At 48.0% G+C, this 131,807-nt stretch overlaps 1 long non-coding RNA gene across 1 annotated transcript; it reads right to left on the bottom strand.

Annotated features, from left to right (window-relative positions):
* Positions 1-26,217: 26,217 nt before the first annotated feature.
* Positions 26,218-123,690, bottom strand: LOC147672089 (uncharacterized). Its single transcript, XR_015303570.1, has 3 exons — positions 123,606-123,690; positions 73,282-73,405; positions 26,218-26,408 (listed from the first exon to the last, which is right to left on the bottom strand). It is a non-coding gene; the product is annotated as an uncharacterized LOC147672089 (long non-coding RNA).
* Between the last annotated feature and the right edge of the window lie 8,117 nt (positions 123,691-131,807).

Raw genomic sequence — 131,807 nt, 5'->3', positions numbered from 1 at the left:
CTCCGCTCTCGTGCATCTAGGGCACACTGTGTCCCCTACCTTGAAGTACTTCTCAATTTTCTGTGGTGTGAGATATGTTCTGTGTAGGGTATAGAAGTGTACGAGCTGAAACTTTTCCAGGCCCTTCTCACTATCTGCGCCCATGCCCCCTCAGGAATGTCTTTCCCCAGGTCCAATTACCATTTTGCTTTCAGTGCGTCTAAAGGTGGTAGCTTTTCGTTCAGCATCCTAGTGTACAGGCATGTGACCGCTTTGAAAGTTCCCGCCGCCATCATGACGTATTGGCAGGCCATCGATGTTTCCAGTTCCGCCATGCCATCCCGCCTGTACGCTTGAATCGCTCTGGTCAATGCTGCGTGCAGCAGGAAGCCACCCCTCGGCAAATCATACCTTTCCTGAAGGGCCTGATAGGGCAACAAAGTCCCATTTTCATAGAGGTCTCCCAGCATTTGGACTCCCGCCTCTTCCCAGCGCTGCAGTTGCGACCAGTCACCTCCGTGCGGTAATGCCGTCACCATCCCCAGGGGGATCTAAGGTGCATATGGATGCGCTACTTTCGCCCTCCGCTGAGAATGGTTCCAGCAGAGCCTGAGTGTTTTCGCTTCTAAAGTCAATGCTGTAAGATCTAGTTTCTGCTGTAGTGCTATGAACGAGAGCACGTGGCGAGGGATGCCTCCCATTCTCTCCAGTCCTGGCCCCCTAAATTCATTCGCTACTTCCTGCGTAAGCACCTGCAGCTGGGCCGCCAAATAGTATAGTTCGAAGTCCGGGGCCGCTAGCCCTCCCTCAGCCTTCAGCCTCATAAGCGTCGTAAGTGCCACTCTAGGACGTCCCGTGCCCCGTGCCCCAGAGGAAAGCCACCACCATTGATTTCAGTAGTTTAAATGTGGCGCCGGTAATCCACACTGGCAGTGTCCTAAAGTAATAAAGAAACCTAGGGAGCGCTATCATTTTGAGCAATGCCGTGCGGCCCGTCATTGATAGTGGGAGGGTAGCCCAAAAGGCCATGCTGCCCTTCAGTGCCCATATTCCTCGCCCAATATTACCTTTCAACAGGTGCTCCGCCCAGTGGTAAATGTGCACTCCTAGGTACTTCAGGCAGTTGGGCTCCCACCGCACCGCTCGCAACTGGTTAGGCTGCGGCTCCCCCTGTCGCGCTGGAAATAAGCATGTTTTGGACCAATTCACTCTCAGTCCTGAGACCTCCCCGAAAACCGAAAGCACTCCCTCGGCCCCTGTCAGTGCTCCGTCAGCATCTTCCAGAAAGAGCAACAGGTCATCCGGGTACAGTGATATGTAATTTTGACCATCTCTGCTTTTTAACCCCTATAGTGGGCACCCGTTCTTATCGCCACCGCCAGGGGTTCAACTGCCAGGGCAAAAAGAAGCGGGGACAGCGAGCATCCCTGTCTCGTACCCCGTTCCACAGGGTACTGTGAGGAGATCAGTGTGCCTACCCTCACTCGGGCCAACGCCGACGTATATAATACTTAAGTCCATTGTAGGTAACCGTCTCCTAGCCCAAAGCGTACCAATACTGGATATAAATAGTCCCATTACAGACTATCGAAGGCTTTTTCGATGTCTACCGAAAGTATCACTGGCTGTTGCGCCCCAAGTCGTCCTCTACTAGCAGACGTACCTGTCGCCGGATGTTCGTAGTTGTGTTTCGCGTTGGTATGAAGCCAGCTTGGTCTTCATGAACTAGTGCGGTCATGTGGTGCAACAATCGGGACACCAGGATACTACTCAGAATTTTGTAGTCTGCTGTCAGCATCGACGGTGGTCTGTAAGAGGCTGCATCTCTGCCCTCTCTTCCCGGCTTTAGCAACGATATTATCAATGCTTCCCGCATTGATTGCGGCAACTGGCCGGATTCCTTTGCTTCTCTGTAGACCTCTTGGAGTCTCTGCGCTAATAGGTCCACGTTTTTCCCATAAAATTCTATGGGCAGCCCATCCAGCCCTGGGGTCTTGTTTCGGGCCATACGTTTTATTGCCCCTCTTATTTCCCCTAACTCTATGTCCTTTCGCCTGCTCTTGGTCCAGGCCCGGAAGCTGCAAGTCCCTGAGAACAGTGTCTATGTGCGGGCCTTCGGTTGTCAACCTGCTCTTATAAAGAGCTTCATAGTAGTTCGTGAAGCACTGCAGAATCTCGTTTTGGGTGTAGACTCCCCCCCCCCCCCCTTCCGCCGTGTCTAGGGCCACTATAGCTTCTCTTCAAGGGATTTGCCAGCCAGGCCAACCGAGTTCCAGCTCTGTCACCCTCAGCGTGGGTTCTATAATCAAAACTACGTAAGCGCTCCACTTCTACTGCTACTGCTTCTTTCGCTGCGCAAACTTTTTCCTGAAGCTCCAGTTGGCCGGGTCGTGCCAGCTCTGCTCCCTCAGCGCCTTATCAGAGTTTTCTAAGTCGTTTAAGAGTACCTTCCGCACTCCTGCATGCTTCCCTATGCAGATCCCTCTGACAACCACCTTAAAGGCATCCCATTCCACCGCCCTGGTTGCAGCCGTTCCAGCGTTCTCCGCAAAGTAATGCGTAATCCCTTCCTCTATCGTGGCCGAGAAAATCGGGTCTTCCAGCGTCTCAGATCGTAACCTCCAAGTAGGGACGCACGAGACCCCAGGCATCCACTGCATGGCAACCAATATTGGGTTGTGGTCCGATAGCATTCTGGTCAGGTATTCGGACCGCACAATAGTTGGCGCCACCACTGCGGAGCACAGCATTGCGTCCAACCGGACGTGAAGCTCGTGCATGCCCGAAAAATAGGAGTAGTCACAGCCCTGCGGGTGGTGTGCCCTCCAGATGTCAATCAGCCCCCACCGCGTCTGCCAATCTAGTCTCCCTTTGGTTAAACGGTGTATTGGGTAGTCGACCAGTGGTGGGTGCGATCTAGGGCGACATCCATCACAGAGTTAAAATCCCCGTCCATCACTAACGGACTTGCAAGATAGTGCGCCAGAGATCCTGACAGTCCCGCCAGGAAATTTAGCTAGTCGATATTGGGCGCGTACACACCACTACAGAAGGCCACTTCTCTTCCTCTTAATTTCCCTTCAATGGCCACAAACCTGCCTACGGAGTCGACCGTCTGCTTAGTCAGCTGAAAAGGGACTCCCGCCCTAATCCATATCAGCGCGCCTCTGGCATATGCCGAATACATGGTGTTATACACTTGGCCCCTCCACCTACGCTACAGCGCTATCCCTTCTGCCTTTGTCAAGTGTGACTCCTGGAGCATTGCAATGTGTATTCCTCACCTAACCAGGTAGGCGTGTATTTTGTGCTGCCGTGTCATGGTGTGTAACCCTATCACATTCCAGGTTAAGCATCTCAGATTAGTATAATCACCCATTCTCCCACAATTTTCTGCACATCACTCCCAACTCTTCCCCAATCAGCTTCCACGCATCTATGCCAGTGACAATCCCCCGTGCAAACTGCCCGAATTTCCCTTAACTCCCTCCCCCCCAAGAACAGGACCTAGCAACAACCATCTAGTCCCCGTTCAAACTAGTGTAACTTGCAATACAACTCTACGCCAGTCAGTAGTCACCGGAGGCATGCCTTAAGGTCAATGAGGGGGTGCCGGCAGCCAACCGGTTGGCACCTACTCCAAGGATTCTCTCCGAACTATTGAGCCCTGGATCTTTATGCTTCCCCAGACCCCCCCCCCCCCCCTGGGAATTATCCTTCTCCGAGTCCATGCCGCCGACCGACGGCGTCCGCTGCGTAGTTGATATCGTGGTCACCGCAGTCAGTGCATCTTGCCGTTCCGTTGCCGTCTGGGATGCAGAGGGCCTCCTCGTCCTCCGCTGCCTGCTGCCTAGCCGCCTCGATATCCGCTGTGGCAAGCTTTCAGCCACAATTCGTGGCCCCTGCTCGCCTCCATCTTTTCCAGCCCTGTAAAGATCCAGCCAGGCCCGGCATCATCCGGAGTATCGAAAAAGAAAGTTTTGCCGTCCACTATGACCCTCAGTCTGGCTGGGAACAGGAGCGAATATTGTAGTCCCTCGGTCCGCAATATCCCTTTTTATAGCTAGGAAAGAAGTCCCGTGGCGCTGCGTTTCGTAAGTATAGTCAGGGAAGATGTTGACCTTACTGTTCTCCACCTGGTACGGACCATCCGCCTCGCCTTCTGGAGGATCAAGTCCCGATCCCTGAAGTGTATCAGCCTAACCACCACGGGGCTCGGAGGTCTACCCTGCTGGGGCGGCCGAGCCGGTACTCTGTGCGCTCGCTCCAATGTGTAGAAGGTTGACAATCCCTCTGGTGCCACCCCTGTCTTGGGGCAGGATTCCAAGTACTGAACCATGTCCGACCCTTCAATTTTTTTGGGCAGGCCAACTACCCGTATGTTGTTTCGGCGGTTGTGGCCTTCAGCATCCTCAGCGTGCTTTTCTAGGGAGTCCATTTGTTCCAGTACGTTGGCCAGTGTTACCCCAAGTTTCTGTTGTAGTGGTTCCATGGTCTTGATCTTGTTCTCCACCTCCACCACTCTATCTGATAGTTTTCCATTGTCGGCCCTGAGCAAGCCCAGCCCCGTAGCCACCTGTGCTATGTCCTGCTGGAGCGCTGTGCGGGTGTCCGTTATCGCCATTAGAATTTTATCGAGCTGTTGTTGCAGATGAGGGTCCCGCGCCTGCTCGGGCTCCCCCCGCTCCTGTCTGTATGGCATTTCTTCTTCCGCGGGCATCTGACTCCCACCCTTAGGCCCTTTTGGTTTCCCCATCAGCGATCATCGGCGGGAGGTTCCTGCCTCCCTCTTCCGTTGGTGTGAGCTCACCAGGAGAATGCCCCAGGGGATGGTCTCAAGCCTTCTGATCTCCCACACCGTCCTTCCCCCCGGCTGGCTGGCAAGTCTGCGGCGGGCGATCTCGCCCCTCGGGTGTCATGCGGAGTCAACGGTGGCCGATCCCGCACCTCGGGTTTCGTGGGAAGATGACTCGGCTCCTTTAGTGGCAGCCCCCTCCGGGACCTAGCAACCGCACTTCGTGTCCTTTGCCGCTGAGAACTCCCTTCCACGCTGTCACACACGATTGGCAGGGATTTCTGGTTTTGCGTCCCCCTTCTCCTCGCCATACAACATGAGCCGGGCTTCTCCCATCAGTCCCGCACTCAGGAAGGTGTTTCCGTCGCCGTTCCTCTTGGGCAGCTTCCAGCTGGGAAAGTAGCGCGGTTGTAGCCCAGTCCCCGCGGTCAACGTGTCTGGCCTTGCCCAGGGGATCCTCTCCACTCTCCCACCCAGCAGCGTTCTGATCTGCTGTCACTTCACCGCCCCTCGCTGTAATCTGCCTTGTATGGGGTCCTTGCAACTCCCCTGCAGGTATTAAGAGGCCTAGCGGCTGTGCTCCTCACCCTTCACCGCCTGGTAGTTGTCCCTCACTCGATTTGCTCCATCCCCCGGTGACAGACTTAGGCCTCATGTCTCCCAGGTCCTATCCCAGCCCGAAGCCGAGGTCACGCACTCCTGCAATTAGAGCCTCTTGTGCAAGTGCGCAGCGAGGCCAGGGCAATGCTCCTCCAGCTCCACCACTCTGCCCCAGGCCTAAGCAGGAGCCGCCACTCAGCTCCGTGTAAGCAGCCGCCGTCCAGGACCCATCCGTCCCCGCTTCGGGCCTAGTACCTCTGTCCGACAAGGGGGACCCCTCCAGGTACAGTCGCCAGCGTTTGCCCCTTCAGCAGCGGCTCTGCCCGTCCAGCGCAGCTTTCTCGCGGCAATCTGTGGAGCTGTGGGGGTTCGCCGCAGGCCCCGTCTCCGTTCTCAGCTCCTAGCGCGTTAGTCAGTCCCGATGCAGGCACCGGGATACGCCTCCTATCACTGCCGCCGTAGTACCATTGGCTACTTGAGGCGCATCCACCTGCCAACCTCGCGCCTCAGACCACAAGTCTCTCCGGACCCAGAGCTGTGTGCCACTGCCACGGTGGGTGCCCCGTTCTCTTCCAGCTATCCACAGCACTAGCTCGGAGGGGAGGTCCGGGCAGCTAACATGGCCGCCATCTTCGTTCTGTCCCCACGTAGCGAACCCTCCGCTGCAGCTCCTCTTCCCCCGCGGCTGGGAGTTCTCCGGTCCTCGCCGCCGACTCCTGCAGCAGTGCCAGGGGCTCCACCACTTCTCAACTCGAGTCCGCCTCACGGAGCCGGGGAGCTCCGGTCTCGCTGCTCAGCCGCCATTTTGGTGCTTACGCTCGGGCACCCGGCCAATCCTCTGTCGCGCCCCAGCAGGACTCCCAGAGCGCCGGCACTCACTGATTAGCGGCCCGGGGGGGGTTGCCCCTTCTCCGGGCAACTCGCTTGAGCTGGGGGGTCCCGGTTGCCGGATTACAGGATTAATTGCGGCTCAGTCTCGGAGCCCTCAATTCAAGCAGCCACCATTGCCAGCTGCTAGCCACTCCCCTCGCCAAAACCAGTCATGCGCACTTTCCCCGTTCTCTGTGCAGGCTGAAATACAGCCTACATGGAGAATATGGCCAGGCCCCCATTCTCTGGTTGAGCGTCGAACCAGGACGCTCAAAACCAACCACTAACCACCTGCGTGCAACCCGCAAGTCATGCTGGGTCACTTGCCAAGAAGCAGTGTCTACTGCTCACAATATTATCACAACAGAGAACACCTGGGGGTCAAACATAAGGGGTGGATCATAAAGCCAAATGCAACACAAAAGACACCAGTGAGTGAGCTTCGATAGTGAAATGCAGGCCAGGTTAAGGCTCAAGAGCAAATGGAGAAATAGTTCCCATCAGAAGCCACTCTGTACCGCCCTTATTCTCATCATCTGGGTTCTCCTTGCCCAGGAGACTGAACGGCCGGTCAGATGTTACCGTGGCCGATATGTGCGAGATAAGGGAAGTGAATGAAGTACAAAAAGTTAAGGTGGCTACTGTAGAGGCAGTGTTGTGGTAAGAAAGGTGTTAAGTGAAGGGAGAGAAACTAAAATTAGGTGATCGGGTGGACAAACCACATTTATTAGTGTCTCCCAATCCCTAAAGTTTAAAAAGCAAGTGTAAGTGCGGGTTCCAAATAATCACCGTACTATATGATGGTCAACATGTTTCTGCATTATTATGAACAAAGTTTCAAATGCATTCGTCAGGACCGAAACTATAAAACACTGCTACTTAGATTTAGTGAAATTAAAACCAATATCACCTGATCTTCAGGTACAAACTCAACCGAATAACAAATCTTGTGGTTGAGAGGCTTCACCCCACCTGGCCACAGCGCAGGTATGAGGAGCACCGCTCTAATCCGTCGATGTCTCCAGGCAGTCAGCTGTACTGCTTGGGGGGGCCTCCAAGCAGTAGCAGTGTTTTATAGTTTCGGTCCTGACGAATGCATTTGAAACTTTGTTCATAATAATGCAGAAACATGTTGACCATCATATAGTACGGTGATTATTTGGAACCCGCACTTACACTTGCTTTTTAAACTTTAGGGATTGGGAGACACTAATAAATGTGGTTTGTCCACCCGATCACCTAATTTTAGTTTCTCTCCCTTCACTTAACACCTTTCTTACCACAACACTGCCTCTACAGTAGCCACCTTAACTTTTTGTACTTCATTCACTTCCCTTATCTCGCACATATCGGCCACGGTAACATCTGACCGGCCGTTCAGTCTCCTGGGCAAGGAGAACCCAGATGATGAGAATAAGGGCGGTACAGAGTGGCTTCTGATGGGAACTATTTCTCCATTTGCTCTTGAGCCTTAACCTGGCCTGCATTTCACTATCGAAGCTCACTCACTGGTGTCTTTTGTGTTGCATTTGGCTTTATGATCCACCCCTTATGTTTGACCCCCAGGTGTTCTCTGTTGTGATAATATTGTATTTTTTTGGGGCATACACCTGGTTGGTCGGTAAATTCGCCCTTCGACCCTACTCCCACTGTTTGTTGTGAATGTACTGCTCACAATAGACCAGACCAGGGCCTCCCAAAAGCAGTATACCTTCAAGTGCAGGTGATCTAAGTGGTTACTCTGTAGGATGAGCATACTTCCTCCATGCACCATCCTTTATAATTTAGTGGCACCATAGCCTGCCTTTGTCTAGCAACCACTGCAAGACCAAATATTAAATATAATGATCCAACGATTTAATCATATCAATATTTAAATATTTTTGTTATGTCCACGAAAAAAAATTTGGGTGTTGGATAAGGAACAACAATGCACACGTCTCATTATTTCCAAAACATATACAAAACACATATTATATTTCATCTACAATTAGACAAATGAATTTAGACAAAAATCAACATAACACAGAAAAAAACATCCAATGACTGTTCAACATTGACAAGTAATCACAAATATATACAATACTTGTTTACCATACCGTAACCGGTCATTGGGTTTAGAGCCCGCCCAACGTTTAAAATTGGTTGGCGTTCTTGTCGCAATCATCTGCTTGCTTCTTACTCAATGGCTTTTGTTCCTCTTCTTGTGTTATTATCTTTCCTCAGCCTATTTACCATTCTTTTGACTGGTTGGCTTGTATTTTCCCATTGCTCCAATTCACCGAACTTCTTTATTTTTTAACACTCTGTGAAAGTAAGTGTTTTCCATCTCTTTCCCTCGTGTGTTGTGTCCCCCACAAATACTGCCCCTCCGACACCAAGTCTGTGTTGCTCCCTTATCCCTCTCTACAAACTTACACAAAACATTCCACTTCCTTACCCCCGCCACCAGCGTTTATTTTTTTAAAGGCTGTCTGGTCCCATGTTTAATTTTTAGGTGTCGCCTATTAAAGACAATTGTTTGTGATATGGGATTGAAAAAACGCTCATGTTTTTCATTTGGTCTTCTTGCTGTCCCTTTTCATTGATGAATACCCTTTGTTGTCCTTCCATTTGGAATTGTGTAGCCTCCCAAGAGGGCTGCCCCTCTTACATGTGTTCCTAAATTTTAGGTTATTTATACTTAGAGCAAACTATTTTTTTTTTATTGGCCTGCTTCTTTGCTAGTGCAATTGAACTTCTGTTGCTTCATTTGTTTGCCATCTCTTTAATCTCCCAGTGGCTCCGCCTCACACAACACTGCTTGGAATCCCTACCACCCCTCCAAGGCCACTGTTGTTTTGCAATGTTTTTTGATCTGCACATAATTTGCTGTGCTTCATCTCACTTTGCCTAATCTCCCTTTGCCGTCTCTGCCCCCCTCTCCCCCGAGATCACTGCATTTAATTCTTACGTTATTTTACATTAGTTGCTTTGGGGAAATTAAACCATCAGCCCATCACCAGACTCGAACTCTGATCCCCAGCTCCTCAGTCAGCAGCTCTCACCGCTGCATCACATTTCCCTAGCCTTGTTGCATGTGCAGTACGTGGCCAAAAGAAGTTCCTGGAGACACCTAGTGCCAGCTTGTGGTACTGCACCCTCACAACACTGCCTTTATTCTTTCCCTTTTTAGGTCGAGGTATATCCGGAAGGCAAAACCGGATGTAAAGAGATCTTATGTTGTATAGTAGGGCACTTTAGACCCGCCTCTCAGCTCCATTCGCTTCCATTGGCTGGCTTCCTAAACAGAGGCCAGCCATTGGAAGAGAAGGGAGTCACTCAAAACAAGCCCCGTCTTTTTCGGATTTGGGGGCGTGATTTTTTGCATTCTTTAGCCCTGTGACGTCGTCTGTCACTCAGGGCGCAAAAAACACACCCCCAAATGCGAAAAATCACCAGGCTTTCTCCGAGGCATTTCTGCTTTGCCTCGGAGAAAGACGGTGGTGATTTCCACAGCTGCTCTGCTCGTCCCCCCCCTCCCTCCGCAGCTCTCCTTAGTCCCGCTCCCCCCCCCCCCCCCCCCCCCCGCAGCTCTCCTTAGGTAATCGCACCGAAGAACAATGCACAATATTAACCCAGATTGGAGAATAATTAACGGAAAAAAGACATTGATGCTGTAACGTACGTCAGAAACAGCACTTTGCGATATGCTTTCTACATATCCGTTGAAAACTTCACCACGTGTTCGTTGAACACTATTAACAAAATATTAGCTAAGTGTGCACACAGATATGTCAAGAGCAAAGGTACACAAACAGGCGTTGTGTGCTCTGCTCGTCCCCCCCCTCCCTCCGCAGCTCTCCTTAGTCCCGCTCCCCCCCCCCCCCCCCCCAGCTCTCCTTAGGTAATCCAAATTTTTTTGTTTCTACCCTGTCTTGTTTAGTTAAGGGGCTTGAAACCGGCAGCCTCTGCACGCTCTTCCCGAGAGACGGGGGAACTCACCCTAGCTCTCCTTGGCTGCAGCTCGGGCACACGCCCACATCCCTGCATGCAGAGGGGGTGGAGATAAACAACTGAGCGCGTGGTCTGCCCACCGGTGCCCGCTGGCACCATGCTGCTGTTGGTCGCTGCCTTCACCGTGGCCTTCGTGCTGCTGCTCTACAGGGTGTCCCCGCTCATCAGCCCCAAGCCGCTGAAGCTGGCAGGGGCGCACGTCGTGGTGAGTGCCTCAAGTCCGCTGCCTTCTCGCTGCGAGTGAGGTGGGGCGAGCCTGCTTAGACTCAGGGGGTGGGGGACCCTCAGGCTGCCCTTGTCACCCATCAGACTGAGGTCACGGGAGCCCTGCAGTGTGAGTGGTAGCGGCGCGAGTCCCCCAGGATAGCATTAATGCCGTGTTGCGCATACTGCCGTGCTTTTACTACCTGCGTCCACACCAGGGTTAACTCACGGCGCAAAGTCTGCGCAGTTCCAAAAAAGTCCATTAAAAAACTTTCGAAATTGTTTTTAGCGCTGTCTCAGTCTGTGAGGCACTAGTGTCTAAACTTCTATTCTTTTACCTCCACTTTGCACACCTGTCAATTTTCTTTCAGTGATACAAAGGGGTCCGACCATACGTTGAAGCGGTTTGCAGATGGGTAGCGTATTACGCAGGATGCTATCAAAATTGTTGACTTTGACTGAGGGCTCCTGGGGGTGGCATTGTACACCCCCGTTCAGCTTCGGGCGAGTGGAGGATTCCACTAGGACAGACACATACAGAGCTGACAAGGGGAGCCCAGGACAGTTCAGTCTTTCTACTTTCAGCAATATATTGTGGTCTGCGTGTTTATTAAATGTGGAAACCACAGTGCATAACGAAGAGCCAGACCTATTAGAGATGAACGACGAGCACATCCCCTCTCTTCCTCTTACAGAGGTCTTGGCATCTCAAGTCGGGGCATTTATTTAATGTGCAAAGCGAAGTTTCTTGTCACGTGGAATGCAGTTCACAACTGCTTGCCAGAACCTCCTGCGGCGCAGGGGGCAGGGGTTGACTGCGAGGCTCCAGTTTCATGCTGTTCGTGTGCAGAGGACACTGGCATGTGCTTGCCTTTACTCATGTGGGGGTTCCGTCGAGTAGGCAGGGCGGGGAATAGTTTTCTGAGCGGTGCCACGGTCAGCCTGCTAGGGCTGACAGTTTCTTTCTCCACACAGTGAAGACAATCAATACTATTGGACTGCGGCGGTGCCCTCTGTGTAAAACAGCAAGCACGCAGCGTCTGACATGTTTCTAGGCGATTCATGGCAGCGCATCTGGGAGCTGCTGTTGCTGCTGGGTAGTGGTTTACCACGCCATCCCTGCCCTTTTGCTAGGTTAGATACTCCTCTCGGGTACCGCGTGGGGTGCTCTAGCCCACAGCCACGTGCCACTCAACAAATCATACCTCAGAGAATAGGCTGCGCATACTGATCCAAGCGCCGGGAGCATCCGAGGGACAAAGCGCGGGAAAGATGCAATAATTGGAACCAAAAATGAAAACCTTTGCCGAGGGCCGCTCAGACCCCACCAGGCTCCACAGCGCGCTGCGAAAGAAAACGGGCGCTTCATTACCGAGGGCTACTTTTTATCCTTCTGTTTCTCAATATTTTCTGTTTTTCTCATACAGTCGATAGCACACGGGGATAACTGACAAGCTACCACTGGAACAGCAGCAGACCACGGGAGGAGAGAGGAGCGTCTGTGGCATTAACAGAAAAAACGCCACAGTGCAACTGTCCCCAATGCCTTAATAAGAATGAGGTGAAAGCGCGCACACAGGCAACTCTATCAATTAAGGTGGGAATATAGTTACCTGAACAGTCTTGAGGCAACAAACCGTACGCAGTTCTGCCTATGATTGGTCCTACAGAAGAATTTCAAGGTAACATCTGTTTGGTAAAATTTTCAGCCGGTGCCTCGCAGCTCGCCCTCTTTTGGACGTTGTGTTGGCAAAGCAGTTTGCAGTTTTCTGCCAGGAAGCTGCAGTCTAACCTCACAATTGACTTTAATCTGAATGTACAATAACTTCCACGAGCCATGAACGCAGAGGCACTGGTTGCTTCTTTGAAGAAAGGTGTGTGGCTGCACTTTATTGGGCTGCAGGCACAGATGTTCTGCAGGGACTGCACCTGATCTCTCTGGTATGCTCAGCTCTACATCCTAATGAGCAGGGTTGGATTGGGATAAAAAATAGGTCAGGGCGCCCAAAGAAAAAAAAAAGCTGGCCATCTTTGCGGATTTCACCCTTCTGCAAAACTCTGCTCAGCTCCCCATTGCATCATCCCTTCACTGCTGCACTCTCTCCTCAGGCTCTCCCTGCACCGTCCCTTCACTGATGCACTCTCTCCTCAGGCTCTCCCTGCACCGTCCCTTCACTGCTGCACTCTCCTCAGCCTCTCCCTGCACCGTCCCTTCACTGATGCACTCTCTGTTCAGCCCCCCATTGCATCGTCCCTTCACTGCTGCACTTTCCTCAGCCTCTCACTGCACCATCGCTTCACTGCAGCACTCTCTCATCAGCCTCTCCCTGCGCCATCGCTTCACTCTCTGCTCAACCCCCATCCAGGCTGCAGCCCTCACTCCTCCACTGCACCATCACTCACTGCTGCACTCTCCCTCCGCCTCTCACGGTACTGTCCCTGCACTGCTGCACTCTCCTCAGCCTCTCACTGCACCATCCCTTCACTGCTGCACTCTTTTTCAGTCTCTCACTGCACCATCCCTTCACTGATGCACTCTCCACAGCCCCTCCCTGCACCGTCCCTTCACTGCTGCACTCTGCTCAGCCTCTCCCTACACCATCCATTCACTGATGCACTCTGTTCAGCCTCCCATTGCATCGTCCCTTCACTGCTGCACTCTCTTCAGCCTCTCCCTGCACCGTCCCTTCACTGGTGCACTCTCATCAGTCTCTCACTGCACCATCCCTTCACTGCTGCACTCTCTCCTCAGCCTCTCCCTGCACCATCCCTTTACTGATGCACTCTCTCCTCAGCCTCTCCCTGCACCGGCCCTTCACTGATGCACGCTCTCCTCAGCCTCTCCCTGCACCGTCCCTTTATTGCTGCACTCTCTCCTTAGCCTCTCCTTGCACTGTCCCTTCACTGCTGCACTCTCCTCAGCCTCTCACTGCACCGTCACTTCACTGCTGCACTCACTCCTCCTCCCCACTGCCCCGTCCCTTCACTGCTGCACTCTCCTCAGCCTCTCACTGCATTATCCCTTCACTGCTACACTCTCTCCTCAGTCCCACTGCACCGTCCCTTCACTGCTGCACTCTATGCTCAGAATCCCACTGCACCGTCCTTTCACTGCTGCACTCTCTGCTCAGCCCCCACTGAACCGTCCTTTTACTGCTGCACTCTCCTCAGCTTCTCCCTGCATCGTCCCTTCACTGCTGCACTCTCTGCTCAGCCTCTCCCTGCACTGTCCCTTCACTGATGCACTCTCTCCTCAGCCTCTCCCTGCACTGTCCCTTCACTGCTGCACTCTCCTCAGCCTCTCCTTGCAACATCCCTTCACTGATGCACTCTCTGCTCAGCCACCCATTGCATCGTCCCTTCACTGCTGCACTTTCCTCAGCCTCTCACTGCACCATCGCTTCACTGCAGCACTCTCTCATCAGCCTCTCCCTGCGCCATCGCTTCACTCTCTGCTCAACCCCCATCCAGGCTGCAGCCCTCACTCCTCCACTGCACCATCACTCACTGCTGCACTCTCCCTCAGCCTCTCACGGTACTGTCCCTTCACTGCTGCACTCTCCTCAGCCTCTCACTGCACCATCCCTTCACTGCTGCACTCTTTTTCAGTCTCTCACTGCATCATCCCTTCACTGATGCACTCTCTCCACAGCCCCTCCCTGCACCGTCCCTTCACTGCTGCACTCTCTGCTCAGCCTCTCCCTACACCATCCATTCACTGATGCACTCTCTGTTCAGCCTCCCATTGCATCGTCCCTTCACTGCTGCACTCTCTTCAGCCTCTCCCTGCACCGTCCCTTCACTGGTGCACTCTCATCAGTCTCTCACTGCACCATCCCTTCACTGCTGCACTCTCTCCTCAGCCTCTCCCTGCACCATCCCTTTACTGATGCACTCTCTCCTCAGCCTCTCCCTGCACCGGCCCTTCACTGATGCACGCACTCCTCAGCCTCTCCCTGCACCGTCCCTTTATTGCTGCACTCTCTCCTTAGCCTCTCCTTGCACCGTCCCTTCACTGCTGCACTCTCCTCAGCCTCTCACTGCACCGTCACTTCACTGCTGCACTCACTCCCCCTCCCCACTGCCCCGTCCCTTCACTGCTGCACTCTCCTCAGCCTCTCACTGCATTATCCCTTCACTGCTACACTCTCTCCTCAGTCCCACTGCACCGTCCCTTCACTGCTGCACTCTATGCTCAGCATCCCACTGCACCGTCCTTTCACTGCTGCACTCTCTGCTCAGCCCCCACTGAACCGTCCTTTTACTGCTGCACTCTCCTCAGCTTCTCCCTGCATCGTCCCTTCACTGCTGCACTCTCTGCTCAGCCTCTCCCTGCACTGTCCCTTCACTGCTGCACTCTCCTCAGCCTCTCCTTGCAACATCCCTTCACTGATGCACTCTCTGCTCAGCCACCCATTGCATCGTCCCTTCACTGCTGCACTCTCCTCAGCCTCTCCCTGCACCATCCATTCACTGACGCACTCTCTGCTCAGCCCCCCATTGCATCGTCCCTTCATTGCTGCACTCTCTGCTCAGCCCCGCCCCCCATCCAGGCTGCAGCCCTCACTCCTCCACTGCACCATCACTCACTGCTGCACTTTCTCCTCAGCCTCTTATGGTACCGTCCCTTCACTGATGCACTCTCCTCAGCCTCTCACTGCACCATCCCTTTACTCTCTCCTCAGCTCCACTATACCGTCCCTTCAAACTCTCTCTCACTAACTCACTCTCTCTATCACTACCTCACTATCTCTCACACTACTACACTATTTCTCATTCACTCTCTACCTCAATCTCTACCTCACTACTCAACTCTCTCTTTCTCACAGCATCACAATATCACTACCACAGGAACTATCTCTCTAACACACTACTTCAAAACTTAACTCTCTCTATCTCACTACCTCACTCTCTCTACATCACTACCTAACTCTATCTATAACTATCTCACTATCTCATTCTCACTGCCTCACTATATCACAACACACTCTCTCAAAAATTCACAACACTCTCTCACTACCTCACAACTTCACTCTCTCTCTCTAACTCCCTGCTTCACTCTCTCTCTCACTACCTCCCACTCTCTCTATATACTACCTCACTCTATTTCTATCTCACTATCTCTCTCTCACTATATCACGACACACTCTCTCTAACGTTCACTACATCACTCTGTCACTACCCCACAAGTTCACTCTCTCTATCTCACTACCACACTCTCTCTCTCAAATACACTAACTCACTTTTACTCTCTCATACACTACCTCACTCTAGCTCACTACTTCACAACATCGCTCTGTTTCTATCTCAATACAGCACAACAACTCTCACCCTCACTACCTCATTCTTTCACTACCTCACTCTCTCTATCTCTCACTACCTCACTCTATATCTACTTCACTCTCCCACAAAACAAAAATAACTACATCACTACTCAAGTTAAATCTATAACACTATCTCACTCTCTCTCTCACTAACTCTCTCCATAACATCACTCTATTTCGATATCACTCTCACTACCTAACTATAACACAAGTCACTCACTCAAAAAATAACTACAACACTCTCTCGCTGACTCACTCTCTATCTCACTAGCTCACAAGTTCACTCTCTCTCTCCAACTCACTACGTCACTCTGTATCTCACTAACTCACTCTCTCTTTCTATCTCACTAAGTCACTTTCACTCTCTCTTAAACTACCTCAATCCTTCTCTATCTCACTACGTCACAACATCACTCATTGTTTCTATCTCACTACCACCAAAAATCACTCTCCATCACTAACTCACTCTTTCACTACCTCACTCTCTCTGTCTCACTCTATCTACCTCACTCTCACTACCTCACTCTCTCTATTTCTATCTCACTAAGTCACTTTCACTCTCTTTCACTACCTCACACTCTCTCTATCTCACTACCTCACAAACTCACTCACTGTTTCTATCTCACTACCTCAGAACATCCCTCTACCTCACTCTTTCACAACCTCACTTTCTCTGTCTCTCACTACCTCACTCTCTATCTACCTATCTCTCACTACATAACTCTCTACCTCACTACTCCATTCTATCTCACTACCTCACAACTTCTCTCTCTCAAAACATCACTACCTCACTCTCTCACTACCTCACTCTCTAGCTCACAACCTCACAACTTCACTCTCTTTCTCTAACTCACTACCTCAATCACTCTCTATCTCACTACCTCACTCTATCTATCTCACTAACTCACTTTCACTCTCTCTTTCAGTGCCTCTTTCTCTATCTCACTACATCACAACATCACTCTATGCTTATATCTCACTACCTCACAACATCCCTCTCCCTCACTACCTCACTCTTTACTACCTCACTCTCTATCTCACTACCTCACTCTCTCTCACTACCTCACTCTCTCTCTATTTCAATACCTCACTCGCTCTCTCTATCTCACTACCTCACTCTCTCTCTGCTAATGCAATAGGTATCACATATGCAAAAAACAAAGCTAATGCCAATACAAATGACAATGCCATTTATTTAGGGATACAAAAAAGATAAAAAAATAATGAGCAATTCTAATAGCTCTACCTATAATATTGCCGAGACCATTGCATTGTAAATGCTTGTTGAATACTCTCCCAGGAATATTACGGAACAATGTTTTTCTACCTAAATCCTACAACCTGATAAAGGGTTTTCTGTTCCCAGGTATGTAAGATCTAGATTTTGAGCTCTTCATCAGTACTCTGCAGCCGCTTGGTGTCCGAGTGCATTACAAAAACAAAATAAACACTCTAACCGAAAAAGCAATTTATAAAATAAGCAGATATGGATAATAGGCTAAACCTTTACAGAACTGAGAAGATTAAAAAAAAGGGGCAAACTGTACATAAAACACTATGCTATTATTATTCAGATTACATTAAGTGTGACAGCTAGAGGCTTGCTTCAGCTAATACAATACCTTCATAACGCACTGTAAGGAGCTATACAAAAGAAGTCACCCAAGAAAAGCAGAGCTGAAGACAAACGGCCGAGAAAAGGAATCTAAATCATAGCTAAACTCATCCGCCAGGCTCATCACAGGCTCCAGAAAGCATGAACACATCACGCCAGACCTAATTCAACTAAATTGGCCGTCTATCTAAGCTAGGATATGTTTCAAGGTAGCTTGCCTGACACATAAAGCTATTCATTACAACACCTCAGCTTACCTTGCAAAAAAGCTCGAATTATCTGGCTCGAGTCGGAACTTGAGAAGCTCGGCCACCCTACTTTTGAAACCTCCCAGATTCAAAAAGAAAAGAACTAACAATCATGCTTTCTCTGGTCTTGCTCCAATAATATGGAATGCTCTTCCTCCCGGGATCAGATCCAACCCATCCACTGCATCTTTCAAGAAACATGTCAAATGGCTAATCTTGAGTGAACATCAACAGCATTAATCCTATTACCTTCTCAAGCCTCCTCTTTCTCCGGGTTTGACACTCTTTTACACTGCTTGTTCGAATTATAATATGCTTTCTTTTCACTTGTTATCTTGTTCTATTGACCTTCTGAAACTGTACAGGTCCCTCTGGACTGGCTGACTCCCCTTGCCCTTGATTGTTCACCCCTTTGTTTGCCCTTGTGGTTATTTAACTACCTCATTTGTTCCACTGTGTTGTTTTACTCTTGCTTCCGCCACTTTGTAAAGTGCTCTGATACCCATAAGGGTCAAGTTCGCGCTTTATAAAACTTTTCAAATAAATAGCACTCCGACCACGGGCTACATATCATTAGAGTACACTTTTCTCTCCAGAGGGGCTTTCAGCTGGGTGCACCTTCCAATAACCCCCATCCAAGGCACTGCATATCTTGAACTTCCCTAATTACCAGCCCACCAGGCCAAGGGCGGGTAATAATAATGTATCCACTCCTTCCTCTTATGCCCAGTGATCGCACCATTTTGTTATTTTTACATTCGTTGCTCAGGGGAAATTAAGCCATCAGCCCAACACCAGACTTGAACTCGAACCCCCAGCTCCCCAGTCGGCAGCTCTCACCATTGTCTCATATTGTTTCCCTAGCCATGTTGCATGGTGCAGTCCTATATATGGGCAAAAGAGGGCCCAGGGGACACCTAGTGACAGCCTGTGGTACTGCATCCTCACAACACTGCTTTAATTTCACTTGTTGGAATGCTCTCCCAGGAATATTACGGTACAATGCTTTTCTGCCTAAATCCTACGACCAGATAAAGTGTTTTCTGTTCCAAGCTTGTAAGATAACTGAAGACAAACAGCCAAGAAAAGGAAGTGAAATCACAGGGTTTAGAACACCCGCTACATTTTTTTTTTTTTTTTTGTTGACATTTGTTTTATTGTTGCATTAAAGTATACAAGTACAGTGTAAATGATCTACTGACGTGGCCTCAACATTCAGCCACGAACAGCCAAGCGCGCAACGTTTTCTTGTTTTTATACAACTGGTGCAAAATTACAATTTCCAAGGATAATCAGTGTAAATCGTACATATATGTTCGCAGGTCGGGAAGCAGCGAGTCTGCACTCCTAATGGGGCAGTGGGTAACTGCAGGTATGTAGGATCCCGCCTCGAAAGCGTAGGATCGAGGTCTGTACTGTTCATACAGTGGAGGCACCTAAGAACAAGGGGAACAAAACTGTGGGAGAGAAGCATGTGGGCGCTGGCAGGGTCCAAGTAGGAGGATGCTGGCGACGGGCGTCGGGGAGGGGGGGATTTTCACGGGGCCAGTCAGTCTACGCTCCGAGGGGGGGGAGGGGGGGGGGGGGAGGAGTGGGGCCGGGGGGTGAACACCCCACGTGTATGCGGGCACCGAGGTGGGTGACATGTAATATGAGAGTTTGATCAAGAAGTAGGAGGTACCAGGGGACGGTCCCAGGAGGGTAGACACCATGTAGAGGCTACTGGTTCTCAGGGGTGGGAGGGGGGGGAGGAGTAGGTGGTTCTTCTACATGTGTGGACTGCCGGAAGCTGTGGAGGAGCATGGCCCATTCCATGGATATGGGAATTTTACGCGCACCCCTGGCTTCTTCCTCTCTAAGGGCATCTTCCTCCGCCGCCGCCCATTTACCAACCGCGCCCTTCCATGCCGCCACAGAGGGACCCTCCGGGGAACGCCAGCGCATGGTTATACATCGGTTGGCCAACAGGAGTGCTAGGGACACGAAGCGCCTGTGTACCGGGTCTCGCTTAGGACCATGGAAGATGCCTAGTGCGCTGGACTCCCAGGTGGCTAGGGTAGTGAGGCCCGTTAATCCCGTCAAAGTGTCGTGCACCGCCCGCCAAAAGGGGTGAAGGTCGGGGCAACTCCAGAACATGTGTCGGAAATCTGCCGCAGGGGAGCAACATCTGGGGCAGAGAAATGGTGTGGAGGGATAGAACTTCTGCAATCGCGCTGGGGTGAGGTATGCCCTGTGTAGGATATAGTATTGGATGTTCTTGAAGCGGGCGTTTCTAGAGACGCGTTTTGGGGCTTCAAGTGCTTTAGTCCATTCAGAGTCGTGCAGTGCGCGGCCTATGTCCTCCTCCCAAGTAGCCCGCAGGGTCGTAAGAGGAGCGTGCGAGAGTTCCCGGATGGATTTATATAACCAGGTGATTAAATGGCGTCCCACCCCCATATGTAGGATTGTATGTATTACTGGATGCGTGTCTGGCTCGCCAGTGCAGAGATTAAAGTGGGGCCGGTATCCGTCGAGTAGCTGTCTATATCTGAGGAATTGGCCTGGGGAGAGTCCGTATTCAGCGATCAGGCGGTCAAGCGATTTTAGCTGGCCTTCCTCGAAGAGCGATTCCAGATCCGTGATGCCACAGAGGGACCACTCAGCGAACAGCGGAGCGGTGAAGTAGGAGTCCTGCCTAGGGCTGCCTATCAGTGGTAGCAGCGGGGAGTATGGAGGTCTACCGGGGGACAACCGGTGGATCCGCATCATGCACCGGCGCGCTATCGCCACTTGAAGGGGGTATGTGCGCCGTGGCTTGGTGCCCGGGAGGAGAAGACGAGTGAGTTCTGGGGTTGCGATTCTGCCGGTCGGGGTGACGGTCTCCTGAGGGTAGCGATCCGCCGTCCAGTAGGATAGCCATTGGAGCTGTGCCGCGAGGAAGTATGCCTCGAAGGATGGGGCTCCGAGCCCTCCCTGAGTTGTGGGAAGTTGGAGGGTTTTCAAGGCAACCCTGTGACGACCCTCGCCCCAGATAAGGGTCCCTAGGAGGGAGTCGACCTCGCGGAAGAAGGACCTGGGTGGTATAACCGGCAAGTTTGTGAAATGGTAAAGGAGTCGGGGGAGCATCACCATTTTAGCCAGGGCTATCCGTCCTATCGGGGCCAGCGGGAGTTTATTCCAGAAGGCGACCGTAGGGCGCAGACTAGCAAGTACTACGCGGTGGTTGCCCTCAAACATGGCTGCTGGAGAGTGGTACAAGCGGACCCCGAGGTACCTGGGAGCCTCCGCGGACCACGAGAGCGTGTGCGGACCGAGCTCGACTTCTCGGGGGGGTAGGTTCGGGTGTAGAGGATAGACTGTGGACTTGTCCCAGTTCACTCGGAGTCCCGAGGCATCTGCAAAGTCCGCCAGCGCCGCCCCTATGGGGGCCAGGTCCATTTCGATGTCTCGGACGTATATGAGGAGATCATCCGCGTACATGGACACGCAATGTGTGTCATCCGCGAGAGGAATACCCCATTCCACACCCTCCAGGCGCAGCCGGACCGCCAGCGGCTCGACCGCCAAAGCGAATAAGAGAGGCGACAGGGGGCACCCCTGCCTTGTGCCCCGCCAAACTCCGAATGCCGGTGATATGCGTTTCCCGATACGCACCCGAGAGGTGAGATCGGTGTACAGGAGGCGCGTGTACGCCATGAGTGTCGGGCCGATATTGAGTCGGCGTAGGACCGAAAAGAGATAAGGCCAGGTGAGGGTGTCGAACGCCTTCTCCAGGTCCATGATGAGACAGGCGGCGCGAGGAAATCGGTCACGCACCTGATCCTGAACATGGAAGACGCGGCGGAGATTCTGGGAGGTGTTCCTTCCCGGCACAAAGCCGCATTGGTCGGGGTGGACCAAGGGGCGAATGATCTGCGCGTATCGATCCGCAAGGATTCTCCCCAGGAGTTTACAGTCGGCCGACAGGAGCGTGATGGGGCGATACGACCCCATGTGAAGTGGATCTCTGTGGGGTTTGGGGAAGGTGACGATCACGGATTCTCGCATTGACTGGGGTAGCCTACCAAGATGAAGAGATGCCCCGAATACCCGTGAGAGGCGGGGGACCAGCAAGGGGGAAAAGGACGAGTAGTATTCTAGTGGGAAGCCGTCCAACCCCGGCGCTTTATTGCGGGACATGGCCCGTATCGCCTGGGTGATGTCGGACGGGACAATCTTGGCGTCGAGGGAGCGCTTGTCGACGTCCGATATTGTGGGTAAAGTCAGGGGGTCCAGAAAATTGTCTACGGAGGACAGGGAGGGCTGGGTTGGGGCCTCGTACACCTGTGCATAATGACGGTGGAACGCCAGAAGGATCTCGGCCTGTGAGCGCACCAGCACACCGTCCGGGTCGATAATATCCGTGATGGGTTTGAGTTCGGTGTCCTGTCTCGCCATCCAGGCTAGCAGTGCCCCTGCTTTGTCCCTGTCCTTATGCACTCTGGAGGCGTAAGCCCTAAAATTATATTTCCGGAGGTCAGCGCAGGCGGCCTGGTATTCCGTCTTAGCCTCGGCCGTGAGTACAGCGTGTTCTTCCGAGTCGTCAGGTCGCTTAGTGAGTGCGGCCAGAGCCTGCTCCGAGGTTAGGAGTGTCCGCTCCAAGGTGCGGCGCACCCCTACCACCTGTTTGATGCAGTCTCCCCTGGCCACCACCTTAAACGCGTCCCATTCCACTAGTACCGACGACGCCGTGTTTGCATTATGTGTGAAGTAGTCCTGTATGCTGGTTTTGTGTGTGTCTCTGAAGACGGGGTCGGTCAGGCAATCCTTAGGGAGGCGCCAGGTGGGGACCGGTGGGTGGGGGGGGCGCCAGGTTAGGCGTATAATGTGGGCGTCATGATCCGAGAGGATCCGGCCCAGGTATTCTGTAGACGTGATCTTAGGGAGAATTGGTGTAGAACAGAGGAAGCGGTCTAGGCGGACCCGGAGGTTGTGTGGGATCGAGTGGAAGGAGTATATGCGAGCCAGTGGGTGTAGATGTCGCCATGCATCAGTGAGCGCCCAGTGTGTAACCCATGTCCTAAAGAGTTCTGCCTGCCGGGGGGCCGGGGAATGTGCGGGAGGGGGATGGGAGCGGTCTAGGGTGGGGTCCAACGTGCAGTTAAAGTCGCCTCCTAGTATCCATGGGACCGTGGTGAATTGGGCCAAGACGCCAGTGAGATGGTCCCAGAATTTATCCTGGTCCACGTTAGGGGCATAAATGCTGCCAAGGAGTATTCCCTGCCCGTCCAGAATTCCCTCTAGTAGCGCATATCTGCCCTCTTTGTCCACCACCCGTCGAAGCGCCCGGAAGGGAGTGCCCGGCCTGACCCAGATTAACGCGCCGCGTGCAAACGCCGAATATTGTGTGGCACAGAAAGTCCCTCGCCATTTAGACTGTAGGCGAGTGAGTTCAGTAGCGTTTATATGTGTCTCTTGTAGTAGTGCGATATTGGCTGACATGCGTCTAATGTAGGCATAAACAGAGTAACGTTTGCTGGGTGTGTGTAGGCCCCGCACGTTCAATGTGAGGACGTTAACGTCTGAGCGTGGGGCTGCCATTCTTGGGGTGTCGTGGGAAGGGTGAGGGTCCCCCTGGGATACCCGAAAGTCGCCAGCATGTCTGTGTCATGTGTGTTCCTGCGCGCCAAGCTTCCACAATCGTAGGGGAGGGACTAAGGGGAAGAACAACAGATAGAACCTTGGGTGGGCAACAGTCCCAATACTGAGGATATATCACTGGAGGTGGCATATCCAAACTAGTATCCCACTAGGGGATAAATATAACAGGTAAATGCGGGGGTGGCAGCATGTGTCGCTGCTGGGCCTGTGCGCGGGTCGGGCTCTTGTAGGAGAAGAGTCTATCGCTCGGCAGCGCATACAGTAGTCAAGCGAAGCAATCTAGGCTCCTAGATGTCGCGCAATGTAGCGGGCAACCATTGGAAGGATACAGTAATTAATAGTTCAATGTTTATGACGAGGCGTTAGGTTGGCTGGCCAGGGTAGCGTCCAGTGCAGGTGCCGCCAGGAGGGGGGAAGAGATTGGGCCAAATCCTGACATCGTTCCATCGCTGTCTCGGTCTTTCTCTGGGGTGAACAGGTGTGGACGACCTTCCAGGTCCGAAGCTGGGGGTGACATGTGCAGTTCGGTCACCGCTCGTAGGGCGTCCCGTCGTTCTTGCATGATTTGCGTGAGGTCGGGTGACCCCGTGGGGGAAGACCCCTGGCTTTTGGGGCGGCCGGATCGGGCGCGGCTCACGCCCCGTCGTCTAGATCTCCTGGAGTCGTTGTTGCGGGTCTTCTGGGGTCCGGGCTTAGGAAGCAGTGGGCAGTGGAATTCAGTCCAATCTTGTGCTTCCGCCGCCGTGGTGAAGAAAAGGGCTTTCCCGTTGTGCAGCACTTTAAGGCGGGCTGGAAACAGCAGGGAGTACTGTAGATCGTTGGCACGAAGGCGCCTTTTGATTTCCAGGAAGGTGGAACGCCGCTGCTGGACCTCCCGGGCGTAGTCTGGGAACACCATAACATGTTGATCCTCCACCTGCAGGGGGCCAGCCGCCCGGGCCGCGCGGAGCACCGCATCTCGGTCACGGAAGTGCAAGAATTTAGCCAGCATGGGTCGTGGGGGGAGGCCGGGTTTGGGCGCCCGGGCCGGGACTCTGTGGGCCCTTTCGATGGAGAAGTACGGTGATCGCTCGCTCTCTGGGGTGAACGATCTAGTCCAGGATTCCATATAGGTCAGAGGATCCGAATTTTCAATCCCCTCCGGCAGGCCCAGAACGCGGATATTACATCTTCTCGAGCGTCCTTCCAAGTCCACCGTGCGTTCTTCCAGGGCTTCCACGCGGCGTAGGACCTCTCTCATGTCTTCCTCCTGCATCTTCACCACGGGTTGCAGCTCGGTCACAGTTCGTTCTCCTTCCCTCACCCTGTCCGCCAGTTTACGATGATCGTCGCGGATCAGACCAATGTCCGTCGTCAGGGCGCCCAGTCTTTCTTCCATGGAGAGGCGAGACATTTCGATCGCCGCCAACACCTGGTCCAGTTTCGCCGTAAGCGCAGGGTCTGTTTGCGACGCATTGGCTTGCGTCCACGTCCTTGTGTGTGGCATCTTTTCGACGGCCGTTTCAGGGACAGCCGTCATCTGCGAGGCTTTTGTCTTCCCCATAGGTGCCGGTAAGTGGGCCACCGGGCCGCCGTGTACTCTGGGCACAGCAGGCCGACGCAGCTGGGCCACGGGCAAGTTCAATGGCAGCCGGCCACTCCTGTCTCCCCAGGCTCCGGGGCGGTCCCTCCTCGTCTCAGGGAGCGCCTTCTGGTTCAGAGGTGGTCCGAGGCCATCGGGTCCGGTGGTCCCGGTGTCAAAAAGGCCCCGTGGGCCCCCCTTGGCGCGTGGCACAGCGTCAGTGGCGGCCGGGAGGGCCAGAGGTCAGGTGGTGGGAGTTCAAAGGGGCTCCGGAATAGTGGGCGGCCGTTGGCAGTGACTCGAGTTTGGGAGGAGCCGCCCCTGCTCCCGTGGTGAGGCTTAGAACACCCGCTACATATTATTAGAAAACAAATTGCTCTTAGGAGGGGCTTTCAGCTGCGTGCGCCTTCCAAAAAACCCCATCCAGTGCACTGCAGTTATTTACAAACAAGCATTTGCCATGCAATAGATCCTGCATTACTGAAAGTTTGAGCTATTGGTGTTGCATTATTATTTGCAACTCCAATAGCTCAAACTTTTAGTAATGTGAGGCATATTGCATTGGAAATGCGTGTTTTTAAGGATGTCCGGTCCCAGACTCAAGAGCTTCCTTTGCTTCCTCACCACCCATTCACGCCCCATTGTTCCCTTGGACCAACTCCTTCCACCCACCCATCAATTTCTCCTTGAACACCCAGTGATCCACATTTTTTTTATCTTATTTTTTTTTCAGGAGCATCGGGCAGCCGCCATTTGGCTGGTAGGCGACTCCGCTCTGTTAATAGTACTTCTGTGACAATTTATTTATTTACCATTCCAAGAGGTGTCCGTCATCGCAAATTGGGAACTAATAAAAGGTGCACCTATCATTCCCTAGGTGATTTATGCGGGTACACGAGATTAACACTTATGCACAAGCCCAGGGAATGATGCTACACAGCCTTTTGATTTTTGCCAGTGCTGCACAGCATCAGAAAAAAAAATCATTGGTAAAGCCAATAGGCAAATAAGGGGGAGAACTATCGGCTATCTGCCAACTGATGTTTTGGAAATGTGTCAAGCATGACCTTAGCTTAAAACAACACTAAACATAGCATGTGCATAGTAAATAGGGGTGGATTGACCCCGCTAATTATGGGGCTGGATAAAGACAAAACTTGAGGAGAAAGAAATCATTGGTGATAATAATAAATACTGAAAATAATAATAATAATAGCATGTATGTAGCCTGATTCACAATAGAATGGACAAAAGACTGATTAGGTGTGCTATGATTTGAACAGGTAACCATCAAATTACACCTCTGCTGTTTAAAGAGTTGAATATCTATAATGTACTATCTAAAAGGAACCAGGATTTTTTATCAATTCTTTAAAAAACATATATTTAAAATAGATGTACCTGGAAAGGGTTAAAGTCAAGAGCTCGGACTGGCCCAGTATGCATTTCACTCTGTCCAATTACTGGTTCTTTCCCTGAGGTGAGGATCTGGGATGCACTGTACAAAGTTATCAATCCATTATCCGAGCCACCAACAATAACCCCAGAGAAATCTGGGTAATCAATTCCATAGCTCCCCCAGACCAGCTTGTGAAACCTAGACAGAAAAATAATTGCATTTCAGTATTTTTGCAGAGTGTAACTACAGGACAAACTAACAATACTCGTTTTCATATTAGCCAATATACACATTTTTCTCAGGTATGTTAAGAGTTCCTTGGACAGTTAAAATTGATTAGTAACTGGACAATTAAATGCAAAAAATATTACATCAAAAGGCGCAACACAGTGATTATGTATTTTCTGTGTTTTATCATGTGTAAAACAACAAATAAGGAAAGAAGTAGAGTAGAGTAGAGTCCAAAAGGTTTTTTAGGGGACAGAAGTTACTGAATGCCAAGCCTGCCCCTCATGCCCTTTTCTTCCACTGCTTTAAGACTCGTCTCCTTACCGTACTTTTTTGGGTTCTTTTACCTCCATGTTTTCTCTCTTTGTTTCCATATGATCATGGGAAGGAAACGTGATATAAAATCCTATACAGTTGGGGACCTGCAAGAGTGATGAAGTGTACTACCGACCAAGGGACAGATAGGTCTAGGGCAAATTGTAGAGGAAGTAACAATAGGACATATTGGCTGATATTGCAGAGGACAGAAATGATTTAATGAAACTTTATGAAAGAGATTAAGCACTCTATGGGGTAGTTCTACCTCGGTCTCCAACGGTGTGACTGGATGTTAGAAGTCGCATCGAATACAAATGTAGAGTTCCATTTTGGACAAAATAATGTCGCAAATGTCTATACAATCCTAACTACTTGAAAAATGAGTAGAATCCCTATGGTTAATTACAGACTGTATAAGCATGGTTACCTTTTGAGTACGCATACGTTTGCAACATTGAAAGAAAACTTCAAGGATTCAGAGAACCTGGGCACTGCTGCTCATTAGATTCCCGAGTTTACGGAAATCACTTGTCCAAGAGGTTTAAGAGTACTGACGGTAACTGAAACATTATTAGGATGTAGGTGTCATAAAAGTTCTTTTGCATAATGAAGTCTTGATTTCCCAAGTTTAAACCGGTGTCTCATTTACTGCATGAACTGCACTGGTGGCCAGTAGAGAAGAGGATCTCTTAAAAGGCAATGTGCCTTATGCACAAGGCTCTGCACAAGACAGTCCCATCTTACTTTCAAGAACAGTGCTCGTGGTACAGGCCTAGCAGAAGTCTCAGATCAAGTTCTGCTTTCATGGTCAGGGTTCCAAGAATCAATAGAGTAAAGTGGGGAGGCAAATAGCTAGCATATCAGGGGGGAAAGTTATGGAACCTGATTCCCCTGGCTCTACGCTCACAGCCAGCACTGCAGCTATATAGAAAGCAGCTTAAGACTTGGCTGTTTCCACTAATGTAGCATGATTACCCAGGTTCGAGTTCTCTCTAAACCTGTGGTACCTTTCTCTCGTTTTGGATCTGCTTAGCGCCAAGCCGACATTCAGGTAATGAGTGCTCTATAAAACCACCTCATTCATTCATTCACATAAATCTAATCGCAATCCTAAAAGTCACTAGTGCTGTTGTTACAATGATGATTCCAAGAGTTTGGGTGAGGAATTGTATACAGAGGTAAGGGCAGCATGAAAAACTCTGGTTTCATAGGCAAACGTTCTTTCGTTTTCACTCAAAACCAATACAGATGTGCTACACTTAATAAAATCGTTAACAATTAGGTATTTAAATTATTTTAAGAAAAAAAGAGGGAAAAACTCACAAAGAAAAAGCAGGCTAGTAATCTTTGTCCAAATTTGGCCATGACAGGCTCAAAAAAAGGTAAGAGGAAAGGGTATAGGTTTGGCGAAACTAGAAAAGCAGAAATTGGAAATATACGTGGGGGTGGGACAAAGGAGAAGATACACAAAAAGCAGGGATGGTGTAATACCTGCTGCTCAGCCAGTATGAGTGTGCTGTGTGGAAATGTTGGTGCATGGCGATGCACTGGAATGCTGTGTACCGGGGTGTGTAAGTTGAAGCATGGGCTAAGCAGCAGGGAGGCTGCTCCTGATGCTACTGAATAAACCTTCTTATCTTAATCTACACCTCGGATTCCAGACATCATTTTGTATTACAATAGAGGGGCAAAAAGAGGAGGGAGTGGCCAAGGAGGGGCAAGCAAGCTAGAGGGACAATTGTGCAGTTATGGGTACATCCCACGTGGGAAGGAACTGTGGGAGGAATGACAGTTTTCTTAAAGTATGTTTTTTCATCTTTATCACACAGAACCATCATTTCAGGAATATACAATAGGACGCTGAAATACACCTGAATATGAACAGGTGCTTACTCTTTTCAGCCAAGTATGGAATAAGAAAATGTCTATAGCTTTTCTGAATAGATCGGTAAAAATCTGTTTGTTTTCCTCCAACTATCAGCCCAATCATATATATTACTAGAAAATACTAAGAAATGCATAGACTTTCACATGGTGGGGGCTGGGGAGAGTCGTCAATGTCCCCAAGATTAAGTGATCGGATAAGGAATATCTTAACAGAAATAAAGAGATCGAACTGAAAAATTTTCTTTCGTGTATACATTCTCCCGTTGCCTATCAAAAATAACGCTTTACATTATTTGACATTTGGTCAATTTGCACCTTTATTCACAATTTTTTAGCTTGAATAACCTGCCCTTTGTATATTGGTAATTATCAACTTGTACATTGAGATCTAGGCCTGATCTATGAGAATGCTATACTGTTTAGAACTTTTTTCTGTCTAGAATCTCTGTGTATCACAGAGCGCAGTTTAGTGCAGATGGCTAATATTCACTGCTATCAAATCAGTTTCATCATCTTCAAGTGGCACATTGTTAAAATATAAAGCAACCAGGACAACAGGCCTTAAATAGTGTATCAGTAAGGTACAGAGTAAAGATCAGAGAGATTGCTGCACCAGTGTTTTGAATAATATTTCCTAACTAAGGACCATGTTATGAGTGAGCCCGAAAACAGCCTGATAACCTCTACCCACCATTCTGCACCCTGTTACCCAAAATTACTGGTATCGTGGGTGTCACTTACTCCTCGATGGTGGGGGATTTGAGTTATTTTGCAAACCAACATGCTGGATCAGTTTTTCCACACCAATCAGGCACATGTTTGCCTGGTGTTTCCCCTGGACACTACCTACCAGGCAAAACATATAGGTGAAAAACCCCAGACCTGCTGTCTTCCCACAACTGTTGTATTCCTGATGGGGCTAGTAACATTTGTTACCCGTTCTATCCGGAATAAATGCACGTTATCAGGTTACGAGTTGTTTTTGTTTTAATTAAATACAAAACAAAACTGAAATAGAAAAATGGGTCACCTGAACACTCTCTCAAATCGCATTATAAGAGATGTTACAATAAGAGCTGAAAATAAGATCTACTATGTTGCCAAGGTACAAGACAATCTGAGATTATAAAAGTGAATCCCAAATAGTGAATACTTTGTATTGGGGTAATTGATGACTTTTGAAAGTTGATTTTCCACCCAGGTCCTGAAAATTTGCTGTTCAAGAAAAAGGAGTGTTAGGGTGATAAAAGAGGCATCAAGGGCACTCTCCATTCAACATCAGACTCACCACAGCACACCTGACCTGTGATTTAATTTTGTTAAAATACACGTATAGGATGAGTTCATAGGTATATACTAGAACCTCCCTCACTTTAAGCAGTGGGGACCCAAGAAGCAGTGACTCGATATGCAGTGTGCGACAAGGGCTTCTACAGGTGTTTTTGCAAGTTTGCACCCATACGAAAAGGTTTCCTTGCTGTATCAGGAGATTAGCTTTTATTAACCAATCGCCTAGGGTAGATGTAAACAATTTGTTTTCACAGGTAAACAATTACCACTGCCATGTACTTTGAGAAGGTGAAGGAGCAAACTAAATGTTGAAGGGGACAACTTTGAAGCAGTGATGTTTTTCTACCACAAATCTTAAGAATTTCCAGTGTTTCTTTAACCCCTTGGGTGCGGCCGCGATTCTGCGCCTGTGCGGCTGTGTTAAAGAGTGGGCGGGTTCATGACGGCCCCCAGCCGTCATCAGCACACGAGCACCGTGATGCATGGCGGCTGGGGGCAGTCATCAGCATGGAAGGGGTTAAGATTGGACTGTGGAAATATGCACTTTGAAGATCTATCATGCACATCCAATCCGCTTGATGGAATTGCGGGTAGATTTGGTGGAAGGCCATGAGCATGAACCTCTAGGTTTGAAGCTATTTGTTTGTCAGACTCATATTGAGAATGGGTCTGAATTCTTGTTTTGGGCCTTCCCTTTTTACCAGAAAAGAAAGGGAATACATTCCTGTTCCTTTTAGATAAGAAGGTACTTCCGCCACCGATCCCTTTTGAAGTAGGGTGTTCACTCCTTGCGACGCGAGTCTTAACGATAATGAATGCAATTCTTTGGTGGTATAGTAGGTGGAGGAGATTATAACTTGGGAGAATATCCATTCGGAACAATATTGAAGATTCACGTGTCTTATGTTATGCTTTCCCACTCCTGGAGAATACTCGAAATGCTTCTCCCCACTGGAGAAGCAGATGGTGGAAAGGGAAGGAATACTTCATGGTTTCTGTAGTGGTTTCCCTAGAGCGGCTGCTGTTTGTTGGACTCCTCTGCCTCCAGAAGGTCTTCTGAGATGATATGGGACCCTTTGCTGCTGCTGTTGTTGCTGCCTTTGAGGGGCTTGAACCCTCTGGGGGAATTACCCTATATCATAAAGCGTGTAGTGTCTTCTGTATTCTTTTCAAGAATAACAGCTTTAGTGTGTCTATTTCGGTTTTCATTCGAGTTTTATCATCATCCAAATAAGATCTGAAAAGTGAATTATGTGGAAAAAAAGGAACATTCATAATGCTTTGCATTGTTGTGCTTCTGGTTTCAATCTTAACCAGGCACTGCATCCGAGGGACATTCCATGGCAATAACCAGGGGCCATAAGGTGGGAAGTGTCTGCTGCTGCACTTATAACCAAATTTGACACCATTAGGCCCTCTTTCCAAGGTCTCCATGATGTTCTGTTTGTCTTCCTTTGCCAGGTTTTCTGTGAATCTTTGCAGAGTACCACAGACATGTATCTTATCGGCCTAACAAAGCAATACAACGTGCACCTTTTTTTTTTTAAAGATAATTGTATTTACATTTTATTATTTGTTATCTTACAATCCACGTTTTGTGCCATTTGTAGTCCTGATACAGTCCATATAACATTTTTGCTTTTCGTAAGGAGGGTATAGGAGTAGAACAGCAGTGGAGATATAGATTTATTTATTTGAAAAGTTTTATGAAGCACGAACATGACCCTTACGGGTATCAGAGCGCTGTACAAAGTGGCGGAAGCAAGAGTAAAACAACACAATGGAACAAATGAGGTAGTTCAATAACCACAAGGGCAAACAAAGGGGTGCGCAATCAAGGGCAAGGGGAGTCAGCCAGTCCGGGGGGACCAGTACAGTTTCAGAAGGTCAATAGAATAAGATAACAAGTGAAAAGAAAGCATATTATAATTCGAACAAGCAGTGTAAAAGAGTGTCAAACCCAGAGAAAGAGGAGGCTTGAGAAGGTAATAAGATTAATGCTGTTGATGTTCACTCAAGATTAGCCATTTGACATGTTTCTTGAAAGATGCAGTGGATGGGTTGGATCTGATCTCGGGAGGAAGAGCATTCCAAATTATTGGAGCAAGACCAGAGAAAGCACGATTGTAAGTTCTGGGACTGCCTTTTGTTAATAAAGCCCGTCTTACCTGTTCTCCTGGACTCCTGCTTCGTTCTCGTGAAGGAAGATTCCATATGTATATACCAAGCTCCGTCCGCGGAGCGAAACGCGTCAGGGAGGGCACTTGCTCTGACACTAACAGAAATAAATTCTGCACTGCTGACACTTCATCGGTGTGATGGCGTTTATGATTCTTGATTAAATCATTTGTGGAGAGGAGGTCTGCGCCCGTTGATGACCTCAGCGAGAGGCGGTCGGGATCTTTTGATTTGATTTGATATATATATATATATATATATATATATATATATATATATTTTTTTTTTTTTGTTTTTGTTTTATATATATACTAGCTTACCCGTCGCACGTTGCTGCGATCTCAGAAGAAAGGAAATTCAAGGAAACTCGTTATGATAACATTCAATTTACATTGTGTCATTGTTATTGAAACTTATTCATTTTATTTTTTTAAACATTTCTAAGTGTGGCTAGAGCAGTGCGTCCCCGATTGGCTTCCAATCTTGATTCTGGTTGCTTGTTCGTTTGAGAAGAACGAGCTTGAGCAGTGCGTACTCGATCGGCTTCCAATCTTGATTCTCGTTGCTCGTTCGTTTGAGAATTACGGGTTTGAGCAGTTTGTATTCGAACAGCTTTTAATCTTGCTTCCTGTTGCTCGTCTGTTTCTGAAGCTCATAATGCCTTTTTCTTTCGTGCTTCTGATGTAGATTGACCAATTGATTTCCATTTGGGGGTCATAACTGTCGACGATGCTCGCAAATTTGCTGTCTATTTCAGTATTCGAAAGGTTATGAGAGCCCTGGGGGGGCGAAGTAAAAAAAATTTTTTTTTACAGAAACCTTCGCGGAGTGTACTCAACAACTTCCCAAAGTTTCATGGCGATCCGATGAATGGTGCAGTAATGCATAAAGGACAAACAGACGAAAAGACATACTTTCTTTTTTATATATATACTAGCTTACCCGTCGCGCGTTGCTGCGATCTCTGAAGAAAGGAAATTTAAGGAAACATGTTATGATAACATTCAATTTACATTGTGTCATTTTTATTGAAACTTATTCATTTTAATATGGAAAACATTTTAAAGTGTTGTTTTAATTCTGTTTATTTATTCGAGTGCTTGTGGATACACTGTATTTTTTGTTTTTCCGTCTGGTGCGTACACGAATAAATCAGAAGGTTTTCAGACGCGTGAGCTGGCCACATACAGTTGTCCATGTGAGAAGCACGGATTCTCCAAATCTAGTCCACACTCTTGCAGCAATTGTCCTAGTGATATGTTGATGGTCATTGCAAAAGCGAGTCGCACCGGAAACTGTAAACGTTCAGTATTGGAAAGATTAGGAGGGCCTTGGGGGGCCAATATTTAACAATTTTTTCTTTTCTTTTTTTTCTTTTTCTTTTTGCCAGAAACCTTCGCGGGAGTGTACTCAACAATTTCCCAAAGTTTCATGCCGATCAGATGAATGGTGTAGTAATGCATAAAGGACAAACAGACAGACATACATTCGTTTTTATAGATATATATACATATGTATATATATATTCTTCCAAAGTTGCCCTTGCAATTGAGAGGTCACACAGCAACACTCTGCCATCCGGCTTCCATCAGCAGGCAGCCTTTTAAAACCATCATTTGCATTCTTTCACCAACGCGTTTCGAGGCAGAAAGCCTCTTCTTCTCGGGCTGCCATTCAACAAATGAAATGTTCGCATTTGTCCATTTACTGACTATTTTTATTTCCATGACCCCAATGGGCGTAATTCATTGCTCAGTCCATAAGTCATTGTGGGGCATGGAGTCATTGGTGCGAGGCATTTATCCTTTAGTAAGTTTCATGTGTTGAAATATTAAAGCTTTTTGATACCTTAGTAGGCGACGTTTTTGAAGGCTGTCTGTTTGCGCATAAAGAATGTTGCACCTTCAAGTCCCGAAATATTTCTCCAGAACTGGCTCTCCCAGCTGACAGTGATTTCTGTCTTGGCTGGTGACGGTGCTCCTCTCAACACATGAAACTTACTAAAGGATAAATGCCTCGCACCAATGACTCCATGCCCCACAATGCCTTATGGACTGAGCAATGAATTACGCCCATTGGGGTCATGGAAATAAAAATAGTCAGTAAATGGACAAATGCGAACATTTCATTTGTTGAATGGCAGCCCGAGAAGAAGAGGCTTTATGCCTCGAAACGCGTTGGTGAAAGAATGCAAATGATGGTTTTAAAAGGCTGCCTGCTGATGGAAGCGGGATGGCAGAGTGTTGCTGTGTGACCTCTCAATTGCAAGGGCAACTTTGGAAGAATATATATATATATATATATATATATATATATATATATATATATATTTTTTTTTTTCATAGGTAAAGCACTTTTACACAGTTTATGACTTCACCACGCATGCATTTTGCGTTGTAAAGGCATGCGTGGTAAAGTCATATGAGGAGTGAAAAATTGTGGGATAATGGTAACGCGAGCAATTGCATTTTCGTTGTGAAAAATGTGGAGTAATGGTATGCGGGATGAAAGTATGCAGGATAACATTGTATATTCTTGTTCAACACTCCGTCCATCATCCCCTTTAGTTTTGCTTTGTTCGCCCTAAATTGGCAGGGTCCCTTGCTCACTTTGCCACTGGATTCAAGCTAGCCTGGCTGATGACGGCTGATTAGCCAGAAAGCGGTCCCAGGATGCTTGCTTCCGGTCCAGGGAAGACATGGCTTGGCAGTTTGGGCTGGACTGTTCCCATGAGGCACAGGGTCAGACTGATTTGCATATGGCCATGTCTGAACTGGGGTGGCGGAGTGAGCTAAAGAATGAGGATGGATTAAACCCAGAACAGTTGATTGGACGTGAGTACTTGCATTGTTCAATACTACGTCCAGCATCTCTTTTGGTTTTTCTTTGTTCCCCCTTTGTGATGGGCTGTCGCAAGACTTTGAGGGAGACCCTACTTTGCCCCTTATCCCAAACGAATTCCCCCAGCAAGGCGTCCATGTCTCTGAACCATTTTTTGGGACCACCACTTGGAGGCTGACAAAGTAATATAGTAGCCTTGGTAGTACCACCATTCTGGAAAGTGCTACTCTGGAAATGACTGAGAGTTTAAGTGATCTTCAAAAGGACACATTTGTCTTTAGTGCTCTGACGGCTGTGCCCAGATTCCCCTCTAGCATGTCTATTTGTTTATTGAACACCCAAAAGCCTAAGTATTTAAAGGAGCTCATATTTATGTGGGTCCTGCTTGGAGGTTTAGTGGCCTCGCTGGAAATATGTTGGTCTTCCAGGTGTTGACTCGAAGCCCCGAAAGTGAAGCGAATTCCTCTGTACCCCTATCGCATTCACAATGCCCCGTGGTCCATCTTGTATGCATAGCAGACTATCATCTGCATACAATGATATCATATGTACCTTTCCATCTATCTTTATTCCATGGTCCCTGCCTTCCTGCCTGAAGCGTTCTGCTAGCGGTTCCATCGCCAGTGCAAAGAGCAGTGGCAATAGCGGACAACCCTGTCGAGTTCCTTGATATATAGAGTAGTGTGCAGACACCACGCCGCCTGTGCGCACTGTAGCCATTGGATCCAAGTACAAAAAGCAGACCCCGCACAGCCATCCATCACCTAGTCCCATTCTTTTCATTGCTTGTAGCAAAAAGTCCCATCTTAATGAATCGAAAGCTTTTCGAAAGTCTAACGCCATCACTGCAGCCTCAGGGTACTTCGCCAACTCTTTATGGAATGATACATGGTATAGCCTTCTTAGATTGCTAGAGGTTGACCTTGTCAGGATAAACCCATTTTGGTCTGTATGGACCAGTTGCTGCATTTGCAGTAGAAGTCTTGTTGCTAACACCTTGCTAAGTATTTTAAAGTCTAGATTCAGAATGGATAGGGGACGAAGTCTGCCGCACATGCAGAGTCCGACTTGGATTTGGGCAGTGGGGCCATGAGTGCTTCCCTAGAGGAGGCAGGGAGATGGTTAGCCTGTAGGGCATCTGCGTACATCTTCTGCCAAGAGGTCCACATAAGTGTGGTAAAACTCGGGCGGTAGGCCGTCGGTCCCTGGAGTTTTCCCTCTGGCCATCTTCCTAATTGCTGCTCTGAGTTCCTGTGTGGTAATCGCCGCTTCCGGGCTTTTTCGTGAGGCCTGATCTAGGCCTTGCAGCCCAGGGACTAACGGTACCCAACTATCTTTTCCACCTGCGCCTCACCCAGTCTCCATATAACTCAACATAGTATACTCTGAATAAATCATTCATGGCTTTTGGGGAGAAAATTGTCTGTCCTTCAGGACCCAAAAGCCTAGATATCAGAGATCCCCTGCCTTCAGAGCGAATTAGCCAGGCCAACAACCTCCCTGCTTTTCCATCCTCCACATGCAGTCTCTCTTGATAAGTTTGGGCATCTGATACGCTCAGCCATTTTCAGGTTTTGTTTTATTTGCTCTTTGTATCGGATAGCCGTTGCTTGGCCTCTTCGCCTGCCCCCATTTCCCTATCCATCATCAGTATTTGGTCCTCTAAGGATCTGAGTTCTTAGTTAATTTCCCTTTTGGCCCCCACAGATTGTCCCACGCATTGCCCCTTTACTACCACATTAAAGGTGTCCCATTCCACCAAGGTGGAGCTCGCAGTTCGTTGGTTTATGGCAAAATAAGATGATATTGCTCCTGACATCTGCTCACAAAAGCAGTCGTAAGTTTGTTCAAAATCTTTATTCGGCAATTAAAAGATAATACAGCCATAAAAGTACATAAAATAAGATACATCTCAATAAGATACATCTAAGAAAAATGACACATGATTTACAATAATCTATTTTAGAATGAACAAGCCGACATTATAACATGTTAGCGGATCCTTTAATGTCACCAAAAATTTCATAGCTATTTTATGGGACCTAATATTGGCGACAACAAACAAGGGCTTAAGATAAAAACATCTAAAATTACGATAAAAATCACAGAATAATAGAAATTGCAATGTGCTTTGTTTGCCCTTATTGTCACACGGACATGGTGCCAAATCTGGAGGCGTGATTTCATTTTAGGAAATACGTCAAGATAATGGGCAATAGCACATCTCAATCTCAATAACACTAAACAGTGCTGTACATAAGTCACATGTGATAAATAGTTATTGGCTCCCTCCTTTAACATAAAAGATTTATATAAGGCCACGGTCAGGTAATTTAGCTCTCATTTTGCTCTGAAATCCCGCCTTTGTAGCGGGAAGGAGTCTTTGATCTCTTTCTTAGTAAAGGACAATATTTTTAAAGGGTCTGACCATACAGATGAATTAAACAAGCTTCCTAATGTGACATTAACAGAAGATAACCACGGAATGTTTAAAACATCATCCAAATTAAAGCAGTCATCCTACAGAAGGTTGGGGTCTAATCGCCACAGTGGGATAGGGCCATTTCGGGAGTTCGGGCAAATCGTATAAGGGGAGGACTGTAGTCAGATATAGATTGACCCAAGTATTCCGCCCCTGATAGTGTAGGTGCCAGTTGACTTGAGCAGAGGAACATGTCCAGCCTGGTATGCAGGCTGTATAATGAATGGGGAGTAGAATGATTATTCCCTCTTATTTTTATTTTGTAATCTCCAAATATCTAGTAGTTCCCACCCAGAAGAACACTCCTGAAGGCCCCTTGCTGTCGATGCTGCCACCGTACCCCTTAGAGGGGGGTGGGGGGTAGGGCTATGAGGGGTGTGTATCTATCCATGGCCAAAACAAACACACCATTATAATCTGCCCTGAGAATCGGGTAATTAGCCGCTACTCCCGATAGAGGTTTGGAGGTTTTCAGGAGGAAGGGAATCTGTTCTTGGTTCGGGTCATAAATACTTCCCAGCGTTATCTCACTCCCCTTCAATTTGCCCCTTTACAAAAGCATATCTCCCTTCTGGGTGAATAATCTTATGCGTTGCGTGGAAGGGGGTGCCAGGCCTGACCCACACAAGTGTGGTTCTAGTGCAGTGGTCTTCAAACTGTGGGGCGCGCCTCTCTGGGGGGGCTTGTTGTCATCTCAAAGGGAGGCGCCAGTCCACGTCCCCTCAGTGGCAATGCAGAAGCCTCTGATCGCACTCACTAGTGGTTTTGATTGAAACATTTTGTAGCCCATTTATGTTATTGGGCCTTATTTTTAAAGGCGGATGGGCTTGTACTGAGAAAGGCTTGGATTTGGGTAAGGAAAGGCAGGAGCAGCATCAGAAAATCATAAGTTGCAAATGGTGGACATGAAGACTGAGCATTGCGCACTTTACAATTTATACTGTCTGGATGGAAGTCAGAAGAGGGGTTCTGGTTGTGGTTTTATAAAAAGACAGCCCCAGTGGTAGTTTGCAGAAGTGTTTTGGATGGGTATTTGAAGAGGAGTATTAGATTGGGATTTTTAGCAGGTCTGGTGGCGCTATGAAAAGGGGTACCGAATGATGTCTTACAAAGTGGGCTCTGTGTGGAGCTTGGTAAAGGATGTCTGAAATTGTGCTTTCTATAAAGGAGCCAGAGTACTGCTTTTACAGGTGGAATATGTGTAGTGCTTTTCAGATAAAATAGAGGTATGGCTTTGCAGATGGGCTCATAGTGGGCTTTCTAGAGGACGTCTTGTTGAGAACTCTGAAATATGAGTCTGGTTACCCTGTCAAGTACCACGCATGGGTGGTTAGACTAAAGCATTTTAGTGCTGGTGTACACATCACAGCACTAAAATGCATTAGTCATTTGTAATGGTCGGAACATTAAGGAGTAGTAGGTTAGTGATCTTCCATTGCAGATGTTTTAGAACAGTTTCTAGAACTTTTTAATGCTTCTCATTGCTCAAAAGGGTGCAATTTCTGATGCACTTCATTGCTTGTTTTGTTCTTGGGAAAGTCATACTTTAAGTGTCGCACATTTGGTCACTGAATGTCACTCCTAAGCATACTGAAACCATGGAAATGTGGCACATAAGCATTCAGAAAACTTAGCAGCTATGGTCTGGGTGCGAATTGTCAGTGCTTTCAGGATAGGGCGTTGGAAGTACAGCTCAGGATAGTGCTCTGCAGAGAAGATCTGAATGGGGCTTTGGTTAGAGGACCTGGATAGGTCTTTTGCCCTGTGGAAATCCCAATATACTGATGATTTAATTAGCCTTCTTACCCTTGTCTCGATCTGCCCTTTCATATGTTTGAGGGAGGGCCTAACCCCAAAACATTTTGCTCGGGGGGGCTGGCATACCAAAGCATGAAGACCATTGTTCTTGCGTAAGCTGAGTAAGTTGTGGCATATAGTTGACCTCGCCATCTGCGCTTGAGTCTAATGACTTCCTCTTTTGTGAGGTGAGTTTCCTGGAGCATCACAATTTGGGCATTGTGTGCAATTGAGGATGCTACAACGTTTTCAGGGTGATCCCATGCCCCGGATGTTCCAGGTAAACAGTTTAAGCTTTTCAGCTGCTGTATAGTTGTTAGCATTGATCTAAGACATCCAACAACACCCTCACTCCCCTCCCCCAAACATCATGCCCTCACTTGTGTTATGTGCAGTGAACCACGCAAAATAAGGAAACAAACCCAACTTTACAACTCCCCATCACTCGAGCGGACTGACGACGGCAAGATGCACAAATTGGTTCATAAACATCTGTTCCGATAGAACGCCACCTTCGGTTCCTTTGGCGGTTCACTCTGGTGGGGGGGTTAACAGAGTCAAGTAACTGCAAACGGGCATTGATTCAGTCCGGTTCCACATGTTGTGCTAGGTCCGACCTGCACCCACTTCCCGGGAGAATATCAAACTATATCAGCAGGTCTCAACTTTGCCTCCCATCGTGACGCCCCTGCGTACATGTCCTTAAATGAGGTCATCAGATTTTGGGGGTAATTTTCGGTAAGTCTGAGTCATTGCCTGTATTATCATCTGAGTCCGATGATTGTGCCAGTTGCTCTGAAGAAGAAACCAAGAGGTTGTTCGATTTTTGAGGCGACATCAGTCTTGCCCACCTGTAGTGCAGCTTCCCTCTCCTGTTGGGTCTGTGAGGTCGTGGGCTTCTGTAGTGCTTTCGCCATCTTGGGGTGACGTTGTCTGGTTCTGGATATGTGATTCTCTCTTTGGGGGCCCGGATGTGGCTTGGGCAGGCGGTGTGCCTTTTTCATAGACTTCTAGCCAGGACCATGTTTCTTCAGGCGAGTTACAGGAGTGCGTGGTGTTGTGCAGGATGATCTGGAGTTTCGCTGGGAACACCAGCGAATACTGTAGGCCAGCTTCCCTGAGGGCCTTTTTGGCCTCTATGAATAATGTTCTCTGTGCCTGCACTTTGGCTGTTAAATCCGGGAACATAAGTACTTTATTGTTGCCCAGAACATATGGGCCATGGGTTCGTGCTTGCTGCAGGATGGCGTCTCTGTCCCTATAGTGCAGGAGTTTAGCCACCACTGGCCGAGGGGACTTCCCCGGCGCAGGAGCACACTCAGGGACTCGGTGCTCCCTCTTCAAGGCGACAAATTTAGATAGGGATTTGGGTGGCATTTCGTCCCTTAGCTATTGTTCTAAGAAAGACAACATGTCCGTGCCCTCTGTTCCCTCTGGAATGTCCACAATCCTGATGTTATTATATCTATTTCTTCCCTCTGCGTCTTCAGCCTGTCTTTCCAGTTCTACCACTCTTAGGGTGAGGTCATCTAGCCGCGCAGCTCCATTCTTCTGTTCTGGTATGAGGTCCGTGACTGAGTTTTCAACTTCTTTGACCCTGTAGGCCAACTTGTGGTGCTCCGCCTGTAGCAATCCTAGTCCCACGAACACCGCCCCTATGTCTCGCTGCAATGCAGCTTTTGTGTACACTATCGCCGCTAGTACCTTGTCTAGGTGGTGGTGCAAAGGTGTTTCTATGTCCGCAGTCTTTACACTGCAATTTTCAGTGTGCAGTGTGGATGGTTTCCGTGTACTGGGCTGTGTGTTCCCGGCTTTGCTCTTCGCTTGCGGCATCTTGGCGCCTTTGAATGTAACTATTGTTGGATACTGAAATTACTGGTGTTCCCAGGCCCACTTATGCCTTGTGGTGGACTACGAAACCCATAGGGTTATGGCAGTTAACTTTGTTTGTACCTTCCAATACTATTAGGGCCCCAAGTCACTGTGGCTCCTCCAGCAGTATTAGCATCCAAGTACGCAAGACCCAATTCACCCCTCCACCTTCCCTCCACTGACTGTTTTATTGCTGTTTCAGGTCTTGAGTGTTCTCTCGGCTCTGGCTTTAAGGCACCACCCTAGCTGGTGTCACCACACCTTCAGCAGACACCTCTGTTCATGCCTTATGTCCAACCTTGCTCCTGCGTCACTTCCTCGGCCTAGGGCTGGGCTTATCAATTCTCATCTCCAGGGTAAAAAAACTGCTCTTGTATTTGGCGGGGGCAACCTATCTACGGATCTTGCTGGTTGCCTGTAGTCTGGCTTTAGTATGCATCGCTAGGACCCCAGTCTCCAGCTCAGTTGGTTCCGGGTGTTTACCTGCACCGTGTGTTACTGGAGGGCCCTTATCTTCCCTCCCAGCTGGTGTGGGTTCATCTACTACCCTTCCGGGACTTTCCGGTGTCTCCCTCTCCCTGCGGGCCGTTTCCCTCTCACTGCAGGCCCCCTAGAAGTGGGCTCATACCGTGTAGGCCGCTTCTTTCCTGTTCCACTTACCGTCTTTGTTTCACTCATGATCTGCGCCTTCTTATCAAGGGGGGGGGGGTCAACGTTTACACACTCTGCGCACCTCACCCTCCCTAGGGTCACGCTTTCAACTTGGGTCTTCTGGCCCTCCTGTGTGCCAGTTCTTGCTCATGGGCCTGGGTTCCCCTCAGCCAGGGTTGTCACTTTCTCAGGACTTGCATCTGGGCCTACAATGCCCCTTTTGTTTTTAGAGCACTGCTGCCAGTCTGCTCTTGGTCCGGGATTCCTCCCTCAGGGTCAGCTCTGTATTTTTGTGCCTGGCACAGTGCGAGCTCCCCCACCTTTTCTTCTCAACTGCCTTCACTGCAGCCTGGATAACTTCCCTCAACATGGGGAGGGGGAATCAATGTCGCTCTTATACTGCTCTCCCTCCTCAGGACCGCGCTCTCAGTTCATTTTTTGTTTCCTGTTTTATTTTTGTGTTCCCCCCCGGCCCCCTTTGTACGCATGTTCTTGCTCCGGGTTCCCCCCTGCCTCTATTTCAGGGTCTATTTCCGGGCTTACCAGGCCTTTATGGTCTCGGGCGCTGTTGCTGGGCGCCCCAGGCCGAGACTTCCCTCTCAAGTCCTGCTTCTTGCTGTTGCGTCCTCTTTATCTTACGTCCTCTTGTGCCTTCGCAGCCCTCCCAGGGGGCCTTGCACTCCGGGTCCCTTCCTCACCTTCTGATTCCTCGCTGGTGTGTAGCCGTTGCCCAGCGCAACTTCGCTGTGTTCGGCCTTATGGGAGCCGCTGCCTTCTTAGAGAGAGTCCGGTGTCTCAGGGCTGCAGTTCAGGTCCAACACTTGTTGCGTTTCCTTCGAGCCTTCCAGCACCTGGGGCTTCTTCCTCCCTCTACTTTGCTGCTGCCGATGTACAGAGTATGAATGATTGCCTTATTCGTTGTCACAGCTCCTCACCGCACCAACCATAGTCGGCCGCGGTCCCACTGGGGTCCAGAACTCCGCTCCTACGCACTTCGCGTTTGTGCGGGACCCACCAGCGGCAGGGGCTACTCCTTAAGATTTTTTTGGGCTGCCAAGATGCAGTAGAGCAGTTTCTACCCCTTAAGTGAAACTCAGGGTCCCCCTGGAACAGAGATTTGCAGGAAGTTTTTAAACCGAGATGGAGCCTCGCTATTAAGCGATCGCCATGCTTGCGCTCCCAGCCACACTCCCAGCACTTGCACCTTTTATGCAACTAACAGCTGTGCCACATATTTTTCTTCCCAATTAATGAATATGTTTACTATCCTTGCCAGGAGGAACACTGGATGAAGGTACAACTGTGTGATTTCTTTGAAGCAGAAATGATCAAAGGATTAGGATCCGATCTCAGTCTTTATCCAGAGCTTTACATTTTTTCCTTAGTCTGAAAGGCGTAGCTTTCACAGAATCTGGTACCAGAAACAGTTGCAGGACTGTTTCAAAAGACCAGGAACCAAGAGCAACAAAATGTTGACTCGGGGGGCCGGGCCGGGCAAGATGGCTGAGCAGACGTGACCTGCATCGGCTCCCGGTTCGCACGCTGTCCAGCGAGAGTTATTGGCGGCGTTTCCGGGTAGAATCATACCCACGACGTATACTCGGGTGACTGATGGTGTGAGGCATCGACGGCAGGCGATCTAGCGGCTCTCCGAGGTCTCGGGGGGTCCCCACGCGCTAGTTTTGGAGTCGGAGGGAGACCCCGAGGACAAAATGGCGGCCAGAGATCGGCTCCGAGCGGCGGCGAGAACAAGCTGATCCGCGGAGGAGGCGACGGCTGCGGAGGAATGCCGGAGGCTTTGGAGCAACAGAGGCGATGGCGGTAAGCCCCTGCATTAGTGCTGCGGAATAGATCTTTGGCAGACACTTCGAGGTGGCAGGCTCTACTGTTGCCTGACCTTAAGATGGCGGCCGCTGAGGCTTCACAAGATGCTGCGGGTCCCTGAAGGCTTTTCCTGCGTTTCCCCCTGCCTGATGGTGACGCTTTAGGAGCGCTGAAGTGGAGCTGAGATGAGCTACCCCCAGGGGCCCTACAGCGACTATGATCTACGGAAGGAAGGAATAGAGGCAGAGAGGTCCATCTCATGACAGCCTATACCGCGCAGGAGGGATGCGGCGACGGACGGGTGGTCTCTGGGACTGCGCTAGTGACCCCGGGGCGCCGCCCCTTGTTGCCGCTCTGCGTTGGAGGGCCCCTGTTACTATGGGCCAAATGTGATCTAAGGCTGTGGCTTTCCTAGCGGTACCAGTTATCTAGTGCAGGGCGCATTGCCCTAAGCAGACGCCCACCGGATGGCCTATTCCCCAGCGGATAGAGGGGTGGCCTCCGCTGACTCATGGGGGTGAGCCGGACGCTGGAGTAGGCTGACGCTCTATCTCCCTCTGAGTCTACAATAAGTCCTGGAGTGGTGACCCTGCGAGACCTGGGGCGGCTGGGCCTTGTGGGTCCCCCTCCTTATGCCTCCAAAGAAGGGCACGAACAAGGGGACTGGCAAGGTGTCGGATTTCTTCACCACCACTGACAATTGCCCAGCTCTTAGGGGAGACACCGACAAGGCGACCATGGCCCTCATGAAAGCGGATTTACTGTCCATGTTTAAAGAATTAAAATCCGAGCTCCACACTGAACTCAGTCAAGACATCAAGTCTTCTATAGATCAACTACGAGCAGATTTGTCGGAGCGACTGGCCTCTCTTCAACAGGACGTAGATTCAGAGGGCACCAGAGTCCTGGACTTGGAGACGCAACACCAGGAACACAAGCAACTAGCTGGGGAGTGCCGGGACGATATCCAATCCCTTAAGGAACAACTACCGCAATCGCAACTTATGGCTGAAGACCTTGAAAACCGCGCATGGCAGGAGAACATTCGGATTAGAGACCTTGAAGAAGGCGCAGAAGGGTCGGACATAGAAGCCTTTGTGGAGGGACTTTTTGTGGAAATCCTGAGCCCCCAGAAACTCAAGATAAAACTGGACAGAGTGCATTGAGTGGGTCCCCCGCAGAAGGGCGATCGGAGAAAAGGCCTTGCGACGTGCTGGCAAAGTTCCACTCCTATAAACCCAAAGAGGCGGTTCTGCAGGCGGCCAGAGCGAAAGATTCTATCTCCTTTCAGAACTTTTCTTGCGCTATCTTCCAAGATGTCGGCCCCTCCACGTTGGCGCAGGCAGACGCTGCGACCTATCACTACCAAGCTCCAGCGCATGGCAGCAGGTACCGTTGGACGTACCCTTTTGGTCTTAGTTTTGAAATCCGCAACAAGAGGCGACACATCACCGACTTGAAGGATGGACTGAATCTTCTGGGCCTCCCATCGGAGGGGGGGTTCCGTCTTCTGAGGCGTCTGGTGACTCTTCCCAGGGTGCAACATCCACTTCGACCTGGGTTCAGAGCTCGAGAAGAGGGAGACGCTGACATCGACCAAAGGAGGCTCAGCAGATGTGAGTCTGCTTGGCCCCACCGAGGGGCTCCGCTTTGCCTGGAGCCATCGCACCCAGAGCTAGGAGATTCCGAGGGTTCCGGAGCTTCGACGGAGGTGAGACTGTGCAGCGCTCCCCTCGGACTCTCTTTTTTCTGTTTCCTATGTGAGGGGGCAGGACCTGTTGAGAATCCCAGGTTTTTTGTCGATAAGTGAACTTTCGGTAAAGGACTTTTGTCCTATCTTTGCCCCTGTCAGGGGTGATGAGATGGCCCATACTTCAAGATGGATAGTTTGCTAGAGGCTATGGACTCAATGAATGGGGATCCGCATTATGGCTGAAACGTTTTGGGTGCAACTGAGCTGCCTTTTTGCCACAATGATTCTTTAATGAGATCTCGCCGTGATGGGGCACGGACTGGGTCCCAGGACCCGTTGTCCCCCCTGGTCCATGTGGGGGCGTATTCGCCCCGCAATGCGACAGAGCACTGGCTCTTGTTTAATGTTCTGGTTCCTTCTTTTTTGGGTTTCTGTAGGGGTTGGGGGAGAAAGTGGTGGCGGCATTTTTTTTTTTTTTTTTGCAGAATGTTTTTGTTTTGGTAGTTTGTAACTATGATGAAGATGCAGGGGGAAGGGGGAGGGGTAGCGGGTGCCTATTCGCTGTGGGGAGGGATGAGACATATGGGCGAACTCAGGGTACAGTGGGACGTTCAGGGAGGAGTGATGTCATGGTAGGTAACTCCACAGTAGCCTCCGGGGTTGGGAGGGAATTGGGGCTTTTCAGGGAGCAGCGACTTAGTCCCCAATTCTGATGCCGATTAATATTGGGTCGTGGAATATCAAGGGGCTGAATTCTCCCCAGAAGCGCCAAAAGCTTTGGAAATTTTTCATAGACCACCAACTGGACATAGTTGCCCTCCAAGAGACCCACTTAGTCGATAATTCGATTCGATAAAGCTTTATTCGAAATGTAAAAACAATTCATAGAAGTATATACAACAATCACAATCATTAAAAAATTCATCGTAAGTACAAGTAATAATTTAAAAATAGAAAGTCAAGTAATAAAATTTAATTACATTAAAGAGATGCTGGGTTACCCCATCCCCACTTCTATGGCCACTACCCTTTTGGGACTACGAGACCCGGCCTTGGAACATCAGACTAAAGCAGATAAAAAGATTATGTGGCTCAGTATTGGGGCAGCCAAGATCACCTTGGTGGCGGCATGGAAGAAGAGAGAGGCTCCGGCCATCTCCCTTTGGCAATCCCATTTATGGAAGCTGTTGAGTTTAGAACGCATGGCTGACATTTTTAGGGATGACTATAAGAACTTTGAGTTTCGGTGGGGACCACTGGTATCTTCCTTTTAAGAGGCCTCCCATCTGCAGTTTGCCCTGCTAGTGTTAGGGCCCTCCACCTCTTCCAGCTCTGAGACGTCAAGGTTATGGGAGTTTGATCCCCAGATCTATGCTAGCCGCCACCATTGGGGTGGGGGGAGGGGGTTTGGGAAGTGGGGTTTGTTTTTGATCTTTGCCTTTTTGTTTTTCTATTTATTCTTTCTTTTACGTTAATGCCTGTAGAAAGTACTACACAGGGAGGCGCTCCGACTCGCGATTCAGACTGAGGCGGTTGTCGCCTTCTGCTTGAGAAGTGCAGGACATTCATACTGACGACTAGAGTATGGACGTCCCAAGGTTTTGATACTTACCTTCTTCATATAGCAGGCTACATGGCAAACCCTGTTAGAAGCTGTAACCCCTAGGGAGCCAGGGGTCTTTGTTCAGATGGGATTCTTGGCCTGTCTCAGCCTATTGTACTATGGCTTTGCTATGATTGCTCCCCCCTGCGTGGGAAGATGTGCGAGATTGTTGCATGTTTCTTGTTAAAACAATAAACATACCTTTGAGAAAAAAAAATCTTGGCTCAGCCCTGTAATGAAGTTTGAAAAGTTACAGTCAGAGGTGGCGGGCATCCGGACGGAGACATTTAACTTAGTAGCTCCCCTTACGTACATTCAATAAAGATATTAATGTTGTCTACTGGGGATACTCTGGCAGGTGGAGAATATGAACGTGTAGGAGATTAATCCCTATTAGATGAATGCATAAATGATGATAATAGCGAACAGTGTCGAAGTCTAGAGGTCCTGCATGAAGATGACTGTACACTACTAAGTCTGCAGCATTTTGGTGGGATAAAGATCTTCTTTGGGAACAAGGTCTAGCATGTCCCCCTTTTTCCATGGAGTGACTTTATTCGCAGGCCTAGATAGAACCTGTGGGACCACTAGAGATCCTGGTCACTGCGGTAAAACAAGAGTTTTGGTGGTACTGGTGTAAAGCGCGGACACACAGATCGTCAGGGTGAAGGAGTGGGAGTAAAATGGACCACAGGCTTCATATTTCTTGTCGGTGAGTACAACTTGAAGTTTTATGAAATAGAGGAACAGGGCACTAGATTTGCTTTAAGGCAACAGAGCTAATCTGTTGTATGTCTCTGTGGTGGAAAAGGAGAAGTAAATGCAAATGCTACTTACCAGTATGCATCTGTTCTTGGCATGTAGGGCTGCTGACATTCATATCTGTGCATAGATCGCCGCCTAGTGTTGGGTCCGGATGATTGCACATTGTTGTCCTGGAAGAGTCTTCGAAGTATCACGAGATAGGTGGCTCCTCCCCTGGACTACAGTGCGCATGGGCATCGCCTCCATCCCCAGATTGTTTTTAGCCATTGGCAGAGATGGAGTGAAATATGTGAGTGATGCCCTATGCTAAGAGTATGAAAATATGTGTAAAGAAATACTGCAGCTGCTACAGGCGCCGGGGAGGAGGGCGGGCGATATGAAGGTCAGCAGCCCTACATGCCAAGAACAGATGCATACTGGTAAGTAGCATTTGCAGTTCGAGGCATGTGGGCTGCTGAATTCATATCTGTGCATAGAATATATAGCAGTCCCTCCATTAGCGGCGGCCGCCCGTGCCAGCTGCAGCAGTTTGAAAAAGCGTTTTGAGAACAGCCTGGCCAACAGCTGCCTGCTGTTTAGAGCGCACATCTACACAGTAATGTTTAGTGAAAGTATGTGTGGTAGACCATGTGGCTGCCCTACAAATATCTTCTAAGGGAATGTTACCTAGGAAAGCCATAGAGGCCCCCATCTTTCTGGTGGAGTGGGCTCTCGGTGGAATTGTGAGAGTGCGTTTAGCTTTAGCGTAACAGATCTGAATGCATTTCACTATCCACCTAGCGATCCCAGCTTTGGAGATAGCATTTCCCTTGTGGTGTGAGGCAAAAGCAACAAAGAGTTGCTTGGTCTTACGAAAATCTTTAGTCCTGTCAACGTAGTACATCAAGGCTCTTTTAACATCAAGGGTGTGGAGCATCCGCTCCGCCAGTGATTCTGGGTTTTGAAAAAACACTGGTAACTCAATTGTTTGGTTCATGTGGAATTGAGATACAACCTTGGGTAAGAATTTAGGGTTAGTGCGGAGCACCACCCTGTTAGCGTGTACTTGGAAGAAAGGTTCCTGGATGGTGAGCGCCTGCAACTCGCTAACCCTCCGTAGCGATGTAATTGCTACTAAGAAAGCAACCTTCCAAGTCAGAAACTGAAGCTCACAAGAGTGCAGTGGCTCAAAGGGAGGACCCATCAGCCTTGTAAGAACCACATTGAGGTTCCATTCTGGAGCTGGTAGTGTCCGCGGTGGAATGACTCTTTTGAGTCCTTCCAGAAAAGCCTTGATAGCAGGGACCTTAAAAAGGGATAGGTGTTGCCTATTCTGAAGGTATGCTGCCATCGCAGACAAATGAATGCGGATGGAAGAGTACGCCAAATTGCATTGGTACAGGTGGAACAGGTAGCAAATAATATTCTGAATGGAAGCGTCCAGTGGGTCAATATCGTGGTTTACACAGTACATGACAAAACGCTTCCACTTGGCCGCGTAACAAGCTCGAGTAGTGGGCTTCCTTGCCTCCCGAATGATGTCCATACAATCGGGGGGAAGATTGAGGTAGCCAAACTCTAGGACTTCAGGAGCCAGATCGCCAGGTTGAGCTGTTGCGGATCTGGGTGCTGAATGGTGCTGAATGGCTCTGCGTCAGAAGGCTGGGGGTGAGATGAAGCCTTTGATGCGGTACCACGGAGAGTTCCAGAAACGTGGTGTACCATGGTTGGCGAGCCCACGTTGGAGCAACCAGGATGAGAGTCATCGAGTGCTGCCTGAGTTTGCGTGCCACCAGCGGTATCAGAGGTGCTGGGGGAAAAGCGTACGCAAATCTGCCTGACCAGTTCATCCACATCGCATTGCCCTGCGATTGCGGGTGTGGGAACCTGGCGGCGAAGCTTTGGCATTTTGCGTTCTCCTTTGTGGCGAACAGGTCTTTCTCTGGATGACCCCACCTTTGGAAGTACGGTTGGAGTACTGATGGATGTATCTCCCACTCGTGCATCTGGTGGCTGTGCCTGCTGAGCAGGTCCGCCATCTGGTTGTCTTTGCCCGGGAGATGCTCCGCCATGAGGAAGATGTTCCTCTGAATGGCCCACTTCCACATGCTCTGAGCCAGATGAGACAGCTGCGGAGAGTGTGTTCCTCCCTGCTTCTGAATGTAGTACATGGCCGTCATGTTGTCCGTCCGGATCAACACGACCTTGTTGCACAGATGTACTTTGAATGCCTTTAAGGCCATGAAGATTGCCATCAGCTCCAGAACGTTGATGTGCATCTTTCTCTGCTGTAGTGTTCATAGTCCCTGCACCGTGTAATGGAGTACATGCGCTCCCCATCCCTGGAGAGAAGCGTCCGTTGTCAGGATAATCTGTGGCACAGGCTCCTGGAACGGTCGGCCCTTGCAAAGGTTTTGTGGATTCCACCAATGCAGAGAGTTGTACGCCCGACCGCTCACCAACACTAGGTCTGTCAGTTGCCCATGAGCCTGAGTCCACTGACGTGCCAAGCACTCCTGAAGCGGACGCATATGTAGTCTCGCGTGCGGGACGATGGAGATGCAGGAGGCCATCATGCCTATCAACTGCATGAACACCTTCGCTGGAAGCGAGTGCTGAGGTCTGAATCGTTGGATCAGCGTTTGGATGCTGGCGATTCTCACTGAATTTGGCTGCGCAGTGGCTGCCAGCGTGTCTATCGTCGCGCCCAGATACTGCCGTACATGGGCGGGCTGGAGATGGGATTTTGGATAGTTCAGCGAGAATCCCAGATCGTGCAGGAGATGAATAGTGCGTGACACGTGGTCTGCGCACTGCTGTTCTGTTCTTGCCTGAATGAGCCAGTCGTCCAGATAAGGATAGACGTGGACGTTTTGGCGTCGCAGATGCACCGCCACAGTCGCCAGGCACTTTGTAAAGACTCTTGGCGCTGTGGTGACCCCGAACGGCAGAACCCTGAACTGGTAGTGCTGGTCTTGGATTGTGAATCTGAGATACTTCCTGTGGGAAGGATGCAGGGGGATATGAAAGTATGCATCCTTTAGGTCCAGTGTGGCCAGGAAGTCCCCCTGTTGAAGCAGAGGGAGAACCTGCTGTAACGTGAGCATATGGAAGTGCTCCGAGAGAATATACCAGTTGAGGGGCCTGAGGTCCAGGATGGGCCTGAGGGATCCGTCCTTTTTGGGGATTAGAAAATACAGGGAGTAAACCCCTGTTCCCCTTTCTTGCAGTGGAACGAGCTCTATTGCCCCTTTTTGCAGCATGACTGTGACCTCCTGCTGCAACAAGTGCAAGTGCTCGCCGGACATAGGACGGCTTCTTGGAGGTATGTTTGGTGGACTGGAAGTAAGTTCCAGACAGTAACCGTACTGGATAAGAGACTTGACCCACCTGTCCGTGGTGATGGATTTCCACGCGGGCAGGAACTGCTGGAGTCTCCCCCCGACCGGTGTTGTGTGGTCGGGGGGCAGTGACAAGACGTCACTGCTTGTTGGCGGTGGTGGACCTGGAGCTATTGTTTCCACGTCCCCTGCCCTTGACGTTGTTGCCTCTGTAGCCACCTCTACCCTTGTTGGTGTACGAGGTCTGGGTATTGCCCTTATAGTACTGTGTGGATTGCGATGCTTGACCCCTAGAGGTGCCTCTAGAATTGGAGCGGCGAAAGGAACCACCCAGAAACTGCTGAGATTGGAGAGCCCCCATAGACTTAGCAGTGTCTGTGTCTTTTTTCATTTTTTCCAGTGTCGCATCCACCTCGGGGCCAAATAGGTGGTCAAGATTAACTGTTTGGTTGAGTATGGTTGTTTGTATATCTGGCTTAAAGCCTGATATTCGAAGCCATGCATGTCTCCTCAGCAACACACTAGTGTTGATCGCCCTGGAGGCAGTGTCAGCCACATCTAGCGCACATTTGATGGAAGCGTTAGTGATTAGCTTGCCCTCCTGAATTAACATCTCCCCAGCCTCCTTGTACTGGTCAGGTAAGTGCTGCAACAGTGTTTCTAGGCTGTCATAGTGAGCCCTATCGTAGCGTGCAAGTAGGGCCTGCGTGTTTGAAATACGCCAGATGTTAGCTGCCTGCGCAGCAATCCTTTTTCCTGAGGCCTCGAATATTTTCAACTCTTTGTCTGGGGGAGGAGCGTCACCAGTTGTCTGTGAATTCGCCCTCTTCCGAGCATTGGATACAACCAAAGAGTCCAGTGGCAAGTGTCCCTTGATGTATGTTGGATCCGAGGGCGCTGCCTTATACTTTTTATCAATTCGAGGATTGATGACACGTGCCCGAGTGGGCTCCTTGAAGACCTCCGGCGCGTGCTTTAGCACTCCTTTGAGCATTGGTAGTGTCTTGACTGACTTCTCGGCCACTGAGAAAGTGTCAAACAAAAAGTCCACATCCACAGGATCTGAGTGGAGCTCGACATCATGGTTAGCTGCGGCCCTCTCAATCAAGGCGTTGAAGGCTGCAGAGTCCTCCGTCGGTGAGGTCTTTGCCGCAAAGAGCTGCGGTTCCTGACCCGACTGCGGGTCGTCTGGGTCGGCTCCGGCCGACCAAGGTTCATGTTCCTCCTCCGGATCCGAGTACGCCGGATAGTTGTACTCGACCTTCTCTTCATCGTCGCTTTCCCCCGCGTTAGAACGCGTTGGAGAACGTTCCACATGTTTGGGAGACAAAGGCTCCATAGGGGCCGAAGCGCCCGCCGAGTCCTTATTGTTCTTAAGAGGAATCCGAAAATGTTCTAGCACCGGCTCCGTGGTGATTTTTCGTTTGAGGAGGGACAATTTCCCAGCATTGGCGTCGATGATGACCTCTCGGCGCTCCTCATCCGCGAGTGGCTGGAGCCGAAGCTTCGACACCACCAACGACGCTTTGGACGTCAACATCTCCTTCGAGGGCACGTCCGCCCCCTGCTTCGGAACGAAGGCTTTCGGCGTCGACTTTGGCGGCAGGGTGTAGCGAATAGGCGGTTGCGCCTTTGCCGGCTTCGATGCGGTCTTCGGCTTCACGGATTCCGGATCGGGAGCCTCAGCGTCCTTCCGAATCCGTTGCAGGGACTCAGCGACCTTTTTCGTCAAGGTTGAAGAGGGCTTGACCGTCTCGAGCGATTTCCCCGAGTCGGGAGTCGAGTCTGCCGGGGGCAGCGTCTTCGGCGCCGACACCTTGCCATCCTTGGCCCCGACGGCCGGAGCCGGCGCAGCCGGAGCTTTGGAATCGCCTTGACGCTTCTTTGGAGCCTTTTTCGGGTCATCGACCTCGACCATCTTCGGCGCCGACGCAGCCGCGCCGGCCGCCTTTGCCTTCGGCGTCGACCCCGAGGCCTTGGGGTCGGCCATCTTGGCGTGGCTCTTCAAGTCGGCCATCTTGACTTTCTTAGGTGTTGACGCCTCTAGAGCCTTCTGTCCCACCAGTGGAGCTTTCACTTTCGGTTTCGAAACCGATGGTGTGGATCCTGATGGCTTCACTTTCGTTTTCTTCAACGGGAGTGGCGCATCAGAAATGTCCGTGGCCGGGCCGAGAGGCGGGGCAGTTGGACTATTAGCAAGGTCTTGGGTAAGGCCCGAAGGCAATCCCTCGACCTGGGCCGTATGTTGGGGATTGACCCCTGAGTCAGTTTGGGGGTGCTCCTCCTCCGAGCTATCCCCCACGGTGGCAATGGCCCCATCGTCGTCCCCTACCTCGTCGCCGGCTTCATCGAACTCCTCATCTCCCGCGTCGTAGTCATCTCCCTCCGACGCAGGGCTAGAGTCCGAAACCTGAAAGACATTTTCGTCTTCTTCAAATTCTTCAAAGATGTTGTCCGGCGGGGGCGCAGGGGGTGCCGACAACTGGGCCTGGAGTCGAGCGGCCCGACGATGCTTTAGGGTCTTCTTGCACCGGAACTTTGAGCAGGCCATACATCTGGCCTCTTCATGGTCCGGTGATAAACACTTGTTGCACACAGGGTGCACGTCGAGGTGTGAATACTTGGAGTTGCACACCGGGCACCTCTTGAACGGAGTCCATTCCATGTTCAGTAACTTGGAGCGTCGAGTAGGCCCGTCCGCGCCGACAGCACGCGGAGGGGCAGGAAGCGTTCGGAGCTGAGAAGGAAGACAAACCCGAACGAAAACAATACCGACGCCCAGCCTAAAGACCTTTTGGTCTCAAGTAGAAACGAAAACAACTATCGGTCCCGACAGAGGGAACCGAAACACATCCGAACCCAATGGCGGAAAAAAACAATCTGGGGATGGAGGCGATGCCCATGCGCACTGTAGTCCAGGGGGAGAGCCACCTATCTCGTGATACTTCGAAGACTCTTCCAGGACAACAATGTGCAATCATCCGGACCCAACACTAGGCGGCGATCTATGCACAGATATGAATTCAGCAGCCCACATGCCTCGAACTGTTTTTTCAGACGTTGACTTCGATGTTGGTGGTCTCAATGTTAATGGAGGTGTCTTGGTCTCAAAGGCGAGTAACTGTATCTTCTTGACGTCTTTGGCGAAGTATCATGTCTTGAAAATAAGCATGGGCTACAGAACCTGTTTGAAGTCAAAGGTGATTTCTTGCGCTCTTTTGATCCACCTTTTGGTAGTCCCTAAAGAGAGATCAAGGTGCAGTGGTGGGTGGATAATTTTCTCCTCGCTCTTCTTGGCATCCCAAAACTGTCCAGGGGACCGAGCACTCTGAACCTCCTCTGTCTATCATTCAAAGTATTTTTGGTTAGTTTTGCTTTACAATGTCTGCAAACTTCTGGATAATGATCTTCAGGAAGCAATTCAGTCTAAGGTCATAAGGGTCCGACTAGGCTTTTTTCTTGGCACTTCACAAAAAGAGAAGGGATTCTGACTGGAAAATATGGTGAATTCCTTTCAGAAAATACTAAAGAAAAACCTAGGCAGTCCTTATAAACGTTGAGTGAGGTTGGTTAGATCAGGTTTGAAAGAGGTTTTTAGAGCAAATAAGCCTGAGTTTAGTGCTCTGGATTCCGGTGGACAGTAGCTGGAAAAATGAACTGGCCTACCTGTCACCTCTAGTGTATGATGGGATACTGAAGTAAGTGTGGCACCCTTAAAGCAACATTGGCAGATTTAACGCCCTAGCTGTGCAGTCTATAAGCTAGCCTTGTCTTGTATTCAGTTTATTTTCCCTTTTTAATTACAGGTTTGTGACTGATATTCCTAGCCACTTTAGATGCATTAACTATAGCCATACAATTGGAGATGCTTTAAAAAAATTAAAAAATTGGGGGCGTGGCCAAGATGGTGACGGGAGCGGATGCAGCTTAGTGGAGCTCCAAGGCCTGTGCCAAAATCCTTTATGATCCTGTGCATCCGGCCCCCACAACTGGCTTAAGCAACGTCTTGCTGTGGGGGTAGAGGCGGTCGTCTCCCGGGTGGTTTTTGGTGGGACCAGCACCGGTCCGGGAGATATTTTGGTTGGTGCCGGGTGTGACGCAGCGCGGAAGGCCGCAGGCCCCGCAGAGCATCACCGCGCACAGGAGGGCTGTGCGCGGTGATGCCTGCTGTGAAGACAAGAGGGGCGAGATAGTCATCAGCAGCTGCAGCGGAGCCCCCTCCCCTCACCCATCCGCATTCGCAGTTATCCTGGACCCGCGGTTAGCAGGTCCGTCGTTGGCCAGGACATTGGAGGTGAGGTGGAGGTGGGGGGTGCAGCTGTGGGCTGATTGCGGCCAGCCAGAGTCCCCAGCGGACTGGACGGCCAGGACTGGCGTTGTGGCTGTGGGCCTTTCGGCTGATTGCTACTTGGATGACCTCCCTTTCCTGGCCCAGCGGCAGCCTCCACGTGTGATGGAAGCAGGTCACCTGCAATGTGGTTGGCTGAGGAGGCCAGCCGGCCGGCCTGTGAGTTGATGGAGGCGGCAGTGAGGGTTAAAAAGACGGATAGATGGTCTCCCGCCACCATTAGTGCTGCAGGGGCAGGGGAACCTGCTTTCATTGCAGTGGTGCTCCGGAGACCAGAGAGATCAGTGGTGACCCCTAGTAGACGCCATTACAGAGGGTAAGGGGTTACCTGGTGTGGAGCTCTCTGCCTCCCCACCCCCCGGGGATCGATGTGTGGTACACAGTATGCTGTGCTGATGAGAGGAACCTCCTTTGAGAGCGGGACAGCGAAGCCTCCGGTGTTGGTTATATTTGCCCTGTAGCACAACAAGAGACCCCCATGCTGGACCGGTCATAGGGGGTGACGAGCAGTTGAGGGAGCGTTGCAGGAGCCATGGAACTGCCCCCCCGCAGATTTGCAGGAGGTGCCTGATTGGAGACTCATGGGGTTGCAAGTAATACCTGGCACGCCTGTGAGAGGGCCCATTATTTGGGTGAACGGACATTCTGGGCAGCCATCAGTCCCCCCTCCAAAGGAGTGCAATACCCAGCCCACAAACTCTGTGCTCGCAGGAGTGGGACTCCGGGCTGAGGATGGGGGACCATGCAGAGCGCTGCAGTTGGCAATGGGTAAAGCTAGATAGCCCAGGGCTGTCCAACAAACAAAGATGGATTAATATACAGCCCCAAATGTGGTCTAGAAGACGGTTGAGGCGTCTAGCACTGCCGCAGCTGGAGCAGTGGGGCAAACTGAGCCTGCGGGATCCCAGATCTTGGCAGCCATTGAAGCTTCGAGCATGAAGATCCAAGAAAAAATAAAATAAAAATCGACACATTCTACCAGATGTGGGGCTGCTCAGGGTGGATCTATGTGCAGTGGCGGAGCGGTCCCTGGCCATGGAGGAAATGGTCAGTGAGTTACAGGAAGAAATGTCAGCCCTGAAGGTGTCTCTCACAGAACTCTCACCCAAAACGATGACCCTGGAAAGTCGTGCGGAGGATGCGGAAGGAAGGTCCCGCAGATGTAACCGGCGTTTTGTGGGCTTCCTTGAGAAAGTGGAAAGGAAAGATCCAGAACTCTTCCTACTACTACTACTGCCAAACTTTCATCTGTCCTTATTATAAAATGGGCGTATCGGGCGCTTGCCTCGCCACCACCACTGGGGGCCTCTCCTTGGACACTCATTGCTCAGATTGTTAATTATAGCATCCTCAGGACGACAAGGCGAGAAGGAGATCCATTGTTTGAAAATCTGAAAATTTGTATCTTTCCAGATTACACTCGCCTGGTCCAACAACAGAGAGCATCCTTCCTTGGAGTCAAGCAAAAAATGCGTTCATGGGATTGCAATACATGCTTCTCTATCCAGCTAAGCTGAAAGTCCTCCATGCGGACCATGCTCATTTCTTCACAATGCCAGAGGAGGCATGGGACTGGTTGGAGGTACATGTGCAAGGTAGAGTGTTGTGGGGGGTGGGGGTCAAGTGGTGGCAAGGTCCAGGCCACATGCCTCGGGTGCAGCTGGTGGTGGCCACACACGCCGACGTAGAAAGAGCTCCAAGTCAACTCAGAGAGTGGTGGTGCAACAAGATGGTTCCTTGTAACTGGAGAGTGCCGATGAGGGGTGTGGGGACAGGAGGTCCCCTAGAAGCGACCTGGAGACGCAGTGACCAAGCAGGATGCAGCCAAGGCCCTGGTTGAGGTGGGGACAGCTACGGGTTCGGACACAAGTATGGGCGATGTGGTGGAAGACACCCCGAAAAAGTCGGACCCCGTGTGATCAGTCCACTCGATGATGCAGTGACTGGTAGACAAAACCAGTTGAGAGGGCTGCTGGGACATAAATATGTGCCTTTATCTTTCTGGGGATGCGTGAGTGGGGGGAATTTTTATGGGTATGTCTGCTTTCCTTTTGCTCCCCACCCCCCATCCCCACTTCACAATCGTATTCCGATCAAGTGGGGTAACTGGATGACTTTGGCGCACTATGCGGGTGGGCACCATCTTTGGACCTCCCCCCACACTGCCCCCTTTATAGCTTTCTTTTGCTTTTCTCTTTCTCTTCCTTCTATTTGTCTTCTCTATTGCCCTATGGACGTCTTATTTCCCCTTTCCCTTTCTCCCCCTCACTTGGGGAGTAGTTTTTTTGTTTGCTCAAGGAAAGGATCGTTGAAATGTGAGGCTTTGTATGGTGGTAGTGTATGTGGAAGTGCTTGTCGATTGGGCTGGGGTCCGTTTAAGCTGACGGCAGCATTGGTGGCCTTGGCGGGGCACAACTTTGGTACTGATCGTGGCAAAAATTGGTATGTTGATGGGCAGGGAGTGTGTTTTTTGTGCGTGGTGAGGTGTTTGAGCGAGAGGGGCGAAAAGTTTTGTTATTGTTGATATTGAATCTTTTACAGATGGAGATTATGTCAGGGCTACAACGATGCACAGTTGGGGGGAGGGTGTTTGGATGGGGGATTATGTGTGGATGCACACCGGTTTAATGCAGAGTATACCCGGGGGTGTTGGTTGTTTCAGTTGTTTTCGGGGTGGTGTTGTGTGGACAGAGGCGGCAGCAGGCTAGTTGTGTAGTACAAGGAGACTTTGGAGATAGCGGCTGGTATGGGACACTATAAGACTGTAACATGGAACGTGAGAGGGCTGAACTCATTTACAAAACGCTACAGGGTGCAGACATACTTGAGATGGCTGGGTGTGCATGGGGCTAGGCTCCAAGAGACTCACCTACTGTACGGGGAAATACAGAAATTGCATAAAAAATAGAGAGCAACTGTTTGCATCTACTTTTTCCTCCAATGCAAGGGGGTGGCCATCTGGATAGCTCCACAGGTCCTGTTTAAGATGCGTAGTTATGAAGCTGACATAGTGGGTAGATATGTAATCGTACATGGAGACATGGACAGTATGGAGGGGAGTTTAGTTAACGTTTACGATTCAAACCTGGATGATGCCCAATTATTTGGGGAACTGGAGGACAGGTTGCTTCCATTCACTGAAGCAGGGTCCAGTTTAATCATATAGTGCCCCAGGCCCATTCTGTCTACACCTGAAGCATGAGACCCTGATAAGGACCCACCAGCAAGCATAGAGTGGTGTTAAGTTGACCATACGGTCTCAGTTGTTCTTTTAATGCAGTAGGCCCAAAATGCCTCTCTGCTGAAATACAAGTTATTTCTTCTGCGTTCTTCGGACACAAACTGCCCATAAGGCCACCACTCCCTCGAGGTGCTCTTCTTCTCTTACACCCACGTCGATACCACAAGAACAGGGAACTTCCCAAGCTAAGAGGAACATCACGCAATACCGGATGTTGGGGGCCACTTGCCATCTGTCAATCTTTCATATTATTGTATTTTGCATTATGATTTACGGTCAAACATCAAGTGACCTTTTGGGAAACTTTTGTGGTGTGGGTGTCACTTCTGTGTTCCTAAATATTTCCGAGAAGTGAGTGACCAAAAGTGCATCATGTACTGCGGTCAAAGCACCCAATAATATTGTCATTCTGTGGTAAATAGTTCCTCATTGAAAGAGTAAAAAGAGCTACCCACAGTCCACTCGACAAACTACCTTGCAGGAGTGACCCCTGGGGTCATGACACTTGTGTAGTCTCCCTCAGCCATCATCTTTGGCTGAAGCTATAATGCCTATTGTATTTTGAAATTGTCTCTTTCTTTCTCCTCTGCATTGCCGTTATTCTAAGCATTATTGCAAATGCATGTTCTTGCTCTCCAAGAGAATTCATTAGGGTTGCATATTTACTAGTGCATTCTGAATGGCATTTCTCTCTGCACATGATTCAATTATTATTAAATGCATTTCTCAATTCATTTAATATGGTTTTTAGTCTTATTACAAATGCATGTATTTTGTTCTACAAAACAATATTGACTCTGCTGCATACGTTTGATATAATTACAGATGTTTCTCCTCTTGTTCCTACATTTTTATTATTCTAAAAGTATTTCATTATATGCTTTTGCCATTATTTTAGCATGTGTCTTCTGCCATCTGGTCTTTGCTAAGACACAGCGTCTCATTATTGCATTATAAAGTGTTTTAACACTTTTAGTTGAAGTGGTCTCCGTGTAATAGAGTGCACTAAGTCCGGATTCAATTCCTGCCTCTTACAAGTGTGTTTTCTCATATTAGACAGCGCACCCGGCTCAAATTAAGCTGCCCCAGTTCCATATGAGAAATTCCACCCTTTAACATCTGAGGGTGCCCCCATAGGAGAAAATATCACCCTCTAACACTATGCTCCAAGAGACTCACCTACTGGACACGGAAATACAGACATTGCACAAAAAATGGAGAGGGCCACTGTTTGCATCTATTTTTTCCTCCTATGCAAGGGGGGTGGCAATCTGGATAGCTTAACAGGTCCTGTTTAAGATGCGTAGTTATGAAGCGGACGTAGTGGGTAGTTATGTAATCGTATATGGAGACATGGATGGCACGGAGGTGTGTTTAGTTAACGTTACGCTCCAAACCTGAATGATGCAGAATTGTGGCTAGAGTGGGTGGCACAAGGAAATGGTTGGAGGTGGACCTAGGTGAGACGGAAGATACGCTGGCCCGGTTACAACGCAGTGGGCATGCGCCCTACCACTCCCCTGAGGCCCTCTTACAGGCACAGCGTACGGTGGGGGAGACTTGGGACAGGCTGGACTGTATGACCCACAAGGAATTTCGACTATTATTGCATAGGGAAGGGGATAGACCAGGTAGACTACTTGCGTGGTTGTCAAAGCATGAACGTCCCTCCCCGCTGATTCTCATGTTGCGTCATCCCAAGAGAGGTACAGCAAACACAAAGGCCGGGATCAACAAGATTCTATTCGATCACTTAGTGACCATATACAGTGAAAATGCACGAGATAATGATCCAGACGGATGTGCTTTCCTCCGGCGGGGGGGTGGTGGGGGGGTGGGGTGGGGGGGGGGGTGGGCGGTGGTCCCGCTCCTGAGGCTCCCGGACGACCAGCGTAAGGATTTAGAAGCAGAGATAATGTTGGAGGCCCTTCAGGAGGCCCTGAGAGCGAAGGCCAGGTGCAAAGCGCCAGGCCCGGAGGGGCTCCCTGTCGAATTTTATCAGGCATATGCAGATATCATCCTTCCACGACTTCTGGACATTCTGCAGGAAGCCAAGCAGGTGGGGATTCTTCCACAATCCATGCGTGAGGCACAGATTGTCATGCTCCCCAAGCCCGAAAGGAACCCTGAGGAACCTGCTCCATAGAGACCCTTGTCCATGTTGGGTGTGGACGCAAAGGTATTGGCTAAAGTTTTGGCCCTTAGGCTACGGAGGGCGGTGAACTCCCTGGTCCACGAGGACCAATGTGGGTTTTTGCCCGGGTGGGGTACGCACATGAACTTATGCAGACTTTCATATGTCCTCCATTCAGTAGCAGACACAGACCTCAAGGCAGCGGTAGTCGCCCTGGATATCGAAAAGGCCTTCGATACTCTTAGATGGGCCTACCTTTGGGAATTACTGCGGAGAATAGGGTTTGGAGCTGAATACATATCCTGAGTTAGGCTTTTGTACTGGGTACCGATGGCCAGGGTGCGGTCTGGGAGACACGTGTCAGAGGCCATTAAGATCGAGAAGGGCACATGGCAGGGATTCCTGTGGTCTCCGTTGCTGGTTGCCCTGGCTATGGAGCCTTTGGCGATACGCTTGCGTAGAGACATGGAGCCATGGGGTGTGAACGTGGATGGTCGCTCGCATGTAATTTCTCTATACGCAGACTATGCTCTCCTCTATATATGTGAGCCGGAAAGAGCGATTCCCTTGGCTTGGGAAATATTACACCTATTTGGAACCTCCTAGGGCCTCTGTACTAATAGTCAGAAAACCATCCTTTTCCCGCTCGTGGCTCTGGCACGGGGGGAAGCTCAGGATCTCCCAGTAATTGGTATGGGCGTGTAGTGTGATCGCTTCCGGTATCTTGGACTGCCGATGCGAATAGTCCAGAGGCCCAATATGATCTGAACATGAGACGGGTCTTGGGTGGCCTAAGACATCAATAGCATTCTGGAATTGGTTACCTCCGTCGGTTATGGGCAGAGTAGCGTTAGCAAAAATGGTGCTGCTACCTCGTTGTCTCTATGTGCTCCAGAAGTCCTTCTGTAAAATCCCGAAGTTGAGATTTGAAACGCTGAATAGCCTGCTGATATCCTTGGTCTGGGCTGGAAAGTGGTGCAAAGTCAAACTGGATATACTAAAACTTGACATGGATGCGGGTGGCCTAGGGATGCCGGGCTTACAACTATACCATATGGCGGGCTTGCTGCAATATGCTGCCCAGTGGTGCATGGGAGAGCGCACAGTTGAGACGGAATTACTGGGGAGCTGGAATAAGGAGATGCAACTCCAGAAATACATAATGATGGGCTCAAGGGTTTCTAAAACGTCCCCCCATATAGTTTGCTAGGTTACAGAGATCTGGGAGCATAGAAAAGACCTGTATGGTAGAGCACTACTGCTGCAATGGGTACAGGGTTTTCAGAGGATACAAGGTGTCATGGATCTCTCAAAATGGTACGAGGGGGGCTGTGTGACGGCCCGAGATTCATACCAGAATGGTACGTTCATGACCTTCCAAAATGTGCAGGCCTGGTTTCAGGTACCACCAGGACATTTTTTACAGTATGCTAAGATATTGCGTACTGTCCAGGAGACATGGACAACATTTCCTTATGAACCAGAAGAGACCAGTACACTGGGGACTCTGCTGGACCCAGGGTCCACTCGAGGACTTATCTCCCGTATATATAAGGTGTTGAAGGTTGATCGGGCCTCGCACTTAGACAGGGCTAGGGCACGTTGGGAAGAGGACATCCCAACCCCTCTGATGGATAGCGAGTGGAGGAGAGAGTTAGCACAGGTAGCTGAAGCTACCAGTAATGCACGATTTAAGTTAATAACATTTTCATACCTTCATCACACTTACTTGGCCCCCCCAGCGCCAGGCTCGATTGACAATGCAAACAAGAAAACAGATGCAATAACATGAGGGAGCAAACGATAAGTAACAAGCAAAACAAGTAATTAAAAAATACAAAATTTTGTTTATTATTAAGTATATATACTCAGATTAAAAAACATAAAATTCCTGACATATAAAATTAATAGGACTTTCGACCTATTATGAAGTCTCAACACAATATAACATTCCAAATAACATCATAAATTCTTAATTCCTAAGACAATGGTAGACAATGTTAATCTCAGATTAACATTGTCTACCATTGTCTTAGGAATTAAGAATTTATGATGTTATTTGGAATGTTATATTGTGTTGAGACTTCATAATAGGTCGAAAGTCCTATTAATTTTATATGTCAGGAATTTTATGTTTTTTAATCTGAGTATATATACTTAATAATAAACAAAATTTTGTATTTTTTAATTACTTGTTTTGCTTGTTACTTATCGTTTGCTCCCTCATGTTATTGCATCTGTTTTCTTGTTTGCATTGTCTGATTTTCCCTGTCAAACATATTCTGTTACGTAAACAGGGGGTCCTTCTTATTTACACCTTCCAGGCTTGATTGACGCCAGGGATATCTTCTGCATGCCTGCGATGTGGCAAAGATCTGGCTACATTTTTACATATGGTCTGGAGCTGCACCCGTTTGCAGAGGTACTGTCACCAAGTGGTGCAGTCTCTTGGCACAGTGACTGTGGTGCGTATAGATGTCTCCATAAAGCACTGACTACTGGAGGTACTTCCGATACCTAAGAAAGGGAAGAAGATGCGCTATAGGTTCGCTCTCTTGGGATTAGTCCTAGCAAAATGACGAATAGATATTTACTGGGTACAACCAGGTCCATCTGCATGGAAAAAATGGAGGGAAGACTTGCGGGAATGGGGGGTAGCCGAGGAGTGCCTTCTCAAGACAGTGTGGACAGATGACAATGCGGAGAGTGATCTCCTAGATTGGGGGCAAATGTTAACCGCAATGTCCACAACATGAAATGAGTGGGATGGACAGCGTGCATGGCACACAGAGCAGCGTACTCGTCTCAACACAAGAGAAGAGTCTCCGTTCCCTATACCTTCTCACAACATGAACACATGATTCACATGCTAGTTATGAGTGCACCACCAGCATTTCTGCAAAGGTTAATTAGGATGGGTCAGCTGTCTGCCGCTGTCACATGGGTGGGGACAGCTAAGAGGGGTGGGAGCTGGATCGGGGAGGGTATTTAATTCCCTAGTTGGGATGATTATTGGTCTTATTTATTTGTTATGTAGCGTATAAGTCCCAAGAACATAAAAATATAAACAGCATTTGCACTGTTATAATAGACAAATAGTAAGCACACATGCGGGTGAGACGGTCTATGTGTTTACTACAGACTGTATATTGCTTTTTAGATTCCAAATTGTATGAGCATATCCTTTGTACCTGATACAGTGGAAGCAATTTTTATAAAAACAAGTAAAGAAAATACATTTGTATATTTCCAGGCAGTTTGGACAGCAAAGTCTATTATTTTCTAAATATTTAAGTGCTGTTTTATTCTTCTAAAAAAGAACTGTACCACAGCTAGCCAGGATGACTTGTTCCCTAGCTCATTCAACATGGATTTTTTTCTTTTTTAAATTACATTTTTGTAACAAATAAAACAGAATTCAAAATAAACAGTGCCGTTCCCATGTATAGCAAGATCTGTTTACAGTGAGATAAATTAATCCCTTCCATGTGTTCGTCGGCCAACGGCCGTCGCGAGCACTACCTCCGTAGTGCTGCACACGTCCGTTGGCCGATGCGGCCCAGCCCACTCTGCTAAACCGCCGCACCACAGCGGAATTGCTGCTGCGGTTAAACGGCTAAGTCATGTTGCGCTCTCATCTCAACTTTCAAAGTCGGATCTCGCTGCTACGTCAAGGACATTCAGTACACTTAACGTGTAGTCTACAGATCCCATAGCAGTACCGCTCCCCACCATTCCTCTAGCTGATTCAGCAATTTCCCTTTCATTTTCAGTGTTCTTGTACTTTGCGTACAGTCATCAGGGCCGGCCATTAGCATGGCCGAACTGGGCCCACCCCCACGGCGCTGACCTGCACAGGGCCTCCAGAGCAACCTGCAGTACTCTCCCTGCAACCTCGCTCTAAAGAAAAGTGTGTTAACTATTGCTATGAATTCTGTTTTTCTCCTTTCGCTTTTTCCCCTCACCTTCCACATACCCCTCCCATTTTACCAACATAATGACAATTAAAGAGGACGAGATGGAGGGGGGCGCCAAACTGTGTTTTGTCCAGGGCACTATCTGAGCAAAGGCCAGATCTGACAACCTTGTATGTGCTGAAGGAGCTCAGAAGCGTTTGGGGCAAACATTCACTGGCATGAGTTCACAGTGGTCCTCCGGTCTCTCCTGGCAGTAAGTTACATCTGCCAGCCAGTCTTTCAGGCATGGGCTAGTGCCGAATCCCCAGTGCATTGCAACCTTTCGCTTCTCGAACCTCAGGATCACTGCAGTCAGCTGACAAATGCCAGTTGAAATATCTTTGACATATCCCAGGATTGCCACCAGCGGCATTCTCTGCACTGGGTGGCCAGTTCCTTCTTTCATGCAAACAAACACCTCTTTCCAAAAATCGGCTATTTTGGTGCAGTCCCTGGCTAAATATACAGAGTCAGCAGTCATGTGGCTGCATCGCTAAAGGCCCATCTTGTGTAGGCCAATCAGCCTGCCACTGTTCGAATGTCCTAGGTTTGAATATAGGAGCTCTTGTTTGCATTGTTAGTGTATAGTCTGGTGATCAGCCTCTTAGGGAGGGGGATGGACCCAAGTATCCAGTCAATAGCGTGTAGTAGATCGGGATCCCAGGAAAAGGAGCTATGTGCCGCCTGGCAGGCGCTTCCTAATCGATAAGAAAGGAAAACATCCAGCAGTGTACAGCTCACGCTGGCTTGCACGGCTTGTAAAGATAAAAACATACCTCTGGGTAGAAGAACCCCAGTCTCCGGAGTCCCAAGGCTTTTAGCAGTGGCTGTGCCTGCTCTTCCCCAGGGGGCAGCACTGGATTATTAGAAAGCAGTAGGTCAGCACAGTAAAGGCAGTCCAGTCGAGGCCTGAGGCATAGCAGGCCCCACGCCCATACTGTTCACTGAATGGTGTCAATGGTGTCTCTAGGGCGGGTTGACTTGATGCAGATGGCCTTTACTAGAGAGCATGAGCAGACATTGTCTGCCTCTATTGAAATGTGGAGCAGGTGCTGGATGGGGTGGAATCTGTGATGGGCGTATTGGGCTTGTGTGCAGTAAGAATCAGTTTTATTGTCAGCAGCGCTCAGTCATCTCTGTGCAAAGGGCAGGATCAGAATGCCGGCAGGTCTTGGTTGTCGGCCAAAACTAAGCCAGTCGGGTAAGAAGGGAGCAAACAAGATTAAATAAAGCCCTTGTAAGTGGCAGTGGGAGATTGGTGAAAAGCAGAGAAGCTTGGGCAGTAACACCTATTTGGTGATGGCTACCCTCCTGACCAGGGCAGGCCAATCCACATGGGGATTTGCTCCTCCAGCCATCCCGCTGTCCAACCATAATTCTATACTAGAGTCATGACCTATCGCTGCTGATCCTTATTCCCAAGTTCCAAACCGTCTCTTCCACTCACTCAACACGTTACTCCATGGGAAATCTAGCCCTGCAGTCAGTTAGGAGGAAAATCACAGATTTCCACCAGTTGATTTTAATCCAAGTTAGGGCACCGTACTGTATGAATTTGCATATAATGGGTGCCAGGTTCTAGACAGGGTTCCTCACGTACAAAGTGACGTCATCTGGTACATTAAGAGAACAAGTCTACCGGTCATATATTAGAGGCCTCTGTCAGAGTGATGTTGCCTCAGGTGTGCATAGAAGGGCTCCATGGCAATTGCGTTTAGAACTGGGGGGAGCAGGACCCGTCGAATACCTCTATTGAACATTATGGGGTCAGAGGCCATTCCATTGACCCGAAGCCCAGCAGTGCAAGAAGCCTAATTCATTGGAGAAGGAAGGGACTAAAGCCAATATGTTGCTTTAGTGCGAGGAATGGCCACTCAAGGAAGTCAAAGGCTTTCGTAGAATTTAAGAAGAGCGCTGCAGCTGAGAGTTGCTGACAGAATGTGAAATAGGGCAAAGAGTGTACAGAGTGTACAGAGATTATGTGCAGTAGACTATCGTGAGACGAAGGCCAACGGATCCGGTCTGACAACGGTAGAGAGAAGCTGGAGTATTCTGGCCGCAAGGTTGCGCACCAGTAATTTATTGTTCATGCTTATCATGGACAGTGGTGTCTAGGAATCGCAGCTGTTAGGTAATTTGTAGGATTTTAATACTGCGAATTTTGGGGCTCTTTGGACAGAAGGGGCAGTGGCCCATCTCCATGGCCTCTTTGTACATTGCCAATAAATGTGGGGAGAGTTCCTTAAATATTCCTTGTAAAATGGGTCTACAGTCCGCCCAACCCAGGGGACTTGCTGCCTGGGATGCTGATCACTTGAAGTATATCGTCTGTGGTAAATGTGACATCTACAAGTTGTCGGTGGCCCATGTCTAACCAAAGTAGTCCGATAGAGTTGAAGTAGTAAGTATGCCTGCTTGATTCCACTGCACTGGTGGTGGCATAAAGGGTGAAGTTGAATTGAAGCATTGTTTGAGTGACATTTTCCGAAGACTAACATGGTTCTCCAGCAGGTTTCAGAATTTCTGTGATGTGGGAGCTAATCCAGTTTTCTTTTAGCGGAGATACCAGCATCTTCCTTTCTGTATCTCCCTCGCTGGAGTAGTGGGCGACGGCTCACTTGTGCAGTTAGCAGGTTTCACCTTCAGCTCATTCTTCATAGTCAGACAGCTTGTTGCAGAATTGTGGCAGGCACTGGATGTCTGACGTTTCGAAACAGCAAAGAGCGAGCATTTGAAGTCCGCTTTCCTGTACCTGCAGTCGCCAGTGTAAATCTCTGAGAACTTCAGATTGCTTTGATATGCATATGTCTCAGTTATAGGCCTGGAAGGCTTCCCAGAGTAGTCTGCTGGAAATCAAGAGCCATGGTTCTGCTTGAAACAGTCAGCAAAGACACCCCATACCTCTGCTTTGATGGGGGCAGGGGAGGGATGGATCGCTAAGTACATTTGGAAGAAGTCTCCGTGTGAAGATGCATGGTCAGGTAGCAGGAGTACAAATTGCTCTACTTTTTTGTGCATTTGCTTAGGTCTCTAATGACCACGGCCCGTAGGAGATTGTTATGCACCTGGGGGGTTCCTGGCATGGCAGACATCGAACAATTTTATTTTTATTTTATTTATTTTATTGCATAATTTGATTTGGTTATTGACGATGTGCATTTGTTTGCCTAACATAACTTAGGTGCTTTTCAAAGACCCTCTACTTTACCTGCTGTTACTCCCTAATCTGTGTAAATTGTTATAATCTCTTGTGCGCCCTCCTCCACTATACCTCGTGACTCCTCAAGAGCACGTCCAGCCCACTGCTTGATTGCTAGTGTACGTCTCAACATTCTTACCTTTCAATCATGCGCCCTCCTAACCCCACCCAGAACTCTAATTTCATGCGTTATGGACCCAACTCCTGGTACATTAATTACCCTAACAAAATGACCAGTAATGCAAAAAAAGAACTTCAAGCACAGCTTTCTAAAACAACACCCTGAAACACTCATTGTAGATAACTATCACTCAGCGACCAACGGCAGCACGAAAACAAACTTCATTCTCTACACTAATCGCCCGGCTCCATGGAAAACTGCTTCTCTCTTCACCTTCAAATTGCCAAGTCAGTAATAATTCCCTATGGTGAAAAAATCCCCACTACCATCTCCCCGACCTTCAACGGGGATCTCACCATTTCCATTTACAGAACTGGAACCATTCTCATACAAGCCACCGACCCTCACCTCACCACTTCTGATCGCCACTTCCCCACACTTCTCTCCTCGCTAACTCAACTGAGCTATCAAACCCTTTCCCCCCCTATCCCCCACCACCCTCACTAATTTCGGGGAACCAATCCAATATCCCTGCCCTGACGACCCTCTCCTCAACTCATGGACTTCCACCATCACTCACCACAATCACACCACCCCTATTCTCACTCTCCGTCGCCAAACACCCTCCATTCTCACTTCTACTGATCCCGCCGGGAGCAACAAACTCACAACTAACAATCCCCCCAGAGCCAATCCTAACAGCTTGGTCTCTAACCTCACTCCGCCTGCAACTGTTATCCCCACTGACACTCCCCTTCCCACCCCTGAGCAATCTGAACCCTCCCCCACAACATTCCCCTACCACCTACACAGACCCTTTCCCCCCCGACCCCTACTTCCCCCCTGACAAACGTAATTTCCAATCTGGTGGTCTCTCTCCCCCCTCCTACCACTGCATGCTCCCCCACCTCCAATTTCGCACTCTCACATTCACAACCTACCTCCACTGCCAATTTTGCTGACAACGCCCGGATCCCTGACGTCCGTCCCAGAATTTCTCCCCCTCCTCACTTGTACTCCAGTCCCACCTCTCCTACACTGAACTCCTTGAATAGGAACATGACTATACCGACTCCCCGCATACAACCTCCCCCCTCTCCTATTCCCATGGACGCCATCCAACCCCGCACCCCTGCTCATCCTCCCTCCTTAGAGCCCAGTCATCCCTGACCCGTGCCTAAAACCTTTAACTTCCTCAACTCTATAGCACAGCAACTGAACAGAATGGAGCAGGAAATTAACTCCCTTGCTGCTGATTTCCTTCTCCTATAACAAGTCCTTCTCAACAGGGCCAAGCCTCCGTGCTCCCTCCCCCCGAGGTGTTGTGCTCCTACTTCACTCAATACATCTCACATAGCCTCACAGAGCGTCCCTCGACCCTTGAGCCAGGCCCTCAGTCCCATCAGGGATAGCCAACCATCTTCGGTATTGAAACCTACTGAACTCCACGACCTCCACCTTGCGTTGGACCTGAAGTCAGCCCCTGTCCACATCCCTGTTATTATCAGCACTAACAGAATCGCAAATACTGTCCACCCGCCTAGACCCCCTGCTCATTACACCTCTATACACCTAACTCCCCCCATCATCGAGGCTCCCCGTCCTCTCTCGTGCATGCTCCTAAACTGCAGATCAGCAGTTCAACATGCTACTGACATCGCTGAAGCACTTCTCGCTGAAGAAATTGACATCGTCTTCCTCACAGAATCCTGGCTCAATGCCCAATCCACTCCCATTCTTGACATTCTCACCCCTCCAGGGTACATCCTCATCAGACAAGACAGGACGATCAAAACTGGGGTGGGGAGGACTAGCCATCATTCATAGAGATGGAATTCAGATTACCAAACTCAAACCTGCAGAATACCTTTTGTTTGAATACCTAGGCGTTGAACTCACCTCCAAGGGCACCCCACCCATCAAATTCCACACCATCTACCATCCTCCTGGAGAGCGTACCCTTTTCCCCGTAGAACTAACAGACCTTATACCACGATTCTCCTTGACAGACACCAATGACGTGTTCTTGGGTGACCTCAATATCCACTGGAACAACCCTGCAGACTCCACTGTCCTGAACCTTTCCAACCTTCTGGAAATAAACAACCTCAAGCAACTCTGCAATAAACCAACTCACATTAAAGGTGCAACACTAGATGCGATCATAACAAACAACAATCTGATCTCCTTGAGAGAGATTACTCCCATTGACTGGTCCGACCACCACATCATTCTGTTCAAGAGTGACACTCTTGCCTGCCTCCAACCTATTTGCGTTGTCAAACCTAAACACTTAACCAGAAACATCAAAGAAATACCGTTAGCTGATCTTGAAGCCAAGATTCACCCCCATCTTCAACTCCATCCCTCATCATGGACGGCTGACGACCTCACTTCTCACTTCAACTCAAGTATGACAGAGATCTTAGACCAAGTTGCTCCTCTCAAACAACTGATGAGAACCAAATCAAAACCCTGGTTTAACGTGGAGCTGAATGATGAACGACGCCAACTCAGACAAGCGGGAAGGTCTTGGAGACAAACCCCTTGTCCCTGCACCTAACACATTTGAGATCTGCTAGACGATCATACAAAAATCACATCTTCAGTGAAAAGGCATCTTTTTTCAGCAGCCAACTAGATCTGGCAAAAAACAGACGTAGAGAACTCTTCAACATTGTTAAAAGCCAAACTAACTGCACTCCCTCTCAAGAAATCGAAGCCACCAATGAGCGATGTGAAGAAATTGCCACCTTCTTCACCAATAAAGTCTCTAAAACTGATCAATCCTTCTTACAAACTGCTAAAAAACTGGAGTGAATTGCCACCTTTACGCGGACAACACCCAAATCTACTTCAGGATCAAGTCGTCCAGCGACATCCAACTCTTCAAATCCACCCTAACCGAGATTCAAACTTGGTTCTACGTTAACAACTTAAAGCTCAACCCAGACAAAACAAAACTAATCCTATTCTCTCCAAAAAATAACCTTCTCCAAATTCAAGAGTGGCTCAAGAATCCGGTTGCCCTAAACTACCCACTTACCCTATCCGACTCAGTTAAGAACTTATCAATGGAGGCCCACATCAAAAACTCGGCAAAAAGTGCTCTCTTCTCTCTAAAACACCTCAAGAAACTGAAACATTTTCTACCCCACGATGACCTCAAGACAGTAGTCCAATCCCTAGTTCTCTCTAAAATGGACTACGGGAACGCCATTCTTACAGGGACTCCTAAAGCTCACCTAGCCCCTCTAAAAGCAGTGCTGAACATGTCCGCTCGACTCGTATCTGGAGTTAAAAGATTTGAACACATCACTCCAGCTCCCAACTGCCTCAATTGGCTTCCCATGGAAGTGAGATGTATCTATAAATTGGCCTGCATCACACACAAAACCCTTCACTCTCTTGACCCCAACTACCTCAATAACAAACTGAGTAGAGCAGGTCAATCCAGAACACTAAGAAGCTCCAACTCCCTCCTTCTGATTCCTCCGAAATTGAAAAAGAAAACCACTCAATACCGATCGTTTTCTGGCAACGCTCCTAGGATATGGAACGCTCTCCCTAGAGTCCTCAGATGCAACCCCTCCTTCTCCTGTTTTAAAAGGGACCTGAAACTCCATCTCCTAAAAAAATACTTTCATGACCAACGTCATCTAACCTAGTTTGCTTTATCCAAGTTGTTTCCTCTCTCCCTGGACATTCAAGGATAGTGGGTGACCGGACTATGTCACTCTCGCCTTTTCTTTTATTGCTCTCTCCACCTCCGCTGCACTTCATATTTATCTATTTTCTGTGGTTTTGCTTCCTTACTGCCGGCCTACTATGTAATGTAATTGTCCTTCTGCTGTTTACTGTGTATTTGTAAAGCGCTCGGATACCTACGGGTCAAGCTAGCGCTATATAAAACTTTTAAAATAAATATTTTAAAAAAGAAGATCAAAGCATTGAGCATATGGACGGTGACTGAGGAGTGGACAGCGTTGTCAGTCATGGGAACGAATCCAGAATAATAATCTAAACAAAGGCCCCCCGCCCACCTCAATATCCCCAACCCTCTGAACTTTACCTCCACCCAAAACAGCAAGGTTAAAGAAAATCCAAACGGAATCCATCCCGGAGGAGTCACAGGGAGGCAGGCAGTCTCCCTATCCCACAGATGGAACAGGTGGGCTGGCGAGCATGAATTAGAGATCAGACAAAATCCATTTCAAACCTTATCACTAAGGCGGCTGTCCAAGACGATCTTTACCTGGGAACTTGAGGTTGGCGATTTGCGGACATGTTTGTGCCAGCATTTTATGGCCAGTTTAGGACGTGTGATGAAGTGGGCCCTGCCACTGAGGAGGATCCGGAGCTTCACCAGGTAGAGAAGTGTATACTGCAAGTCTGTCTCCATTGAGCAATGACATGGCGGGCCAGAGCTCCTTGCAGAGGGAGGCAGTCCATAGGGATGTCTCCGTGTAGTCTCAACAGTGGTCATGGCTGTGAATTTAGAAAGGCCAAGAACTCTAATGTTGTTTCTTCAAGAACGCACCTACAGGTCTTCGTTCTTGGCCTTGAGGACTGCTAGGATTTTTTCCATTTGAAACAGGTGTTCATTGCTCGCTGCTGCCCCATCTTCCAGGTCGGACACTTGTTACTCCAGATGGAACAGTAGATCATCAAGTTTGTTGAGGCAATTGCTCATGCGTTCCAGCTAGATTGTGAGCACATCTATCTTGCAGTCTATCATTTCGAGGCTGCTGTGCACGTCAACAAAACATTCTTTGACGGTTATGTTTTCCACTGAGTTACTGTGACATATATCAGACGTTTTTACCTGAGCCATCTTCAAGAAAAGGGGTGGGGGTCTTTTTGTCACACATTTTCCTCATGAGTGGTGAGTGGTTTGGAAACAAAGGCACCAGTGAAGGAGGTTTTCCTGCTTAGGCAGTCTAGTCACACAGCAAGTGGCCCGCCTCTCCCCAGCACTCCAAGGGGCATAAAGTAGGCCTTACTGTAGGTGGTGATATTTTTGTCCCTCGAGAGACACAGATGTCAGCCCAGACACATGGAAATGAACGGATAATGCGCTGGGCCTGCAAAGCCTCACTCAATGGTGTCCAGCTAGCGTCTCCTTCCACACTGATAATAGTCTGTGTACATGGCCGAATCCTGACCAGTTTCGGTTAGTAATATGCCTTTTGTATGAAAGCCGATCACACTGAAAAATCATTAATTGTATGACGAAGCACAAGCAAAATGAGATTAGGATATACTAAATACCATGACGCAAAATCCTAGGTATTACTATCACTTCATGAAAAGTATTGAATACCTGCTAGGGAAAGGGAGGACCCCTCTGTTCTTCATGTCCACACCTGGGTCCCCAAAATCAACCTCGAACAGCTCTAGGGCGGCATTGGTACTAAAAGAGGCATCCAACTGCTGGGCTGAGGTACCTCATTGAAGGGAAAGTAAAACGAAGTGGAAGAAGTTATAACATGGATTTCTCTTAGCACAGGATAATCATGACAAATAATAACAAAGTATAAAAATATCAAACAAGAAAAAATACTTTTACACACGTCTCCATTGGCAAAGAAAATATATAACAGCAAAATTTACAATTCCAAATTGGTCTATTCAGTTTACGAAAATGTATAGTTGGAAACTAATGATACATAACTATAGCTGAAATAAGTAGTATCAATGCTTCTATTCATTTTATGAGTTGCACTGTGGCTTTCCTACCCTTTTTTCACAAATTCAGACACACTTTATATTATACATTGACTTCCTTTAAAGATTCAGACCTACTTTCAAAACCCTTTCAAGAAATACCAACAACCCAGTCTCTCAAAGTCATGTCTACGAATGGAACAATTAAGCAATGGTTACTATCCAAAGGTTAATCTGAATCCTGTGCCCAACCCAAATGGACTTTAATGAGAAAAGAGAAACTACATAGTAGTGCACCAGTAGTCTCTGAAGACAACTCAAAAAAGTAATGGTGATTGCTTTCTGTCCATGACCATGTTATGGTGGCTACATGTTATGGTGGCTATGTGGTCCATGTTATGTTGGGCCAATTCTATGCATGGTGGTAACACATGAATTGATAATGAACTCCACTCAACAATTCATGTGTTTTCATTAGAATTACAATGCAATAGAAAAACTGCAGCATACCTGCTTCTGTGGAACAAAAAGCAGGGTAAAAACATAGGCGGCAGAGAGAGACAAGTTGCACATAAATCTGTGGTTGCCGAAGGACATTAAAACCAAGGCCTCTTTCTTTTGACAAGAATTCCTTGCAATGTATTTGAGATCTCTATATGTGCGTTAAGTTTGAGATTTTGAAAGAAATAAAGATCTCGTCACACCAGTCCAATATGAGAGGGCTTGGAATATATGTATTTCTTTATGAAAATATGGTACAGGTTAAGAGTCCTCATTATGGGTTTCGTCTTTTCCTCAGTGGTCACTGAGATCCCCAAGAAAAATCTCATCAATAGAGAAGGTAAGTTGACCAGTGCTCTGACCAACAAAACCAGCAATAAAGCGTTCTGCAGAAATTCACAAATTCTGACTGCAGTGGTTTTGGGGTTCTATTACTAAACACTTTTTGTAAATAAATCTAATGAGGAGAGGCTCATTTAGATATCCATTGGCATTTCAAGAACAGACAAAAAGAGGGACACAGGAAACCGTTTGAATCACAGTAGTTCCACAGAATCAGCATTGGAAGAGGATGACAAATAAGATGTGTGTCAAAAGCTGCACTTTCGGTTCAGTTATCAGACTTTGGAATATAGCATAAGAGTATTTCAAGGCAACCCAAAAAGAGCCCAGGACATGGAACTGGGATGGCGGCAAAGGAAAAGGAAGAGGAATGAGACAGAAGGAGATATGAAGCTGGAAAAGAACAAGTGAAAGGATGGTTGGTATCAGTTGGAAATTATTAGCTACAGAGAGGGCTTTGGGTTTTGTCAATGATAGTTTTTCGTTTAGTTAATGTCCCCTTCCCGGTGTATATTTGTGTCCCCTCCTGCCCTGAGTTCCCAACTGAGCCTCTATGGTATCCTGGTTTTTGATTTTTGCCCCTCGTCTCAGACTTATCTAGTGGGTGTGCAGAGACCAAGGGCTGTCCTTAGACATAAATCAAGTCCTGGACCAGTCTTGTGACTTGGATGGACGCACCAAGCATGTCCTCTTTACTGACAAAGGACTACTGTACCTGTTCTGAGTTTAGAATATGAAGCTGCGGTGGAAGCGTGGCAAGTTTTTTTAAATTATTAGTTGTGACCAGACTGGTTACCTGTGTCACTGGGATGAAGGCCTGCTTGTTTAATCAATGAAGTTCTGCTTCTATGAGCCAACTCATGATCCAAGCGTTAACATCCCAACTCTATGGTACTTGTGTGTATATGTGGCATGTGAGATAAATATAAGGTAAGTGTAATGTGAGCTAAAGGTTAAATATCTATAGGATAAACAGTTTAAGCATTATTTGATTACAGTAAAAATATAATTACGAATACAAAGAGGTGAGATATTATTGTATATATTTAATGATTCCTTAATGGGCCAAGATGGCGGCGAGGTAGGACGCGATCTCCGGAGCTGCGTTTTGCCACCCGCCGACATCAGCTTTGTGTAGCCTCTAAGAGGGTTTGGACAACTACATACCCCTCCGGAAGATCACCCCGCAGCATCGCTATCCCCTGTGCCCACGATGGGCGTCGGTAGATAACGCATATTGGCGGCGGAGGCGTGCCGGGGGACGGCGGCCTAACCCACGAGACTTGAGCATCGGCAGGGGCCTGGATTTAGGGGCGGGCCACATCGGGTATCGTCGAGGCCAGCTTCCGGCGCAGAGGTCCCTGCTGGGCGATCCGGAGGACGAGAGGGGCTGCCGCTCGTCGGACCTGGGCTACCACGCCGCTGACTCTGGGGCTCTTGGAGTCGGGCGGTCTGGAGTGCGGGTGGTCCGGCAGAGGTGTGACGCAGGGGGCCTGTCAGGGGCCCCGGGGACAGCAGCTGAATCCACCGCAGTCAGCGGTGCAGAGGTGAGAGGCCAGTCTCCACACTGGTTGCAGCAGCACAGGGAGGCCATAGGTGCCTGAGGCGGTCGTCACGATTACCCTCCACAGCTCGAGGTGGTGAGAAGATCGGCAGAGCAATTGCAGAGCTGGCGCGGCCTCCTGCGGTGGTGCGAGAGGCCTGGAAAGGGCGCACAGCAATCTAAGTGAAAGCAGGGAACAGAGGCTATTGGGGGAGTGGCGGCAGCAGCAACGGGTGAGGAGCCCTTTGCACCACTGGCACCAAACCTACAAGAGGAGCATGACACAGCAAGATCTGGGCCCAATTTACAGAAGTGGAAGGGGGGCGCAAGAAGGTCTGGATACAAAGGGGGTGAAAGCCGCATCAGAGGAACTGAGAGTCTGACCACGGAGGCTGCAGACCGGGGGAAGCGGCTGGTAGCCGAGCCTGGGCTGCAAGACGTCCCACGCCGCGAGCAATCAGTGGGGTCACTCTGAGCAATGGGCGTTCCTTAACCAGGACAGACACGCATCAACGCGGCCAGCCCAGGCTGCAGGGGACGGCCTAAAAGGGGACACGCCAACTCTCACCTCCACAGGGCGGCGGCCCAAACCTGCTCCGCCGCAGCCCGTCCTACACAGTTACAATGACTCGCCCGTATCACTTGCCCTTGACTGGTCCTGGATGGGGACTCGGTGCTGAACACACACTCTGAGGAAGGACAGTGAAGGTATTGCTAGACTGATGGTGAGAAGGGGTGCGAGACAGACGTTCCAAAGAAGGGCCCTGCGGATCGCTTGGCACTCCCCGGGCGGGGGAATCTTCGGTGCTGAGTTACACCCTATGGCACTCACCTCGCGAGTGGCGACATTTCTAGGCGCCATATGCAGGTTTGATTCTAGACCTGGAGACGCAGTAGGTCTTTACCTGGTGTCGTAAAGGGCCTGGCCTGACCTGGCGACAGAGGAAGGATACGACCAGAAGCAGCGTTGCTGATAGGAACACCTGTCTACTTTTCTACAACTCGCAGAGCATCTACCGGGGCAGATCGCACATCGGTGCTCGAATGAGTATGTCCTCATCCAGGACAAGGAAACAGAAGCCCTTGAAAGACATCTTTGGCAGAGCCCATTCCACCCCTAACATTGCAACAGCATCACCGATAATGGCGACCCTGCAGCCTTCTTCCAGCAATGGCGACAAACCCATTACTAAGGCACTCCTCGAATCCCTCTTCAACACTCTCAGATCTGACCTACAAACTGTGAAAGCAGACCTTACGGCTGAAATATAGGAGATCCGGAAAGACGTCGACGAAGTGGGGGAGCGCGTTGCAACACTTGAAGATAAAAGCAACACTGCAGCAACCAAAATAACTATACTGCAACAGGAGCTAGTTAGCCTTAAGGATCAGCATTTGGATACCCAGTTACACCTCGAGGACTAAGAAAATAGATCGCGCAGACATGACATTAGGATCCGAGGTGTGAAGACAACAGACAACACCAAGGACCTCTTCGCCTTCACAGTGGGCCTATTCCGCCATATCTTGGCAGCTTCAGACAGCACAGAGATCGTCCTCGATACGGCACATTGGGTAGGCCCTCCACGCGCGCCCAACGTCCCACCAGCAGATACCTAGTGTGTGCAAGACTTCAAAACCAAAGAAGACATCCTCCTAAAGCCGAGATCCCTCCACCCTATCTCCTACAAAGGCCACTCTCCGGTGCTCTACCAGGACTTGGCCCTGATCACCATGCAGCGTCGCCGACAATTCCGCTCAGTGACAGAGCACCTCCGGCAACAAGGTATCCAGTACTCGTGGGGCCACCCATTTTGCCTCATATTCCGATTTAACAGGAAACTCCATCAGATGCGCTTGCTCATTGTCTCCTGCCGACTCCTGGGTCTCGCAATCCCTAGCGAAGAGGATGATAGTCAAAGTACCTCCTCCGGGCCCAAGATCTCGACCTCCGGGTGGCATCGCCAGGGTCGACGCCATCGTGCCCGGAAGCCAAACACGGCGGACATCGCAAAAGGCCATCAGGACGCCACAGCTTCGGCGGCGGTGGCCATGGTGGAGACGAGCCAGAATGCGGAGTGATCGACCGGACTGCATCTCTCTGAAATTGACCCTCTGATTCCTGGTGGGCGGCGGGGGGAACCGGACCCCACACCTTGGTCACACTACGAGCCCCACTATGACGACCTCCATGATGTTCCGGGATGGCGGACATTCCCCCTGGTACTTTTTACTTGTCCCTGTTCCCTCTCCCCCTGTTCTGGCTAAGACATTTCATCGGACTATAAATGTATGGGATTTTTTGGCATATGGGTTCCCTCGTCCACCTCCTTTTGTTGCGCGTTTGCATCTCTTTAGCTCCTGCATCCTTAGGCGGCCAAACCGCCATCTACTCATTGCCATGACTTACAACACGCACAGCTTCCTGATCCGATCACTGCCCTTTGATGCCACATGACACACTTAAAGTCCTCATGCTTAACGTGAGGGGTCTGAACAACCCGATCAAACGTAGGGCGGTTCTTAACTACTTCTGAGGGGGACATATGCCTCCTGAAGGAGACACACCTACTCTCTAAAGATCACCACAGGTTGAAGTCTGGGGCCTTCCCAACGCAGATGTTCTCCTCTAACACGACCAAATCAGCCGGGGTGGCAATCCAGGTCTCCCGCTCCTTTGCCTGCAGGGTACTCCAGAAAAAGGCGGAGATTAAGGGCCGATTGCTCGCACATCAGTTCTCTTTCGGCGGGGTGACGTTCATTGTAGGCTCTATATATGCACCTAATGACGGACAAAACAGATTCCTCCTCCATGCGCTTCAAGAAGCAGCTGCAACCGCAGACCGCCACCTATTGGGTGGAGATGTAAATATGGTTTTCGACAACGACTTTGATCGTACTTGCCAGAGAACGTATCAAGCAGGGGTATTTACACACACGGGTGGGCTCACCTCCAAGATCTGGGGTTGTAGGATCGTCGGCGCCACTTCCACCCACGCACTCGCAGTTACACCTTTTACTCTGGGGCACACAAAACTTATGCACGATTAGACTACTTTCTCAGCTCCTCCTCCCTTCAGGTACACGCACTAAATACTGAGATTCTGACAGCCTCCCTCTTTGACCATTCCCCAGTCCTGGCCACTTTTCAACTACCGCCCACAGCGCGACCTCTCAGACACTGGCGCCTCCGGGACACGCTGCTGCATCACACGTCTGTTACCGACCAGATCCAGAAGGCCCTTTTAGACTTACAGCCATATTCATCAACCTGAATTGCGCTCGCAAATGGCCAGATCCTGAGAATCTGGCCGTTTGCGAGTGCGATTTTTGCATTTGGGATTCATCATCCCAAATGCAAAAATCGCTATTTGCGAAATCGCATATTTGCGAGGAATTGGATTTAAGGAATCTCTAATAGAGATTCCTTAAATGCAATTCATCACCCTATTTGAAATTGCAAATTCGCAGTATTTGGTCGCAATTTACCACGAAATCTGACTTCGTGGTAAATTGCGAAAAACGAGTAAAAAGCTCTTTTGTGCATTTTTTACTTTTGCATGTTACACACACACATGTCCTCTGGACATGTGTGTGCGCAACACCTGTTCAAATGTGCATTTGAGGGGTGCTACAGGGTGTCCTTTGGACACCCCTGGCACCCTTCAAATCGCAATCTTATTTGCGATTAGCAAATTGCTAATCGCAAATAAGGAATACTCCCCATTCAGGAATGAATGGGGAGTTTTTCCTTATTTGCGATTAGCAATTTGCTAATCGCAAATAAGGAATCAGTAGGAATCGCAATAAATTTTGCTAATCCTACATGAATCCCGTTTTGCGAGTCCTTAATAGCGAATCGCTATAATTCGCTATTAGGGCCTCGCAAAACGGGAGATTGATGAATCAGGCTGTTAGTCTCCATTAACGCTACACCCGATACATCACTAGCTACACAATGGGGGGCATTGAAGGCAGTCATCCAGGGGGTATTTAAAGCCATATCCTCAGCTCACAACAAGGAGAGAAGCAAGCGAACAGGCAGAACTCACTCAAAGGGTCGTGGAACTTGAATAGATGCACCAATGAACAGGTGCATCCCGGGCTTGGCATTAGCTATGTGTGGAACCCAAGCATCTTGCTGCCCTGGAACAGGATAAAGTAGAGTACGCGGCCCTCAGGCTTCACCACTCCTATTATACGGGGGGATAGATGCAGCCTGCTACTGGCCAACAAACTACAGGAAGCCAGACAGAGGCAAGGTGTCCACACTTTCAGACACCGAGGGGTGAGTCTGTATTCGATGGAGCAACCATCGCCGAAACGTTCCGGGACTCTTACGCTGACCTCTATACGGGAGACTCCCTGGATGTCGAAGCCAGTGCCGAATATATAGCTAAGGCCAACATGCCTTCCTTATCACAAGCTCAAGCTGATCACCTAGACAGGGCTATACAGATGGAAGAGGTTATCTCTGCAATCTCACGCCTCAAACTGGGCATATCACCTGGCCCAGATGGCTAAACGGGCGCCTTTTATAAGGCATTCTGCAGCCAGCTGGCCCCTATCCTGACCTTGTTGTTTAATTTCTTTGAGCAAACGAGAGCTATTCGGGGGGACATGCTAGAGGCGGCGATAGTTGTTATCCCGAAGCCGGGGAAAGATAAGACTTTCTGTAGCGCATATAGGCCTATCTCACTTTTAAACATAAATATTAAGATATACACTAGTATCAAGGCTGCCCCGCTTAGCCCCCTACATGGCCCAGCTGATTGAACCGGATCAGGCGGGTTTATTCCGCAGAGGCAGACTAGCGACAACAACAAACGTATTCTACACCTAATTGAACAAGCGTCCCGCACCCAGGGAGAATACATGCTCCAGGCCATCGATGCTGAGAAAGCATTCAATAGGGTGCATTAGTCCTATCTAGAGATGATCGTGATGGCGGCTGGCTTCGGTGAGAAGCTGCGGACTCGGATTCTAAACTGTTACCGGTTCCCCGTGGCAACAGTGTGGGTTAACGGCTACACATCTTCATGGTTTCCTATTGGGAGAGGCACTAGGCAGGGGTGCCCTCTATCACCCCTCCTCTTTGCGCTCTATATGGAACCCTTGGCGCGTAGAAGTCAACAGCATCCTTTAATATCTGGGATTAAATTTGGGGGGGGGGGGGGGGGGGGGGGACGTCCATACAGTAAGCCTTTATACAGACAACATCCTACTGTCTCTCTCCAACCCAATCACGGCCCTACGTGCCCTCTTTATTGAACTACACGGCTTTGCACTAGGATCGGGATTTAAGATAAATATGGACAACTCTCTAGCCCTTGATATCTCCCTTTCGCCGCACACTCTTGCCCACCTGCAGGAGGAGCACCTGGTGGTATGGGCTCCAGAAGCGATTCCCTACCTGGGGGTCCATTTAGCTCCCACTATCAAGGCTACCTCTGAGTTAAGTATTCCAACCATCGCACTTGTATACATGGAGCGTTAAACAGGTGGAAGCGCTGCACAATTTCATGGCTAGGATGGATTGCAGCCACCAAAATGACCATCCTCCCCCAAATCCTGTACCTCTTTCAGATGCTTCCCCTCCGCCCCCCGCAGGGCTGGACCCAGCAGACTCAGGCAGACCTGTCACGATTTATATGGCACAGGTGCAAACCACAATTCCGACACCAGATTGCGGTTCTCCTGCCGGAGAGGGGGTGGGGAGTGGGGGTACCTGACCTTCAGTTATATTTCCAAGCTACCCAACTTAGATACTTGGTGGAGTGGCACCGCTTAGAATCTGAAAAACACTGGCTATTCCAGGACCAGGTGGTGGCAGGTGGGCCACTACAGGGGGTGCCCTTTCTCGGTAAACGAATTGAAAGAAAGAAGAGGACCCGGTCACTCGTTTTTTTGTTCTGCTCCTTTTTTATTTTGGGCAGAATCATACACTAAGGTATTTAATCCTTATGTGTAACCGTTATGTTTTAGAATTTTAGAAAAGAAATTGCAATAATTTTTACAGTTTAAATGACAGTCCGAAGAATTACTTACTGTCCTGCACAAGAACACATATTTACAATAACTCAAAGTATACATTATTTAGAAAGACAAAAACGAATTACACATTCATATACTTCTACACAAAAAACATTTAAACATAAATCGCTCATTGAGGTTGAGAGTACCCTGTCCACATATTTTATATCAGGCCACTAGAATATTTGTTTTTCTTTTTCTTTTGCCTAATTGCGCATGGGGCGGCTGATACAACAAACATTCAATTTGTTTGAAAGAAACAAAACAAAAGCCTTATGCGCAATGAAAGGGCATTCGGATTTAGGACGAATGCAGGGTCATAAGCCTGTAAGCCGACGCGTTTCTGAGCCTGTCCATATACTTGTTCAGGCTCGTCTTCAGGGCTTCGGGGCTGGGTACCTATATGAATACAAATATAGGGCATGATAAGTTTTTGACCCTCTTTAATGTGTCACTAAGACTGTTCGACTTGCGTTATTGTTACCTTTTAACTTTGAAATATCACTTGTATCGGTTCATCTGATCAATTTCTCTTGGGAAGACTCTTTAAGTTCTGTAACGGAAACAATAACATGATATATGTTTCCAGAAATTCTTGTGTTACGTTAATTGTTTGTTGCCATCGCGTGTTACACTCACGTGTTTTTCAGCCACAACGTTTTCTAGCGGGTTGTAAATCTACTTTCTCGGTAAACAGCACAGACCTCTAAACTTATATGCATCATATGTCACAAGCACGATAATGGACTCTTGGGATCGCACAAATGTCTCCAATCATTTGACCACCTGTAATGAATGTGCCATTTATATGGTTGAATGGCCCGATTATGACCATTGCCCATCACCATCTCAGTATATTATGATCTAATATAATGATGTGCAGGCCTGCATAGTATGAATAAGCTACTAAGTAGGGCTCGATTATGCCTTTTCTGTTTCCGACTTTATCTTGCTTCATGGTAGTGCTTGCCTATCGGCTTTGGCAAACTCGTATGCCGTCTTGCATACTAATTTTGCTCATTTACGAGAGTAGTAGCCTATGCTTAAGGGACTCCATTTTCTAAACTGTTGCTATCTTCTGAGCCTTTCTAGGTGAGAAGCCATGTTATGCTTTTCACTTGTTATCTGCACTTTGTATGCTGGTAGAAACCGGTTCTTGTCGGAGGAATGCGCTCACTCTGCTCCGGAGTCTAACATACGCTTGGCCAGCCGAAGCTGTGGCCTTGGTGCGGAGTGGTACGGAATCTGACGGGGAAAGGGGGCGCGGCTCACAGGAGCCTCATCTTACATCTCCATTGGTACTAAAGGGGGTGTCTGAGTCTCGAACACCGGAAGTTCATCGCAGGGCAGACGTGCAGCTGTGACAGTGGAGCGAAATAATCCCAATTCGGCTGGAGAAACGAACTCCCCTCTGGCGAAGTGGAAGCGGGATGTGTAGATACTTGGTGAGGTGTTCCACTAACTCTTATATTCTTACTGATCTTGCTTAACTATCTTTTATTTTCAAATCCAATACATTTATATACATATAAGTTCTATATATGTTTTACTGATTGTGTTTAGCAATTGCTTAGGTGCTAATGTGAAGAAGGCTTATTGTGACTTATACTTACTTTCATCCTATCATTGTGTAATAAAAGAAACCCCAGAGTATATGATTATTTGTCTGTATTCCTTGTGGATGGAGAACGGGCTCCTTTTTCACCAAATGCTTATGGAAGGACGGAGAAGTTCCCTTCCAATTGGTAATTGTTGATACGGATGGTTGTCTGGCTCCCAGCAAGGAGCGAAATTCTAATTCTTCCACCCCCAGCCTTGTTAGGAGAGGTATGCGTTGGATAAATGTAGTCCTACCTGGGTGAGTATTCTGTAATCGGAGAGGAGCGGGAAATAGCCTCCCGTACAGCGCCTTTAACCAGGAAGTTTGAGTATATGTTGTAATATGTTGCGATACATTGTGGTATTTTGTGATATTTTATTGTTGTTGTTATTGTGTGCGAGCCTCTCCGCAAGAGCTATAGATTTATTCTTAGTGTTGGTGTTCCTTTCTTGGGTAAGTATTGTGGAGTGTTGTATCCTTTTAGGTCCCCAGAGGGGATAAGCTTGCATGTCCTGTTTAATGGCAGAATTTTCAGGCCATTACAGTATCATACTGTGAGTACCGTGGGCTTAACCAAGAAGCGTGTCCTGCTTGTAAGGGGAAAAGAAAGCAGAGGTTTCAGGCCGGTTCTGATGGCAGTGGTCACAATGCAAGAAAAGAGGAATTGACACTCCTAAGCGTTTACCTGATCAGTGTCAAAAGGGTTCAATAGTAGGCCAAAAAACAGCAGCAGCAATCCAAAACTTTGAGGGTAATCATCCAAAAAGAGGCATTTCCTTACAAAGATCATGTGTTGCAAAAAACTACCAAAGTGCCAAACCATCTAGTAATAAGTTTCTAGCTGCTTCGCCGGCCTGGTTCCTGATGGTTCTCCAGAATCTGATGAGAAGTTCAGTCACAATGAGTGGCAGACAGACTTTTCTCCATCGACCCCGAAGAAAGAAAATGTCACACTAATAAATACGGTCCACTATAACCTCTGAAGAAATTGCTAGTGAATGAGTAGACGCTTCATATGGATTATTTCCTGCACTACATAAAGAGGCAGACTACTTTTCCACTAAATGGCTCATTGATTATAGACATCAATACAGTGCCTTAGACAACTCTAACACCAGCTACTCTCTATCCATATGACCATCTGTGAGCTTGAAATTATTCTCATTGAGGCATAATGCAGGTAAAACGTGATACCTGAAAAGGAGCATACATGAGCTAATGGTGGATGAGGGGTAAAGAAATAGGTGCATACTTTAGACAAGCCTTAATAAATAAGATATAAGGGTCCATGCAGAGAGAATGCTCCTCCAGCAAACGCCGCTCATGTGGAGGTGCTAGCCCCCACCCCACTGCCATCCCACTCCCAACCACTGACCAGGATAACCCCTTTATGAAATGGAGTGTTACAATAGTTTATAGATTAGTATCTTCAATTAATGGGTGGGTTATACGGGAAAAAAATGTGCACTAGGTGATTGGGGTGGCTCATGTGAGTGGAAGCAGGGAGCACAGGGAAATAGTACTTAAACAGATGAAAAGACAACTGGCACAAGCACCTTTTAAGTACGATGTAAACACAAGACATCCAATTACAGGGAAAGGAGCAACTGGTATAAAATGTACATGTCCCTAAATTACATCAAGCACAATGGGCTGTCACTTTCACTTAATTATGTGGAATTCTTAGTGGCTGAACAATGCCCATTATTATAAAACGAGGAACGCCATTATCACTTCTATTGGCCAAGAGAAATACTAGATAGAAAACTAGGTAATTAGAAAATAAACACATTCTGCATCTGCATATTTATAGCTCCAATATAGAGGACTCTTGGTTTATTCATCAGCTATAGGGCACATGCTTATCTATGACGCCAGACTATACTTTAGGGAGATGATTTCAACTATGTGCCAAACCGATTAACTGATCGATACCATCAACTGACACATGCTCATCATACTGCAAAGTCTAAACGGAGACATTTTTGAGACCCATAACATGATTGACATTTGAAGGAATGCACATTCGATAGCAAGAGACGGCACACAAATCATCGGTACATAGAACATGGTTAGACTAGATTAGAGAATTGGTTCTTACAAGAATGTTTGTGCTTGGACCCAGTAGATCGTGCATCTGCCACGTACGTTCTTAGATCCGTTCCGTTCCCAGTCAAGATGGTCATAACGATACCACCCTCACAGCGTAGAGTATTTACATTCACCTTACACTCCAGTCACTTCAAGACCCAGTGCTTAAATATTAAACAAGGACGGAAATGGCTGTATACTTTAAACATAATGAGCTCACCGGCATAAGTATAGAGGGTAGTGTGAAGGGAAAAGCAATGCGGGATCAGAAAAAACTTTGAGACACTTTGATAAGCTTGAAGGAGCAATATGGCCACTTGAAACTAATTACATTTACCTGATCAGCCCCTAAATACTGGCTGATATCTGGTCAAAACTCTCTGACTTTAACGAAGTAGCTGAGCAAGAGGTGAAACCTCTGAGCAGCCATGCAAGGGAAGTATATAGCAGGAATGTGAGAGGCCTGGTGTAGGAATGTAGGATCTTTCTTTTATGGTTACCCCCACTTTTTGCTTGGTGTCAGTATGTTTTAGCTGTAGTTTGCTGGAATCCTGCTAACCAGGACCCCATAATCTGTGTTCTCTCACCCAAAAAGACTTTGGTAAGTGCTTTCGTACCTCCACAATTGGCCACTACGGTACCCTTAAAAGTCCCTAGTATTTATTTATTTATTTATTTATTTAAAGTTTTGTAGAGCGCGTAGTCACCCAGTGGGTATCCCAGCGCTAAAACCATTTTACTCACGAGGGAGTGTAGTCCGGAAAAGTGACAGTTTATGGTAATAAATGTAGTAGTATATGGTAATAAGGCACCCAGGGCTTAGATACACCAGGGGTCTCCCTTGGGTTTCAGCATGTATTGTGCCACCCATTGGAGACTACTTGAACTGACTACAGGTATGCTATTGCAGCCTGTGTGAAATGGTGCTTGCACCTCTCGCAATAGATATACATTTGCTTATAGCTGAAGTCACTGCCCTTAAAACCTATAAGTCACCCCGCCGAAAAGCGCTTTGACGCCTTGTATGGGGTAGTAAGCGCTGTATAAATACAATTACAGTTACAGTTACAATGGTAGGCCCTTCAGTCCTGAGGGCAGGGTGCTGGGTTATAAGTGTGTGGGGGCCCCTGCATGAGCAGGACACCCCTACAAACCCTGGAGTCGATTCTCCAGACTTTGTAAGCTAGGTCAGCCATTTTAAGACATGTAGTGGACTGCAGTCATTACGAGATGTCTACCTATATAACTTCTGCGCCGAACCTGGTCATGTTTGGTATCAAACATGTGGGAATCATACCCCAACACCGGTTTTGGGATTGGAGGTATGATCCCATGTGCTGGGGGCCCTTTAGAAGATCTTCATATACCCCCAGTTACAGCCTTTCAGGGTCTGACTGCAAGCTAGTACTGCTGCCGCAAACCCAGACACTGTTCTGCCATCCTAATGAGGAGCTGCGCTTGAGCAATAGAACTTAGAACAATAGGTTTCCTGTCACAGGAAGGTGTAACCAGCTCCCAGACAGGACTTAGTGTACTGGGCTGGGGTGGGGGCACTTTCCAGGGCCACCAGACTGCTTTGAAGAGCACAATTGGTGCCCTCCTTGCATACACAATATTGAGCCAGTTCAGGAACCCTTGGTTCCTGCTCCTGCGCAAGACTGAACAAAGGCTAGGGAAGTATACTTCCCTCTGTCCAGCCGCTCCTTTGGAAGCAATCCCAGAGTTGTTCCAACCCTTTTCTTGGGTATTTAAGGACTCCTCTGTGGGTCAGTCCTCAGATTTGTCGAGAACAAGACTCACCTTTTAAACCAAGATACTCTTCGACAGTCAGGACACTTGGACTTCACCTAGAACCAAGACTGCATCAAGGAAGGCTCCTACTGCTCCAGGTCTCAGAATTATGCAAGTATTCAGCCTCGTCTGTGTCTCTGCTTCTCTCAGGCTCTCCAGGGATCTGTGGGCATCAAGGACATCTGGAGTAATCTTCCTTGGAGTGAAGGAGTCACTTCCCTGGATCTGCAGGGACTGCATCGAAGCTGACTGGCCTGCTGCTCCTGTCTCCCTACAGATTTGCGGAGGCTCAGCAACACAGGTGGTGGTTCTGTGTTTCCGTGCCTCCTGGTCACCTCCGAGTGGCATAGACTCTGTCCCCTCTGCTTGCGGGTTCACCTCTTCAAGAATCCAAACTTGAATTCCACCGGACAGCGTCACAGACTTCTACAGAGGCCTTTCTTTTAGTCGTCAATTGCCATCTATGACAGGTTCCGATGTCACTTCATCCCTATGCACCCATTTACCCTGGTGCAGGTAAACTGGTTCCTGGGAAATCCACGGGTGGAGTGGCTCTCGAATCTTCCATCCTCCAAAGGGTTTCTTCGTGGTCCTCTGGGAAGGGTCCATTGTCTTAAAAATTGCGACTTCTCCATTGGCTTCTACTGAATACGCGTCTGTGTTTCCACTCTACACACAGCCTCCTTGGGGTTCCTGGGTACTTACCTTGGGTGGTTCCTGCTTCTCCAGGCTCTTCTAAGTCCTGTAGTCCAAGTTCCATTCTCCTTTGCAGTTTGCATTCCACTTCACTAGTATACGGTTTGGACAAGTGTATATGTGTGCTACTTATCTGATTTCTTTGAAGTATTCTTATGTGTATTATTGATATCTCGGGACATGGCGATATACCAAGTGATTGTGTTGTGTAATAAATATACTTATGCTTCATAAACACTGTGTGGTTCTTTCTTATCTAATCTACACTATTTATTAAATGTGGTAAAAACAAACTACTTTACACTCCTACAAGATATGCCTGTGGGCTGCTCTCCACAGCTACCCCTTTGACATCTCTTAAGGTTATCAAAGACCACTACAATCACTATAAGGGTTGCCTGAATTACTGTAAGGTGCATCACTCCTTTAAGTGTGCACCATATACTAACCCAGCCTCCTACACCTGGTAGAACGCTTTAAGCACTAGGACACTTCCTTTAGTCAGCAAATGATGTTTTGCAAATTGTCAGACAAAGGCAACACAGTTCATGAAGCTCAACACACACTCTCCAAAGTTAGGACATACTAAACTAATCTGTAAACGTTCAATTAAACTCCATCACACACTGACCTCTCCAATTTTTTTAAATCAAATAATATTGGCCGGATAGGCTATTTGCATCAACACTTCCTAGATGCCTCCTGATAATGACCTTCCAAATTAGTTTTATTAAGAATATTCTCTGCTTCTAAATCCTAGATTACCACAGATGGATGAGGAACCACGAGTTGCTAGCATCCCAAATCCTCGCTGCATGAGAGACACTTCATTACTTTATTCAAGCTGGGCAAATCGCAGAAATAAGGCAACTCATAAAGACCACTCTCACTTATGAATGAAGATGCTAAGATTCTAGCCAAATCAGTGCTGCCTCAAATGATACTGGCAGACGAGGCAGGATGTATTCCTGTGAGGTCCATGGCCCAGAATCTATGTAGCTTATTTGCGTAAACACACCAACTGGAATCACAACTTGATGCTGTGGTAGTGTTTCTTGACACCACAAATGTGTTTGACTCACTGGAATGGGGCTTCCTGGTTGATGTTTGAACCACTATAGGAATTGGATTGTTTTATTCTGACCCCAGCAAAAAAAGTCTGTCTACGTCGTCTACGATATCCCCTTTCCCAATCCGGTTAACCATGGCAATCAAGTCACTTGCTTCCACAATCAGAAATAATGTCAGAAAGCTTAATTACGATCTCCCTTTACTCAGATGACATTTAACTATATATTTGCAATCACACCATGAACCTTAGCCTAGTCAATTGAGAGTTTTATAGGTTTTCGCACGTGTTTGGTCTTTTCACAAACTGGAATAAATCTACAATATTTCCACCTACACTGGGCACGCAACCCTCTGCACAACATTTCCCCCTTCCCTGGAGCTTGTTCTCTGTTAAATACATAGGCATCAGGGTCAGCCAAGATAAAACATTATATTTTAGAACTGGTACAGTGAAGGTGAAAATTGAAGAGCAGATCAAACATGGATGTCATGTCAGTGGCGGCAGATTATCCTTGATGAAATTGGTAATCCTCCACAAATTACAATTGCATGCAAGTACGATTTGCACCCAATTAACTGCATCCCCACTTATTTACTTAATACCATTGCAAGGAGTTCTCCTTTAAATTCACTATTTAAACAGAGGAAACGCGTGCACCAAATGAAAGCCCTCCTGCACCACACAGGCACTGAGGCCCTGATGTGCCAGGGAGGATTTCTTTGTTGAGTGGTCAGCTTCGCTCTCTCTGCCTGGTAACGCCGCCAGTCTGTATGTTTAGTCTAGATCCGCTTCATAACTTACAGGGATGCCTTCACTGCGGTTACAATTACGGGGCTGGCCCGGAGGATATCAGGCAAGTAAAGTACTGCCCTTTAGTTTCAACTGTCGCTCCCTGGCGCAGCATCACCTAAAGTGTTAAATTCTTTAATAGACTGTAAGCCTAATGCAGTTTTTCTTACAGAAACCTGGCTGCATGAACACTCCAACCCCAATATTGCATTAGCTTCACCCGCCGATTATTGTATAGTTAGACATGACTGCACAGAGAAAATGGGTGGAGGTGTTGCAATTATTATTATTTTTTTAAAATCTTTTTATTAAACATAAGCAAAATAAAAGCATCAGGTGACAAGCTTTGTTTTCACAGCGGTCAAATATACAGTATCATGCGTCAGAATAATACTTTAGAATAACATTACGGGATCACAGGGAATCCAGCTCCACTGACGCCACTCTAATATCTGGATGAGTACATATATTCCCCCAACATGTACTGACCTCTCCCATAACATGCACCAGTCTAGATCCTCCATCCATTTCCCAATCTGGGGCGTCTGACTGGCACCCCACAGCTGAGCAATGTTACGCTTGGCAATCATGCACGCCAGGGTCACCCATTGTTTCCCATATGAGGTCAGGTCTGTAGGTTCCCAGACATTCAGAACACATTGACGGGTCTCCAACATTAACTCCGCCCCTATCACTTCTTGCATCTTATCGTGGATTTTGACCCAGTAGTCTTGTATTTCTACGCAGTGCCACAAGATGTGCATGAACGTCCCTATCTCTCCACAGCCCCTCCGACACTCCCCATTCTCCGCCAGCCCCATCCGCACTAGCCGAGGTCCTGTGGTGTAAGACCGATGGAGAATCTTCATTTGCACCAGTCTAAGTCTCATTCGGATGGCCACTACTTTTGGGGTGGCGACTGCCTCTCTCCAGTCCTCATCATCCAGTACTAGGCCATCGGCGACCCACTGCTCCCTAAGAGTCGCCAACGGATCTCCCATATGGTTGATCAGTTTTTTGTATACTAGTGAGATAGTTTTTTCTGGGATATGGCTTTCCAAGACCCGGTCTTTGAACGGGGAGGCCTCCGGGAGTACGGCGCCCCTGGGAATATTTGTAAATAGGGCGTTTCTGACCTGGAGGTATCGGTAACGCTCACTCTCCTGCAGCTGGTATTTTCCCTGCAGGGCTTCGAATGTAAGGATCACGTCTTTCCCCCAGATATCCTTAACCTGTGAGATCCTGATGAGATCCCATTTGTCAAAGCCCTTCGATTTCCACAAACGTCCCAGTTTCTCTGAACTCCACAACGGGGTCCCCAGCGTAAGCCTCCCCACCCTTTTAATGAATCGAGTAGCGGCATGCCACACGTGGACCGCATACGCCGCCGGCCCAACAAGGGGAAATCGGCCGCTCCTAGCATATAGTGCCCTTGTAAAGTACATCCCCCCCCCCCCCCCCCCCCCCGATCCGGCAAACCGATCCCTCCTTCGTACCAGGGAAGAGTAAGCTTGGAGAGAGCGAAACGGGGTCTGCTCTCCCAGAGAAGTTGTCGTTGGAGGGACTCTATTTCCGTGAAATATGTGGCGGGTACCGGATCCATTCTGTTTTGGAGCACATATAGGAAGCCGGGAAGGGCCATCATTTTAAACAGCACCACTCGACCCAGCAGGGAGAGCGGTCTCGACTTCAACCTCATCACATCCCGGCGAAATTTGACCAGAGGAGGCCCCAGATTATTATCATATCTCAATTTCGGGTCCCTAGTCACATATATACCCAGGTACCGAAATCCCACCGGCTCAACTCGTACCGGGCAGGAACTCGGAATGGCCGGGGTGTTTCCGCTTAGGACGAATAGCACCGACTTCGCTCAATTGATGGCGAAACAGAGTACCTGCCGAATATGGCCAGGACATCAAGAAAACTAATCAGTGAGTTCCTGGGGGTAATGAGATACAGCAGAATGTCATCTGCGTACAGCGAGATCTTATCTTCCCACTCTGGCGTCCAACATAGTCCTCTAATCGATTGGTCCCAAAGGACCCACGCCACCAGCGGCTCAAGCGCCAGTGCAAATAATAGTGGGGACAGAGGACACCCCTGACGTGTGCCCCTGTCCAGAGAGAAGTCAGCGGATTTGTAGTTATTCACTACAACCCTGACCAGGGGACCCGTATACAAGAGACGGATCTAACCTATAAACTCGAAGTCGATACCCATCTTCCTCAAAACTGCAAATAAATAGGGCCACTCGACCCTATCAAAGGCCATAGTCGCATCCAGTGTCAACAGAACCGCCGGTTCGTGTATATGAGGTGCACCTCCCAGAATCCCGTACAGCCTCAGTAAGTTAAGGGCTGTATTTCGGCGCGGCATAAAGCCAGACTGTCCTGGGTGGATCAGAGTGGTAATGACCTTGACCAGCCTGGTCGCTAGCAGTTTTGCCAGTACCTTAGGTTCAGCGTTTAGTAGCGAGATTGGCCTGTAAGAAGAGCACGACGTCCTGGGCTTGCCATCTTTGTGAAGAACAATAATATTTGCGACTCATTGATCGTAAGGGAGCTGGCCCTTTTCCTTACTCTCAACAAACATGGCCCCAAGAAACGTCCAACCTTGACCTCCACTCTCCATTCTTCAACCACGCGATCAGTTTCCCTGCTTTGTCACCATGCTCATAGACCCTGCTCTGGGTGTCTGCATGCTGCACTTTAGCCCTCTCTCTAGCTATGTTTCTGTATTCATCTCTGAGGAGATTCAAACGGTGCGACCCCTCGGGAGTTCCGCCTCTATCCTGTCCACCTCCGCCCAGACTTTCCTCTTCTACCCTGAGACCAACAATAAAACATCCCCTCTGATGACTGTCTTGTACGCCTCCCATAGGGATTGCGCCGCCATTTTCTTGGAAAAACCGTACCGTGACCTGTGTCACCTCCTTCTTAGTGTTGGGGTCTCTTAAGTGCCAGGCATTTATGGGGGCGATCCTGCCTACATCTTTCTGTCCCATCTAAACCGTAAGCCAGACTGGGTAGTGATCGGAGATCCCCCGGCCCACATGCCGCACTTCTCGGACACATGCTGCCTGCGACTTTGGTACTAAAACATTGTCTATCCTTGATAAGGAGTGATGCGTAGCAGAGGCGTGTGTGTAGTACATTCCACCTGGGTTCCTCAATCTCCACCCATCCGTAAACCCGGTTGTTTCTACAAAGTCTGATAACCACCTCTGGGACGGCAGCAGAATTCAAGCTGGGTATCTGTCCATTCCACCATCCATTACAGCATTGAAGTCTCCACCTAAAATCAGCAACCCCACACGCAGAGTTAAGAAAATGGCGCAGAGGTCTCTGAAGGTGTCAGCCTGCAGACCCAGCAGAACATACACATACAAGAAAGTAACAGTTTTCCCCTCCCACAACCCTGAAATGCCCATATATCTGCCTCGTTTATCATCCCACGTGACCTGGACAGTCAGCGGGAAGGAATTTCTCACTAGGATACCCACCCCCCCTAGACCCTGTAGTGAAACCGGCGTGTTAATTTGAGAACGGTCTATAGCCAAGTGGAAGAAGCTGAAAATGCAAAACAGTGTATATGGACACTAATAAAGATTATAATAATAAAAACACCCAATAGTACAAAGACTAACTACCCAGATTGAGAAATCAATTATTCATTTTATTAATCAAAAATTGTGTATATATATATATATATATATATATATTATTTTTTTTGTTTTAACACTTTCTTTTCTTATTGTCTATTCTTATAAAGATGATTTGCAATTCATATACAAAAATTATTAAAATCACATAGCAAAAAATCAATAGGCATAAGACAAGGCAGATGATGCAGGCAATGCGTCCCTCTTCCCATAGACTATGACTGGCGTACCTCCCGGAGCTCTCCTGCGTTATGGCTGTGCCTGGCAGATATTCTCCTCAGTGCCCTCTTATCGATCTGGAAAGTGCGTCGTGTCTACACCGTTCGCGCCACATCCTTGGTGCCCCCTCTTCCTCTCAGAAACAGCGCCGCAAGTGGGCACTCTGCAGGCACCCCACGCAACCTGAATCCAGCCACTGGCAGCACAGGACATCCATAGAGGGGCTTTTCCAAGTCGGTCTAAGCAGTCCTTTCCTCTATGTACGCACCAACATGTCATATCTCACTTGCGGGCCCCAATGAGCTGGCACAGTCTCCATTTTTCCCTAGGCACCACCTCTCTTAAGAACCTCAGTGTCAAGCAGGCCCGGTGTTGGGCGTCTATACCCCTCCAGCTCTTCTACACCGTTCCCCCGTTCACAGTGGGCTCTCCGATTGCCCCGGGGGTGCTTCCAGTCACAGGTCGGGCCGGCACAGAGCTCTCCACGACCCCGGCTATGCGTGTCCCAGGGCAGCTTCGACGCTGCGCAGCTCCGATATGCAGTTCCTCGGGTCAGGCCGGCGTGTCACAAGCGCCCGGCCGCCCTAACCAGCACCGCTGCCCGAATTATACAGTGGGCTCACCTATAGTCCCAGGAAAGGCACGTCTGCACTTCGGGCCGGACCGATGTCAGCCGATCCGCGCCCCCATTGTTTATGCACTCCGGGCGGCCGCAGAATCAACCGAGTCCCCGGCTGCAGCGCCGGACAAGGCCCCGTCCTTCCAGGCAGTGTAACTTTGCCGCCAAACCACCGAGACAGCCCGGGGCAGCTCCGACAGGCGTCGCTTCTACTCCCGAATCAGGGAGTGGGGCTCGGGCATAGGATAGGCTTCAGGATGTGGTAGCAGGGAACGGAGGTCGGCGTAGCCGATTCCCTACGCGGCCATCTTGGTCGCCGGCTTGGCTCCTTCCCGTTGCAATTATTTTTAAGTCTAAGTTCTCATGTTAGTTTATCTCCCCATTCCAGACTGTGAGTGTGTGATCTTCTCATTATGTCACAATAATAATTTTAACTTCTCTGGTTCACTGATCTACCACCCACCAGGGTCTGCTTTTAGATGGAGCTCTTTGGTGGAGGATGCTATCCCCTTATGTTCTCGTATGTTTCAATGTCAATATTTTGGGTTATTTTAACATTCATTTTGTCAATCCTAATAACGGTGTAGCCTACTCTTATTGGAGACTTCAAAGCTTTGGCATCACAACTGTTAGTCAACGCACCTACCCATATAGAGGGACATTTATTAGATCCGATTTTCTCTAATCTATTAACTGCATAGGCAGACTTTCCAATACCCCCTATTAGGTCAGATCATTTTGCGGTTCCTGCTTTAATTTGTTGTATTGAGATGGGAGAGTCTTCTCCAGGGTCTAGGAACCTTTTTAGACATGGTCCAAATTCATTCGCTCCATTTTCTGCACTTATCTTCAATAATCTACGCCCAAGTTAGAAGGGACTGCAGATAATCTTGCAAGCACTGTTAACAATTAGATCTGCTCCACTTTAGACTTAGTACTCCCCTGAAACCAGGTATTAAATGTTTATTTAAAAAAATTTTTTTTTATTAATGTTAGCGGGCTGACAGAAAAAGAAGAAGACAACAAAAATACGTAGATAATTTAATACATATACATATACATATACAGAGAGGCATTTAAAGTATATATGTTGTAGACGAAATAATTTGATATGTGAACACAGTAAAAAGAATTCCTATTACAAAATCAAACTATAGACGTATTCTTCTTTGCAGAAAAGAAAAAAAAGAAACCAGAGAAACTTAACAATTATACAGCATTTGAATAAGATTTTACTCTAGAAAAGTACCCCAATTTCTATTGAATTTAATCAGTGAGCGTGTTCCCCTAAGATTTGCTAGGGTTAACTCCATGGCATGTATCTCTGTTACTAGTGTCCACCACTTCCAAACCGTCGGTGGTTCCGGATCTATCCAGGCCCTAGCCAAGGTTAATTTAGCGCATGAGATAAGTATAGTGGTTAGGGCTGATTGTGAAGGTGAAGAAAGATTAAGATCTAGTAGGACCGAAGCAGCCGTGATGGTGGGGAGCGAGATATTTTTTATTCTAAGAACACTCAATATATCCCCCCAGAAGGTCTTAAGTTTGGGGCAGGAATACAGTATATGTACTATATTGGCTGCTTCGGTCGAACATTTAGGGCATTTAGTACGACTGCTAAAGGAGGAGTTCGGGGACCATCTGGAAATTCTTTCGGGTGTGTAGTAGAGCATGCAGGTCCTTCTGTATTGTTGTAGCCGAAGGCTAGATGATCGTACAAGGTTGTTTATGTTAACCAGGGAGTGCTCTATCTGATTAGAAGTGATATTTAAACTTAGTTGGGTGCTCCACTTCGCAGCCAGTTTATCACCATCATTTGTTTTAAACGTGCTAAGTGTTTTATAGGCTTCGCTAATAATTGATTTGTTTTTGTTTCAATAAAGACAAATCCATATGTCACATTCAAAGATATTTTGTATCTTTTTCTTATTAACCAAATAGTTGTGCAGTTGCATGTGTTTGAATCTTGTAGCTTCCGGTAGATCGTATAACTGTTTGAGCGTGTTAAATTCTAGAAACCCCTGTAAGCCGTATAGATCCGCCAATGTCTTAATCCCAAGAGACGCCCAACTATTAGTGATAGTATCCGTAAAAATAGCCGGGAGACCTGGGTTACACCACAACTGTCATTTTGGGTGAAAAAAGGTTGTTTTGCAAAATTTTAGTATATTAACCCAGATCCTAGCGATGTCTCTAGCAGTCTTAAATCTCACCCTTTTGTAATAATTTGGGTCATTAATTCTGAGCAAAAAGAATTGTGAGTCTTGTTTCAACATAAAAGAATGGAAAAAAAGAGCTCTGTCTCCATGCAATAGGGAACGTAGACGTGTAAAAAACGAGGACCAGAAATATAGTTTAAAGTCTGGAAAGTTCAGCCCTCCCTTATTTTTCAGCATTTTTAATGACCTTCTGGCCCTTTTGTAGCTCCATATAAAGCTACTCAGGAGCCAGTCTAGGTGCTGGAAGAATTTATTGTTTAATGCAAGTGGAATAGATCGGAATAAGTAAACAAACTTTGGTAGGACTTTCATCTTAATAAGATTTATTCTGCTAATCATATTCAGAGGCAGTTTATTCCATTTTTTCAAAAGAAGAGTAGTTTTATTAGTCAGATCATTATAGTTTATATTATTAATATCTTGTAGTCTAGCTGTTAGTTTAACCCCTAGGTAGGTTGCCTCTTTGCAGATCTCGAGAATAGCCACGGTAGGGGAATGATTAGCTATAACTTGCGTCTTCTGAAGATTAAGCTTGTAGCCTGACACCTTCCCGAATTTCCCAGCCTCAATATATATTCCTTTCAGCGCTTTGGCAATATCGGTGGTGTATACTGCAATGTCGTCCGCATAAGCTGTCATTTTCAGCTCCTGTGAACCGGAGCTGAAAGGAACAATCAGGTTTTGAGAGTGGAGGGCAAGCAGGAAGGGTTCAAGTGAGAGGGCAAATAAAAGGGGTGAGAGAGGGCATTCTTGCCGAGTCCCGCGCATAATGGGAAATTCTGGTGAGGTCAGGCCCCCATAGCTGATGCAAGCGGTAGGTTTGTCATAAAGTGCTTTTATACCCTTCAAAAAGTTCCCCCCAAAACCCATTTTGGACAACACACACCAGAGATAGACCCACCCCACTCGGTCAAAAGCTTTTTCAGCATCTAGTAAGATCATGCCGAGTGGGGTGGATTCAGTCTCCGCGATGTCGAACGCGGTAATGGCCATATTTACATGTATTGTTGTATCTCTCTCAGAGATGAACCCGTGTTGTTGCGGGTTAACAATTTTGGGCATATATGGTACTAGTCTAAGTGCCATGATTTTAGCGAATATTTTCGCGTCGGTGTTTATCAGAGAGATGGGTCGGTATGACCCTCTCTCCTCCTTAGGCTTACCTTTTTTTGAGAAAAAGATTATTTTTGTCCTATTCCAGGATTTGGGAGCCGTTCCATTTAGTCCGATTGATTGTATGACTTCTAGTAGTAACTGTTCTAATTCTGAACTGCAGATTTTATAAAGTTCCAAGGGTATCGTATCCTCTCCTGCCGCTTTTCCGGTCGGTAGGGAGTTAATAGCCTGATGTAGTTCGGTCAGTGATATGTCGTTAGACAGTGCTCCCAAGCCTGATAGGTTCTCTGTGCTCAATGGATATTCATCGACATATTCCTGAACTAAGTCCTGATCTGCAGGGCTATCTGGAGTGAATACATTTTTGTAGTATTCAGCAAATTGATCAAGTATATCTTGTGGCTGACTATATAGTTTATTCCCTTGTCCTTGAATATTAGAGATTAGGGTGTCCGCTCTGTCTTCTTCAACTTTATAGGCTAAAATTCTACCAATTTTGTCCCCACCCTCATATTGCGTAATTTTGAATTTATGAATCCTTGCACTAATTTTTTGAATAAAGTTAGATTTTATGTCAGTTTTCAGTGCACTAAGTTTTAAATTAATTTCTATGACTGCTGGGGAGTTGAGCTGTAGAGCTTTGACTAGTAATTCTTCTTGTTTAGTTATATTTTCTAATAGTGTGATCTTGTGTTGCCTCTGTTCTGCATTTTGCCAAAACACATAGGCTTGTGTAAAGCCCCTAATGCTTGCCTTGCAGGAATCCCATACCATACAGCACCCAGTTGAGTTTTTGTTAATATTTATAAATTCATTAAGATGGGTTTTAAGTTGCGTCACATAGATTGGGTCTGAAATTAAGTGTCTAGGGAAAGAGAATGGTCTGGGAGGTGTCCTGGTGCTTGGTGTGTCAAATATCATTATTAGTGCGTTATGGTCAGAAGATATCCGGGGGCAAAGGATCATAGAGCCAGCCTGCAATAACTTGTCATTGACTAAAGCCATGTCTAATCTAGTGCACATCTTGTGGGGTGCTGGGCAATACGTGTAACCTGGTATATTTGGATACAGATGTCTCCAGGCGTCTTTGATATTATGTGTCCGACATAGGTCTAATATAGATATCCTGGTCTTGTGCATCCTGTGGTGAGCATACGGCTTAGTTGTGTCAATTTTATAGTCCATGATGCAATTAAAATCCCCCATTATAATAATGAGGGTAGGCGGGGACCCAAGATGGCGGAGTGAGGGTCCGTGCCGGCTGATTCACCTGCAAGCTCCGCTCACCTCTCCTTTAGTGAAGTAGTGTGGCTCACTGGTTAGAGGTGGCAGACCCGAGAGCAGAGGACGGCCCGGGACCAGGGTTCGATTCCCGGCGCGGCAGGTTTCTGGACCAGGGTCAGCGGACTCGATAATTCTCTCGCCTCGGTGCCCACTCTGATCAGCGATCACACTCGGCAACTCTGGGCATTAGCTTGCCTCATCTTCACTAACGGCCCCACCAGACCGCCGGGGATGCCTGGTCTCACCCTGGAGATACCCATTAAGGGACCATCTCTCAGGGAAGCCAGGAAGGGTTTCGCAGCGGTCGAAGCGCCTTGGGACCCTACGGGTAAGTAGTGCGCTATATAAATGCCTATACATTTACATTTACATTTCCAGAGCTTACGGGAGAAACGAGAAACTCAGATGGGACTATTCCGGCGACGAGCTGAGCTGTGCATACTCCGACTCTGACTCTATACTGACTCTATACTCCTGGAAAAGAGACCTTTGTTGATGGTTTCTCTTTTCCTAACAAGCCGATGCTTTTGCTCTCGGATGCCGCTTGGCTGCTACGGCAGCTGCTTGGAGGACGGATCAGCAACTCTGGGATCGGCTGGTTTGGTCCTACTTTCAGCCGGCGAGTGACTGCCGGCGTACTGTGGTTCCGAAGGATGTCTCCGAAAAATCCAAACCCAATGCTGCCACGCCAAACGAGGAACAGCAAACAGGCGGCAGCGGCAGCGACGACGGCGACGGCCTCCCCTGGCAGCCCCTGCCGCTACTGCCATCATGCCCTCGGCAGTAATATTGACGTCCACCGCGGCAGCGGCTTCCCCCCGCTGATTTCGGTAGCATTTATCGAGGACGCCTCATTAGAGAGCAGCGAGGGTCCTGCTTCATCGGGGGAAAAGAAATCTTCAGCTGTAACGGCTAAACAGGTACTGAGGTCACCTATTTTTTCAGCTGGGTAACAGACCAAGGGCTTGACCCCTAAGGCAGATAAAACTGGGTCAAAAGCGTCAGCAAAAACAGGGGGGGCAGCGGGAGAGACTGCTGCACAACTTCTAAAAAAAGCACTTACAAATCCCAGCGCAACACAACAGGGGGGGGATGCAATAATGACCCCAAGCAGCCAAGATGCCGATTCTAATTCTAATGCTAAAATCGATACTGGTGTGGAAAAATCTTCTACTGATCCCTCGAGTGCACAGCCTTTGGCATTGGAGGTTAACATTGGTGACAATAATGGTGAAACTGTACAACCATTACTTAAGCCAGCTTCTTGCGACCTCACCCCAAACAATTTAGAGGGGATACCAGAAGCCCAGGACAATGAATGCGAGATACAAAATGAAGCCGCAGTACATACTAGGACTTCAATGGATACTGAGCTGGACTCCTATGAGGATTATGAGGCTGAAACAGAGACCGAAGATGACATTTCTGCCAATCTATCAATTGGGGAGGGGGGGGGGGGGGGGGGGAGTACCTCTAAGACTAAAATTAAGGGCAAACAAAAGGCAAAGAAAAGTAAAAAGGCTTGCGCTATCTCTAAACGGCTAAAGCTAAAAACAAGCAATAATCTAGCCTTAAGGAAGAATATCCCAGAGAAAAGCCCGCTTAGAAAGTGGATCGAAGCAAAAGGTCTGGTCAAAACTATGACACTAAGGTTATCAGGAGGAAGTCCTACAGACTCTATGCCAATAATGATCTCCCCTGATAAGAGCATTTTGATTGACCCTGATAACACACCCCTGGCAGATCAGATAGAAGAACTCCAACCTCAAGAGCAGGACAATGGGTCGTTTAATAACTCGGAGTTAACACCAGCGTATGAAGATAACGCTATGCATCCAGCCATTCAACTATCCACCCATGTAATAGCAAGTCCTCCCTCTTCAACGGAGGTACCTTCTGGCTCCGCTCCAGTCTCTCCTACAGTTGATTCAAGAAGAGTGGGAGCTAATACCTCCTCTTTGGATGAAATACTTACGATTTTGAGTAAGCAATTGAGCAATCAACGGGCGGAAGCACAGGAATATTATCTTCAACTTAGGGAGGACAACAACAAGATGCAATCCTCCCTACTGGATCTTACCATTAAAATTGGGGGGGTATCACAAGAAACTACGGAACTACAGCAACGGGTGGTACAGGTGGAGGAGTCAAACACCAAAATGGTAGGAACAGTGGAAAAGCATGACGATCAGCTGAAGGTATTACAGCTAAAGGTCGAGGACTTGGGGAATAGGCAAAGGCGATCCAACCTAAGACTTTTCGGTATCCCGGAGAGGTCAGAGGGTTCAGACCCTAGAGCCTATATTGTAGGGGTGCTCCAGAATGCCTTTCCCGACTTGGCGGATTGGGACTGGGACTCGCAAATACAGCGGGCCCATCGTCTGCCTCTGTTTCAGAGGAATAGAGAAAATCAATTCCCACGTCCCTTTCTAATATATTTCGGTAACTTCCTTCTACGCCAAGCGGTTTGGAAAAGAGAGCCCGTCCTAATTCTCCAATAGCTATAGGAGAGTTTTCGTTCTTTGCACGATCTGATCTCAGCAGGGACACCATGGATAGGAGGTGGCAGCTTCGCAAATTGATCGATCCTATTAAGGCCTGCGGCGGGCAGGTATTCCTCCAAGAACCTGCCCGCTTTAAGGTTACGAGAAACGGAAGGAAGCAGAGAACTATCTTTCTAGTATTAGCTCTAGCCAGAGCCAGACATAAAAATAACTAGTACCAGCATTAAGGTTGATGAACAAGCTATTTAAAGGGAGGTTGGGGAGCACAAATTCACAAAGACAGGGGAGGCAAAGGCGGACAAAAAAAAAAGGGGTTAAAAGGGGTTAAAACAAGAAAAAAAAGAAAAAGAAAGACTTATGTTATTTTGCTTAGTATGTACAATGAAGTTTGCTTTAAGGAAGGGGAGGGGGGCAGGAGTGTTTCAGGGTGTGTCACCACACAAGCTGCCTTACCAACGGCAGCTGTCACTGGAGGGTGGTTCTTCCCCGGCTGGGGAGAGAGCCGGGAGGGATCTCATCTCCGCAGGTTGGGGGCAAGGGGAGTTAGGGGGGGGGGATATAACAAAAATTGTTTGCAGGCTGACAGGGGAAAACATTTTGAAGAACTTGATAAAGATTGTAAATCATTGCTTTTCGATGGTATTATTGTTTGTTATAGACGCTTGAGAGAACAAGATATATTATTTGATCATCTGAAGAGGGGCTTAGTATTTCTATTAACATTTAAATGCATCTAATAAAATGTCTAGCTTGGAACGTGGCAGGGCTTAATAGCAAAAACAAAAGATCTCTAGTATCAGAAGAGTTCAAATTACATAACCCTCACTTCTGTTTATTATCAGAAACCCATATCATATGGAAAGATAGGAAAATTCTAAACCAAATGGGGTATGACGTTCTGGTCTGTTCTACCTTTGGGAATCCCACAAGAGGAGTTGCTATCCTTAAGGATAAGCGATTTAGGGCCGAAGTAATCCAAACTGCTCACGATAAGGACGGTAGATGGGCTACAGTGCAAATCAACTATGCAAACACCAAATATGTTTTATGCTTAGTTTATGGCTCAAATCTAGATGAACCAAGGCATTTTGATCAATTAAATATGAAACCAGGTATTAAATATAAAGCTCACCTTCTGGTCCTCCGGTTCAATGAATCAGTACTTGCCTTAAATAAAAAGTGCAAAAGCATGGAACACGCTTGGCGCAAGCACTATTCTCTGGAGGATAATGAAAAATGTATGCTGCTATGAGGGACTACCGTAGGGCTTGCCAGGTGGATCACGCTGCTTACTACTCCAATAAAATTGACACAGCTCAAAATTCTTTTAAATAAATTTTCCAAATTGTCAAGTCTTTGTTGGTTTCACTTATGCATTGCCATAACCTTTTCTTTCTCAAACAAACTGCAACAAACTTACAGATTTATGTTTTGGAAACAAGCAATGGTACTACTCTTACTTAAGAAATAGAATGTGGAAGTCTCAGACTGGGAGAGTTATCATTCAATATCACTTCTCCCTTTATGTGTAAAGGTCCTTGAAAAGCACAACTGCCAACTGACCGTTTTTTTTAGATTAGAACCTTGCTCCACAGCTCGCAATCAGGATACCGGTCCGAGCACAGCAAGGAAACAACACTGCTAGCGGTAACTGAGCACCCCAGATTGCAGCTGGACACAGGGGAATCTACTGCTTTTATCCTTCTGAACTTGAGCGCAGCATTTGAAACAGTGTCCCATCAGGTGCTCATCCAAAGGCTATCGGACTTTGGCACCCATGCCCTTGGGCATTCCTGGTTCCAATCTTTTTTGAAAGACTGCTCCTTTCAGGTTCTCGAAACCTCACAAATCTTTGGTTCATGTCTTACATTATGGAGTTCCTCAGGGGTCCTCTTTGAGCCCTACATTGTTAAATATCTTGGAAGTGCACAGCCTGACACTTTTTTCCTATGCAGATAACACACAAAATGCAGGATCATTCTGTGCCAAATGGTAGCTTACATCAAAGCATCTTGATGCTTGTCTAGCGGAGGTTGGGATCTGAATGAGAAACAATTGTCTGAAACAAAAATTGAAACAAGACTGAAGTTCTACTGGTGGGAAATTAACCTAATTTTTGAGCCCCCATTGTTTGCCAAATAAATTGGGGTCTTGTCGAATTCCCAGTAGGCGATTAAAGATCTTGGCTTCTGGCTGGATGATAAGCTTACCATGGACCAGCTAATAATCAAGGTGGCAGCCTGCTGCTTTGGCAACCCTAGATGGCTTTTACCTCACTCCACTCAAAGAACATTTGTGCAGGCCTTGGTTTCTCAGGGTCGGACTATGGCAATTTTCTTTATCTTGGCACTACTAATTCCATACCAAAGAGGCTCTAGATTGTTCAGAAATCACAAGCTCGCCTTTTATGTCACATTTCAAAGTCTGCATTGGTCTCCCTTTATCTTCGGCATTTCCACTGGCATCTGATAGCTAAACATATTCAATTTAAGGCAGTATGCTAAATGCACAAAGCAATGACTCACTCAGGACCTACATATTTAAGGTCGCTGGTGCATCCTTACTCCCCTAGTATGGCACTATATTCCAGCAAACACAACCTCGCAGTTATTCCTAGAGAAAGACTGGGTAGGAAGGGGCGGCACTCCTTTGCCTTTCTGGCACCTAAATTATGGAACTCCCTCCCTACAAAACTTTGTCAATATAACTTACCTGGAAATAGCAACACGAGCAATCCAGAAAAACTACTGGCTCTATAAAAAAAAAAGATGGGAGGAAAGCAAACAGCTGAGTGCGAACAGTTTAACAGCTTGGAAAACCTTCACCAAAAGCTTTGACTCAAATACATCCAAAAAATGAGCTGACAAAAGAAAAAGCAAGATCAAAAAACGAACGAGAGGCACCTCGCAAGTTGGCAAGCAACCAAATAATTCACTTCACTAAACCCCAGAACGCAAAATTAAGACTAATAAAGAGCGAAACTAACAAAGCACTGCGTAGTCTCCGCCTATACGGTCCAGCTAATAACAAACAGTCAGCACTAAGGAAGCTAAAAGCACGCAGGAAGAAAATCATATGGCTTGCAAAAAAGGAAAAATCAGACACAACATGGGCAAAACTGCTATACAATGCGAAAAACAATAACAGCACCAGGTTTTGGCAGACAGTCAAGAGCTTAGAGAACCCAACAGCTCCGGGAATAAACTCGTACATAACGGAAGATACTTGGGAAAAGTACCTAAAGCACCACTTCAACACGGAAACTGGTGAAAATAAACAAGCCCCATCGGAGTCCCAATGCGACCAGCAGCTCCCCATACCTCAAGGATCGGAATTCATCCCCTTCTTCTCAATCAAATAGCTAGTGAACAGCATCTCAAAAAGTCAGAAAGACTGAGCGCCTGGGCCTAATGGCCTACCACAAATCATATACAAGCAGTACCCGAAATACTGGGCTGAAAAGCTACTACCCCTTTTCAACTATACTATGGAACTCTAAAGAATTCCTGATTCTTGGAAGGGGTACATTTTTTCACCGATCCACAAAAAAGGCAGTATGACCAAGCCAAAAGACTTCAGGCTCATCGAACTAATAGACATTGAAGCCAAATATTACGCAGGCTGCTTATTGAATGAACTTGCGGAATGGGCCCAGGAAAAAGCCCCAATTCCCATCAACCAAACTGGCTTCCAAAAAAACATGGGGACTTCAACAAATATTCTTGCTCTTTCACACCTGATAGATGTTACAAAAAACATCAACAAACCAATATTTGTTTGCTTTATTGATTATAAAGCCGCTTTTGATAGCGTTGACAGTGGGACTCTCTGGTCAAAACTCTTGAGGTGGGAAATTCCCACAAACCTCCTGAACCAGCTAATTCTACTTCACTCCGGAACATGGGTCCAAATGAAGGTGGGAGCAGGGGACAGTTTGTCTAGGAGAATACCAACCACCAAAGGGCTGAAGCAGGGTTGTGTCCTGGCCCCGACCCTGTTCAACCTCTTCGTCTCCGATCTCACCACAGAGCTGGATCACTGTAACCATCATGCCCCGAAACTGGGAGGCTTAACTCTTTCAAATCTATTATATGCCGACGACTTGATACTTATCAGCCGTACCCCAGTCGGCTCGCATGACTTGATAAACACCACAAGCAATTTTGCTGACAAGAACGGGTTAAGCATAAACCTTGAAAAATCCAAAGTTATGGTATTAAACCAACGGAATAATAAACACCAACCCCGATGGATGATGGGGGGCAGGTCGCTGGAGAGGGTTGAGGAATACTAGCACTTGGGAGTAATATTTGACAGGCATGGCTCGTTCTCAAAACCAAAAGCAGCCATCAAAAGCAGAGGAACCACACTGGCAGTAGCATTAAAAAACATCAAGCATAAAATATCTGACCCCAACCTTCTCCCTATATTAGAAGTGCAAGACTCTCACCAACGATCACTTACGGCAGTGAATCTATGAGAGGCAGAGACGAAGTTACCCTGGATAATGCAGTCTCCAAGGCTGTGAGAATAATATTTAATCTCCCGCAGTTCACTTCACCAGCTCAAATAAGGCTAGAATTTGGGCTTCAAAAGTAGCAAATATCACAAAAGCGTACCTATGCCAAGTGCTGGTACAAAATAAAGGGAGCCGAGCCAGGTACACTGAACTCTCACTTGTGGAAGGAAATGGCAAGAAAAAAAAGACTGCCCGGCTATGGGTTATGTTCAATCAGCAATCAGGGTGCTCGCTATACAGGATCTATGGGAAACCAGTATGCCCAAAAAAGTTTCAAGGACCTGGTAAACAAATCAGTAAAGATTGAATCCCAAGAAGAAGATAGAGCACCTCTGAGTAAGATGGACCACGGTTGGTTTGTAATCTAGAGCTACGCGAGGGCCAAGCCACAACCATATCTAGGAACAAGCTTCGAAAATCACAAAAGAAAGATTCTTGCTTCTAAGGTTGGGGATTTTACCCGCAAAGCGTCATCTTCCGCCATGGAAACGCACAGACACAACAAACCATTGCAGACTGTGCGGAGACATCAACGAGGATGTTCTACATCTACTATGCATCTGCAAGGGCTTGGGAGTGGAACGAAGACAGCTATTAAAGCCGCGCCTGATCGAAAGCCAGGTACGAACGGGCAGGCAGGCTTGCTTCGAAGGAAGCAACGTGAGGTTGGCCAGTAGCCTTGTTCGGCTTGTGTGTGCAGCAAAAGCAAAGCTATCCCTGGAAGTACCCTAATAAATTGGTCAACAACTTAGGCCGACCATCTTCTGAGTAATCCATGACATCCTTGCTTAAAAGAGAACGTCCTTGGCAAATTTGTCTATCAGCTCGGTCTCTCTGCGTTATGAAGCAGTCTGTGGTGATGTCTTCTTTAAGAGAGAACTTTCTGATGTATGTGTGACATCATGAAAGATTCTTTTTGCAAGCAGTTGAAGCTGAGGGTCAACGATAGCTGTATCTCAATCAATCAATCAATCAAAGCATTTATATAGCGCACTACTCACCCAGAGGGTCTCAAGGCGCTAGGGGAGGGGGGTCCGCTACTGCTCGAACAGCCAGGTCTTGAGTTGCTTCCTGAAGGCGAGGTGGTCCTGGGTTAGGCGGAGGTGGGTCGGGAGGGAGTTCCATGTCTTGGCGGCGAGGTAGGAGAAGGACCGTCCCCCTGTGGTGGCTCTTCGGATGCGGGGGACGGCGGCGAGGGCGTGGCCGGTCGATCGAAGCTGGCGTTTGGGAGCGTAGAAGTTGAGGCGGCTGTTGAGGTATCCTGGGCCTAGGTTGTGTAGGGCTTTGTGTGCGTGAGTGAGGAGTCGGAAGGTGATTCTCTTGTTGACCGGGAGCCAGTGCAGGTCTCTCAGGTGTCCGGAGATGTGGCTGCAACGGGGGATGTCCAGGATGAGTCTTGCTGAGGCGTTCTGGATCCGCTGGAGTCTCTTCTGGAGTTTGGCGGTGGTTCCGGCGTAGAGGGAGTTGCCGTAGTCCAGATGGCTGGTGACGAGGGCCTGGGGGACCGTCTTCCTGGTCTCGGTGGGGATCCACCGGAAGATCTTATGTAGCATGCGCAGGATGTTGAAGCACGACGAGGAGACGGCGTTGACTTGTCTGGTCATGGAGAGGGAGGAGTCCAGGATGAAGCCCAGGTTGCGTGCGTGGTCTGTTGGTTTGGGTGCGCTGCCTAGGGCGGGGGGCCACCAGGAGTCGTCCCAGGCGGAGGGTGAGGATCCCAGGATGAGGACTTCCATCTTGTCCGAGTTCAGTTTCAGGCGGCTGTTCTTCATCCATTCGGTTACCTCTTTCATCCCTTCGTGAAGGTTGGCTCTGGCGGTGGCGGGGTCGTTGGTGAGGGAGAGAATCAGCTGGGTGTCGTCGGCGTAGGAGATGATGTTGAAGTTGTGCTGGCGTGCGATGTCTGCGAGGGGGCTCATGTAGACGTTGAAGAGGGTTGGGCTGAGCGAGAAGCCTTGAGGAACGCCGCAGATGACTTTGGTGGCTTCAGATCTGAACGGGAGGAGGCGGACTCTCTGTGTCCTTCCGGCGAGGAAGGAGATGATCCACTCCAGTGCCTTCTCCTGGATTCCGACGTTGCTGAGTCGCTGCACTAGTGTACGGTGGCAGACAGTGTCGAAGGCCGCGGAGAGGTCTAGGAGGATGAGGGCCGCTGTTTCTCCGTTGTCAAGCAGAGCTCGGATGTCATCGGTGGCTGCGATCAGCGCGGTCTCGGTGCTGTGGTTGGCCCTGAAGCCAGACTGCGAGAGGTCGAGGGATCCGTTCGTCTCGAGGAAGGCGGCCAGCTGCTTGTTGACGGTCTTCTCGATGACTTTTGCAGAAAACGGGAGCAGCGAGATGGGGCGGTAGTTCTTGAGGTCGGTGGGGTCGGCTGATGGCTTCTTTAGTAGAGCGCTGAGTTCGGCGTGCTTCCAGCTCTCCGGGAAGGTAGCGGTGTCGAAGGAGGTGTTGATGATGTCCCGCAGGTGGGGTGCGATGACAGCGTCGGCCTTGTTGAAGACGTGGTGAGGGCAGGGGTCGGTAGGAGATCCGGAGTGGATGGAGTTCATCGTGCGGACTGTGTCTTCGGTGCTGATCGGGGTCCAGGCGCGGAGGGTGGTGGTGGGGGGCGGTGGTTCGGTCGTGGCATGCGTCGGTTGAGTGCTGAAGCTGTTGTGTATGTCTGCGATCTTGTTGTGGAAGTAGGAGGCGTGGGAGTTGCAGAGGTCTTGCGAAGGGGTGATGTCGTTGTTTCCGGCGTTGGGGTTGGAGAGCTCTTTGACGATGTTGAAGAGTTCGTTGCTGTTGTGTGCGTTGTTGTCCAGTCGTTCCTTGAATGCGGTTTTCTTGGTGGCGTGGATGAGTTGGTGGTGTTTTCGGGTGGCGAGCTTGAGGGCAGTCATGTTGTCCGGTGTTGGGTCTCTGCGCCAGGTTCTCTCGAGGGCTCGGCAGTTCTTATTGGAGCTCTTGAGTTCGTCGGTGAACCATGGGGCTTTCTTGCTAGCGGGTCTGCTAGGCGGGGTCTTCAGAGGGGCGAGGTCGTCTGCGCAGTTGCTGATCCACTTCTCGAGGTTGGTGGCCGCCTGGCTTGGGTTCGTTGCGCTGGTGGGAGGGTTCATGCTCAGGGAGGTCGTGAGCTGGTCGGCTGTGATCTTGTTCCAGCTTCTGCGTGCAACCTGTTGCGGGTGGTGGTGGATCGTGGTCCTTCTGAAGCTGAAGTGGACGCAGCTGTGGTTAGTCTAGTGGAGTCCGGTGGCGTGGCTGAAGGCGATGTCCTTGCTGGATGAGAAGACGGGGTCAAGTGTGTGTCCGGCGTAGTGGGTTGGGGTGGTGACCAGCTGCTTGAGTCCGAGGTTTGCGAGGTTGTCCAGCAGGGTGGTGGTGTTGCAGTCGTTGTTGTTCTCCAGGTGGAAGTTGAGGTCCCCGAGGAGGATGTATTCAGCGGAGAGGAGGGCGTGCGGGCTGATGAAGTCGGCGATGTCTTCGCTGAATTGTGTGCATGGTCACGGGGGTCTGTAGATGAGGGTGCCTCTGAGGGCGGTCTGGGGGTTGATGTGGACCTGGAAGTGCAGGTGCTCGGCGGGTGCGAGGGTGTCGTCGGTGTGGGTCGTGATGCGGATGGTGTTCCTATGAATGATGGCGATGCCTCCTCCGGTGTGGTTGATGCCGTCCCTTCGGATGATCTTGTAGCCGTCTGGGATGGCGATGGCGATGTCGGGCGCTGAAGAGGCGTTCATTCAGGTTTCCGCGAGGAAGGCGACGTCTGGTGAAGTTGTGTCGAGCAGGTTCCAGAGCTCGACGGCGTGTCTGTGGACGGAGCGGGTGTTGAGCAGGATGCATTTCAGGTGGCTGCTGCTGCTGTTGCTCGTCTTGGTCTTGGTTGGTGCTGGAGTAGTGCAGGTCCGGATGCAGGTGAACTTGCAGGAGTTGCCGCAGAAGGGTCCGTGGGTGCGTCTCGGGGTGGCTCGGTAGCATCCTGGGATTCTGCCGGCGTTGAGTGCGTTGAGGGTGGCGGCGTCGTACGTCCGGCGGGTGGGCTGGGGTCTGCGGGGGCCAGGGGTCCTGGCGCTGGGCGCGGTCCAGGCGCGGACGGGCGCAGACGGGCTTACCTTTGGCGCACCTTCGGCGCTCCCGCTGCGCGCGTCCGCTGCACGATCGCTCTGGGGGCGTCATAAGAAGGGGGACGGGAGGGCGGGTCAGCTGGGCGGCGGGAGCGGCTCGGCCAATTGGCCGGTGGTGGGCGGGTCTGTGGCGAGCTGCGGCGGGAAACTGGCGAGTGGGCGGCTCTGCTGTGGCTGGGCCGATCTTAATAAACAAGATCTTCAACTTTATTGGATTTTAAGTGTTATTACTACACTTTTCATGGCGACGAGGATGGCGTCAGTGTAATGACATTGATGGTATCAATGGTGTTGTGGTAAAAAGGGAAAGCACGGACAAGCTCGAAAAACCACGTTGTGATGTTATGATTGGAAAATCTATAGTAAAAGTCCTAGTTGATTCTGGAAGTTTATTCACTATTATCAGTAAAGCAGTTTTCATAGAACAACTAAAAGGACGAATAACTGACCTACTACGATCTGATATAAAAGCAGTTGGATATGGAGGAAAAACTATCAATATCATTGGTATGATGTGGAGTGATATTGTTTTTAAAGGGAATGCTGTTCATGGGAGAGTATATATATCCGAAGATGGTTCTAATTTGTTAGGGTGGCAGCACCAAAAGGACCTAAATATAGTTCTCAATCCCAATAGTCAAGAACCTGTTATGGTCGTGGAAAGAGTGGGTGAGATTGAGACAGAGTGGAGCGAAAAATTCATGTCTGTATTCCCAAATGTTTTTACTGACAAATTGGGTTTGTTGAAGGGGTTCACACATCGCATAATTTTGAAGAAAAATGCGGTGCCTGTGGTACATAAAGTTAGGCCTGTTCCTTTACTTATGAGGGAACCTCTTCAACTAGAACTCAATAAATTGTTGGAAAATAAGATCATTGAGCCAATAGAAGCATCAGAGTGGCTTGCCCCCATTGCCGTTGCCCCCAAGGAGGGTAATAAAATTCGTTTGTGCATTGATCTCAGAGATCTCAACAAAAATATCTGGGTGGATCGGCAGCCCCTTCCTAATATTGAGGAGATGTTGAGTGGAATGAGTGGTGGTAAGGTTTTTTCAGTCTTGGATATGTCAGCTGCTTACCATCAAGTAAATTTACATCCAGAGTCAAGAGCCTTAACATCTTTTGTCACTCCGCTGGGCGCTTTCAGATATTGCGCATGCCTTTCGGATTGACTTCTGCAGTTTTACAAAGGATTATGCACAATATTTTTAAGGGGATGGATAAGATCTTGTGTTTCCAAGATGATATTCTGGTAGTGGAGGAGTCCTTTGAAAAGCACGATGAGCTTCTAAATGAAGTATTAAGGAGGATTGATGAACATGGCATGACCATAAAGAAAGAAAAGTGTCAATTAAGGAAGGAACAAGTGAACTTTTTAGGACACAAGATATCCGGTAAGGGAATCAAACCAAAGAATAGTATTGTAAAAGCTATTGTTGAAGCTCAGAAGCCAAGGATTTGCTAAGGTCATTTCTAGGTTTGGCAGAGTACTGCTCAAAATTCGTGTCTAATTTTTCTGATCTGGTTGAGCCGATGAGAGCGTTGTTGAAAAAAGGTATTGAATTTGAGTGGAATCAAGCCTGTGAAGAGGCGTTTAAGAAGGTCAAAGATTCTTTGATTCGTGCTCCTGTGTTGAGCCATTTTGATATTCAAAGGAAAACTGTATTGACGACGGATGCTAGCAATGTAGGTTTGGGAGCCATTTTGACACAGTATGTTGATGGTGAGGAGAAAATAATAGGGTATGCATCCTGTCGTCTACAAGGTGCTGAGAAATCTTATTCAGCAATAGAAAAGGAGGCATTGGGATGTTGTTGGGCAATGCATCACTTCAAGTTTTATCTTTGGGGTTTGTCTTTTATGCTCAGAACTGATCATAAGCCGCTATTGTATATATTTAAAGGTGGTAAGGGTTTGGAAGGAAACGTGACCCCTAGAATTTCTAGATGGCTTTTGTCGGTCATGCACATGAACTTTACAATTGACTTTGTGAGAGGAAAAAAACATTGTGGCAGACTGTTTGTCGCGCATGCCAATTGTGGAAGTGGAAAAGATTTCATCTTTGGTTGAAGTAGATGTTATGTCAGATTTTTCTGGAGATGGATTAGCCTTGAGAAGTGAGGATTGGAGAATGGCCTTGGAAGGTGATGAGTTGTATGAAAATTTAAAGAGTGCTATAACAAATGGATGGAGAAATATGTCAGATTTGGATGGAGATGTGAAACAATATGTTAAGGTGAAGGATCAGTTAAGTATCCACTCCGGTAAGATATTAAGATGCAATAGGGTTGTACCGCCAAAGATGTTGAGACCAAGATTGATTAAACTGGTGCATGAGGGTCATCTTGGCAGGAGTATGTGTAAGAGAAGATTGAGACAAAGTTTCTGGTGGCCTGAAATGGACAAAGAGGTAGAAATGGTGATTAAAGACTGCTATGCTTGTAGTAACAGTGACAAGTGCAAAGTTATACGTGAACCACCCTTGGGATGTGCGAAGGTTCCTGACTGTCCATGGAAGAAGTTAGCCTTGGATTTTTTGGGTCCTATGGAAAGGTTGGGTACTAGAAGCAGATTCTTAATTGTCTTAGTAGATTATCATAGGAAGTGGTTCACCATTAAGCCGGTTGAGAATATTACAGCGACAAAAGTAATTGAGTTTTTAAAGGAAGTATTCATGGAAGAAGGGATTCCTAGAACACTGGTTACTAACAACGGAGTGCAATTGGTGTCTAGCATGATGAAAAGATTTCTTGAAGGTTTTGGGATTGATCATGTTCACCTAGCACTGTTCAGACCACAGGCTAACGGCCTTGTTGAAAGGGTCATTAGGATTATAATGGACAATATCCAGTTATCAGTTACTCTTAAGCCTACCTTCCGACCTCCTAACTTGCACAGCTCCTGCTGCCCCACTCCCACTCAGCCGATTAGGAGCTGTAGTGTATTCTGGGAGCAGGAGGCTGTTTATATCCTCAGCGGCCATCTGGGGGGGAGGCAGGCTTGCTGGTCTGTAGACGAGACTTGCTGCCTCTCGCATGTGACGCTATATATTTAGGTGCCCTCGCGTCCCGGAGGCGGACGGGTGCGGTCGGGTGGAAGGACTAGCCGATATTCTGGAGGGTAAGATGTTCAAATACACTTCGGCGGAGCTCACTTTGCTTAGGGGAAATGTTAATAATTGTGGTTCTGTATTCCCCAGTAGAACCAACCGCAGCTGCTGTTGCCCCAGTTGCGGTTGGACACCGGGCAAGGGCTCTATTAAGAATGCCTTACCGGTGTCTGGAAACCTTTCTACTTCAGGATTTGACACCGAGAATAGCCCTAACACTATTTCTTGTTCACTCCTCAACACTAGGCCTCTCAGCAAACATGCTTTAGACCTGTTTTACTTACTGTCCGAGTCTAAACCCGCCTGTCTCTTTTTAACTGAGACGTGGCTAGGGGATTTTTCGGGTTCGGACATTGCTAATGCACTTCCCCCCAATTATGTCCTGCTTAGGGAGGACCGGGTCAATGGCAAGGGCGGAGGTGTAGCAATGGCGGTGGACAAGCGCTATGCCTGTTCCATATTCCCCACAGATGACATACATGGGGTGGAGGCTCTGGGTTTCTGTTTATCACTGTCTCCTCACCAATCTTGCGCTGGGTTATTGGTTTATATGCCCCCGGGCCCAATTGGCCCATTTCACGAGGAGCTCCATACTGTTATTTCATCCTTGTGTTTGAAGTTCAACCACTGTTTGCTGTTGGGTGATTTTAACATCCACATGGATGTGGCTGATGCTGCAGACACGACTAAGATCATGGACACGACCAACCCATTAGGACTTATTCCTTATCTATTTACTCCTACCCACATTAAAGGCCATACTCTGGATCCAATTTTTTCCACTATCACAGTAGCCGCTCCTGCACCAGTACTTTGGTCGGACCACTATCTGGTAAATTTTGAGATTGCGCGTACAGAAAGATCAGCTACTAGCGGTCTAGGACGCCCAACATCGTGCTCACGTGCCTTTCACTGCTTATCCTCCGATATGCTAGCACAAGCCTTGATAAACTACCTCTGTTAGCTCTCAGGCGATCTAGAGGCCGATTTGGACCTCCTGCAGACCTGGCTTCTGCAGCGCCTGGATGAATTAGCTCCTCTCCAGGCTGCTCGCAAAAACTCCTCTCGTACATCGGCTCCTTGGTTCACACCAGCTCTCAATGAGAGTCGGAGGCGTTGTAAAAAAGCGGAGCGAGCGTGGCGTGTCAACTATGATGGACTACTAAAAGAAATTTATAGGGAGTGCATTAAGACTTATCACAGAGACATCTTTCTAGAGAAACAGTCTTATTTTGCGAGGAGAATAGAAGGCGCCACTAATACCAGCAAGGAAATCTTTGCGATAGTAAGGGAATTTACATCCCCTCATTCTACAACATCGAAGTGCTCCCACTTTGAACTGTGGGTTGCTCAACTAGCAGATTTCTTTGCCAGCAAAATTAAGAGCATTCAGGCATCTTTTTTGCCGGCAGATGTGGCGGCAGCGGCCAATGTAACTCTCCTTTCATCTCTCTCTGTCGCTGAAGGGCCCATTCTCTCTAACTTTCCTACCCTCTCCCTTCCGGCCTCTTTGGACCTTTTAACCAAATTGAAGTCAGGCTCCACACTGGATCCTTGCTCGGCCAAACTCCTGGCCAAAACAGCGCAAGTCATGAATCCCTAATCAACCCAGTGCTTAATCTATCTCTCAGCACGGGAGTGGCTCCTCAGGCCTGGAAGCAGGCCCTTATCCTCCCTCTCTTAAAAAAGCCTAATTTGGACCCCAATTCTATGTCAGGACCGGAGGCTTCAGATTATGCTTTTCTCTCTACGCTGTTTATTCAAGAGCAACCGCATAGTAGCCAGAAAAGCAATAAACATAGAAAAAATATCACATATACCCAACATCGGGCTAATAAGAACATCAAAAAAAATCAGAACACATTAGGGAACTACATATCCCATCAGTTCATGCTCATAGTCCTTCTATAGTGTCCACAATCCTTAAGGTAGGGCATCCATCTTGTGGTCTCTTCCGCTTTCTTCGCTGCTTCGCAGCCAGTTAAGTGCTTTTTTCCTATGCTCTCACTCGTTCCTGTAACTGTGGGGGTGTTTTGGGTTCTAAACACTGTGTGTTTGTAGATTGGCTTAGGGGCTCTTCGTCGATATTTACGTGTACGTTTTATCTTTCAGAGCCCTTATTTATTGTCGCGGGGACGTTTCGCCCCTGACGCGACTGTCCCCCGGGAGTTGCTGCGCTGCCTCCTCGCCGCTAGAGGGAGCCGTCGGGTCTCGTTCTCCTCGGCCCGGTTCCCTGTGAGACGGGAGCCGCGCTGAGGAGGGGAGTCACGCCGGAGCCTTCCTCTGCCGCCTCACCTTGACGCCCTGTTGAGTTGTATTGCCCCATTTTCATTTACGCCCTTGACGGGTCTGTACCAGCTGATTACCGCAGTTTACGCCTTCGGGCTGTACCTTCCCAGCACTATCGGCGGTTAGTCCGCTGGCCAGCGTTTACCTTATTGGAGCGCGCAGGCGGGCGGCATCGACCCTGTCTTTACTAAGAGGGTCTGCGCGCTGTGGGGGGGACGCTGCCTCTATACTCCCTGGTTCGCCAGTGACAAAAAACCTATGCTAGCCTTCGGTTAGCCCATACCTCTGGTCCCTAGCGCCAGTCGTAACCTTCTGCCTTTTCCGCAGCATAGCAGAGCGGCAAGCATGGCAGAGGGGTATTATGTGGTGGAGGAGGAGACCCATCAGTATTTGGGGATGATGAATTTTATGATGCGGTGGATCAATCCATCTATAGGTGTGTGCAGGAGATAGTGAGGCCTATGGAGGATAGGCTCTCGGCCCGTATAGCAGAGAAGTGCGCAAAGCTAGCCACTGAGTTCCCCTGCGGTTTCCCAGACCCCCTTGGAGGGGAATCCGCCAGCACCCAAGAAGGTCCGTAGGGACGGTGGCTCGGGGGGGTGCGCCGGGTGTGGATAAGGACGCCTTTGAACGCCTAAGGGATGCGTTTTTGGCTAAGGCGACTGACCCTGCCCCGGCGTCGCTCCCGGACCCGAGCCCTTCGGTGCACACGGGGACAGCCCCTTCCTCCCCGGGAGGGTTCTCCCCTGCAGGCACAGACGACGACGAGGATTCGGTGCGGTCTTGGCGCATGTCCGGTACTTCGATCGAGTTGCCTCAGGAGGCCTCAGGTATGCTGGACCCGGACGATATAATCCACCCGAGGTCGGCCGCCTGGACGCCGGGCGACAAAGTCGCGAAGTTCGTGGCGGGGCGCCTCCGCAAGCCTCTAGAGAAAGAGGCACGTAGTTGCCTGAGGGGAAAATGTCCGCGTCCTACACTGGAAGGGAAGGTGGCCATGACTCCGAAGCTTGACGGGAAGATGGGCACCTGCATGGCAAAATTTGTGAAGGACCCTCGCAAGGGCATCGACCGCTCTTGGCGGTCGTGCCAGGATAAGCTTTTGGATACTATAGGCCCCCTGACAAAGATCCTCGATATGGCGGAGGAGGCCAAGGCGTTGGGCTCTACCATAGCCCAAGACGTTCTATCTAGTAGGGCACAGAGGGCAGTCATTTTCTTGGGCAACACCAACTGTGCGCTTTCCACCGAACGCCGGCGCTCGCTGCTCATTAAATTAGACCCCAAGTTAGGGGATGTGGCCACTTCGGAGGCGGAAGCGGTGGCGCAGGGCGGCCTGTTTGTCGACCCATTCATAAAGGAACTGGGGACGTTTGTTTCCACTTTCTCCTCCCTAGACAAAGCCCAATCCACCATCAAAAGGGTGTTCCAGCAGCGTTGTTCTAGGTGGGCCGGTCATGGCAGGGGCCTCACGACCGGCCGTGGCGGTCAGACTCAACCCAATAAGGGGCAAGGCTCCGGCAGAGGCCAGTACAACTCCTCGGCCAACTATAACAACTTTTATCCCACCAAAGGCCAACGCTTTCGAGGAAGAGGCGGCTTCAGGAACGACGCAGGAAACAATAGTTCCCACGGTGAGTGTAATCCCTGCGGACCGAGTGCTAATAGGGGGGGGCGGTTGGCTTGTTTCCCGGACGCCTGGGCGGCCATCACGAGGGGCGCCTGAGTTCTTCAGACTGTGCGGGGTTTCTGTATAGAATTTTACGATCGCCCCTACCAGTGGAATGACCCGCACCCGATTCTTTTCTCTCGGGAAGATGCCCGGTTGATCGACGAAGAGATATCGGAGTTGCTCCGCATAGGGGCCATTTGCCGATCAACGAGACACCCCTCCGGTTTCCTCAGTAATGTTTTCCTAGTGGAAAAGACAGATGGGGGCAAGAGGCCTGTAATAAACATCCGGGAGTTCAACGACTGGTTGGTGTACCACCACTTCAAGATGGAGAGTATTCACCTCCTGAGAGACGTGCTTCTGCCCAACGACTGGATGGTCTGTTTGGACCTCAAGGATGCTTATCTGGTAGTTCCCATTTATTCGCCTCATCGTCAGTTCCTGCAGTTTCTCTAGCGGGACCAGATCTTCAAGTTCACGGCCCTTCCGTTCGGACTTTCCTCGGATCCCTGGTGTTTCACCAAACTGCTACGCCCGGCAGTGGAAGTCCTTCGGAGTCAAGGCATTCGGATGATTGTCTATCTGGAGGACATCCTGCTTATGGCCCAATGTCCCAACAAGTTGGTGCTTCAACTCGACCAGACAATTTCTTTGTTGCAGGGTCTGGGTTTCATTGTCAACAAGGACAAGTCAGTCTTCGCACCCTCCCAGAGGATGGTGTTCCTGGGTTTCGTTGTGGATCGGTGCAGGCGTCTCTTAGCCTTCCTTCACGGAAGATGGCCAAAATCCGGCACGTGCTTCGACAGAGGATCGCCAAGTCTCTGACGTCCCTACGCCAGATTGCCAGGGTAGTAGGGCTTTTATCGTCCTCGATTCAGGCAATCTTTCCGGGGCCGCTTCATGATCGGGCCCTTCAACGCCTCAAGGCATACCACCTCAGAAGGGGCCTGACTTACGAGCAGTTGGTCCCTCGGTCGGAGGAAGTGAAAGGGGAGATGTCCTGGTGGCTCTCTCATATGGAGGCGTGGAACGGCCGGGCAATTTTCGGGTCGGTTCCGGATTTGATAATAGAGTCGGATGCCAGCAGAACGGGCTGGGGCGCCCGCTGCGGGGATTTCTCCACAGGCGGCGGTTGGTGGTTAGAGGAGCAACAACTCCATATCAACTGTCTAGAGCTCCTGGCGGGCTCTTTCGCGGTCCGTTGTTGGACCAAGGACTCGGCGAAGTCATGCGTGCTTTTACGGATGGACAACATCTCAGCGGTCCGCTATGTCAACCATCTGGGCGGCCCACGGTCGCGAGCCTTGGCAGATCTGGCAAAGGATTTTTAGGATTACTGCCTAACCCATCAGGTCTCGGTGATGGCGGAGTACCTGTCGGGCCAGGCCAATCAGGTGGCGGATTGGCTTTCGAGGTACCTGCGAGATTCGAGTCTCTGGAAGCTGGACGCGCGGGTGTTTCACTGGTTACAGACCATGTGGGGCCCGTTCTCGGTGGATCTGTTTGCGACCCGCCTCGATTTCCAGTTACCGAGGTTTTTCAGTTGGAGACCGGATCCCCTGGCGGAGGCCACCGATGCGTTTCTCCAAGACTGGAGTCGGGAAAAGCCTTACGCTTTCCCTCCGTTTCCGATGGTGGTGAGGTCGGCGGCCCATATTCGCCACCAAAAAGCGGACGTGGTGATGGTGACGCCCTGGTGGAGGTCGCAAGTTTGGTTTCCAGTTCTTCTGGAACTTTCTTGGGATTCTCCAATCCTACTCCCCCGGTTTCCTCGTCTCCTTCTCAACTCGGACGGGGAGCCTCATCACCTCATCATGCAGGATTCTCTCCGCCTCATGGCGTGGCGGCTTTCCGGAGACGCTGGTCGCTCCCAGGACTTTCGGGCTCGGCTGAGTCCTTCTTGTCTAAAGCTTGGGCTGACAGTACCACAAAGAGGTACCGCTCAGCATGGTCCAGGTGGGTTTGTTGGTGTCTTCGACGGGACCTGGATCCCCTGGTCGCAGGTGTCATTCCCATCCTAAATTTCCTAGCGGAGTTGGCGGCGAATGGGCTGGCTTATAGGACCATTAACGCAATGCATTCGGCGATCTCGGCAGCGCACGAACCGCTGGATGGGGCCCCCGTCGGGGAACATCCCTTGGTTTGCAGGCTTCTTCGGGGTGTACGTCTTTCTTTACCCCGGAGCCGAAATATTCAGTCTTGTGGGACGTGAATGTGGTTCTAAACCTTTTTCTTTCCTTGCAGCACAACCAGTATCTTTCACTGAAAGAGTTATTGGCTAAATTGGCTATGCTTTTGTGTTTGGTGTCCTGTCGTAGGGTTTCTGATGTGCGTGCCTTGGATATTTCTGCATGGATGTTTTCCCCAGAGGGGGTTACTTTTACTGTTGGGCGCCGTACAAAGTCCGCTACGAGGTCTATATCGTATCCGGCCATTGTGGACGCTCCCAAGCTTTGTGTTGTGCAGTGTTTAAAGACATACGAGGACGCTACAGTGGAATTTCGCACTCCGGGCGAGAGGCAACTCTTAATTGCGCTATGAAAACCATCGCCCATTGGGTGCGGTGGGTGCTCCAAGAAGCTGGCATTGATACTAAACAATTTGGAGCTCATTCAGCTAGAGGCGCTATGGCCTCGAGGGCTTTCTCCTTGGGAGCACGTTTAGAGGACCTGATGCGTGCGGTGGGTTGGTCCTCGGATTCCACTTTCAAGCGGATTTACTTCAATCCGGTGGTGGATATTGCAAGTTTGGTGGTTAATAAGCTTAGAACAAGCATAATCTGAAGCCTCCGGTCCAGACATAGAATCGGAATTTGCCTAGCATAGTAACGGTAAGTTTCAATTCTATTAAGGACACGGAGGCGAGGATTTTCCCACCCACGCTTCCTGCGGAGATCCCTCCCCGTATTGGTGTAAGTAATCAGTTTATTTTTTAAATGCGATCATTAAGACTTGTTCTTGCGACGAGTGTTGTTCTTACAGTTTGGTCTTATTCTTTCTAGCGGAATAGCAACGCTCACGCTGTTGTGTTTTTCCTGCTAGGTAATGATGGCGCAAAGCAGGACCGTAAAGATGGCGCAAATCAGGACCGTTGATGATGTGGCGTGTCTCGCGCGAAGAAAGAGAGGAGACCACAAGATGGATGCCCTACCTTAAGGATTGTGGACACTATAGAAGGACTATGAGCATGAACTGATGGCATATGTAGTTCCCTAATGTGTTCTGATTTTTTTCTGATGTTCTTATTAGCCCGATGTTGGGTATATGTGATATTTTTTCCATGTTATTGCTTTACTGGCTGCTATGCGGTTGCTTTTGAATAAACAGCGGAGAGAGAAAAGCATAATCCTCGCCTCCGTGTCCTTAATAGAATTGAAACTTACCGTTACATGCTAAGCAAATTTCGATTCACACGCTGATTACAGACCTATTTCTCTTCTTCCGGCTTTTGCAAAAGTCGCAGAGAAGCATGTTCATGCTTCCCTCTCCAGTTTTTTGGAGACGTATGACATTCTCCACCACACCCAGTCTGAGTTCCGGGCAAATTTGAGCACGGAAACAGCACTGTTGGCGGTGACGGAAGCAATCAAGGAAGTTATGGACTCGGGAGGAAAGGCGATGTTGGACCTTTCGGCGGCTTTTGATACCGTCCCCCACAGCCGGCTCCTTTCAAGACTCTTTGAGATCGGCTTGAGGGGGACGGCTTTCAGCTGGTTTGAATCTTTCCTGGCCGACTGCCGACAAACAGTCTGGGCCCCTCCGTACTCAGCCGCAGTGCCGCCTCTGGAGGTAGGAGTCCCGAAGGGCTCGATCCTGAGCCCTACTCTATTTAATATCTATATGGCCTCACTGGCTGAGTCCCATGGCGCCCAGATTGTTTTGTACGCCGATGACACTCAGCTTCTCTTTACCTGTGACAGGAATATCGATTTCAACGGAGAGAGCATTATGAGCTGTCTTGGAGCAGTTTTTAGTTAGTTCCAACTGAACAACCTTACGTGCAATTCAGATAAGTCTAATGTGCTCTTTTTCGGTTGTCCTCCCGATCCTGGCTAGAAGTCTTGGGGGCCGGAGGCCATGTTTCCACCGTTCGTCGCCTCCTCTGCGGCCAAGAATCTGGGAGTAAAGGTGGACAATGGTCTCACTTTTAAGCTACAGATCCTTGGCTTAGTGGGTCAGTGCTTTGGGCTCCTAAAAATGCTCAGCAAGTTTCTACCACTATTATCCTTAGCCCATAGGAGAATCATTGTCCAGGTGCCGATAGGTTCGCGTTTGGACTATGCCAATGTGTTATATCTGGGCCTTCCTGAATACCTTCTGTCCCGTCTGCAAATTGTGCAAAATTCTGCGGTACGATCAATTTTCGGTCTTCATCGAAGAACCAGCACAACAGTCCTTTTAAAGCCCCTCCATTGGCTTCCGGTTCGTAAACGCATCATTTTTAAAACGCTAACTTTAGCTTTCAAAGCTCTCTATGGCACTGGTGCCAGATTTATCAGGAAAAGATTGAACTTCTATCAGTCTCCTAGGTCGCTTTGGTCCTCTTCACTGGCCTTGGCTACTGTCCCGACAATCAGGCGAGTGCGCATTGGTGGATGCTCTTTTAAACGTCTTGCACCCCAATTGTGGAATGCCCTGCCCCTGTCCTTACGGAAGACCGATAATCTTTTAGCCTTTAGGAAAGATCTCAAGACATGGCTATTCGGACAGTAAGCTTGCTACCCTCTCCTGCTCTGTGCCTTTTGGTCTATAGAGCCAGGACACTCTTCTTGAGTAGCTGAGCGCTTTACAAAACCCAATTTAACATAACAATTTAACATAACATCATTGGCAAATGGTTTAGCTTGGAGGGAACAATTAAACAAGATGATGTGGGCTCATCGTGTAACTTCTCATTCTGTTACAGGAATTTCTCCTTTCATTGCATTGAAAGGAACAGAACCAGCCACTAAAGAGTCACCTATTTGACTAAAGAAGAAAGATCAAGTTTGGGTGGATCGTGAGTGCATGGCTGAAAGGATGGAAGATTCTCATGCTAGGAACAAAGAAAGGTATGATAAAAGAAAAGGAGTGAAAGTTGTGGGAATTGAGAATAGTGATTGGGTTGTTGTGAGGAAGTCTGGATTTGTTAAAAAAGGAGAAAGCAAATATTCCCAACCTCGAAAAGTGATTAAGGTCATGGGATCAGTTGCAAAATTGGATAATGGAAAAATCTGGAGTTTGGAAAGTATATGTAAAATCAATCCTCATTTTCCTGAAGGTGTATCATGAACAATTGCAGAGTTTAATTTTTACATCGGTTTTATCAATTTGAATGTAATCTTGAGAAGAAATTGTATATAGTGTTAAATTTAATTGATAGTAACATCTTATTATTATTTTAGGAAGTTGTGTTATTTATTTATATTTTGTTATATAGGGGGAGATGTGTGGTGATGTCTTCTTTAAGAGAGACCTTTCTGATGTATGTGCGACATCATGAAAGATTCTTTTTGCAAGCAGTTGAAGCTGAGGGTCACTGATAGCTGTATCTTAATAAACAAGATATTCAACTTTATTGGATTTTAAGTGGGATTACTACACAGTCACCCTTGGGATGTGAATCAGTAACGGCAACACAAAATTTCTAAATCCATCCTGTCACCCCAGGCTCAGCAACCAGGGCCAGGGAACCTGCAAATCGCTGACATGGGAATCGAGGACAAGAGGTGAAAAGAACTGGGCGAGTAAAGGACACGACGAAAGGCAGATTGTAACTGTCAACAATGAACTTTTTGGCTGCTCGCTCACAAACTTTAATGTTACTCAGACCAAAATACTAATTTTAAAGGAATTGGCATTGCAAAGGAATTCTCAGTATTTAACACTTGAAAAACGTTATACATTTCATGTCACTCTACGCACCTTACTGACCATATTGTATACCAGCTTTCATTTTCTTGTAATTTTATGGAGTCACTGCAATTGTGTAAATACATTTAACTAATTTTAGTATTATAAATGATGCTGGTTTGCTTTTTATACATACGTTTTAACTGATTGCAAAGGTTCTAATTAATCATGCAATAAAGATTACTGCTCTACTTTACCTTAAAATAGAAACAAATAAAATGCACAATGCTGCATAACTTCAAATTTACTTGCGTAAGTGCATGGAAGCCTGACAAATTAAGGTAGCATAAGAAATAGTTGTAGAAAAAAGTGGATACCTGTAGCCAAATAAACTGGATGGTGAGCTGATGGACTCCACACCTGAACAGCAGTTCGCTCCACCTCCTTTAGTCTCATTTTCTGAATGAAACAAAAATGTAATTTGAAAAGATTTTTCCCAAGCCACCACATTTTAAATAATGCCTCCGCCCCAGCTCATCAGATGAAATTAGATACACATTTTTGTTACCTAATCTAAAAGCTGAAACTTTACAAAGCAATCTAAGAGGAATTGTGTAATCCAATAAAGTTTAACTAAGTAGGCTACACTTTTTTTAGAGACGTTTTGATTCCGCTCAACCATTCCTCTTACAATACAACCAACCAATAAACATAGCAGAACATGATCATCATTGCTTACTTTGGAATGCAGACATCACTGAAATATATAAGAAAAGACAGTGATGTCAACCATGATAAACCCCTGAATGTCTCAAAGGAACCCAGTCAGTCTTCCAATCCCTATGTTGCAGATCTACACAGTGTTATGTCCATGTAATTAAGCAAATGATATAATAAGAGGTTAAGGCTACTGTAGCTAAAATCAATAGTGCTGATTGAGGATTAAACATCTAAAAAAAAGTAAAAACCAGACTGTTCTTTTATTGGTAACTGGTTGCTCTTCAGTGCTTTGTGAAATGCTCAGCTGTCTGTGGAGGGATTATGAGAGAGAAGTACTTCAATTATAATAATAAAAAGAAAATCAAGACTCCTCTAGCATCAATGGTATAATCATTAAAGATCTTCATATCTCCTGGAACCTTCTTTTAAGACCACTTGCAGATTTTAGATGTTAGACTGGAATCGTATGAGTAATTCTCAAAAGGTAGGAAAGGAAAGGCCTGACTTTCATGCAATCTCGAAATTCCAGTCTACCACTCTAAATGAGATGGATAAGCCTTGAGAAAGATCAAGAGGATCCTGCAAGGACCAATAAACGACTACAAGGCGGGTGGGTTCTTAGGCACCTAACCATAATCAAGTGCACTGGAGCACAGAAAGGGCCTTAGAAAAAAAGGTAGGAGTTTAGCCATAACTTTTATATCCATGCTTTACATGTAGAAATGCTTTTGTCATTTTTCTGCAAATGCTCACTATCCAAAACACAGGTCTGACCTTACACTCAAGAGAGTATTCATCATTAATGCAATCATACTCACTTGCCTCTTACAAAACAAAACATGTCCATTGCCTAGGGTGCTGTAGACAGAATTCAAGTGACACAGGGGGACATGTATCGCCAGTAATTATGATTGCCACTACTTAACTGAATTATTACCACGTTCTCATCGCAGTGCTCACTCACAGCTCAAAGTCAAAACAATCAACCTCAAATAACTTTGCCAAAGTCATCTAGAAAGACAAAGAGAATACCAGTACTTGATTACTCACAAAAAACACTAATTTTAATCTGCCAATTGTCATAATACTTTGTATAGATGTACCGGGAATGAAGGTGTGCAGCAATACATCAACCGTTGTATCTTAATAGCAGAGAATGAGAGCATCTAACGGAGTCCGGCTTTAATTTTCATTATAACTAGGGCAAAGGATCCTGCCCTGAAGTATGCAGATGCTAGATAGCAAGGTTGCCCATGATAAAGTGTTAAAAGCAGAGGTACAAAGATGGAAAACATGTCCTAAGTCAAACCACAGTCACATATTAAAGTGTTGCTTCAAGAGCCTAGGTCTATCATGCAAAATATTAAAGGAGGCTATCACAAAAATTAAAAATTGCAAACCAAAAATAAACAATCCTTTAATACATCACAAAACAAAATAAAGTTGTCTGAAGCCATTTTGTTGCATTCATCCGCTGACTGCTCTGCTGAATTTTGAAGACAAGGTCACAGGTCTTGTCATAAAGATCCCAAAGTCTGACTCCATTTTAGCATGTTATGTTAGCCTGTCTCTCTTTGGCCCTGTATGCCGCATGTCATTAGCTTTGGCAGAATTCGTGAAAGTGTCAATTCATCCAAAAAATGACTTTGATAACGTCGAAGGCGACAAGTCTGCTACATTTCAAGGTCTGACAGTGAATGCGCAACAAAAACATGTAGTCCGAGTTGCCGTATTTTCATCATGCTGGTTCCTACCGGTTATATCATGGACCAAGTGGAGAATCCCCCATTGTAAGGTAAAAGTCAGTGGTCAACCCGATATAAACCCATGAATTGACCACTGAGGCAGAGAGGTCTTCAACCAAGGTTATTGCAAGAGGTCCTGCCATAATGATGTACTGCCTCAGCATCTATTCCTATGCTGAGAGCCGATACAAAGAGGAGTGAAGCTCAGCCCAGCTGATGTGTGTTTTCCTTATAAGAGAACACTCCCTACCAGATGAAATCTATCACTGCTGATCTGCTGTGAACAGATATGCAGTGGGCTGAATACCAAGAAACTCTAGATGCAAGTTAACTGCTCCATGCTTTCATAGTATGGCGTATAGTAGTCTTTAGGGTTTCAGGCTGCTGGGAGCATCACTCATTTGAAATTATATATTATTCTTGCTATTAGTGACTTGAATTAGTTCTGTTCGAATTATACTCCGAGTGGTGACTACTCATATACTAAACAATTAAAGGGGGAATGGAGCACTTTTCCTGTAGTGTTACCAGGGTCTTAGGTACTGGCCGTCTTATAAAAAAAAAACGTATTCACGTACAATGGGACTCAGCTATACATCTTGATCATCCGCTTTTGTAACTACATGAAAAGCATCAGCATAGGGTCTAGTGCTTTGCTTTCATCCACCTGGAAGGAGACCAACTGGTGATTTACAGTAGTGATCAGAAATGAAAAGTGAGCTTAAAATTACCTCCATCTCTCTAGCATGAGTAGTTATTCTATTGGAGATGGGGCAAGGTTAAAAATAAATGGTGGTGCATTTCTAGAAGGGCTACTGTTCTATAGCACCTACTGTGAACATGTGAGCGGTCGACATGTTTCAGCCCTAACGGCGCCCTGTTGGGTGGGAGGGCTTTCTTCAGGACCAAGATACGGCACGTTATTTATTCGCAACAGGTACGTTTTGCACTTACCCTTCTTCGCAGTGAGCTAATGGGTCACTGGATGGTTATTAGTCTATAGTACCTATAACTGTTATAGCAGCTTCTTCGCTTCCTCAGGGGACAAGTGAAGTTCAGAGTACTTTGTCTTGTGGAGTCAAGATCACAAGTCGTCGACTCCATGATGCTTTTCACGTAGTCACAAAAGCGGATAATCCAGATATACCGCTGAGTCCCATTGTACGTGAATGAGTTCTTTAGGTCTCGACTATTTATCACTTAAGTGATAAATGGACGAGAGTATTGAGGGCCAAATAAGCTTTGAAACCAATGGCAGATTTGCCACAGTGCATGTGCTCCGTGCGCGTTCACAAACCAGATACGTCACAAACCACCATCTGTCTCTCAGTGCCACACACACTTCAAAGGCTCCGCTCCCCACCCCCCGCCTGCACTTCGCACTCTCCGACTTCCCCTCCCACCTCCCACGGCCGCTCTTCCCATTCACGCGCTGGTTACCATTTGCTCCTGAGCCGCATTTTTCCTCCCCCCCCTAATCACAGCAATGCCAAGAGCTTGTTAGAAAGTATCATGGCTGAAGAATGCATACCAGGTCATGAATCCTAACCTAGAATTGTTCAAAAGCCCTTTTAAGGTAACATTCTCTGTTGTTTCATGTATCCAGTGTCCTTATTTTTACATTTCTCATGTCATGTGCATTTTCTTTTAAAATAATTGATGTTCGGTCTCTAATGGCTGTTCATTTAATCGAGGCGCTATAATAAATATCCCAAACTCTGGTCTGAGTGGTGGAAGCCTCCAGCGCGAGCTGCCAAAGTGCTTTCATAAGTCAATAAACATGAGGTCACACTGAAGCGCCGTTTGCAAACCTTCACCTAATTGACTGCTGAGCTTTTGAAGTGTTACAAAAAAGTCTGCGCTCATTTCGTCTGGATTCACAGATTAGAGTGCTCTTGTTTTGCTTTCCAGGGCACCTGTTTCACGATACTAACAATGCTGGTTCCGTTTGGTGGTGGGAATGTTCATTTCATGCATTTTGAGAGCATGAGCATTTCTGTAAAGTTAAGGGGGAGCATCAATATTCATCTTAGTCTTTTGCACAATTGCATGTGTGTTGGAAGATTATTTTTTAAATATCGGCATGCATGGTGATGTGCCTCGCTTTGTGAGGGTTTCTGGACACTGCCTGTTTTTCCCTTAAAAATAAGAGTTCGAGCCTGTGCTGCCTGTCGTGTTTGGCGCATGTTTTATAAGACTCTTTCATGGCAGGCCACACTAACCCCCCCCCCGGACGGTGAGAAGTTGGTCTGGGGTCTGTTATCAGTCTTTTTCCACGTTCTTCTGATTAATGTATTTTCCTCCAACACCGGAAGATAACAGAATCCGCTTTTGTCCGGGTGAAGTTTCACAGTTTCTATCTACACGGGCGCCTGCTTTCATGTCACTTTAGCGCTTGTTCCTTTTTTATTACACTATATTTTGTTTTAGGGCAGTGTAACAGGATGCAGCCATTACGATCATTAGATCCTTTCATAGCTGCATGCAACTTGCGCTTTAACTTCTACATACTTAGCGCGCACTTTAATTTTTCTATACTAAGTGCAGCGTCAGGTGCCTTACGTGATTATATTAAGGTAAAGTGTGATGATGAGAAGTACCTTTGGGATGGCTGTGTGCTGTTACTTCCTCTGCCTGTACGAGAGAAGTTCTGCAGCAACACACACAGCAGAACAACTCATACCATTCACAGCACTCTTCCAGATCACACAAAATCATTCAGCATGCCATGCAGGATGTTCAGTTTCTGAGCACTCTGAAAAATACAGCAGCCTTTTTTCCATTGCCTTGGCAAGATTAATCTACATATTTTCAACAATCTTTATCACTCGTCGCCACCATAACATCACTCTGCGCTATCACAGCATCAATCTGTGAAACCATTCAACAACAACTGGTTCAAATATGTTCTCTCAATGTTTCAAGCTTTATTACAAATGTCACAAAAAGGTGTTAATATTTCACTTCAGTTCTTGGATTTTCGTCACAATAAAATACACTGAACATAATATTCACAAAAGTTATTTACAAAAGTTTAAGCTATTGCCATTATAAATTACAATACCTTTTATTTAAGTATTAATTATTAAAAAAATTAAAAGCCACTGTTATTTGTAATATCAATACATCTAAGTCACGTAAATACAACACATATTGCATTACAAATGCTATAGGTGTCACATTTGCGAAAGGTATAACTATTGGCATTGTAAATGACAAAGCTATTAATTTCGCTATTTTCAAAACTAACACATACATAAAAAATGTGTCATTTACAATACCAATAGCTCAAACTTTCCTAATGCGAGACCTATTGCATTGAAAATGCTTGTTTTTATAATACGGCCAGTACCCAAGAACCTGGTAACACTACAGTACAAGTGATCCATTCCCCCTTTGATGGTTTACTTATTGCCTAGAAGCCAAATGGATCTCAGCTTCTCTCTCCCTTGATTGATTAAGATACTCATATACTAAGTAACAGAATGAGACTGTTGAAATAGACACTTTTACCCATATAGTGTAATTGCTTAGTGCAGTATTTGTGTGTCATATTCTAAAGAATGAAATGGAGTTTGACTTACCACTGCATCCCTGATCCCTTTACCGGACTGTTTGTAACTGAGAAAATACAGACACCACACCATCATGTATGTCAAGTGAGGTTGCATGGGACGACAATAACCTGGACAGTGCACCAGCACTTGAGAGAGATAGTGCTAAGTCCAGGCACCCATGGGCCGGAAAGCCAAGCCTTTTAGAACTAAGCCAGAGCTTTGCTATACGCAAAAACCTGTCTTCTTTTTCTTATTAACCCATCGCCCTCTATCTGACCCATTGACACACCCCGCCCCACCTAGCCATGTTCTATCACCCTCTAACTACATCTTATACACACACATTGAATTGACCTCGCTCATCTGCTGTCAGTATACTCTTGCCCCACACCAACTCCCTTCTATCCTCATTCTCCCACTGGATACTGACTACCTGTAAAAAGCAAAAGAAAAACAAGTGCTGCCAAAGCCAGTAGGTTTCAGCTGTAAGAGGATGAGCAATTGGATTTACCAATGATTGTCTTCACTGGCATTAGCTAATGTGATGCATTAGCCAGTTTGGCAACACATGAACTACGACACATGTGCATACATGGGGAACACACTTTAACTGGGTTTTAATCTTTTTTTTTTTAAAAAAGGCAACCTATGCGTGTGCATGAATAGTGATGCACTTCTAGCCATTTTGGTATTTTTACTGCTCCAAAGTGGCCAATGACTTTGTTAGTACTGCCATCCCCGTTACAACTAATGCCTACCTGTACATCTACCCACCAAAGACAGAAAATCGCGTTATTTCCTAGGAACAATAAACAAGATACAGTACAATGACATGAACCTTGACTGCTTCAAATCCTAACGCTTACAGAATGCCAAGCCACTTTGTTTCATCTCCCTCACGGAACATAGTGCCAAACAACAAAGACAGCTTGTTACCAGGTCTCTCGTCTAAAAAAATGAGGACCTGTTTCTTCCAGAAAGTGACTTCAGAACTGCTTATTAAGACCTCATACTCTTGCATCTCGATGGTGGTGAAGGAAAGCACACAAATACAACTCATCCAGTCAGAACACTGAGACCTAAATGCCAATGGGTGGGACAAACACAAGAATATGGGGAAAAGCAATTAGACAAAGAGCAGAGATCTAAGACAGACAAGAAAGCCATCAAACTGATTAATAAGCAAGAAGCGGACTCAACGCACTCTCTGAGAATATGTACATGAAACAAAAGGTCTGCGACAAACAGCTGAACAGACCTGTAACCAAGACCTAACACAGAGATTCCATTTTTCTACAAACTAAACAAAATGAGGTGTCCCAATAACACCTACTGAGAGAGCTAAACAAAAGGTGTTAAAGCTTTACAAGATGCATAAGGTGATCAGTAATGAATCAGCCTTTGACCAGGCCCTGCACCAATCACTCCCTCAGCGACCAACCCATCTGCGCATAGCCTATGCTCAGCTGGAGAGTTTGCCACAGGGGGTCTGGCCTCTGGAAAGACACTGCACCCAACCCCCTGGGGTGGCCAACACCCGCAGCACATGGCGTTTGGCTGTGCACAGCACAGGAATGCTGCAGCTCTAGGTCTCTAGGGTAGGTCCTGATCCCAACCACCACAGGCTGCCAATTCCTAATGCTCATAGCCTTTGGCCGGATACAGTGGGGTTGGCTGCAGGTCCTAACCTACGGCTAACCACTCTGCCCAAAACACGCAGTCTTCAACTGTGAGCAGCAGGGGTTTGCCTTCTGGGCTGGTCTCTCACCAGGCCCTACACCCAACTCCCACTGGGCACATCCTTCAGTCGTGTTACAGAGGGTTTGGTCACAGGGCTTGGACTCTTCCTGGGCCCGCACCAAACTGTCGAAGGGCGGCCGACCTCTGCTGCATATAGCCTTCAGCCATGCACTGCAGGTGTTGACTGAGGGCCTGGACTGCAGCCAGGCTCTACTCCTACCTAGACATCTACAGACCACCTGTGTGGTGGATGTTGGTTAAGCGCAGGGTTAGGCCTCTGAATTCTTGTTTTCAATTAGGAGCAGGATTTGCAAATCCTGTGGCCCAGAATGGTCCATGGTACCCGGGAAGGTTTGGGATCTGTGACTCTTGGCATAGGATACACGATTTCCACAATAAAAAATCATTTATTTTATTATTGTAATTCCTGGAGACCCTTTGGAATCCATGCCCCCCTACCCCACCACGTGAGCTTAAGGATCAGGAAGGTGTTACCCTACAACTTATGTCCTTTCTCTTTTAAGTTTTCCAAAGACAGTGCTGAGTGCACCATGGTGGTTTATGGCTGCCAAAACAAAAATGTTACTGAATGGCTTGCCAATCATAACACACAGAATTGGCAAGTTTAAAGGTGGATTCGCAAATCAGCCATGCACAAAAAGAGAAATAGTTTCCTAGTCCAATGGGGTACAATTTTTTGTTCCTTCTTTTTAACAGAATATTGAATCCTAAGTGGATTCACAAACCGATGGTTCAGCTATCTCTAATAGTTAAACTCTTCATGACCAAATCAAGCATCTTTTTACATTTTAATTTG

The sequence above is a fragment of the Lissotriton vulgaris genome, unplaced genomic scaffold (genome assembly GCF_964263255.1).
Source record: "Lissotriton vulgaris unplaced genomic scaffold, aLisVul1.2 SCAFFOLD_5290, whole genome shotgun sequence".
Taxonomy (NCBI): domain Eukaryota; kingdom Metazoa; phylum Chordata; class Amphibia; order Caudata; family Salamandridae; genus Lissotriton; species Lissotriton vulgaris.
Note: the sequence above shows the minus strand (reverse complement) of the source record. Positions and strands in the feature narration are given on the sequence as shown.